The sequence below is a fragment of the Jaculus jaculus genome, chromosome X (assembly GCF_020740685.1).
Source record: "Jaculus jaculus isolate mJacJac1 chromosome X, mJacJac1.mat.Y.cur, whole genome shotgun sequence".
Classification (NCBI taxonomy): domain Eukaryota; kingdom Metazoa; phylum Chordata; class Mammalia; order Rodentia; family Dipodidae; genus Jaculus; species Jaculus jaculus.
The window spans coordinates 148,435,791-148,557,686 of NC_059125.1; the positions used below are offsets into that span (position 1 = coordinate 148,435,791).

The window sequence follows — 121,896 nt, forward strand, 5'->3', positions numbered from 1 at the left end:
GGACCTTAGATTCACTCACCAGAGAGCATTGTCTTGTGCCTGCTCCTGCGCCAGCTATTCCAGAGCCCAGCCACAAAGTTGAATCACCAGAGAACTCCTTCAAAAGCTCTGAGGTTCACAGGAAAGGAGAGGCTGCCAAATGGGTGGCAGTCCCACCCCTTTATGGCCTGAGGCTCCAGCCAAGGTCGATAGGGCTTAGAGATACCTGCTTGCAGTGGGAGTAGATGCGACATTCCTTTGTGCCTCTCTCTGCTGCTCCCTCTATTGTCGCCAGGTCCCTGCAGCCAGGGGTAGTTCAGGTTAGTAAAGGCACCAGGGCCGGGCTCTGAATGGGGGGAGCAGGCTACTACCTGGGAGTGGAGAGGGCCAGGATGGAGGGAAGACAAGGCACCCTGGCCAGCCAGGCAATTTGCAAACAGCATTCTCCTGCAAAAGCCACAGGTGGCGATCCTGGCGGAACCCTCTAGAGAGGTCAGTCCAGCCCAGCTTCTGGGCTCCAAGAGAGAGTGAGTGTGTCCCTTGTACCTAGGTCCTCCTCCCCATAGCTCACTGGCTGGTTGCAAAAGCCACAGGATCAGCACTGGGGGGAGGGGGGTAGCATGAGGCAGGGAGGGAGCGGTTGCAAATTGGTAACCCACACTTTAGAGCCCGTGTCCCCACGGAAGGTCGGTTTGTTTCCCTGTGCTGGTGTAAAGTGGTGAGCCCACAGGACTCATTGAAGGTGGGACGGGCGCTACCTGCGCAGCCACCGCCCAAAGCAGGTGAGTGTGCAACCTGAGAGAGGAAAAGAGGAGGAAAGAGTCACTAAGTTTTAGTCAAGCTCTGTAGAGTGAGATGGGGTCTCTGTCCCTTCCTGTCCTCTCAATTCGTCTTGTCTACCTCGCTACCTTGGTCATTTGTCTCTTGGCTTTTTCTCTCTCTCTCTTTCTCTCCCCCTCCCTCCCGTCCTGTTCTGACTTCTTCCTCTCCCTCCCTCCCTTCTCCCTCTGTCCTCACTGGTGAGTGCACGCTCTCAGTGCTGGTCTGTCGGTGGCACTCGAAACTCACCAGCTCGCTCTCTTAGACTCAGGAAGTGTACCTGTGGCATGTGGCTTTTCCTCTAGCCCCCACCACCCCCCCGGGCGCCTGTGCCCCTCGAGGGTGTTCCTTCCATTCGTGTCTGGGGGTGCGTTGTCTCTCCCCATCAGTTCACGTTCCCGGCCAGCCACCTGACGCCAAAGCTCATCCTTCCTCCGTCCAGTGAGGAGCCTTGCAGGTAAGCTCATCCCTATGGCCCCCAGCTACCAAGGCACGACTTAACAAGGCTGCCACAATGAAGTCAGCCTGTTGCCGCCTTGCCTCCCTTTTACAAAACGCCTACGGGGCTTGGGGGACCCCTTGGGCTGCGAAAGCTCTTGGGCCACCCGCGGTTGCATCCCGGCTTGGAACCTCGGGTTTTGGAAGCTCGAGGACTTGGCGGGGTCGTGGGGAGGGCAACGCAGCTTCTCCTTTAAGGCCCGAGCCGCTGGTCGCCGCGAGTGTGAGGGTGTGTGAGTGTGCGGCGTGCGTGTCTCCTCCTCCCCGAGTGACACAGCAGTGAGAAATGCCTATCAGTAACTTAAACCCCCGAAACTCCACCTTCTGGGCGCGCGGCGCGGAGCCGGGCGGTGGGAATGGAGCGAGCAGATTGAGGCCGCCACTGCAGCGCCTCCAGCATGAACTTGGCCGCGAGCTGAAGCGGCCGGCGGCGGGCGGGCGCGGGGGCACCGGCCGCTAGCCAGGGGGGTGATCTTCAATCAGGCTGGGCCATTTGGCGGGCGCCTGGGGGTAGGCTGCCCGCGCTGGCGGCCGCCCGCCCCTCCTCCGGCTCTGCCCTGGCCGCCGCTGGAGCTCTGCACCACGGTAAGGGTGAGGACGGGTGAGGGAGGTACGACCCCTCCGGGGGCTCTAGGGTGCACTTAGGGCCCCCACTTAGTCTCCATCGCTAAGGATCTGGGGCCCCGGGGTGCAGGGAGCTGGGAGACCCCAAAGTTTGCTCTGAGCACACGGCCCACCTGGCCCTGGGGGTTGGCCATCCCCCTCTCACACTGGCCTAACTGGGCTGAGCGAAGCTCTCCTTGCTGGCCTCGTTCTCCTTGTGGGCGCTCCAGCGGGCATCTGAAACTAGGCGGAGGCAGCGACATTTCGGGGACGGAAGGTAGCTGGGTGTAAGCTCCTCGGGGTTCCCGGGCTGCGCTAGTCTGTCTACCGGGAGGCTCCCGCTCCATCCCCACACCCCTGGGCGTTCGCTCACGGCCCAGGTGCCAGCAGGGACGCTGTCTCTTGCCATGCCAGCTCCCTGAGTCAAGGCAGGTCGGCAGTGGGCACCGCGCGAGGGATTCCTCCGCCCCAACCCGATTTGCCGCCGCTGAGCCGAGAGCGGGGTGTGTGCGTCGCCCTGCGCTCCCTCCTTGGACAACTCCTCCTCCCGCAAGCGGTGGGGAGCCGGGCCGGCGGCTGGAGGCAGCCCGGACCGGTCGCCCACCACGCGCAGCTCGAGCCCGTAGCGCCCGACTCGGCGCTCTTGGCTCGAGGCAGCCGCGCGGCGACGGTGCCCGGCGGCCCGCGCTGCCCGGGGCGAGTGGGAAGCCCCCCGGAGCGCCGCCAAATACTTTTCGCGGCCAGTTGGCTTCGCGAGGTTCCGTCCTGATGCAGCGAGTCCGACGCCAGGAAAGCTGGCGGGGTTGTCGGATTCAGTCCGTGATTAAATTCGGACTGAGCACACACTAATAGGATTATCTCGACAAAAAAAAAAAAAAACCCTCGACCCCCAAAGCCGTCGGAACCCGGGCAAACAGACGCGCCTCGATCTTGGGGACTCACTCCCCGCCCGTCCTGCACCTGGGCGCGGCTGAGTCCGACACCCCAAATGTGGGTGTGTGCGCGCGGACAGTGGCGCCCAGTGGCCAGGGGACCGAGGGAGATGGGGTGGTTGGTCGTTATTTGGCAGCAGCAGGAGTCCCCCTAGAGCGTTGTCCCAAAGGCAAATATGCCATTTGCGGACAGCCTTCCAGGCTGGTTCCGGGACATTGTGTGCGAGGACAAGAGAGCCTAGCTGAGGAGAGGCGGTCGCGCTGTAACAAAGACGCAAAGTCTCCTCAAGCCCGAGCAATTTGGAAAGAGTTTGCTAGGAAGAGGGCCGGGGTCTTCCAGGGAAGCCCCCCGCGGGAGTCACGTCCCTCTCACGGGCTCCGGGCTGTGCCAGGGACTCAGGTCCCGTGCCTGCCTTGGGTGGGTGGGTGCATCGCAGCAGCTTGGCCCAGTTTCTCTGTGGGGGCAGGCGACAGCCCCGGTGTCCACTGGCCGGGAGGGGTCCAGGGGGCACCCACCAGGGTTTCCCGGCCGCCAACACCGCTCTGGGCCGCCTGAGGCCGCGTAGCTTCTTTCCTTCCCTCCCTCCCTCCCACCTCTTCTTGTCTTTATAGATCCCCCCTCCCTCCCACCCCCGCCGCCGCCGCCGCCGCCGCCGCCAACAATCCGCTTTATAAAAAGCCCCTTTGTTTCCCAGGAGGCTTGAGAGAGGGAAGGGGAAAGGGACTCAGAGGCAGGGGGCGGGGGAGGCTGCCTCCAAGTGGCTTCGAGCCTCTTGGGACAGGAGGGTTAATGTAGGCGATGGGGGAGGGGCTGTGTTTTGAGGACCCTCCGACTGGAACCCAGAAAGTCGAGGAGGGGAGCTCCTGCTCCGGAAACCCGCCCGCCTTGGGCACCCTAAATCCCGGTAGCTGAGACTTTCTGGTGGGCAGCACCTTGAAGTGACAGGGAGGGCCCTAGCACAGGCGGCGAACGCAGCGCGGAGTGGGCAAATGCTGCGGATCCCTGCGCTCGCGCGGCCCGGGTATAGGGGGCGCCCTTTCCTCGGTTTCGCTTTGCATCGGGCGCCCCTCTCAGCCGAGAAGCTCACGGCGGGGGCGCTGGCCGGCCAGCGGCTTTAGAGATTGGCGATAGAACAGGGTTTGCCATCTTGCAATCTCACTACACTCAACACACACACACACACACACACACACACACACACACACACACACACACACGGGTTGAAACTCTGCAGGTGCCCTTTGTTTGGAGGCTACAAGAGTAGCAGCAGCTACCTCCAGGGGGTATATCCCACTGGACTGCGCATCTGGCAACTAAGGGGGTTCAAAATGCAGGGGCTTCCGGCGTTTAGTTTGATTGAGGACTTAGTGGAACTGGTCCTTTACGCCAGATTCCCCCCAAAAAACTTGGGGGGACCTCGGGCTTGCACTGCGGAATGTTCAACATAATGTTAACAAGTAACCTGTCTCATCCTACCAGCCTGCTCCTCCTGTCCCTCACAGTGATCCACTTCTCTCCTCCCGAAGTTCCCTAGGGTAGAGCATACTGAGGAAAAGTGACTAATGAGACGTGGGCGGGGATCCACTAAGGCTGGTGGGTCTCCAGAGCAAAGTGAGACTCCTCTTGATCTCCCATCCTCCACCTCTTCTCCCATTCCCATTTAATCTGATGGGGGTCTTGTGCTTTTTTGCATATCTTTTGCCTGCTCCCACTCCAATCTTTGCATGTGTTAATAAGTACTAGTTAAATACTTTTCAGTCTTTGGACCAGACTAGTACGTCAAGTGGACACACACACACACACACACACACACACACACACACACCAACTACATCTAAAGCCATAAGAAAGTAATCAAGGGATGAACTACCGGATCTACCTTCTCTTCCCTTTACGCCTCTCCTCTGGAGCAACATCATTGGAAAATAGAGCTGCTGATGTGCGAGATAGAACATATGGTGCCTCCATAAGAGAGAAGCTGAAATGGCCTTGAACCTGCCGGACAGACCAGCTGTTTGCTGCCAGCCCGAGCGGCTAATCAGCTTTTCCCCCTTAAAGCAACCAGCCCTCTTTTCTCTTGATGACCAGTTTGCATATTAAATAGTATATTCTCCAGAGGAGGCTAAATGATGGGCTCCTATATGGCTTTGTGCTTTGGCGGTTCTCCAGTTCCTCTTTCCTGCTCTGGGGGCTGTCTTGCCCTCTAGCCATGCCGGCTTCAAGCCTTCTATGATGTGAGGATGGTGCTCAAAGTGGAACTAGAGGAGGGGAGGAGGCAGGAAAAGGGGAAGAAAGAGATGGAGCTGAGAGTCGCAGATGTCTGTGAAGAACTCTGTTTTGTTCCTCCCGGTGTTGGAAACACGAGCAGTCCTTCCCCTCATCTCTCTTTAAAAATATCTCAAGAGCTGATATGCTTCCTTACGATATCTTAAAAACCATCCTCTTCCAAGCCATCCTCTTCCGGCTATGACCATTTTCAGTTTTCCGACACTAAAATGTGTTAAGGACGGAACAGTTTGGCGTTGGAAGAAAGGCTTTAAGAGATACAAGGAAATTCCATGTTAGGAAATCATTAGCAAAGGGTGACTTCGTCTGTTTTCCTGCCACTGACGCTGACAGTGACACAGATGTGTGGGTTGAAATAGGAACGTCATTGAATTTTTAAACTCAACCAGGAAATAGCCTGTGGCTGGGGTGGGGGTGGGGGCCACACATTCCCTGCATGTTAAAATCAGAGAGTTGTCCTGTCCCAAACTCCACCAGCACTCTGCTGTCTTTTCCCTCCACTTTTAAATATTACCACCTAAAGGCTTAAAATGCACCTGTTAGTGTCATCCTCCGAATCCTCATTACTGTTTGGGATCATGAAACTGATTATAAAATGGAAAGAGATTGATTTTAAACAAGTGGTTCTTTGGGCAGCAACTGGACTACTTATCTTCCAAAAAAAAAAAAAAAAGGTTTTGGATATGTAGTAAACTCTTTCATTTTCATTGATTTTGATCTTTCTTTTCCTGCAGTAGTGCAACACAAATCATCTAACTAGAAGCTGGGAAAGTTTATTTTCTAGAAAATTCTCCCCCTAATTAACAGAGATCTTGGCCAAGTCTATCCTCCTTCCTTGACCTTTCTCTGTAACCTCTGAGCCCCATTCCTTTCCAGTTCTAAAATTCTATGTTTTGTGAACGAAATAGTCATTTTCCAGGAAAGTGAAACACCAAGTTCAACTTTGTCATTGGGGAAAAGAGTGAAATAAAGAAATGGAACTGACATTTTGAGGGGCAAGGGAGGCGGGAGACTTAAAAATGGCAGATGGCCAATCAAAATAGTATTAAAGTGGACAGTATTCCTTCTCTTGTGTCTTTGCAAGTGTAGCCCCAAATTAAAGACAGGGACACCAGGGGTGGGGGTGGGGCAACCCAGAGAGCTTCTTGTCCAGTACTCCTAATCCAGCTCTCTTGGGGCTTATTGATGGCAGACCTCCTAATCACTGGGTTGGTCTGCAGATAACGGGATCTAAACTCTTTGAAATTAGACTGGCACATTTCCAAAGGGCTCATTAAATATCGAGCTGATTTGCTGCCTTGCAGTTATTTAGCAAAGGTTATAAGGACAAAAAGGTCTGCCATACACACACACACACACACATGTGCACATGCACACACACAAACCATGGGGCTGTGGAATCAGAACTCAGTGTTGAATCTTTCTTTACCCTCCAGTTCAATGGAATGCTTCCTTAAAATCCCATTTCCAACTTAAAGGATGCAGGAGCCATGCAAATAGCCACTGTCCTGCTTGATGTTAATATTGATTTTTTAAACGGGTAGGGGTGGACATTATGAAGCAGGACCTTTTTATCCTGAGTTCTTTGGCAATTATCTTGCTGCCATAAAAGTTGATACACATATAATGGATGTAACTAAAAAATCTCCTTAGCCAAGCAGAAAAGGCTGAGTGTTTGTTGGAGCAGATAGAATGCTGAGAGTGTGAATAGACCAACCCAGATGTCGCTGGGGAGTGAGATAAATGATGGAAGAACAGGAGCCGGTTACTATGGATCAGCACAATAAACTGTTTCCCATCATACACCTCTCACACCACCATTGAGGGGTAACCTAGGCAGCACCACTCAACTGTATGGCAGGAAGCTTTGCAAGGCTTAGTTGGAATTGGCCTGATTTTTTAGACAGCAAGTCCTTCAACATGTTTAGGACTCTGAGAAGGCAAATCTCACAAATGGGATGTTGTAACTCATGCTTATTTCTCGTTAGTTGTGTTGTGTCATGGAGATGTAGCAGGGTAGGAGAAAAGGCCTAATAAAGCTGGGGCTGACCATCAAGGGGTTCCTCATAGAGGTGACAAGCAACATCCATCCTGGAGGTTCCCGCTTCTAAATTCCCAGCCCAGGACACCTGGACCTGGAGCATTTATTCAGAGGAAATAAATCCACCAAAGTCCTGGGACTTCACATAAAGTTGTGTCGCTTTATAGCCCCTGTCATAGAGCCTTCTTGGTTTTCCAGGAGCTTTGGATTTCCTTCTAAAATATAACCTTCCAAATTTCCAAACAACTAGACATGTTCAATGGAGATCCCCTGGAGGAAGGAACCATAGGAGGCCAAAGGCCCTGAACTCCCCAGAATACTTCTAGGGACAGGTCCTAAGGAGGCTTTTGGTGAATGAAGAAAAAAAAATTTCCTTTGCAAAATCTTTGAGAACTTTTCTTGCTCAGACAGACTTTCCTAATCCTCTCTGAGACATCCCAACTTTGGATTCCCCCTCCCTTCCCTGGCCTGCAAGACAAGAAAGAGCTCTACCTTGGTCTGGAGAAGTTTCCCACCCATGGTCACCCAGTCCTACCTTCTGGCCTAAGGGCAGCCAGTGCTCCTTTCTACATATCCAGTCCAAGGTTCCCAGCCATCCCATATTTCCTCAGGAAGAACCACCCACCTTTCTTTCTTGCTCTGTCCAGTGAACATTAAGTGAGCTTTGGCAAATGAGACATACTAAGGCAGAGAATTATTCCCTGGGGTCCAGAGAAGGAAGGATCTTGCAGGCCATGGGATCCCATCTTGGAAGGGAGGGGTACCCAGCAAGTCAGCCATTGTGTTTCCCTCTTTCTCCTGCCTGGTGGTATACCTGGACACTAGGCCACAGGGACACATTTCTGTTGATTCTAGCAGAGGTCACCGGAGGCTGCAGGATCTAAGCTAGTGAGTGGGGCAGCATCTATGTCAGAAAAGTCTGCTTTGTGATTTCCAGCTTTGGAGACAAATATAGACCTATAAGGACTCAGAGGCAAGGCACTAAAATCCAGTGGTCTGGAATACTTTGTGCAATCCCAGATGTTCTGTTCAATTGTCCCAAGCACCATCACCATCACATAGGTTGTCCATTCATATTTTCCCAGAATTTGAGCCCAGAGCCCTTACTTTTAGTTTCTTTTAGAGGCATGCTGGCATAACAGTGTAGACGAGAGCAGGACCCAGGACAATTTCACCTTTTTATGGCCCCTTTAGCTGGCTGACAAAAGTTGCTGTACACTGCATAAGAGCAGCAACTCTCCCACAGACTCAAGTACTGAGAGATGAAGAGCTTAGAGATGAATCACGAGTCCCTGAGAGCTGCCCAAATTTTGCAAGAGAACCTTTTAGTAAAGGAAGTGCATGGTAGACACATGCTTACTCTCCAGTTCTCAGTTAAGTCCAGGTTACTCATTTTGTACACACATGTGGGCAGACAGGTGGTCATTCAAGCCTGAGTAAGTGTAGTGCATAGAGAAGGAATATTTTGAGTTGTGCTACAGTATAATCTTCCCTGCACAAGTATGTGCTGTGGGGACTAGGAAGATAGCTAAGTGGCCAAGGCACTTGTCTGCAAAGCCTAACGACTTGGGCTGAATTCCCCAGAACCCACGTAAAGCCAGTTGCACAAAGTAGCACATGCATCTGGAGTTCACTTGCAGTGGTTACGGGCCTTGGCGCTGTGTGCTCGCTCTTGCTCTAGATAGATAGATAGATAGATAGATAGATAGATAGATAGATAGATAATTAAATGTGTGCTATATTTAGCATGGCCAGGGCAGCAGAAGAATTCATTGGCGTAAGACCTGTAAAGCTATACCAAGCTGGAGAGTGGAGGCTGTGAGTTTAGGATCAGTTTGAAGCCTCCATAGGGATGATGTCTCCTGGTTTTATGTTGAGAAGCCAGTCCCGTGGAGGGCTTAGCTGGGTAGGCTGTGCTGGCAGTTGCAGGAGGTTACTTGGGTTCCACTCAATGACAACCCAGTGGTAATATCTGCATTCAGAAAATCCAACACCAACTGCGGAATTTTAAGTGGAACATGAATTTGGTTCCATGGTCAATGTCACACGCTTTCTCTGTATAATTCTAAAGACTGGCATGAATTGTACTAGGTTTGAGAAGGAGGGCCAAATGCCTCTAAGCTGCACATGTGTCAAAGATTAAGTTAACCTCTAGTTACTGCATTGCCTTTGCTGTGTGTTGCATGGACATGTTACAACAAAGCCCAAGGAACTGTGCCATTCGATCTTGCTTCCACTTGAGAGTTAATTTCCCAGATTTGGAGTCAAATCTGACACACTTGGTATTAAAATAATTGTGCTGACATTGAAATTAAAGTGAACAATCTGGTTCTTTCTAGAGATGCCCTAGCTATGGAGCAAGGAGCTTGATTAAGTCAGTTGCAGCCTATGCCTTCAAACTGAGCTTAGGAAACATCAAGGAGTGTCACTGCACTCATCCTACTGGGGACCCAGCACTCAGGGAGCCCCAAAACTATCTGCACAAGCTAAGGTGTTGTCTTGAAAATGAGACTGACGCCATGAGCAGCAGGGAAATCTAGGGAGAGTGGTCCTTCTTTGCTCACTAATAGTGTAAGGTGAGGTAATTATCAAATTGGAGCCTCCCAAGAGCCACCCTGGAACCCAGCCTGGTCCATGAAATCACCAGAGTAAACTGATGGAGCCACTAGTCCCCTGCCCTCTCATCCTGGTCACTACTGGGTGTGTCCCTTGCCCATTCTATCTTTTCTTAAACCAGCCAGAGTTGCAAAGACAGTTACATGGAGATCAGTTGAAAATTACTGTTGATATAGGAACCTGGTACAAGTGGCTGCAATTCCCATTCTTTGCTGGAGTGTCTAGACTATAATTGCGTTAGTAATCTGGAAGGGAGGTACGTGCCAGTCACTTAAAATTAGATCTCACTCAGCAACTTCAGACACCATCATGTAATCAAATAAAACAGCAGTGATCTGTGAATCATAAATTCTGGCAGTGGCTGTTGCCCCTCAGAAGATGCACTGTGTGGGACCAGCTTCCTGGACCTGGGAGAAGTCCCTGGTACTAGAACAGAAAAAACAACTACCTGTGCTCCAAGCCCATCTTTCATACCCACTGGTTACGACACTTCAGGCAAGCCACTTCCCCTTGCTGGGATAAGAGTGGACTTGGAGGTTTTATCAGCTCTGACATTCGATGACTGAATAAGAAGTTAAATTATAAGACTCTGGGAAAGTGGCCCAGTGGGTAAAGTGCTTGCTATGGAAGCAGGAGGACTTGATTTTGATCTCTAGAATGCCCTCCCCCCTCATAAAAAACGTCAGGTGTGGTGATGCATACTTGTAGTCCCAGTGCTAGAGAGGCAAAGACATTGAGATTCCCCAAGGCTCACTGGCTAGCCATTGAGCATAATTGGTGAGTTTCAAGCCAATGAGAGACTGTCTCAAAAATGAAAGGTAGGGCTGGAGAGATGGCTTAGCGGTTAAGCGCTTGCCTGTGAAGCCTTAGGACCCTGGTTTGAGGTTCGATTTCCCAGGACCCACGTTAGCCAGATGCACAAGGGGCACATGCATCTCGAGTTCGTTTGCAGTGGGTGGAGGCCCTGGTGCACCCATTCTCTCTCTCTCTCTCTATCTCTCTCTCCTCCTCTCTCTGTCTGTTGCTCTCAAATAAATAAATAAAAATAAGCAAACAAACAAAAATAACGAAAGGTAGCAAGCATCCTTGAGTTAGCACCCAACATTGTCCTCTGGCCTCTGCATGCTTCTGCACACATAAACACACACACACACACACACACACACACACACACAGAGAGAGAGAGAGAGAGAGAGAGAGAGAGAGAGAGAGAGAGAGAGAAAAGAGAAATAGGGGGAGAGAAGTGCACATACATACACAAGAATACAAATTATAGACAACATACAATATTTGTAAGTGATACATAATAATTGTATTAATTATCAGAGACTTGAATGCATAGGGGTTTTCACTTTGGGTAAGCGAGGTGAATCACTGATATTCCAGCTAAAGATAAATTGTTGCTATTTCCTCATACATTACCAAAGAATAGTTCCATCAGATGAGGATACTGGGCCTGGAGAAAAACCCACACCTACCAAGATTCTGTCCAGCAAGTTACTAGTAGCAAAGCTAACCTAGACCTAAGGAGTTTCATCATGTAGCCCATCCTATAGTTCCAAGACTCCAACAGAAGAAATACACAGTCCCCCAGCTTCCTGGGGGCCTGCATCAAAAGAACATGGGGCTGAGAGGTTTTGTTTTCTAGCTATCAAACAGAAGCTTATCAGAAAAGGAATTATCTCCCACCTCTAACCTCAACACCCATGAGTTGTTCTCAGCTAAAAGTAAATATTTAATTTTGCTTGTCTTGTACCAATGCCCAACTTAAAGTAAAACAGATTTTTCAAATAATGGGGGGGTGATCCCTAGGGCCCTGTTATTTGACATTTTTTAAATTTCATTTTCAACAGATGGCTGTTTTAGGTTTGACTTTGTGTTTGCTAATTTTCATTAGAGAAAGAATAAACAAACCCAGGCAAGACCACCCTTATTTTTCTCTAGAAGAAGCTTTTAGTTACTCAATTATTTACAGCCAGAATGTTCGGCCTGCGTTTGTTTGCTTTTTTAATGATCTAACTATTGGCCGCTTATAGCTTACACAATGCTCCCAGCTCATCTGCACGCTGCCACCAGCTTTAGGGCTATTTCATCCCAGCCACCGCTTCCTCTGGACTGAGTGGGGTGGTAGTGTCAGGAAGACCCCGATCTCAGTGGGGAGGTAACTTAGGACTGCGCCCTACTACACTGCTTCACTGTGTGTCCCTGGGCATGGCCTCTCTTATCTCCGAATCTCACCAGTCTCACCACTCCAGTGAGTGAGTGAGCCAAAAAGATTCCCAATTTTCCTCTGGTATATTGGATCCTCCTTTTTGGAGGATGTGACTTGACCAGAAGTCTGACCTTTGGTCTTTCTATATACAATAATCGGTGATGTTTCTGGGAGAGGTAGTCAATATCTAAGCCAAATACACTTGGAAGTATGTATGCTTCTTCCTCCATGGAGTTCTTAAAGGCTTTCTTTAGGAAAAACATGGCTATCCTACTCCACTCACATTTATTAAGAGATATGGCTTTGAGATCAATCAAAAAGAAATACGGGGAAGAGGTCATTGGGTTGGCTCGCTGTCATGTGAATAACAGGGAGAGGAGTCCAGTATGAAACTAGGCCCAAAGTAATACAAAACTGGGACTAGGTGCTGGTCAATTTAGGAACCAACCAAAAGTTATTCACAAAAATGGATTCACCAGGACTGGATTGATGGCTTAGCAGTTAAGGCACTTGCCTGCAAAGCCTAAGGACCCTTGTTCGACTCTCCAGGTCCCATGTTAGCCAGATGCACAAAGTGACGCGAGCATGCAAGGTCACACATGCACACAAGGGGGTGCACATGTCTGGAAATCGATTGCAGTGTCTGGAGGCCCTGGCATGTCAATTCTTCTTCTCCCTCTCTCTATCTCTCTGTTGCTCTCGCTCGCCTGCATAAAAAAAAAAAAAAAAAAAATAGGCCAGTCTGTTGGTCTTGCCTCAAAAATATGGATTTGCCAAAGATGTGCCTGCTATGTACCAGAAACTCAGGAGATGGATGTAAGAGGGATGAATAGATGGCTGAATGTATAGATGGATAAATAGAACATAAGATACTCAATACCTATTGTGAAAAAATGTGCAAATTAATGATATGTCAGGTATACAAGATTAAATAAAAAAGAAAAAAATCACATGAAAGGTTGTTCAGTGGAGGATACAAATGACAGATAAAATCAGTTAGTAAAACATATAGTATTTGATGTGATAAGTGCCTTGAAGGAAAATAAATCAAGGGAGCTGAGTGCCAGGAAAGGGTATGATTTTCCAATAGGATGGACAGCAACCATCTTGTTGAGTAGATGAGATTTCAGCAAAAATTTGCAAAACCATATTTCTGTCCAATAGAGATAGGATTTGAGTTACAAATACAAACCACATATGTTGTTTTCAGTTTTCTAGTCACCACATTTCACACGAAGTACCTGCTTTCCTAGCATACCTAAGGCCCTCGAGTCAATCCCCAGTATAAAAAAAAAAAAATTAAATGAACACATAAAATCAACTTGAATAATGTATTTTTTTATTTAACCTAACATACCTAAATTATTATTTCACCATGTAATCAACATAAAAATTAATAAAATATTGTGCAGTCTCATGTACCAAAGCTGTCTTCGCATTCTAGTCTATGTTTGCAACAACTGTTTTGACCAGCTCCATTTCAAGTACTTGCAGCCAGTGGCAACCATAGTAGACAACATGTGTTACGTACACATTTCAACTTTGATATCTTCATTTTAGTATGTCCATGACAAAAAGCCCTTTATAGGGAGATCCTCTCCTGAGTAGGTTTAAATGATTAAAATAATCATTATGGTAATTGTCACTAATTTTCATAGGTTCACTCACCATAAAGATTTAGTAGTCTTTTACATCTTAGTTTTCATGCATCTACCTATGTTCCACTTATCCATCTGTTCATCATTCCTTCCATCATAGGCAACCATCCAAGTATCCCTACCTCAATAGAGTCCTCTAGTTTTCAAGTTTTCTGCCTCGTGTGGGGTCCTGGAGGGTATACAGCTGGCCAGCTGGCATCTTGCACACAAATCAGAGCTTTGAGGATCGGTGGTTGTCTGTCATCAGAAGAAGGGCACCAGTTTTGACTTGCATTCTATCTCAATGACTTTTACTATTTCATAAATGCCAACATATGCCTGTACTCTTGCCTGTTAGAAAGCCATCCATCAACTAGATTGTCTTCTGAGTATGTTCCCTAAGGCCTTTACTCCTCTAAATCTTGTCCCTAAGGCATTGATTGGTCATTGAAAGACTTTTTAAATTTTATTTTTCTTGCTGACACAAATTAAGATTTCCAAAACAATAACAGGAATGGGGATGTGGCTTAGTGATAGAATACTTATCTAGCTAATATTTGGAAAGCCCTGAGTTTCAACCCTAGAAACACACATAAGGAAAATTCTAAATAATTTCTGAAATCTCGCGCTCCCAAATGTTGAGTTTGCCACCTTTTCTTTGTTTTATCCAACTTCCCAAAACACAACTTCTCTCTCTCTCTCTCTCTCTCTCTCTCTCTTTCTCTCTCTCTCTCTCTCTCTCACACACACACACACACACACACTCACACTTCTTTTCCTGAATTGCATGAGAGTAAACTATGAAGATAATGCTCTTAAATTCCCAAAACACATCAATATATATTTCCTAAAATTAGACATTTTCTTAAAAGAGCTCAGGATGTTGGTCAAAATCAGGGATCTAACATTGGCACTAATGTCTCTAAAGGCCTTACTGTAAAACCTTATTGCGTTTCCAGTTGTTCCAATGATGTTTTTTAAAGCAGGAGAAAATCTACACCACACAGTGCATCTGGTCGTGTCTCTCTCTTCAGGCTCTAATATAGGACAATTTCCAGTTTGTTTTTGTGTTTTGAAGCACTGATATATTTGAAGAGTACAGACCTGTTATTTTGCAAAATGTCCCTCAATTTGGGTTTGTTGTTTGCTCTTTCCTCGTGGTTAGATTTGGATTCTGGGCTTTTGGCAGGAGCAGCTCTGAAGTGAGGCTGTGTCCTGTCAGTGCTGCCCCGAGAGGCACATGAGGTCCCTGAGTCCACCGCTGGCGATGGTCTCCTGGAGCACCCGGTTAAAGTCGCGTTCTCCTGGTGCCTCCACTGTCAAGACACTGTTGTTTCCTCTTGCAACAAGAACTAGCTCAGCACCATGAGTGCATTGCAAAGCTAGGTTAGTGCCCTGTTTCTTTTTGATCTGTCCCTTAATGTTAAGCAGCCCTTGATAAGCCTAGCCTGATAAGCTTATTATGATAGGTGGCCAAATAATGAATTGCTAATTTCAGCATGTTTTCTATATTTGTCATTTCTACTGTAGGGAAGAATTTCCCTTTTCCACATCATAAATAAATATATTAGCACATCTATTTATATTAGGTACATTCGTAGAATTTGTTGTTGTTGTTGCTGTTGTTTTGGATATTAGAGGCAGGGTCTCACTCTAGCCCAGGCCGACCTGGAATTCACTATGTAGTCTCAGGGTGGCCTCATACTCACTGCGGTCCTCCTCCCTCTGCCTCCCAAGTGTTGGGATTAAAGGCATGCGCCACCATGCCTGGCTGATTTGGAGAATTTTATTCAGTGAGTTATGCTTCTTTGCTATCATTATTTGTGTATGTGGTGTGTGTGTGTGTGTGTGTGTGTGTGCTCACACGTGCACGCACACACACACATGCCTGCACGTGTGCCTCAGTGCACATGTGGAGGTGTGGGGCCAAACTTCAATGTTGTTCCTCACCTCCCACCTTATTTAAGACAGAGTCTCCTGTTCACCACTGCACATGAGGCGGGTTGGCCCATGAACTTCCAGAGAATTTCCATGTCCACCTCCCATTTCACATCAGGCATGCCGGGATTCTAGATGCTCTCTACTACGACCAGCTTTAGACGGGTTCTAGAGATCTGAGCTCTGGTCCTCGTGCTTATACTTTCCCAGTTAGTCCCAGTGAGAACTCCTTCAAGTTGGCACTGATGTCTTTTCATCTAATCATGGGCCAACTGATTAGATGAGCCCCCAGCTTTTTTTGCAGCCACAGATACTCCAGATTACTCATCTTGTACTTTTTTCCCCCTTCCTGGTCCATTTTTCTAAGAATAGTGTTTAGAAAGCATGATGTATGTATGATGTACATGTGTGAGCATTTCTACAGGCGTGCCAGTGCCCTCTCAATCTTCTCAGTCTACTAGGCTAGGGTGTTAGATCAACTAGCTCATCAACGCTGTTTTATTTTTCTTTATCACTTCATAAATATCTACCTATCTACACATTGCAAGTCTACATTGATTTCTCTAAATTCCAGCCCCACACCAAAGTTTATTCTGCCATTCCCCTTGCTGTATTTATAATTCCCTCCTTTGACAATGGGGAATCTCTCTGCTATTCTCCATAATGTATTTACTCACAATCCTAGAATACACAGAGGGTAGTTTCAAAATTGCTAACTCATGACTATGAAGAAGTTCATTAATAGCAGTACAATATTGGTTTAGAATTCTATGTGTATTTATCTTATGCGCATATTATCTATCATTGTCAAAAAAAATCTGAGCCGGGCGTGGTGGCGCATGCCTTTAATCCCAGCACTCGGGAGGTAGAGGTAGAAGGATCGCTGTGAGTTCGAGGCCACCCTGAGACTCCATAGTGAATTCCAGGTCAGCCTGAGCTACAGCAAGACCCTACCTCGAAAAACAAAAACAAAAACAAAAACACAAACAAAAAATTCTCCTTGAGGGCCGGGCATGGTGGTGCATGCCTTTAATCACAGCACTTATGAGGCAGAGGCAGGTGGATCGCCGTGAGTTCAAGGCCACCCTGAGACAACATAGTGAGTTCCAGGTCAGCCTAGACTAGTGTGAGACCCTACCTCAAAAAAAGAGAAAAGAAAAGTAAAGAAAAGCATCTCCTTGAGGGCTGGAGGGATAGCTTAGGAGTAAAGGTGTTTGCCTGCAAAGCCAAAGGACCCAGGTTCCATTCCCCAGGACTCATGTTAGCCAGATGCACAAGGGGGCGCACGCATTTGGAGTATGTTTGCAGTAGCTGGAGGCCCTAGCACGTCGTCCATTCTCTCTCTCTCTCTCTCTCTCTCTTTCTCTCTCTCTCTCTCTCCCCCCTTCCCTCTTTCTCTGTCAAATAAATAAAAATAAAATATTTTTAAAAATCTCCTTGAGCCAGTTCTCTATGACTTCACCACTAGTAAGGTCGTTTAGGTATAACCTTACTGTTTCCATTTGGATTTCTTTTCATCCCTCTCACCATTTTTGTTAATGATGATTCTCTGAGGGGGCACATGAAGTATTGTCATACTTACAAAGAAGAGAAGTGGGCAATGAGGAATCTTTAGAAAATGGACAACTCCCATTGCCCCTATCCTTTCTACCTCATAACCAGTAAGTAACCAGTCTCTTTAGTTTTTCTGTTCCTTTTTTATATAAGTAAATAAACACTTTTATACCCTTTTTTCTTACATAAAGGTCACTACATTATAGAAATAATTTGGGGCTTTGCTTTTGCCCTTGAGAGTATGTCCTAGCAATCATTCTGTATCAGTTCACAGGGGTCCTCCTTGTTCCTTCACTACAGCTTCAGGGTGCTATGCTGTGGATGTGCCATAGGGTACTCAAACACCCTCCTAGGTATAGGCATTTTAGTTTTGCAATCACACCAGTTTGGTGAGCAACCTGGGGTGTGTGTGTGTGTTTGTGTGTGTGTATTCACATTGTTGATTTTCATATTGTTGGAGCTATATATTTTGGGGGGAATATTCCTAAAACTGGTGTGTCAAAATGTGAAAAAAAATGTAGTTGTGATATGTTTCCCACCCCTCCAGAAAGTGTGCACAGATTTGCATTTGTGCAAATTTCTCATCCATAATGCATAAAGAGTATCTTCCCTCAAAGCTTCACCAACAGTGTTTGCTACACTTCTTAATTTTTCCAAATCTGATAGATAAATGATATCTCAGTGTAATTTAATTAGCATTTTTTTAATTATGAGTGACTTGGAACAAGTTTTCATATGCTTAAGAGAATTTTTGATTGCGTGTGTACATGTGTTTCTTTTCTCCCTTTCTCTATTCCAATTTTTGTTTTTATTCTCAGTTCAGAGTTTTATGTGGTAGTGATATTGGGTTTTTATATGTGATATATATTGTAAATAATTTCTCTAAATTTGTTCATTTTCCATTATATACATATATACATACATACACACCACATTATATATAATTATATATACAACTAATATATATTATATTAATTATAATATTATATTAAAATGATATTATCATATATTATCTATAATGTGTACATGTAGATCTACCCTTGGAGCACCCAATGAGCTTGCCTGCAGCAGGGTGAGCTCACTGAGTCTTATACAGACTTGATCAGTTTCCATGAACTAACTTGTATGCATGTCTGTGGATATTAAATTCAAAGCAGTTTTATGGGAGAAAATACATGTGTATGGCCATAGTCAAGACAGAGAACCATCTCATCACCCTCAGAAACCTTGATACTTCCTTCATATTGCTCTTTTATTAGCAACTCAAACTTCCTCTCACTCTAATCCACCCCAAGTCCCAAACCTGTAGCAACAGCTGATCTCTTCATTCCCACACTTTTATTATTTCAACAATGTTGATGAAATGAAATCACACAGCATGTAATTTCTACAGGATTTCCCCAATATACAAATAGTAGTGTACTGCAATTTCAAAGGGATCCACTCTCATAGATATGTAGTGACATTTCCATATAATTTCACTTTGGATTTTCCTGATGCCTAATTATAGTGAACATCTTTTGTGAAGCTCACATACCATCTGTATATTCTCTTCAGTGAAATGCCTTGCACATGACTGTGTGTAAGGTATGAAGCTTAGGCTGAGTGTATTTTGTCTGTGTGTGAAGCTCAATGTCTCCAGCAACATATGCTGAAAAAGCTTTATTGAATTGTTTGCTTTTATGCCTCTGTTAAAAAATAGTCAGGCCTATTTGTATGAGTCTATTCTGGGATCTTCATTCTGCTCCACTGATCCATGTGTCTCTTTCTCGGCCAACACTACGCAGCCCTGATTCATGTAGCCATGTAGGAAATATTAATGTCAGTAGGATTTTTCTCACTGTAGTATTCCTAAAAATTGTTTTATTCTAGGCCATTTATTGTTCCATATAAAGTTTAGAATAAGAGTCTACAAAAACCTGCTGGATTTTGAGTTACAACAAAACCCTATATATGGTCTGGAGAGATTGCTCAGTGGTTGATGTGATTGATTGCAAAGCCTAAAGACACAGGTTTGAATTCTAAGTACCCACAGGAAGCAAGATGCACAAGCTGGCGCTTGCATTAGGAATTAGTTTTCAGTGTCTAGAGGCCCCAATGCACCCATTTTCTCTCTCCTTCTCTCTAATAAATAAATAAGTAAATAAATAAATAAAAAAACTATAGGTCAGTGGGACTGGAGAGATGGCTCAGTGGTTGAAGGAGCTGCTTGCCAAGGCTGATGACCCAGGCAGGGTTGATTCCTCAGTATCCTCATAAAGCCAGATACACAAAGGGGCATATGTGTCTGATCTTCTCATATTCACTCTCGTTCTGTCTACCTATTCCTTTCTTTCCCTCTCTCTCAAATAAATAAATAAAAATAAACTGTAGGTCATATTAAAAATTGGTATCTTGGCCAGGTATGGCGATTCATGCCTGTAATCCCAGCACTTGGGAGGTAGAGGCAGGACAGATTGTATATACATTTTCTTAGATTTAATATCTAAATATCCTGTTTTCTTTGGAGTTCTTGTTAATGGCATTGTGTCATTTTGTAAGCATAGCTTTATTGATGAAATCTATGCAACACAAAATCCCTGCATTCAATGGGTTTAGTTCTACATTTCACTTCTTGTCATTGCCAAATAATATTCCATTGTATAACTAGATCACGTTTTGCCTTTCCACCAATTGATAGAAATTTGAGTTATTATGTTTGGGTTATTATGCATAGTGATATTATGAACATTCATGTTAGAAGCTTTTATGTGGACATATACTGTGATGCCTCTTGGATATATTCCTAGAAGAGGGATTTCTGAATTACATGGCAACTAGCATCTCGAGGAAATGCCAAACTGTATTTCAAAGCAGTTGTGCCATTTGATAATCACACCAACAATATGTAAAGATTCCAGTTTTTTACACACCTTTGTCAATACTTGTCATTTCTGTTTTCATGATGCTCAAGTGCGCCTCAAGTGGCATTTCTCTCTGACTTTGACTCATGATGCTGAGCATCTTCTGTATGCTTATTCTCCAGTTGCACATTTTTGCACTGAGGTTTGCTCATGTTTTGTCCTTTTTAAAAATTAGATTGCCTATCTTTCCATTGCTGAGGAGTAATGAGTTTTTTATCTTATATATTCTAAATATTAGAGCCTTATAAGATATATGAATTGTTAATATTTTTCTGTTCTATGGGTATTTTTTTTTTTTTTTTTTTTTTACTTTTCATGGTATTACTAACAACACAAAGGTTTGAATTTGGATAATCATCTAATTCATGTAGTTTTGCTTTCATCCTCTGTGCCATTGGTGTTCTATCTAAGAAACCACAGCCTACTCCATGATAACAAAGACTGATTCCCATTTTTCTTCTGAGAATTTTATCGTTTTGGCTCTCCTGCTTAGATTTGTCTTATATTCTGATGCATTTTTATTTTAAATGCTGAAATGACAACTGAAATTGTATATAATCAAAATGACGATTCAATACAAGTATATATACTTATGATGATTACCACAATAAAATTAACACAACCTAAAGTAAAAACAGCTAGTGTGTATGTGTGTTGAGGCTACTTAAAATCTGCTCTTTTAGCTTATTTTTCTAGAAAACAATACAGTCGTATTACTATAGGCATTGTGCTGTATGTAGATCCCAAAACTTATAACTGAAAGTTTGCAGACTTTGACCATCCTCTAGGCCATAGCCAATAGCAACCATTGTGATCATTGCTTCTATGAGTGCAATCACTGCAGCTTCCATACGCATGTGAGATCACGTAGTATTTGTCTTCTCAGCCAGGTTTACTCCACTTAGCATACTGTCCAAGTGTTCATCCATGTTTTCATAAATGTCAGGACTTCCTTCTTTTTATAAGGAATTAATGTGCGTGTGTGTATATACGTATGTCTCTCACATATTTCAAATGTACAAAACACAGTTTCTTCATCTATTAATGGGCACTTAGGTTGTTTCTATTTCTTGATAATATGACTAATACTGCCATAAATTGGCTACATCAGTTACTTTCGCACCACTACTTATGACAAGAAGCCACTTACAGAAGGAAAGGGATTTAATTCAGTTTACAGATTGAGAGAGCAGCTCATCATAATGGGGAAAGCATGGCAGGCTGGAGCAGGTAGCTGTGATCACCCAGGCACAGAAGGCATGCGTGGCCAGCGATAACGCCTCAAGACCCAGCCCTAGTGACCCTCTCCTGCCAGCAAGGCTCACCTCCTAAAAGTTCCACAACCTTCCCAAACTTCACCACCTTGGTGGGGACCAGAGGTTAAAACCTGCAAGCCTCGGGGGACATTTTGCATCCAAATCACCACATGGGGTACAGACATCTCTTCATATTATTTCTACATAGCCAGACATGTGCATGCTGGATCACATGATAGTTATTCTACTGCCAATTTTCTGGGGAACTTCTGTGCTTTTTCCTGTAATGGCTATATCAATATACATTCGCACCAATCACATATGTTTTTGGTAACAGCCATCCTAACAGGTGTGAGGTAATAGATATCTCCTTGTGATTTTCACTTTCATTTCTCTGGTGATTAGCAATATTGAATAATTTTACATATAGCTGTTGGCCATTTATATGTTTTCTTTGGGAAAATATATATTCAGGTTTTTGCCCATTTTTGCATAGTGAAAAAAGAAACCAGTATCATCTGAGTTCATTTGTACCAGGGCTACTTGTCAAAAACCTACAATTGCATTTATTTCTTAGAACTCAGTTGACCTAGGTTGGAGATAATAGCCCACTGGTAGAGTGTTTGTCCCAAATGCACAACACCCTAGGCTTAATCTTTGGTAGTGAGAAAACGATTGACTATTTCTTCCCCCCCCCCTTTTTTGAGATAGGGTCTTGCTGTATGTAGCCCAGGCTAACCTGGAATTCACTATGTATGCTCCAGTTGGCCTTGAACTCATAGCAGTCCTCCTACCTTTGCCTCTCAAGTGCTGTGATCAAAGGCGTGTGCCACCACACCAGGCTTACATCTATTTCTTGATTCTCTAATTGTTGATCTACACATCTTCCTCTATGGCAGTATGATATTGTGATTTTAGGTTAAGCGTTCCAATATTTGTTGTTAATATATGTGATTAATTTTTGTGAGTTGGCTTATAAACTTACTTATTCTAGCTGATACTTTGAGAATTCCATATTATCTGAAAAGGAGAATAAAGTTTGTTCTTTCTGATCTGTGTGACTTCTTCTGCTTTATTTTCTTGTTTAAATACACTAACTAGAACTGCAAGTAGTTTGTTGAATAGCATTGGTAAGAGTGAAAGCAGACAGTATGTTTTATCATAAAGAATAATGCTTGCTGTACAGACTTTTAATTCCCATTAGTCTTAGAATTTTCACACTAAAAGGTTTTGGGATTTGCCAAATAATTTTTCTGCATCAATTTACAGGTTCACATATTTTTTCTTTTGACTTTTTTGTATTTTGATTAAAGTGAATCAGTTTTCAAATAGTGAGTCAGTCTTTAATAATGAGACAAACTGCATTTTGGTCATGGGGTATTATTTAAGCATTCCTGAATTTGGTTTGCCAATATGTTGTTGATTTTTTTTGTTTGTTTGTTTGTTTTAGTTAGGGTTTTTCTCTAGCCCAGGTTGACATGAAATTTACTATGTAGTTTCAGATTGGCCTTGTTCTCACAGTGATCCTCCTATCTCAGCCTTCTGAGTGGTGGGATTAAAGGCATGTGCCACCACACCCAGCTTTGAATGTTTTTAAATTTATTTTCACGAGAGATACCATTTGATAATTTTCTTTATCTGTATTGTCTTCATATGCTTTTGGCAGCAGCACATAAAAGGAGTTGGAACATTTTACTGCCATTTATTTTTGGAAATGACTGTGTAAAATGGTACTAATTTTCTTATAAGCATATGATAACATTCTCTAGTGAAACCACGTAGGTCTGGAGATTTCTTTTTTATTAGTCTTTAGCTACAAATGTAGTTACATAAGATTCAATTGCCTGTACCTGCACAAGATCTACACTGTTTTGACCCCATCACCATTTTGCCAAGGAGGATTGAGGACAAACGGAATGAGACAATTGAAGAAAAGAGGGAGGACTCCCTAGAAAGAGGAGGGACATCAAATGGAATGGGACAGGGAAGAGGGGACAAAAGAGGATAATGCGATGGGAATGTGATCACATTGCAGTCTGCTCATATATTAAAATTTTCAGTTGGGCCGGAGAGATGGCTTAGCGGTTAAGCGCTTGCCTGTGAAGCCTAAGGACCCCGGTTCGAGGCTCGATTCCCCAGGATCCACTTTAGCCAGATGTACAAGGGGGCACACGTGTCTGGAGTTCATTTGCAGTGGCTGGAGGCCCTGTTGCGCCCATTCTCTCTCTCTATCGGCCTCTTTCTCTCTCTGTCTGTCGCTCTCAAGTAAATAAATAAATATAAATAACAAAAAAATAAAAATATATTTAAAAAAATTCTCAGTTAACAAAGATTCAGATTATATTTTTAATACTCAAAGCTGTGGCTAACTAGCAATTGCTTAAGGACTTTTGCATGTATATCCATGAGACATTTTAGTCTGTAGCTTCCTACTTGTACTGCGTTGGCTTACAGTAATAAAAGAGATTTGGAACTGTTTCTCCCTATTCTGCTTTCTGGATGAAAAAATATTGGCTCTTTAATAGTTGGTAGAATTCACCAATGAAACCATTTAGATCTGGAGACTTTTTAATTTTTATGTATTTATTTGAGAGAGAAGGGAAGAGGGAGGGAAGGTAGGAGAGAGAGAGAGAGAGAGAGAGAGAGAGAGAGAGAGGGGAAACAGGTGCACAAACTGCAGACTAATATGCCACCATGTGCCCCTGGCTTATGTGGATACTGGGGAATCAAACCGGGGTCCTTTAGCTTTGCAAGCAAGTGCCTTAACTACTAAGCCATCTCTCCAGCCCTAGATCTGGAGACTTTTGGAGGAGATATTTTAGTTACAAATTAAGTTTCTTTAACTAGTTATAGGAATGAGAAAATGATTTGTTTGGATAGTGCTGTGCAAGGATTTATATGAGTAGGTTTTGGGTAGTCATCCCTTGCTATCATTTTGGTATTCTATCAGGTCTGTAAGTGACATTCCCTTCTTTAATTCTAATACTGGCAATTCAGACCTTCCCTCTTTTCACGCTTACTAACAGTCATTTTATTGCTTGTTTCAGAAAAGTAGTATTTTATTTCTAAGAGTTCCTATTTTTCTGTTTTCAGTTTCATTGATTTAATTTTCTTTAATTTATTTATTGGAGATATAGGTACATAGAGAAACAGAGAGGGGGAGGGAAGGAGGAAGGGAGAGAGAGAGAGAGAGGAGAAAGAGAGGAAGAGAAAGAGAGTATGGGTGCCTCAGCGCCTCTTGTCACTACAAACAAACTCGAGATGAATGTGCCACGTTCTTCATCTGGCTTTATTTGGGTACTGTGGAATCAAACTTGGGTTATCAGGTTTTGCAAGCAAGCACCTTTAACCATTGAGCATCTCTCCAGCCCCTATTCATTGATTTTTATCTTATCTTTATTACTTCTTATCTCCTATTGCTTTGGTCTTATTTGACACTTCTAGGGTTATTGAGGGGTACCACATTGGTTTAGCTTAGCTATTAACTTGAGGCCTTTCTTCTGTATGTGTTTAGTACTGTATTATTTCCCTTTTGACATGACTTCCACTGTACACCATATACTTTCATGTTTTCATCTTTATTCACTTCAGTTCAATGCATTTCTAACTTTCCTTTGAGACTTCCTCTCTGATCAACTGTTTATTTAGAGGCGTATTTCTTTAATTTCCAAGTGTTTAGAGACTTTCTTGATCTACTTCTATAAATCGCTTTTAGTTTGAATTCATGGTGATTACAGAACACATGTTGAGATTTTATTTCCTTGAGATTTGTTGAAATGCATTTTAGGACTTAGGATATGGTCCATTTGGTATATGCGCTATGAACCCTTGAAACATGTGTAATCTACATTTGGGGTGCAGTGTCCTCTAAATTCCATCTAGATCCTTTTAATTGCTTCTGCCGAGTGGTTGTATTCATTGTGAAAAGTGGGGTACTAAGTCCTCCTCACTGTATCTGTGAACTTTGTTTTTTTCTTTAGCTCTGTCAAGTTTTGCTTCATGTGTTTTAAGATTCCCTAGTGGGGCTGGAGAAATGGCTTAGCGGTTAAGCGCTTGCCTGTGAAGCCTAAGGACCCTGGTTCGAGGCTCAATTCCCCGGGACCACCACGTTAGCCAGATGCACAAGGGGGCACACGCGTCTGGAGTTCATTTGCAATAACTGGAAGCCCTGGCTTGCCCATTTTCTCTCTCTCTCCTGCCTTCTCTCCCTGTCTGTCACTCTCAAATAAATAAAAATAAACAAACAAAAAATATTTAAAGAATGAACAAACCCCCTTTAAAAAAAAAAGATTCCGTACTGGCTGAGTGTTGGAATGCACCTGTAATCTAGCACTCAGGAAGCTAACATAGGAGGATGGCCATCAGTTTGAGGCCAACCTCGGTTATATACTGAGTGTCATGACAACTAGAGCAATATATTGAGAGCCTGTCTCAAAAAAAGAGATAAAAAAAATTAAAAAGAATTCCTGTTGCTTTGTGTATCCATACACAGAGTCATTCTGTCTTCCTAGGAAATTGACGATTTCATCATAATGTAATGTCTGTCTTTGCTCGGGCCTTTTTATGGTATTAATATAAATGTCATTGCTTTTTAAAAATTAATATCTGCATGGTACATTTTGCTTTCAACTTACTTATGCTTTGCATTTAGAATATTGTGTAATAAAAGCTAACTGAGTCATGGTTTTAAAATCTAATTTAATTTTAGTCTTTTAAATGATGTGTTTAAGCTATATAAATATAAGATTCTAATATGTCTTTGCTCTCTTTCTCTCCCTCCCTCCCTCCCTCCCTCCCTCCTTCCCTCCCTCGCTTACTCCCTTCTTCCCTCCTTATCTCTGTTTCCCTTCTTAAGCATATTTTAGGACACTACTTTGGTTTATATGTCAGTTCTATTATAGGGCACTGTATATTCATCTTAGCGATTAGGTATTCATAAATTATCCTAGCCTACCATTGGTACTTTATCTGCATAGAACTCTTACTTACATTAAAGTTCTTTGACCCTCCCTACTTTAATGTGTAATTATCCTGGGTATTTCCTCAATGCACACCAAGTAGCAGACGAGATGGTGTTAGAACTTTTGCTTCACCTGTCAGGTGTGATTTGAGAAATTCCCAAGAAGGAATGGTGTATTATACTTTTCACAATTTTAACATGTGTTGATTTCGTTCTCTCCTTTGTGAGTCTCAGGCCTTCTTCTGTTATCATTTCCTTTGTGTTTAGAGCACTTCCTTTACACATTATTTAAGGGTGGGATTATTAGCAACAATATCTCTTAGTTTTCCTTCATCTGGGGATATCTTGATTTCCCCTTCATTACTTAAGGATATTTTTGCCAGATGTGTACTTTGGGGTTGACAGGTCTTTTCTTTCAGTACTTGAAAAATGTCATGCCACTTCCTTGTGGACTCTGGTTCCTGAAGAAAAATTCCCTGTCATTTGAGTTGCTGTTCCTCCATAAGTAATTGCCATCATTGTCCAATTGTTCTCAGGATTCTCCTATGTCTTAGTTTTCAGAAGTTTTTTAAAAATAATTTTATTTATTTATTTACAAGCGACAGAGAGAAAGATAGAAGAGACAGACAGAGAGAATGAGAGTGTCAGGGCCTCTAGCTATTACAGATGAATTCCAGATACATGCACCACTATGTGCATCTGGCTTTACATGGGTACTAGGGAATCAAACTCAGGTCTCTTAGCTTCTTAACCACTTAGCAATCTCTCCAGCCCCAGTTTTCAGAAGTTTAATTATAATTTATTTTAGCCTAGTTTTATCCTGTTTGAGGTTCTCTCAGATTCTTGAATCTATAGGCTTGTGGATTACTAAGAGTTTGAGATCTTTAGCTCCTATTTCTGTGACCATTCCTCTAGCTCTCTGAGCCCCTTCTCCTTCCTCTCCCCTCCTCTTTTTACTCTTCCACCTTCCTGTTCCTTTAGTCTCTTTTTAGCTTTCTTCTTTTCTTAGATTTCTTTCTCTGTGTTGCTTAGATTGTATGGAGTCTATGAATACATGTTTGGGTGTGCTAATTATGTCTTTTCTCATCTCAATTGGCCCCTCCAATAAGTTATTTTATTATCATTATTTTTAATTCTGGAATTTTAATTTGACTCTTTTTATAACTTCAATTTCTTTGTTTTGATTTTTTATTTTGTTAACTTTAAATGTATTTGTAACTTTGTGTTGAACGTCTTTAGGATTAGTTTAAAAATTCTTGCCAATTAATTCCAATATCGATTACTTTGATGTTAACACCTCTTCATTATTCATACTGTGATTTTCCTGGTTCTTGAGATGATGAGTAATTTTTATCATACTCTGGACATTTGAATAGGATTCAATCTCCATTTCCAGCAGTCACTGCCCATGGTGAGTGAGTGAGGTGTAATGTGGGGGCCAGGTGGGTATATAGCTCCTTTCCTTGCTGGCTGCACTTGATCACTAACTGGCAGTCTTCTTGCTGATGACTTTGTACAAGTTCATCTCCTCCCTGAGCAATGTCACCATCTTTCAAACGAAAAGGGGCAATGGGCTGGAGAGATGGCTTAGCGGTTAAGCGCTTGCCTGTGAAGCCTAAGGACCCCGGTTCGAGACTCGGTTCCCCAGGTCCCACGTTAGCCAGATGCACAAGGGGGCGCACGCGTCTGGAGTTCGTTTGCAGAGGCTGGAAGCCCTGGTGCACCCATTCTCTCTCTTTCCCTCTATCTGTCTTTCTCTCTGTGTCTGTCACTCTCAAATAAATAAATAAATAAATAATTTAAAAAAAGAAAAGGGGCAATGACTTTCTCTACCTTTTTTCCTTTGGTTGACATTAAGTGTAAGCCAAGTTCATCACTAGACCATGTTAGAGGGGAGGGAATAAAGGGCTGATCTACACTGTTTGTTTATTTATTTATTTATTTATTTATTTATTTATTTATTTATTTATTTATTTATTTGAGAGCGACAGACACAGAGAGAAAGACAGATAGATGGAGAGAGAGAGAATGGGCGCACCAGGGCTTCCAGCCTCTGCAAACGAACTCCAGATGCGTGCGCCCCCTTGTGCATCTGGCTAACGTGGGACCTGGGGAACTGAGCTTCGAACTGGGGTCCTTAGGCTTCACAGGCAAGCGCTTAACCACTAAGCCATCTCTCCAGCCCTACACTGTTTTTTTTTAATGCAATGTGAAGTAGGACTCTCAGAACCCTAATGGATTCAGCTGACAGGAGGTGAGGAAGAACATAGACAGAGTGTAACCCTGCCTTCATCTGCCTCATGCAGTCTTGATGCTGCTGGGTCAGCTTTCTGATGGCCTTTGATAATAGCACTGGTCAGGCAGAAAGTAGAGTGCTGATTACACCTTGACTTGCATGACCTTTGGGGGGGGGTTGGTTTTTCTTTCTTTCTTCTCTTTTTGTCTTTGAGATGGAATCTCATACTATACCTCAAGCAGGACTAAATTCACTATGAAGCCCAAGCTGGCTCCAACTCATTGCTGATCTTCTTGCTTAAAACTCTCAAGTTATATGCAAGTCACTATGCCTGGTTTCCTGACTAAATGTTTGTTAGTGCTAGCAAAGAGTACAAGAGAAAGCTAGTACTTCCACCTTCCAAGTTCTTGGTGATACCTAGTTCTGATGAACTTCATCTCACACCACTCCATGAGAGTGAGGGTGAAGGCTCCACTCCCCTTATGACACTAACTTGATAGAAGAATAGGGTATGCTTGCACCCCCAATATCTCAGGACAGAGGCATCAGAGTACCACCCTCTTCTTACCTGGCCTAGGGGGTTGGGTAGGTGGAATATCACCTTCACACGAAAGGGGGATGGTTCTCCTATTTGTGTTGACTGGAGTAGGGCAAGTATTTTCAGACAGATTTTCTGTTATTTAGGCCATCCTTTTCGCAGCTTTTTGACTAGGGAGAAAGGATTTTCCCGGAACTTTTTTTAAAAAACTATTTTTAGAGCAGTTTAGCTTGACTGCAAAATTAAAGGAAGATACAAAGGTATCATATACTCCTCCTCCCTAAAATGCATAGCCTTCCCCATTATCAATACTCCCCAACAGAAATGGTGGGAAATATATAAAATGATCTGTTCAATGATACAACCAATAAGCAACACTACACAGCATAATCACCCCAAATCTGTAGTTCACATCTGAGTCCATTCTGGATATTGAACATTTCATTAGTTTTACTGTCTCCATAGTTTGGCCTTTTCCCCAGGGTCATAGACTTGGAATTATGCAAAAAGTAGCCTTCTCAGGTATTTTTTTTTTTCCTTCTTTCACATTCAGGGTTCCTCTGACTTTTTTTTTTTTCTTGAACTTATAGTCCATTTCTTTTTAGCACTTAATAATATTCTGTTGTCTAGATTGATCCATTTGTTTACCTGTTCATTCACTGAGGAGCATCTATGTTGCTTATAGGTTCTGGTGATTATGAATAAAGGTTATATAAGCATATATGGACATGTTTTTGTACAGGCATGAATTTTCTTTGAGGTCAATTGTATTGAGTTATATTAGCCCCATCATCTGGAAAGAGAATGTTTGTGTTGGTAAGACACAGTCAATCTCTCTTCCAAAGCAGCTGCACCATTTTGCATTCTTCCTAGCTCTGAAGGAGCATTCCCATTGCTCCGTATCCTCTCCAGCATTTGATATTATCTGTGCTGCAGATTTGAGAGTCACTAGGAAAACACAAGTTCCTTGCTGTTTTGTTTCTCAACTTTGTGATCCTAGGTTATTTCCATGTTGACTGCTGCTTTACCATTTTACTATTGATTTTCTTCTGTTCATTTTGGATTTAACTTGCTCTTCTTTCTTGCTTTCTGAGATAGAAACTTACATCTTTAATTTTGTAACTTTTCTAATACATCATTCTACCTTTGAGAGTTTGCCTAGGTGTGCTGTTGTTTTGTGTTTTGTGTTTAGGCTTTAGTTTTAGTTTTCAACAGGGAAGATGGTGAGGTCAGTATTTTGGAAAGGTAATTTGAAAGAAGAGGATTGAGGCAAGGAAGGTCTACTGGGAAGAGGCTATGGCAGGAGTCCAGGGGAACAGGGAGAAGACAGTGAAGGAAGGAAGACCTGGCAGATGGTTGGGAGCCACAATCAACACATGGCTAGTATTCCAAAGACAGGACTGAGTGATGTTTTACTAGGACAGAGGGGTGTTTTAGAATCTGTGATTGCAATACTGCTATCCACAAATGTGGAAGGGGTTTAAATCCGAGACATGAATGCTGTTCTATGTTTAATTGTGTTGCCACCACCCATAAAGAGATGTCTGGCAGACATAACTCCTAGAACCCATAACTGTAAATTTATTGGAAAATAGAGTCTTCACAAATGTAACCACCTTAAGATGAGGGCATTAATGTGGTCCTGAATCCAGTATGATTATTGTCCTTATAGTAGAGTGAAATTTGGAGCTGGAGAGATGGCTCAGCAGTTAATACACTTGCCTGCAAAGCCTGAAGACCCAGGTTCAATTAACCCGTACCCACATAAAGCCACATGCGCTTAATGACACATGCATCTGGAGTTAGTTTACAGTGGCTAGTGAATCTGGTGTACCCATTCTTTCTCTCTCTTTCTTTCTCTCTTTCATAAATGAATAAATAAATATTTTTTTAAAAAATGAAGAGTAAAATTTGAGTGAGAGAAATGTGATGGAGACACTGAGACATACAGGAAAGAAAAGGCTGTGTGAATACAGAAGCACAGATAATAATAAGATAATCTATCTTCAAGAACCATCATGTGTTTCTGGAAACCACCAGAAGCCAGAAGAAGCATGGAAACATGGAGGCCTCCACATCTTCAGAAAGAACTATCCCTGCCAATGTTTGAGTTGCAGACTTCTGACCTCTGGGACTATGATTCCATTCATATGAAATTTCTCAAACCAACAAATCCACAAGAACAGGAAAGAAATTCGTAGTTTGCAGAGTTGGGATAGAAAGCAGCAAATGAGTAGTGATTGTTAGTGAGTAGAGTTCTTTTCAAGGAGATGAAAATGTTTTGGAACTAGGTAGAAACAGGTTGCTCAGCAATTTGAATGTATTAAATTCCACTGGGTTATATACATTAAAATGATTAATTTTACCTTTTAGGAATCTTGCCTCAATTACAATGTCATTACAAGGCTGGGGAAATATCTCAGTTGGGTAAAGTACTTGCCTTGCAAGAGTGAAGACTTGAGTTTGATCCCTAGAACCTACATAAAATGCCTGATGCGACACATACTTGTAATCCCAGCACTGGGGAGGCAGAGACAGAAGGTTCCCTGGAGTTAATTGGTGAACTTCTATCCAGTGAAAAACCCTGTCTCAAAAAGAAATGAACAGAATTCCTGAGGACACTCAATGTTGTTATCTGGCTTCCATATATACATATATTTCACCCACACACATAAGAACAAACCATATACACATGCACACTGATCACATACACACATGCTTACAAGTCATTACAGGCTTGATTTTAAAGCCCTTTGTACTAAGTTAATGAAAATTTGGAGATTAATAATTATATCTGTGACCCTGAGGAGCAGGAGGTAAGGGCAGCCTCACCATTGGCTAAGCAATGAGTCTCACAGAGCCTAAGTGTAACACATCACACCCCATCTTACTGATGTATGAGTGGGTCCATTGCACTATGTGGAAAGAAATAATAAAAATGAAAGTGCAAAGAAATGAAGTCTATTGCACACATTCAACGTATACTGGAAGTATTACCAGGGAATATTACTTTAAAGAGAAATTACCTTTACAAAGAGCTTCTCTCCGCAAGAGAACATAAGTTGGAGACTCTTACCCCCCAAAAAAGCTAAGAAAACATGGGTTTATAAGAAAAATACAAAAAAGCCCCACATGTTGGTACACCATATATGACATCATCAGTTGTAAATATTCCCAGAGTCTAAGGTTCAGGGCTATTGCTAAAACAATGAGTTTCTGGTATGGTTCAATTTCAAAGGTCTTTAATCATTATTCAATCCATTTTAATGGATTAAATTCATTGTATTTAGTAGTGGTTTTCATAAAAGCAACTTCTTTCAAATATTTCAAGTATATTTTATACTTTGACCATATATGCCTGTCCCATTCCCTCCCCTTAGTCCCCAGCTCTTCTTCCTCCTGTTCATTACATTTCTACTTTCACTATGCCTTCTGCTTTCAAGACAATACTCATATATGTAAATATATATGTTTTTATGTACCTATGTGGGATTCTAAGAACTACAAGTAAGAGAGACTATACAATATTTGTTTTACTATATCTGACTTATTTTGCTTAATATGATCTCCAGTTATATCTGTTTTCTAACAAACAACATAATTTCATTCTTCTTGATAGCTAAATAAAACTCCACTATCTATATATGTTGCATTTTTTTCCTTTTGGTTTTTCGAGGTAGGGTGTCACTGTAACTCTGGATGACCTGGAATTCACTATGTAGTCTCAGGGTGGCCTCAAACTCACAGCAATCCTCCTACCTCTGTGTCACTGTACACCACCACACCCAGCATATATTGTATTTTCTTTATCAAGTCATCTGCTGATTGACACCTAGGCTGATTCCATAACTTGGCTATTATGAATAGTGCAGCAGTAAACTTGGAGGTTCAGGTCTATTTATCATAGGTTGACTTAGAGGAATATGAGTGGATCATATGGTAGTTTTATTTCTAGCTTTTTGAGGAACCCGATCCTGATTTCCATACTGGCTGGACCAAGTCACATTCCTTACCAGCACTAATTGTTGTTTTCTTAATGTTAACCATTATAACTAGGGTGAGATAAAAACCCAATGTGTTGTTCACTCACATTTCGCTGAGGTAAGTGAAGAACATTTTTTTAAAATTATTTATTTATTTATTTGAGAGCGACAGACACAGAGAGAAAGACAGATAGAGGGAGAGAGAGAGAATGGGCGCGCCAGGGCTTCCAGCCTCTGCAAACGAACTCCATATGTGTGCGCCCCCTTGTGCATCTGGCTAACGTGGGACCTGGGGAACCGAGCCTCGAACCGGGGTCCTTAGGCTTCACAGGCAAGCGCTTAACCACTAAGCCATCTCTCCAGCCCGTGAAGAACATTTTTAATGTTTCTTGGCCGCCTCTATTTCCTCTTTTGAGAATTGACTGTTCACTTCACTAGCCAATTTATTGATTGGGGTGTATGGGGTTTTGGTGTTTACCATTTGATATATTTATATATTCTATATGTCAGTTCTATCAGATGTATATCAAAGACTTTTCTCCCATTATGTAAGATGTCACTTCACTCAATTGTCTATTTTACACCATTACTAAAGTATAATTGAGGAACAATAAACTGCAGATACTTACCAGTAAAATATGATCAGTTTTGAAGTGTGCACAACATTACCCTAGACAAGATTAGATGTCTTCCTCAGCCATAAAAGTTGTCTTTTGCCCCCTTATAATCCTTGTCTCCATCCTTCATTCTCATGCATCCAATTATTTGGGGAAATGTTTTCTTCATTTTATATATTTTTTGTGGTAGGGTTTCTTTCTTGCCCAGGATGGCCTGGCACTTACTCGGTAGTCCCAGGATGGCCTTGAACTCATGGTGATCCTCCTACCTCTGCCTCTTGAGTGCTGGGATTAAGGGTGTGCGCCACCATTCCTGGCTGGTTTTCTTCATTTTAGAGCTTTGTAAGTGGAATGACAGAATAGGGCCTTTTTTGTGTCAGGCCTTTTGCATTCAGTGTAAAGACTGAGACCCAAGTATGTTGTTCACTATGTCTCAACAACTCATCCCTTTCTGTTGTTGAGCAGAATTCTGTTGCATAGATTCTGCCACAGTTTGTTTATCCATTTATCTGTTGATGAGCAATTGGATTGTCTCCAGTTTCTGGGTAATTATAAATGCAGCTACTGTCAACTTAGGTGTGCGATTGTCCACATGAGCATGCACTTTCATTTCTTTTGGGTAAATGCTCAACAGTAAAATACCAGGGTCATAAAGTATATGTTTAACTTGTTGAGAAATTCTTTAATTGCTTTTGCAAAGTAGGTCTACAGTATTATATTCCAACACCGGGGTGATGTTTTTCAAACAATCGGTGACTCTCCGGGGAGCTGGCAGAGATGTTGTTTCACACATGTTCTACAGCAAAGTAGATACTGAGATGCATCCAGAAATAACCTTGGACCTGGTTCTAGGGGCTATGTCTTTAAACTTGATTAGAAGGAGGGGAGATTTGTAAAGGGAAAACTGGATTGGGACAGAAAGATGCACTGACTCGGGAAGGGAAAGCTGAGAGCTGTGGGCATCCGAGGCAAGGAGGAACATAAATGTGAGGAGCCCCTGGCTATCTCTCTGTAGAATTGGAAACCCCTGGTGAATGAATGAATAGTACTTCTGGCTCCCACTTCCAGACCCTAGAGTACTGCATCGAACTTTAGGGCCATATTATTGCCTGAGGCAGGGAAACTATTGCAATAGGAAAAGATGTTCTCGGCTTTAACCTGGAAAACAATCAAAGGAGAGCACTTGCTGCTTTTTACAGCCCTGCTTCCCTTTCTCCCCATCTCTCTTTACAGGAGTCGGTATGGGTGGTGTCACATCTTGTCAGAGCATTCCTCAACCGCACACATTTTTGTGGTGGGCATTCCTCTCAGGCTCTAGAGACTTATGTTGTGACGGTGCCTCAGGACTCTCAGAGTGCAGGAACCAGAAGAATGCAGGGCCTGGAGGCAGGGGACATCTTTTCTAGAGTCATCTCTGCCAGAAGTTTGGCTGTTCCCCTTCTTGAACCAAAATTCAGGATGTGACTAAGACTAGGTGGCACCTGATAGATCTTCTAACATCTGACTCTACTGGTCAGAGCATGAGCCCAGCTCCAGGACCTCATCCTGTCTGAGTTGTAAGGAAGACTCCTGCGCAGACATCAGCTGTCCGTGTCTGCATCCCAGAGCTTGCACCAATACTATTTACTGGACCCATCCCTGTCCTGGTTAAGAAAATGCTGAGGGTAAACACAATTGCCATGAGACTCCAAATATCAACAGCCCACCCCTGCATCACCATTCTCAGCCCTCCTGCTGCTGTGTACCCATTACTGCAGTTCTCCTTGACCACCCTTAGGTTTAAATCGATAGGATGAGATGGAGTGGAAGAGAAAAGCCTTGGCCATTTATTGAGCCTGCCCTTTTTGTTAAGCACATGTGTTGGGGCCTTTTGTATCATGCTGAGAAGAGCAAGGAAAACAGCCTCTCCTTAATGAGTAAGCTTACCTTGTGGCCCAAACATGGCACTATGCACTCTGCAGCATCACTTTTTCCTCTTGCAGTGTCTGATGAGAACTGCCTCCATTTTATATAGGAGGGCACTTAGGCTCAGAAAAGGCTAAGACCACCAGGCGTGGTGGCACACGCCTTTAATCCCAGCACTTGAGAGGCAGAAGTAGGAGGATCACTGTGAGTTTGAGGCCACCCTGAGACTGCATAGTGAATTCCAGGTCAGTCTGAGCTAGAGTGAGACCCTACCTTGAATTTTTTTTTTTTTAAAAGAAAGGGCTGAGGCTTTTCTCCCTACTACATAACCAAGGAATGGCAGAAGCAATAGGGATTTAAAAAAAAAGAAGAAGAATTATTTTCCCAGGAAGATGAAATCTGAATTGGCAGCTAAGGAGAAAAAGGCACACTGCCTTATGGCTTCATCACCTTAAAGAACCCCCAGTCTGAGGCAGAAATGGCTGGTCCAATCTTCAGTTTCATTTCCCTAAACTGAAAATGCAGGTGTCCATAGACTCAGGATTCCTTGATACTCACACCAAGTAGATGTGAGTACCCTGGTCCTTGGAAGACTCACACCATCAGTATTTTTCCATCAAGATACTAGCACACTTGTTCTAGAGTTACTCTTTAGCAGACATTGGCTGGGTTTGCAGCCTTCAGCTTGGCCTCAGATGAAAGGCTGGAGTCTTAACAAGGGAGACACCGGCAGAGAGCAGCCATCCTGACATGATTCAGCCTCAGCAAGACAAAACAGTGCTCCTTTTCCACTGGCCAGCATTCTTAGGATGTCCTGCAAAAGTGGTTGGGGGTCTGACTCAGCCTCTCCCTGGCCCCTTTCTCACACACCCCCCACTTCATTTCCATCTCTGAAAGCTCCCTCTTAGCCGTTTCCCAGGAAGGACTGACTCATGGGTCTCACACTGTCTCACTGGGGGAAAATGTTGGAGTGCCCATCAGCAATTATAGGCCTTAGGCACGTCCTCTGTCCAAATGGACCCAGCCATTCTAAATAAACAAGTATGCCAGCTTTCTGAAAACTAGACATAGAGCTCTCAGGAGAACCTCTCTAACTGGCTTTCAAAAGGTCCATTATACCTGGAGAGGGAATAGGGGAGGTTTTTGATTCTAGGATCCTTATGGCATTTATGATGGCTTGTTTTTGAACTCTTCAGAGCTGAGATGGTCCTCAGGCCTTTTTGAAGGGTAAAGGATCCATCCTGGGTGCTAGAGAACTTACTCTTAAAGCTCAGGATTATAACACCTTTTTGTGACATGGATGCCCTTGGAAAACACAAGCTTTTAAGTGCATAAAATAAAAAAAAAATGAGATCATAAAGAATACCAATTAGCTCCAAAAATTATCAGCGCATTAACAAACCAAGCCTGTAATATATTAATTCGTGTGTGCTTCTTAACACATTAAATAAGATCTAGCAGTAGGTCTCATAATGACTGTAATTTCTAGGTGGTGATATTTGGAGATTCCTGCTATGAATGTAATGCAGAATAAAAATATCTGTGATTTCTCTTGGCGACAAAGTCACAGGTTCTGTAAATATTTCTGTGGTTTATTGCCAACATTCATAATTGAAAAAAATGTTAAATTTCAGCTAGAGGCTAGTGAAAATAGGAATGTATTTTTCCACATTGGAATTTCTGGACTCCATGGATTGGAGGATAAGAGTGCAAGCTAAGGCAGCACTGAAACCCACTTGATTGATTGACATTTTCCTCCCTGTTGTCCTTAGGACTTTTCTGATAGATACTGTGTTTTCTTCTTGCCACCAAAACACAGCCAGGGAGCTTAGCTTCTACTGCTGGCTCCTACATCTAAGAGCTGTGTGACGTTAGGTAACTGAACATCAGTTTTGTCCTCTGTAAAATAGGGATACCTATCTCCTAGCAATGTCCTGCAGATTAAATGAGGTAGTGTTTGGAAAGCATGCTGACAAAATGTTAACGCTGTAAAGATCTTAGCTCCAAAATTGAGGCATAATAGAGTTTATAAGCCAGAGGACAGCATGTGTGTTGAGTGTTATAACAATCTGCCTCATTTGTTGATGATTTATCTCTTCGCCAGCTCTGTGATCCCACAGTGGAAAAGCACAGGAAGCACAAAGACAGGGACAAGACAGTGATGGGTTGGGACTGGCTGATACTGGTCCATGGAAATCCATTACTCCATTCTCAGGAGTTTGCAAGCTAGTTTACATGTGGATAGCTTGAAATGGACCACAGCAAGGTATTTACAGAACACAAATCATCATCAGCAGCACTACTTGGCCCAGAACTTTTCCCCCTCCCTGGGCACTGCCACTTGTTAAACATTTACCAGTGCGCCACAGGAGAGGATGGCTGGGTGGGGATGCTTTAAGCGAAACGTTCGTAAGGCAAAGTGTACTATATCTGGAAGGATGAGTAAGTATGAGATGGATTTCCGAGGAAAATAACTGAATGTTCCTTAGGTTGACATTCATTTCATTTGCTCTCTATTGGTTTTCACATCTACCAAGTTTCAGAACAAGGAAAGAACCTTGATTAATGTTCTCGGTTCTTGATAATTATTCTTCTATTTCAGCAATTCTGCAAAAGGAGCTGTTCAGATAAGGAAAGGAATCTCTGCTCTCTTTTATCTGCAGAATGAAACCAATTTTATTCAAAATCCAATATTTCTGTGTACTAGCAACTCACTTCCATGTCAGCTTTTATCTGTGCATTCTTTCTGGAGAATATTGCAAAGGCATAGAGTGGAAAAATGAGTTTCCTGGTTATTCAGCCCTGTTGGCATTGCTTGAATCCAAATGTTGGCTTAGATGGTGTTTTCAGAACTCGTAAATGGATGTTTACGTCTGCAAATGGAAGCGCTGAGTAGCTAGAATTGCAGGGCCAGTGTGGGGGCGTTGGTTTGCTCAGTCACTGGCATTGGGTTCTGTGAGCTATTTTCAACCCTATCTCTGCTATCTTGTCAGTCTTGAGCCACTTGTGTGTGTTATGGTCCCCTCTCCACAGCCTTTCCTTTGCCTATCATGTGCTAGCACACGTAACTGCAAGCAAGACAGCTTATGAGGAAGTGGGATGTGACCCAGGTTGGCTACCAAGTTGTCCTGTAGGAGGGCGCCACTAAACTTGGTCTGGCCTTGAGATATTCCATGTGAGTGTGAGTGGCTGCTGAGCCATTGGCTTGATGGTTTCCCTGCCTGTGATTCCATTCGTCTTGGATGGTGCTGGCTTCTGTGCAATGTGGGATGCCTCAGAGTCTCTCAGCCTTTCCTTGCTGGGGGTCAGCATCATCGCTCTTATGCTCCGCCTCATGTACCCTTTTGTGAAGCCCTATTCAATGGAATCAGGTCTCAGTAGACACAGATGGCCGGCCTCCTCATGCAGACCCAACAGAAGTAAAGACTCTCTTGTACACCCACCAAGCTGATCACTCCTGGTCTTTCTTAGGGGAGCTTGCTCCTACTTCATACTTAGGTCTGAAGAAGGCCATAGAGAGACACACAAGGACTGGGAAAACATTGACACATCGAACATTATGATGATCTAGAAGCAACAAGGTAGCAAAGATGGAGCTAGTGCTGTCAAGATGAGATCTTGTTTGTGGAAGCAAGAGTGGTAAAATTAGCATCCAGCCACTTGAGCGGTCCAAGCTCATCCTTTCCTATGATAAGGCTCAGTTTCATGTCAGAGAAAATTGACAGCTGAGGTACCTGGGTCTTTCAGTACCAATTTGTGTGTGTGAATTGCAGACTACTCCTGTTCACATGCACCTGTTTTCCAAAATGCCTTTTCGAATGTAAGTTTCACACGAAGGAAGGGGGAGATAATGAATGTTTTATAAAGTAAGCCAAGGAAATTGGTTCCTATAAATTGATACAGAAATGATGTGTGCATATGGCTGTCAGAAATTAAGGCTAACCTTGACCTTTCTATTAGTTAGAGCAGTCATCAGAAATTAGACATATTTTTTTCTTCCGTGCACATTCCGGCTTTGAGTGTGGCCCTACCTTGCATTGTTCATCATTTGGAGCATTTCAAGAGCCCACCATCCAGATCTTAGCTCAGTAGCATGTCTGAAAACAGTTCCTCTTTGGGTCCCAACTGCATTTTCACAGAAGTTTCAAATATTCAAAACCGTCCGCTGCAAGATGGAATTTCTTTACACACTTGTTCACTTTTCATTATGTGCGGGTCATATGCCAAGACCTGTTCTAAGGAGCGGACATTATTCAGCATAGGCCTCCTAGTATAGTGGGGAAATACTGGACAAGGAAAAATCTCACATCACTTTGTACCACAGGGCACTCTACCCAGCAGCTATGGTCATAGGGTGCCAGGTTCCCTAATGACAGAACTTTGATGGAAGCCTAGATGCAAAGGATAGCACTTAACTGCCATTTAGTGTTAGAACAGATGTGGTCACTTTAAGAGGCTCCTGATGCTTGGGGTCCAAGGCCAGGCAGGCAAGCCTAGTCTTTTTGCTGCCTAGGAAAGCAAGACCAGCCCCTTGTTGCCAGGACAACCCAAGACCATCTGGGCTATGGCCTTGGGTCCTATCTAGTGTCTCTGTGCTCTTAGCACATAGACTGAATCACATGGAGTAAAACCTTTCCTTTCCCACAGAAACTCAAAAACGGGGCCACTTCACTTTCTTCTATGGATTTCTAGAACCCACTCTCCCACTCCCTGCCTGACTTCAAACTCCCACCATGGAATCTTGCCATCACACTTCCAGCTCTCCTAATAAACGTTTTAACTCTAAAAAAGTATTTCTTCTCAGCACTTCCTTCTTGGACCAAGCTGCTCTCCCTCTTGTCCTACTTTTGGTCATTTACCATGTGACAGAGCCTATGCACACTTCATTCCAGTAGTGCTTTTCGTGCCCTTGATCATCTCCATAGCCTGGTGGAACAGACACTGTCATTGGCATCTCTCTTTGTTGATGAGGAAACAGATTTAAATACAGTTGCTGAGTAACTTCCCCTCCCCAAGGCTCTACAGCTAATCAATTGCCTAGACAAGATTCACACTCAGACCACTGGTGCTACAGTCCTTGCTTGAACAGTTAAACTGCTTCTCAGGATGGCACAATTGCAAACTCCTTATGCAGATGTAGACCCAAAGTTCAAGAAATACCAATATCCAGGACAAACACCTTCTCCCTGGAAGAAAGCCCAAGGCAGCCATGTTCTGACAAGTCCTGACCAGGGCCCAATTGCCCTGTCCTCAGTCAAAGTGCCTTGCCCTTGGATAAGAATTTAGCCACATTTGCTTCAAAGAAGGGTTGTGAGGCTCTGAGGAGCCAGCTTCTCCTCTCTCCAGCATCATCAGCTGAGGCAGCTTAATCCTGACTCTGGGTTCTGAACTGGAATAGCAGGTTTGCAGAAAAATACATTGCCTTGCTGGCTAAGGTCCTTGCACCACTGCCTGTGTGTGCTTTGGAGAATTCTGGCCAGCTGCAAGGCCAATTCAGCCTTTGGCATGCACAGGGCCCCTTCTTGGATTTGGCCTTCAAAACAGCAAGAGAAAGAGCAGGAGCAGAGTCACTGATGAGCGGACAGTGTATGAGCTGGCCCAGTGGTTGTTTAGAGGCTATCTGTCACACATCTGGGATGCTGTCACCATACTCCATACTGCTCCATCTCACGAGCCTTTGCTGCCAAGACCACTTTCCCTGGCCCATGTATCTCTTGCCTTCCTGGCTCCCAGCAAGCCAGTCCTTCAGTCCTTCGCCAGTCATGTTACTTGTAGTCAAATTCAGGAACTAAAACTTCAGTAACGAAAACCATATGATCTCGATTCTTATTAAAAGTCAAGAGTGTCTCGTAGAAGACAAAAGCAGATACTCATTAGCAAAAGTTCATGTGTCAGCATATTGACAACACTGAGATTCCATGTGGTACTTTTGGCTACAAACAATACTGTGGAGGCTTTGTGATGCATGACTGGACATCAGAAACATCAAAGCAATTCTCTCCACAATCCAAGCAGCCCCCCTTTCCTGGAGTCCCCTAATCAACAGCTCCTCCCATCTTGCAACCCTCAAGGTGAACTCTTCTTGACCAGCTCCTTGCCTGCTGAAAACCTTTTCAGTGTTCCTTGGGCCACTTCTTCCACTGGTCCAGCTAGACGCCTCGTGGACATCTGCTTTACTATCCTCATTTACATGATAACATATGGTAAAGACAAATTAAAGAAAAAGGGTTTATTTTGGATCACAATATGAGGGTTCAGTCTATCATATCGGGGAAGGAGCATGAGGCTGCTGGTCACATCGTGTATGCAGTCAAGAAGCAGAGAGAGATGAATTCTCTCAACTTTCTTTCTCCTTTTATAATGTTTTTTTATTCATTTAAGAGAGAGAAAGAGGGAGAGAGAATGGGCACGCCAGGGCCTCCAGCCACTGCAAACGAACTCCAGACACATGTGCCGCCTTATACATCTGGCTTATGTGAGTCCTGGGGAATCGAACCTGAGTCCTTTGGCTTTGCAGGCAAGCACCTTAACCACTGAGCCATCTCTCCAGTCATGCTTTCTCCTTTTCATTCAATCCTAAAGGCCAGACTATGAAATGGTGCTGCCAGGAGTCAGTGGATTTTCCAACCTTAATTAGCTCAATCTAAAAACATTTTCACAGACATGCCCAGAGATTTGTCTACTAGGTGATTCCAAATTCAATCAAGTTGACAATCAAGATTTACCATCACTGTGTCTCAAGGTCAACCCAGATGATGGGCGCACCTCAGCTGATGGAGTTGGTCTCAAACCTGTGTGGAGCTATGACGACTTCAAATTTGATTTCATGGTCATTTTTCATTTTCTCTTCTTCTCACACTCACTGTCAAATGTCCTATGAGTTTATTTATAAACTAAGGTAGATACTGTAGATTTATTCTATCTGCAACATTCCTTCAGTAACCCAAGCTGTCACAAATCTGACTTTGAAGGGCTAGATGTGATCATTTGCCTCTGAGTATAGTGGAAGATCAAATCAGTCCCGCCTGTTCATAAGAAGTCGTTCAAGATTTTTGTTGTTGTTATTGTTTTCACTTGATTTCTCTTGTACATTTTTTCTTCTGTGGTGGGAGCATTGTATACTCGGCACTTTGGAACAATTTTTGTTGTTTTTTTTAATTTTTATTTATTTATTTGAGAGCGACAGACACAGAGAGAAAGGCAGATAGAGGGAGAGAGAGAATGGGCGCGCCAGGGCTTCCAGCCTCTGCAAACGAACTCCAGACGCGTGCGCCCCCTTGTACATCTGGCTAACGTGGGACCTGGGGAACCGAGCCTCGAACCAGGGTCCTTAGGCTTCACAGGCAAGCGCTTAACCGCTACGCCATCTCTTCAGCCCCACTTTGGAATAATTTTTAATGTGCAAATGATAGAAGGCTGGAAAGGACGATGCCATTATGAGAAGACAGTCTGGTCATTGACAGTCATGGTGAATGACAGTGGGGAAAGGTTTGCCAATAAGACTATGAACCTTCAGCATAGAGCATTAAGGAATCTCATAGAATTACAAAATAAGAATCAAATGGGCCACCAGAGGAGGAGGCATTTCTAAATGTCCAAGAGAAAAATTCCTTATACTGGATAACTTATGTAGCTGTAGTTTGCTTGATGTGGGGCTCAGGAAATAGTCTAGAGCAAACCTTTAGAGGAATAGTGACTGAGTTCTTAGAAAAGGAAGCCAGTTAAAAGTGGGAATAAAAAGGCTGGAGAGATGGCTTAGCAGTTAAGCACTTGCCTGTGAAGCCTAAGGACCCCGGTTCGAGGCTCGGTTCCCCAGGTCCCACGTTAGCCAGATGCACAAGGGGGCGCATGCGTCTGGAATTTTTTTGCAGTGGCTGGAAGCCCTGGCGCGCCCATTCTGTCTCTCCCTCTATCTGCCTCTTTCTTTCTCTGTCTGTTGCTCTCAAAAAAAATAAATAAAAACAACAATTTTTTTTAAAGTGGGAATAAAAGAGAAGCAATGGGAGCTGGGATCCCTCAGAGACAATGTGGGTTCATGCAAAGTAGGTGGCTGCATCAGAATAGTATCCTTTATTTTAAGATCTCACTAAGCAGATAGGTTGGAGAAAGGCAAGGGTTTTTCGAACCTCAGCAAAGCATTTGGCAGCATCTGTTGCGAAGTCCTCATTTACAGCTCAGTGATGTGTTTGTGTAACTAATTAAAGGATTGAATCTGGAGGCTGTGGATAATGGATTAATATCCTCCCTCAGAGAGAGAGAGAGAGGTCCAGAGACAAGTCCCCAGGCTCCCTCATTCCCTGCTTCTCTTTTTCTCAATGACCCAAAGGAGGGCTAAGCATGCACTCTTACTAAATTTGTCCCTGACATAGTGCCAGAAGGTGAGCACTTTCCTGTAGCATGAAATTGAGATCCAAGGAGATATTGATAAGTTTGAAATTGTCATAGGAAATTTAACAGGCTAAATGGCAAGCATTATATCTGGACACATCTGCACAAGTGCAGTGGAAAAGAGGTGCTTGGGAACAAACCTGGGGCCATGAGTTGACCATCACCTTGGTGTCATTCAGGAGCAAGCCGGGCCCGCCAGCAGCACTGCCAGCTGTAACCTGTCAGGCATTCAACAGAAGGCACTGATTTTCAGCCGGGCATGGCGGCGCACGCCTTTAATCCCAGCAGCACTCGGGAGGCAGAGGTAGGAGGATCGCTGTGAGTTTGAGGCCACCCTGAGACTCCGTAGCGAATTCCAGGTCAGCCTGAGTCAGAGTGAAGCCCTACCTCGAAAAACCAAATGATAAGAATACAAGTAAACAGAAGGCATTGATTTTCAATCCCCCAGTTTTCATCACATCAGTCACATGATGAGTGGGGGGCTCCTACAGGGAATGAGACTTGGGTGATAAGGGGGTTTGTGCTAATCCCAACCAGTCCCAACTTCACAGAATTTTAGGGAAGGATCTGAGTATATTATCAAAGATTTTAGAATTGAAAAATGTTGTTATAAGCATATGTATGCATGTGTGTGGGGTCTGGGTAATTGCATGTATTTGTGACTGTGTTTGTATATGTGTGCATGTTACATACACACGGGTGTGTTTGTGGAGGTCACAGGTGAACCACGAGTGTCACTGCTTAGAAATGCCACCTATCTCTTGTTAAGACACTGTCAGTGACTCGCTGGCCAGGAGCTTGTCAATTAGGTTAGCCAGTGAGTCCTAGGGATCCTCTGTGTCTACCTCCCAGCTATGAGATTACAAGCTTGACCCAGCACGCCCATTTTTACATGGGTTCTGGGTGTCCAACTTAGTCTCTGCTGCTTAGTAAGCAAGCATTTGACCAACTGAGCCATCTACCCTGCCCAAGTGGTAGAAAAAATTTTTAATGGAAAGCAGAGATCATATTGGCCTTTTTATTTTATTTATTTTTAATTTTTTGTTCATTTTTATTTATTTATTTGAGAACAACAGACAGATAGAGAAAGGCAGATAGAGAGGGAGAGAATGGGCACACCAGAGCCTCCAGCTACTGCAAACGAACTCTAGATGCATGCGCCCCCTTGTACATCTGGCTAACGTGGGTCCTGGGGAATCTAGCCTTGAACCGGGGTCCTTAGGCTTCACAGGCAAGCGCCTAACCGCTAAGCCATCTCTCTAGCCCTTTTTAAAAAATTTTTTTTTAAATTTTTTGTATTGGCCTTTTTAAATGTATGGGCTAACTTTCAGTGCCCAAGAGCAACTCCTCATAAACAAAAGAAACAATTTCTTAAGTAAATACAAACTGAATCATTCTGCCAGTGGATTTTAACCATTTTTTAAACATGAATATTATTGAAATAATACCTTGTAGTTACACTAGAATTATATAGCTGACAGGACTTTACAGAGCCTGAACTTTGACACACTTAGGATGGAAGGCATGTGTCTTATGTTTTCTAAGCAATTCTCTAATGTTTGCTTTATAGAAACAAGAGCAAAGATGAGCACTGAAATCACTATGATACCGGCAGCTTCACTGGCGGAATGAATGAACTAATGGCTGATTGGATGAATGAATCAACTAATGGCTGATTGGATGAATGAATGAACTAATAGTTGATTGGATGAATGCATCCACTGATGGCTGATTGAATGAGTGAACTGCAAAGTTGTGGCATGAAAGTGTTAGAGTGTTTCTGAATTCATAATCAACTATGCCCATAGTCAAGGAATAGTAATGGATGACATTCCATTAAAAATCCTCTAGCTCTGCGGATCTGAAATGTGTCATAATAACATGCTTTTCAAGCTCTAACTGCTTGAACCCTTAAACCCCAGCTATTTGTTTGTGTTTGGCCCAAAATGGAGTTAAATTTTTACCCTTGAGGAAATTAGACCAAGATGGATGACTGAAGCTGTAGAGATGGCAATGATTTAAATTTAGAAGAAATAAACTCCGTGAGCAAAGTGAAGGTTGGGAGATTCTAGACCTTTCTGGCTAGCTCAGGATGTCATCTCAGGTGAACTGATCTGACCAAGGACCACTGAGCAGGATGGAGGAAGCTTGAAGCAACTTTGGCCATTTTCCCAAAGCTTCCTCCCCAGGGGAACAAGCACACTACATATATTAAGCATTCATGACAGCAGCATCTTTTCCTTCTGACTCAAGGAAGAGAGGCTTGATCAAGAAAAGGTGTCTTACTTGCCTCAATATTAGCACATGGCCAAAGGGGTGGAGGAATTTGGACCTACAGGTCAAGTGACTTGCTTCTGCAATCTATTTGGGGCTTGGAAGCCTCCCCCTGGCTTGGGCTTAGACCACAGCAATGAGACGTCCTGCTTGATAAATAGGTGAACTGGACATAATGCAGGCAGTAGGAAGAGGGGGATATCTGCTCTACTGCGAGGATTTCTATCAGTTTCCCTTCCAGCCCCCTCAGAAATCAAAAGCCAGCTGTGTGCAAAGCATTGGCCTTGTGTGTTGTCATGCTGTTCAGCTGAATGACGGCCTATGCAACTGTGTTTATCATCAGTGGCTGCCTCCATGGGTTTGCTTGACTGTCTTCTTGAAGGAAAGTGTGTGGGACCCTTTTCTGAAATGCCCTGCATTTCTCCCACTTTTTTTTGTAAACCTGAGCCATTGTTGCCAACTCGCAATGAACAAATACCTCCGAAATTAGACTGTTTCCTCAGAAGCTGAGAGTAGTGACGTTGACTGCTTTTTCATTTAGGAAATAATTCTAAACTAATTGCAAAGAAGTATTTCCAAGAATGGAGAAAAATTATTTAGTCATAACAAATACCGAAAGCACATTTTCCTTCCATCAGATGGGATTTTACACGGAGCTTCTAGGGCAGCAGTAGAGTTTTTCCCTGTTGTTAGAAATCTATCTCAAGCTGGGCATGGTGGCATATGCCTTTAATCCCAGCAGATGGGAGGCAGAGGTAGGAGAATCATCATGAGTTTGAGGCCACCCTGAGACTACACAGTGAATTCCAGGTCAGCCTGGACTAGAGTGAAACCCTACCTCAAAAAAAAAAAAAAGGAAGAAATTTATCTGAAGCGCAGAATATATTAAACAAAGAGAGCTTGCCTATGAATCACTCACAGGTCTTTTCTTGTCTAAAACTTGACATTTGTTGTTAGATGGCCATTCCCATTCTTCTTTTAGCTCACAACTACTTGCAGTCCCTTGGTAAGCACCCTCCCCATCTTACGCATTTTTTATCTTCTTAAGGGGCTTTCTTTGGTGTATACACCACCGTATAATTGGAGACATGGGTTCAGACATGGAGTCACCACCTCCAAGTGCCTGTGATCTCTCTCTCTTGGTTCTGGCCATGTCTCGCTTTCTTTTCCTACTGTCTACATTTTTTTTTTTTTTTTACATTTTTGGTTGATTTTTATTTACTTATTTGAGAGCAACAGACAAAGAAAGAAAGAGACAGAGAGGGAGAGAGAGAGGGAGGGAGGAAGAAAATGGGAGCATCAGGACCTCGAGCTACTGTAAACAAACTCCAGGTGCATGTGCCAACTTGTGCATCTGGCTTACATGGGTCCTGTGGAATCAAACCTCAAATCGTGGTCCTTAGGCTTCACAGGCAAGCACTTAACAGCTCAAGCCATCTCTCCAGCCTCCTTATGTCCCACTTTCTTTAGGGAGTACTAGGATCTGTGGTTGATGGATCATTCTAGATCATTGCCCTAATACATGCAGAACTCTGATGACCTGGGATTGCTTTGCTCAGACTTGAGAAGAGGTATCATGAGTGTTGGCTTAGCCATATAAAGAAAGGCTTTAAACTCCACCTAACCCCTCTGCGAATCTGGAGCTAGTCTAGGTTCCTTGAAGCAGCCATAGAAAGGAAGTGTGCGCTGTGGCTGGGAAAGCAGAATAGGTAGATGAGCCCAGAGGAAAGTTAGTCACAAACCTGTCAGGGTCCTTCAGGCCAAAGTCAAGAGAAAATGAAATGTAGAGAGGTGAAGCCTTGGCAGGGAGATGTTGAAACCTCAATGATGCCAGCAGGTGCTGGACAGCCTGGGAGAATGAGGAGCCAAGGAAATACTGTACCCAATGTCTGTCTTCAACTCCAGCCTGCTGGCATGATGCCCTGGCTTGAGATTCAGGAAATATGACTCGTAGACTCAACTCTCACCATCCATGCCCTCCTGGACCAGTCTCTGCCTTACTTTCCCTATCTGTGCAAGAGGAGGGTTGGACTGTACAATCTCTGGTTTCTCCTTTCAATAATGGTGCTCTAGGCTCTTAGTTAGACTAGTAATGAGTTTTATTATAAAGAGTTTTAAGGGGCAGGGAAACTGGCTCAGCAGTTAAAGATGTTTGCTTGCAAACCCTGCCATCCCAGGTTTGATTCCCTAGTACCCACATAAAGACAGATGCACAAAGTGGTAAATGTGTCTGTAATTCATTTGCAAAAGGCAAGGGGCCTTGGTGTGCCCATCCCCCCTTTCTCCCTGTATCTCTTTTCAAAATAAATAGTTTTACTATTAAAGAATGGGAGGACTAACAGAATCACATGTCCTCCCCTGCACCTCCCAAATGCACAGCACCACTCGCCCAAGCAGCCTTCCCATTCAAAGGTCTTACTTAGACCTTACATGCACCAGAGGAGGGTTTGAAAAAGCAAAGAAAAATCTCAGACTTGACAATGGAAATTGACTCCTATCTCTTAGCTCTGAGGCCCATCTTCAGAATACTAAGGTGCCTAGACAATCAGCTAAAACTCTTTGCAAAGCCACTGCCTGTTGCTGTGACTGGCATCTGGGCCTAAGTCTGACATGTTTACAAACTGTTGCTATACTCACAGGTGATTGCCTGCTAAAATTGCTACAAAGCCAAACAGTTTTCAATGTTTTCCTCCTTCCACGCTCAACATTTCCAGTTATTCCTGGATGGTGAGACTATGGATATACTGTTTGAAAACCATTTACAAGGGAAACAGCCCTTGTTTGTGCTTTTGGAGCCACAGCTGATCAGTGAATAAAGCCAGAAAAGAATAGACAAATGGCCATTACTGTTTCCGCTTGATTTTCTGTCCAACTGAGGGACTACCAGTGGACAGTTGAGCAAGAAGCCCACTTGGATGGGCAGATAGAAAGACCAGATGCCCACTGTCACCAAAGGAAAGGACTCCAAGCTTACAGAGTGGGATTCTTTCCTCACGTCCTCTAGTATTGTGCTTTTTAGAAAAAGATAGAGACAGTAAAACAGAGCTATAGAGACATACACAGTGTTGCAGTCAGGTCTGCATTGCTGGTAGAAATCACCCGACAAAGAGCAGCTTGTGAGAAAAAGAGGTTTATTTTAGCTTTACAGGCTCAAGGGGGAAGCTCCACTGTGGCAGGGGGAAATCAATGGCATGAGCACAGGGTGGACATCACCCCCTGGTCAATATAAGGTGGACAATAGCAACAGGAGAGTGTGCCAAACACTGGCAAGGGGAAACTGGCTATAAGCCTGTCCCCACCAATACACTGCCTCCAGGAGGCATTAATTCCCCAATCTCCATCAACTGGGAACCTAGCATTCAGAACACCTAAGTTTGTGGGGGGGCACCTGAATCAAACCACCACGCACAGAGTGAATATCTATGTTGTATATATGTCTTATGTGTATCTATTTGTCTATGTATATACCAGTTTATGAAAGGAATAATCTACAGAGAACATGGAAATAGTTTCCCAGTACCCTCCAACTCAACTCCAACTTTGATAATCGAATATGGAAAAGCTTAGATGAACTGAGTGTGTGAACATTTATTGCATGGGAAACTAGGTCATATGTGGTCTTCCAGTTGGGATTACAAGCTCCAATCCAAAATCTTTTGCAAATCCTGACATATATGATAAAAGAAGATAACGTTCAACATATCCAGTGGCTGATTTCCTTTCGTCAAAAAATGTGTTCTTGAAAAAATCCCAGCTTCACATTACCTTGAAGGCTGGATCTACTGCAATGGAGCATGTAACAAGATTAATATTGCCATCACTGCCTTAAGATAGTTTAGGTCTGCCCTCATTTCTTGCTAAGCACAAGTTCCAGAAAGCTCTGTTCTTCACTTTGGACCATGATGGATGGTTGCTGTGTGTTGTTTAGTCTATTAAGGTTCCTAGACATGGCCAGAATAGCAGTTACTTTCTCCTTGCTGGGATAGAACACCCCACTAGAAACAGCTTAAGGGAAGAAAGGGGTTATTTTTGCTTATAGTTTGTTTCAAGGGAAAGTTTCATCGAGTTGGAGAAAGCGTGGCAGGAGCAGACAATTAATCATTACATCTCCTTATCAGTAGGAAGGAAGTGTAGAGACTGAGAGCTCTGTGTGACAAGCTAGGCTGGACTGTCACAATCCAAAGCCCACCCCCCAGTGACACACCTCCTTCAGCAAGGCTTCACCAAATACTCCACAAACTCCCCAAACCGCACCTCCAGCTGAGAATTAAGTACGAGGCCTAATCACAAATACATGAAGCTATGGGAAATGTTTTACATTCAAACTACCACAGCCAGCTGAGAAACAGTTTACCCTCCATGGACTTAGTGGTTTGCGTGATTATTGGCTTGTCAAAGCAGCACTCTCCTCTCTCAGCCCAGTGGGTGTGACTATGGGACACTGATATTTTCCAGGAAGCCCTAAAGCTCACCTGATAGGTTACCGATGGGTACTGAACATCCATGTTGGGGAGCATTTTAAATTGGGTGAAATGAAGATACCCTGAAACCAAATGTGGGCACATTGTGGGTTCCTGGGGAGTCATCACACATTGCCTAACATAGCATCAACCAGAGCTTGGTAACATTCTACCCCGGCTTACTAAGTTGTTCAGTGATCATCTGGGTCACTAGGGAAGGGTTTTAACACTGCTGAGTCTGCAGCTGAGGACCAGGAAAGGGCCTAGTGATGGTTCATTCCAATAGGATCCAGTCTTGCTTAATGTGGAGCCTCTTGGCATTTTTTTTTCTCCAAAACCTTTAAAGATGTTGCTCCATCATTTCTTTACAAGGAGTGGCCTTGTTAAATGCTGCATTAGAATAAGGAGTAATGGCAGCTGGAACTTAATAAAAGAAAAAAGATAACATTATTGGGGGCTGCAGGGATGGCTTAGCGGTTAAGGCATTTATTTGCCTGCAAAGCCAAAGGATCCAGGTTTGATTCCCCAGAACCCACATTAGTCAGATGCACAAGGGGGCGCACACATCTGGAGTTCATTTGCAGTGGCTGGAGGCCCTGCCACGCCCATTCTCTCTCTCTCTCTCTCTCTCTCTCTCTGTCAAATAAATAAATAAAAGTATTTTTTTTAAACTATTGAGATATAATTTATGTTCCATAAAATCATGTATTGAAAGTGAACCATGCAATGTGTTTTCATGTATTCACAGAGATGTGCAACAATCCTCACAATTAATTCTAAAGCATTTTCCTTACCCGTCAACCTCAGAACGAACCGTACGCTCATCAGCAGTTAGTCCACATTCTCTCTGCCTCCCACACCTAGGTAACCATTACTTGCCTATGGGTTTGCCTATTCTGGAGATTTTATGTAAGTAGAACCATACATTACATGGTGCCTTGCACAATGTTTCCTTTCTCTTTTTTTCGTGTTTTTTTTTTTTTTCGAGGTAGGGTTTCACTCTAGCCCAGGCTGACCTGGAATTCACTGTGTAGTCTCAAATTGGTGTCGAACTCATGGCGGTCTACCTACCTCTGCCTCCCAAGTGCTGGGATCAAAGGCGAGTGCCACAATGCCCAGCTGATTTTTTTTTTTTAAGTAAAGTCTCACTCTAGCCCAGGCTGACCTGGAATTCACTATGTAGTTTCAGGGTGATCTCGAACTCACAGCAGTCCTCCTACCTCAGCCTCCTAAGTGCTGGGATTAAAGGCGTGTGGCACTATATCAAGCACTTCTGTCTTTCTAAGGCTTAGTAATAGTCCATGGTGTGATAACCATTTTATTTACTTGTCCATACAGCTATCAGGGGGTATGTGGGACTGTGATGAATAGTGTTGCTGTGAATTTCCTTGTACAAGGTTTTGTATGAATATATTTTTGATTCCCAGAAATGGAGTTGGTGGGTCGAATGGCTACTCGATGTTTAACTATTTCCCATAACAGCCACATTATTTTACATTTCTACTTACAATGTGTGAGGGTTCTTATTTCTCCTCATCAGTTTTCGTTTTCAAAACTTCTCAAAATGAAATTCTAGAATATTAATATAGTTATTAGCTCAAAACTGTAATTATCTTCCTTACAGCTCTTGCATAGTGTCAAAACAGTCCTTCCAAATGCACTTAAATATTCAACAACATATTTTACATTGCTGAGCTCACTTGGGCTCTAATATGCCAGGTCACCAAAGCTCTGGGCCAAATGACTTACTCTGGTGCTACTGCCATAAAAAAGCTTTGCCTCCCGGCTGGAAAGATGACGTAGTGGTTAAGGCAGCCTATGAAGCCTATGGACCCAGATTCTATTCCCTAGTACCTATGTAAGCCAGATGCACAAGCTGGTGCATGTGTCTGGAGTTTGTTTGCAGTGGCTGGAGGCCCTGGCATGCCCACAATTCTCTCTCTCTTTGATGCCTGGTGTGGTGGTGCACACCTTTAATCACTGTACTCGGGAGGTAGAAATAGGAGGATCACCATGAGTTCGAGACCACCCTGAGACTACAGAATGAGTTCCAGGTCAGCCTGGACTAGAGCAAGACCCTACCTTCGGAAAAAAAAAAAATGCTTTTTTTTCCCTCACAGAGTTTACAATCTGGAAAAGGAGCCAAATATCAGACAAATACCTCCTGCCAAAAGCTAGTGGGAGAGGGACACAGAGAGGAAGAGTAGGCACTTCCTTGATATCTTGTGGCCTATTTGGAGAGCCAGTGAAAGACTCTATGAATTTCTGAGCCCAATTTCTGGCTCATGGAAGACAACCCTAAGGTAGCTATTACATTTACAAAAGTTGAAGCAGCTTCCCCAAAGCCCCATAAATGAGGACTAAGAAGCTAACTGTTCCATCTCAGACTCTGCCCACCCAGAAGCCTGACCTTAATCTTTAAACTCTCTAAAACTTGGGCTTACCCTGTCTCTCTAAGGTTTGGTTCCCTGTAATATATATATATATATATATATATATATATATATATATATATATATATATATATATATATAAAATGTCTTATTTAACCCATACCCTAGCATAATACCAAGATACTTACTAGCAAATAGCAATTGGTAATCATTAGTCAGGCCCTTGCAAATTAGGGTGGTCTGATGTATGTAGAGTCCAAACTACCAGTGCTTGCAACAATGGGCTGATGGAGTTATTGCTCCGGCATTGTGCTATGCCTGGCCTCAGTTGTATACTTCTTTCTGCCATCCAGGATGGAAGTGTGACAGACTGAAGCAGTTTCAGACTCCTGGCCTGTCTGTACACAACCAGACACACACAGCAAACCACACAGTGCTTCTCTTTCTTGTTCCGTTTCCAAGCATGCTGACCATGGTAGCTAGTGTGTCGTCTGCTATTCAGGTCACAGAACTGGATCTTTCTTCAAGAAGCTCTAGCCATTGCCCCTTCCTGTCTCTTTAATGTTGACTTTGGAAGAAACAAAGGGGCAGGCCATGAACTGAATAGATGGTCTCTTTAAATGCCAAGTCAGCATTTTGGGGCATTTTTTTTTGTTTTCAAGGTAGGGTCTCACTGTAGCCCAGGCTGACCTGGAATTCACTATGTAGTCTCAAGCTGGCCTTGAACTCACTGGCGATCTTCCTACCTCAGCCTCCCAAGTGCTGGGATTAAAGGCATGCACCACCACACCCAGCCCCCCACGTCATCATTATTTTTTTTCCTCAGTGTTGAATGGACATCTTGTTTGATGTCCATAGGTTTTGTGTTGCTTGCCCTGAAATGAGATATGAGCCTCCATTCCTTACAGTCTGGAGATGCCAGGCCAGGGTTGTCCAGGGTCAGTGATAGCCTCTGGGGTATTGGGGGTCTCCTTTGCCCTTCTTCATTTGAGTACATTGTGTAATACATACCATACTCATACCAGTATGTGAGTGAAATCCCAGTTGAGGTCTTATTTGGCTCCTAAAACACCCAGGAAGATTTGAGCGGAGTTTTTTTTTTTTTTTTTTTTTAAAGAATGTCAAGACAAATATCTGTATATTGCTTGAAGCAAGAATGCTACATAAAAAATGTTTCAAGAACAAAGAATGAGAATCAGTGTGTGGCAGGGTCTGGAGCCTAAATTCTTTGATTAACTTATTAGGAAATTATGAGATTCACAAGAACTTCCAAACAGTACAGGGGGCGGGGGTGAACCCTTTATCCTCCACACAATTTCCTCCAAGTTAAATCTTCCATTACGTTACAATATCAAATCTAAGAAATCGATACTGATGCAGGTTTTTTGTACACAAGTTTTAAAACTTCATATTTAGCATTGAGTATTTAAAATGCATTTGAGCCTTTAATCCCAGCACTCAGGAGGCAGAGGTAGGAGGATCGCCATGAGTTCGAGGCCACCCTGAGACTACATAGTGAATTCCAGGTCAGCCTGGGCTAGAGTGAGACTCTACCTCAAAAAAAAAAAAAAAAAAAAAATTTGAGTTTACATCTTCATGTTTCAAGATGAATATCTTGGGAGTACAATTACTGGTAGCTGAATGAGTGTTTACTTGTTTATTTATTTTTTTTAAGAAGCAGCCCACTGTTTTCCAGAGTGGCTGCAACAGTTTGCATGGTTGCCAGTGATGGATGAGTGACACAGCTTCTCACATACCACCAGCTTTTGGCATTGTCACTAAATATTTTTAAAGACAAAATTCATGTATTAATACAATGCCATTTAGAACATTCATAATGATATTAGTCAAGTATCATGTGATTTTTATAAAAAACATTTTTGCAAGCAGAGAGAGAGAGAGAAAGAAAGAATGAAAATGGGCACACCAGAGCCTCTTACAACTGCAAACGAACACCAGATACATGAGCCACTTTGCACATCTGGCTTTATGTGGGTACTGTGAGATAGAAGCTGGGCCATGAGGCTTTGCAAGAAAGCCCCTTTAACTGCTGAGCAATCTCTCTAACCCTATATAATGTTTTTTATTCTTTGCCTACTGATGTAGTGGATACCATGGATGGACTGTTGAATACTGAACCAGCCTCATATGCTCAGAGCAAACCAAGTATCAGCATGACATATTATCCTTTGTACACATGGATAGAGCTTTGTTTAGGATTTCTTTATAGATGCTTATAAGAGATATTAGTCTGTAATGTTCCATCTTGGACAGTCTTCATCTTGATGTCAAGATCATAAAACAATTTGGGAGTATCCCATCCTGTTCTTTTTTTCTGAAAGCAGTCATGTAGACCTGGCCTAATTCTTTAGATGATTGATATGGCTCTCCAGTGAAAACGACTGAGTTTACAGCTTACATTTTGCCATGCTGGGGACTGAACCAGGGCCTTGTGCAAGCTGGGAAAGCTCTCTACTACTGAGCCATACCTCAGCCCCCTAAAGCCTTCATTTCACAAGTTTTTTTTAAAGAAAAAAAAATGAACTTTGGGCTAGAAAGATGGCTTGGAGGATGAGGTACTTGTCTGTGAAGCCTAAGGACCCATGTTCAATTCTCCAGATCCCAAGAAAGCCAGGTGCACAAAGGTGAGGGAAGTGCAAGGTCTCACATGCCCACTAGTTGGTACAAGCATGTGGAGTTTGATTGCAATGGCCAAGGCCCTGGCTTGCCAATTCTCTCTCTCTCTCTCTCTCTCTCTAAAAAAATGAATTTTGAGGTTTTGGAATTCTGAGGGTAATCAGATTTTTCAATATTGGGTAATTTGGGCCATTTGTGCTTTTAGAATAATTGCTCTATTTCTTCTGAATTTCCAAATTGAACATGTGTAGAGTTACTCATTGTACTCTGTTCTCCTCACATCTGCAAGGTCTGTGATAATATTCCATTTTTCATTCAAGATCTTGGCAATTTTTGATGTTCTTTTCTTTGTCTGTGAGGTTACCATAAGTTTATCAATTTTATTAATTCTGTCAAAAACCTAGCTTTTTCCACCGGGCTTGTTTCTATCCCTTTTTTTTCTGATTTCAGTATCATTTATTTTGATTATTTATCTTCTCTGTCTTTATCTTTGAAATCTTATTTTCTTTTTCTAAGTGCTTTGAGAGCCTATACTGCTGATTTTAGACTTTCTTTCTTTCTTTCTTTCTTTTTTTTTTTTTTTTTTTTGATTTTATGAGGTATGGTCTTGCTGTAGCTCAGGTTGACCTGGAATTCACTCTGTAGTCTCAGGGTGCCCTTGAACTCACGACAGTCCTCCTAACTCTGCTGGGATTAAAGGGACTTTCTTTCAATTCTAATGTGAATATTTAACACTATAAATGTATGTCAGTATAGCTTGAGTCATGTTCCACAAATTTTAATATGTTTCCATTCTCATTCATTTCAATATATTTTCACTTTTTTTTCCTTCAGCTTTTTTTGACACATAAATTTTGAAAAAGTTTTCTCTTGGGGCAGGATGATGAGCCAGTAGGTAAAATGCTTGCAGAGAACCCGAGTTTGATCCCCAGACCCAAGGGTAAACAAGAATCCGGGGTCTTAGAGATGACTTAGCAGTTAAAGGCACTTGCTTGCAAATCCTGCCAGCCTGGCTTCAATTTCCCAGTGCCCACATAGAGCAAAACGCACAAAGTGTCACAAGTGTCTGGAGTTCTTCTGTAGTAGAAAGCAGCCCTGGCATGCCCATCCCCTCTCTCTCTCTCATAAATAAATAAAAATATTTTTTTGGGAAGAAACTGAAGGTGGTGGTGTAACCTGTAATCCAGAGCTGGACAGGAAGGTCCTTGGAACTCACTGACCAAGCAGTTTAGCCTAGTTGGCAAGCTTTAAGACAATGAAAGATTCTATTTCAAAAGAAGGTTGTCCTCTGGCCTGCATGCACATGTATATACATGCATGCACACCTGCACACACACACAAACATGCACACACATACACACAAAGTTTGCTATTTTGTTTCTAAGTGTTTAGAGATTTTTTTATGTTCTTTTTCTGTTATTGCTTACTGATTTGATTCAAGTTTAGTTATAGAAAATACCATGCATTATTTCAACTCTTGAATTTTGTGGATTGTTTTCTGTTCTACAGTATACACACAGAATGCATGTGTTCCTTGGATACTTGAAAATAATACAAATTTTATTGGCTTGGGTGAAGCATTCTATAAATTCCAGTTAGGTCCTTTTGAATCCACTTTTTAAGCGTGTATATTGAAGAATTTGTATGTAGTTGTTGTATCATGAGCAAATAGAAATTTCCAACTATAAATCTGTGTATTTCTTCCAGAGACACAGAGGGCTCCTCAGAGCCCATCGCTGAAGTAGACCTAAGACAAACCCGACATGGCTCATGGAATTTCGTGGATGAGGGGCCAGAAAGATTGTTAAGAGCCAAAAGTTGGGACATTATGCACAGAGACATTGCCTCTTTTCCGTAACTGATGGCTAACCCCACAATGCATGATCCATAATCCCCATGGGAATAACAAGCATCCCCAAGAGGAGGGTCCCTTGGGAAGGGGGGACAGGGATGAAGGTAAGGATAGTTCCAACATGTGCTGTTTACATACTGAGCATGTCTATAACTAGTGAAAATTAAAATAAAAAGTTGTGGCCGGGCATGGTGGCGCACGCCTTTAATCCCAGCACTCGGGAGGCAGAGGTAGGAGGATCGCTGTGAGTTCAAGGCCACCCTGAGACTACATAGCGAATTCTAGGAGAGCCTGAGCTAGAGTGAAATCCTACCTCGAAAAACCAAAAAAATAAAAAATTGTGTATTTTCCTTTCATTCTCAAAACATTTACTTCTCATATTTTTGCAGTTTTCTTGTTCAGACCACACAGACTTAAGATTATCACTTCTTCTTGGTAGACTGACCCTTTTATCATTATATTATGTCCTTCTCTGTCCTTGATAATTTTCTTTGCTCTAAAGTCTACCTTATCTGATATTGCTAAAGTACTCCTGTTATTTGTTAAACCAGTATTTTCATGGCAAATCGTTTTCCACAACTTTAAATCTTCCTACGATATTCTATTTGAGCAAACATTTGCAAGTAGTATAACATTTGGCCATGTTTTCATCTTCTTTGCCAATCTCGACTTTTTAATATGTCTACTTAGGCAATTGTCACTTAATATGCTTATTCATGTTTGTGCTTAATTATGCCAACTTATTTTTGTTTTCTTTCTCTTCTTCATGTTGTGTTCTATTTTCTTTTCCCTCCCTTCCCATGGGATACTTAAACAATTTTTAGAGTCACCTTTGATCATGCATGGTGATTTTGGCTATTTCCGTTTAGATAGCATTTATAGTGGTTAATGTCAATACTAATCTGCATCTTTGTATAACTTAAAAATGGACAACTAATGTCAACACTTAAATACCTTCATTTTCCAACTGGTAATGCAGTTATGTCCAGAAGTTATTTCATAAACTACTTTAAACACAAGAGACAATGTTATAATTCGTAATTCAACTATGAAGCATACTGCAGACAACTGAAGCAAAGAGGAACATCTGTAATATTTGGCTGAATTGGTGTTCTCTTTCCATTGTTTGTTCTTCCTTGCTAATACACAGAATTCCTTCTTTTAATTATCTTCTGTTTAGAGAACTTCCTCTAACCATTATCCTAGTAGAGGTGTGCTGTTGACAAATCTGCTTGATTCCCTCCATCTGAGAAGGTCAGGATTCCCTGGACATCTGATGCATTTTCACTAAGATTTTGTGTGGAAGTTCTCCTTTTTCAGCATTTGTAAAGTACTGTGTCACTTTATTAGGGCCTCCGTAGCTTCTGAGGAGATCTGCTGTCATTGGAATGGGTTTTATACTCCTATAGCTCAACTGTCATTTTTCTGTCACTTCATTTCAGACTTTGTCATTACATTTCAGATATTTGGCTATGAGGGGCTGGAAATCTACTCCAAAAGTGGATTCCTTTGGGTAGTTTACTTGGCTTCTTTGATTTCCAGGTTTGTGACTTCTGCCAAGTGTGAGGTGTTTAAAGGCATTACTTACAAATATTTTTCAAGCCAGACATGGTGGCACACGCCTTTAATACCAGCGTTCGGGAGGCAGAGGTAGAAGGATCGCCGTGAGTTTGAGGCCACCCTGAGACTCCATAGTGCATCCAGGTCAGCCTTGACTAGAGTGAAACTCTACCTTGAAAAACCAAAAAAAAAAAAAAAAAAAAGTTTTTTTCAGTCCCATTTCCTCTCCTTCCTTTTCTTCTAGAATACCAATCAAATAATTATTAGGTCACTTGTGTATAATCCCAGATGTCCCTGGGTGTCAGTTCAGTTTTTCTGATTGATGGTCTCTCTTCCATTAAGACTGGACACTTTCTGGTATCTTAAATCTTTTTTCTTCCCTTTCAGTTCTCTTCTTGATCTTATCTAATAAGTGTATTTGTTATTATCATTTTTCAATTTTAAAATTTCTATTTCTTTTTTATTTAAAGCCTGGTTGTAATTACTGGTTGACACATTTAAATGATTACGATTTTAAAATTCTTGTTAAATTATTCCAACATCTGTATCATTTCAGTGACACATCTTCTGATAATATTCTTCATTTAGTTTTAGATCTTCTGGGTCTTAGTATGATGAATGTTTTTCTACTGAAACCAAAATATTTTGGGTGTTACATTATTTAAATCTTCTGCTATAACTTGCTCTGGCAGGGAAGGGGAACATCATCTTACTTTTGCCAGGTGGGCATAAAAGTCCAGGTTCCCTACATGGCCTTATTGACAACAGATAGAGTGAGGTTCCTTGTTACTGCTGGGCAAGCATGAGATTTTTCAGAACCCCACTAGCCATTTTCTGGTACCACTCACTGGGAACGAGGAGAAAGACGTCAGTACTGCCAAGTGGTGTTAGTCTGTAGGTTCTCTGCTTTATCTCGGTGACATGGGACTGCGGTGTCTTCTCTGGTGGTTAGTTTCATTGAAGTTTCCTGGTTCTGTGACTAGAAAGAACAGGCCTTTGTTGGGTCTTTTCTGTCTCTGTCTATCAGCAGCCTCAGATCACTTTTCCTCTATCCATCAGCATTCTGGGTTGCTGGTTTCTTTAACTACAAGTCTGGAATCTTTGAAGCAAAAGAAAACCCAAGGAACACATCGCTGTGCTGTTCATCACATCTCAAGGTCCCTAGATAGTCTATGCTCTACCTACCTTTCAGTGACCTAATGTTTGTTTTATATAGCATGCCAACATGGTTTTTTTTAATGTACTCAATGGGAAAATGGGCAATGACTTCTCTATCTTTCTGAAGGTGGAAGTTTGGACATTGATATTTTAGAGCCTGGTGCTCTACTGGCAAGAAGATTTACAAAAAAGAAATATGCCCTCATATCTGCATCCCTTAGAAGAGCTCTTGTTTTATGCTGATGTGTCTGTTTGTGCGCCATGGAATGCGTGCTGGAGTAGCTCCATGTCCTCGGAAGAAGTACACCGGAGTGTCTGGCGCGTCTCTCAGTGCCCATTGCTTCTGCCCAGTGTCAGTCAGGCTTTAGACTATTGCTCAGCTCACTTGGCTAGGTACTAATGGGGCCAGAGTTGGTTGTTGTTCTTCTTTGGGTCCAAAAGCTGACTCTGGTAGAGGTGAAGAGGCCTTAAATCATCACTTTGATTTAACCACTGTATTTCATATAAGGGAACTGCGTCTCAGAGCAAAGCCAGAACCTAGGACGCACAGTCCCCATCTCTCAGTCCAGTGCTGTTTTAGTTCTATCATACTACTCCTCTGCCCACTCCTGTTTTCGAGTAAAACTTGCTCTGTGCCATGGCCAGGTACTGCCATTTTACCTCTGCCAACTGCCTCATGGAAAAGCCTTTCCTCCCAGGGGGATGGGGTGTCCAAAGAGGGTGGTGTGGTGGGGACAGAGACAGGGAAAGGAATATGAAAGACTCCACAGAAATCTGTATTCAGAAATGAAATCTGTGTTTCATGGGGTCAATGGTCTCACCTTCATATCTGAAAGACAGTGTACTTTTTGTCTCCCTAAGCCCTGTGTCTAGGTCGTTTGGGAAGCACCTTGGAGAGTCAAGAATAAAATTGCATGTCAAACAATGGATGACTGGAAAAGTCGGCTTGTAATCGAGAGCATGCTTCCCCATTTCACCATGGTGGGAAATCGTCAGGAGCCCAGAAAGCTCCAGGAATCGGTCAGAAAATGGGCTATGGGGGGTGGGGGGTGTTGAATGCTTCTAATCTTAAACTTGAACATGAGATGTGTTTTTGAAATTCTCTGTGCAGTGATGAGAGGCCGCCCTAAAATGTAAGGAACTTGAATTTGAAGTCGAAAAGATCTAAGAGATGAGTTGCCCCTGCCTCTTGAGAATTTTTGGCAAAGAACAAGAAGCCAGTGAATAGGGTACAGAAAGAGATTCGGATTCAACTCTACAGCCCTGGTATCACGTCTCAAATGTATTTGGCACACTTCTGCTTTATTCTGTAGGAGTGCAGCCATCATCTAAGTGTCTACAATTCAGCATTAAGATTCCATTGGTAGTTCTAGGAGACAGAGTGATAGAAGGGGCCACGAGAGCCGCTCTTGCTTGAATTGGACAATTAATGCTTGCAACAGCCCTGTCTACCAAGATTAGCTCTGTTAGCAGGAGCTGCAGTGAGTACAATGGCTGTTATCTCAGGGTATTAGTCCCTCCGAAGAGTGGCTGGCTTAATCTCTGAAAGTAATAGAGCAGAGGGGAAATGGCTCTTATGGAACCAGGGGTCTGTTTCCTTCCTGCTCATGAAAATGAGAGCCCTGAGCTGTGAGGTCATGCCATTTCACGTAACTACAGGTCCCATCTTCTCCAGTTCCCAGACAATCCATTTCATTTATTTCCGGGTTCTGTTATGTGTACAGGTATGTAGCATGATTGACCCATGTTTCTTTTTTCCCTTCATTGTCAACCATGTATTGAGGACGTGCTATTGAGTGTGTGCATGTGTCTAAGACGTGGGCGGCTGGAGTTCTAGTTCTCACAGAAATGGAGTGGCTGCTTGGCCAGTGACCTGTCCTCCAAATTGCCAGCCCCCAGTTGAGTTTCCAGAAGGGAATATCTAACCACCATCTTACTGACCCTTTTTGCTTACATGGTACTCTTTAGTGGTAAACAGCTGAGTCAGTAAAGGAAAGCATCTGGTCTGTCCCCAGAGTCCATGATCAGTTTCAGCATGACTTTAAATTCTTCCTTTGTTTTCCACTTTTTTTCCCATTCACTGGGCCAAACACTAGCCAAAACGTGGGTGAGCTATAGTTAGACAGGAGTCTTCCTCCCATCCTCCTCATTATACTGGACACCCCTACCAAAACAAAAGTATGTGAGATAAATAACACTTTATTTTTAATATTTTTTGTTCATTTTTTATTTATTTATTTGAGAGTGACAGACACAGAGAGAAAGACAGATAAAGGGAGAGAGAGAGAATGGGCGCGCCAGGGCTTCCAGCCTCTGCAAATGAACTCCAGACGCGTGCACCCCCTTGTGCATCTGGCTAACGTGGGACCTGGGGAACCGAGCCTCGAACCGGGGTCCTTAGGCTTCATAGGCAAGCGCTTAACCGCTAAGCCATCTCTCCAGCCCATGAGATAAATAACACTTTAGTTTCCATCCATGCAGATCACAATGTGTGCCTTCTAGGGAGCACTAGCCTTGGAACAGGACCTTTCTGTGGAGAAGCTACCATTATGCATGCCGTTTTGAAGCTTGGCTTTTGACAGCAGACAACCTCTTGCGCCCTTGGAAAGCCTTGCCAAAAATGCACACTCATTGCTTTAGAGTCCCACCTTGCACTTGATCAGAATCAGCTCTCCCCCCCCCCTCCTTGTTCTCTGCCCTTGGCTCTGAGTGACCTGGCTATTTTTGAAATGCCAAGTTGTCGTAGAAGACCAAGGATCTGCCCCAGTTGAAGGGGTCCAAAAATATACCTAAGGCTCTGGCAATGCTTCCTCAGATGATCCCTCTTCACAGTTGAAACCTCATCTGTCTTTTTGGAAGGCACATGTGAGTGGCCTCGAGGGGATGCCATTGACAGAATCCACTCCTTTGGCTAACTCCCATCACTGAACATCCAGGGCAGCTCTTGAGTGGTATGAAAACAACTGAGTTGTAGTGGCTGCTCAATTTCTGGAACCTCAGGAAGGTCCCCAGTGCCAGTCTCCATCTTTGCAGCAGGATACCAGTGGACTAAGGGAGAGATTGGAAGCTTAATAGCAGAATCATCTGTGTGGTCACCAAAAACTGCTGTCCAAGCAAAGTTATTGCAGGCCCTGTAATGTGAGGGGAAAAAAGAAAGTCCTTGGCAATAACTGACCTTGTATTTCTAGGGCCTGGCCTCAGCTAGATCTCAGGCATTTCCACTGTTAGTTCTCCAAGGCATCATAGCATTCAAGGCTGATGTTGTGCCCTGGTCCCAGGAAGCCATGTACATCTGGAAGCATATTACTCACCCCACCCAATTACATCCTCAACACCAAGACCTGCTTTGGAAGTTCAGCTTAACTGGTTTTCTTGCTTCTTGCTGAAAATCAAACTATCTCAATTTAAAAATAAAACATATCACACAAAAGTCTTGAGATAAAATTCTATGAGCCTGAGAGGATAGATTATTCATTTCTTTGTTTGGAGGTGCGGTCTTACTCTGTAGCCTAGCCTAGCCTCTGTAGACTAAGGCCTGGACATAAAGGATTCATCTACGATGGAGTATGTGGAGATTTGTATGGCTACAAAAAAACCTGGCCTGGAACTTTTGGTCCTCCTATCTTGGCCTGCTGAATGCTGGAATTATAGGCATGCACCACTTGAGGAGAATTTTCTTAGATCACTGAGAAATTTACATGTAAATAATTTAGAGTTCCTTTGTAGGAAAATGTGAATCTGATGTGACAGCTGCTCTCAGCCTAAGACCAGGAGTCGGGACTCTGGGGTTCTAGTCTTGCACCTGTTCCTAGGTAGCTACTGCCCTCCATGGAAACAAAGTTCAAATGAAGCAAGGGCAAGAACAACCACCTTGATTGAGCATTGAGTAGGTATGAGCACTTTGCAAAACATTTCGGAACACTGCCTCCTGTCTTCTTCATGACAACCCTGAGAGGAAAAGGCTGTTACTATCTCCAGGAAACTGAGGCTCAAAGAGGTTAAGCAATTTGACCAAAGTCATAAACTTAAGAGCTGGCAGATTTCAGAGCCTACTGCCCTCCCCACCATCCTCTGTTGCCTCTTAGATCTTAAGCTTGTTGCAAAACACAGAATGCTGAGGGCATATTAGGCAGGAGTCAGTCATAAGAAATCTCAATGCTTCCAGTTCCTTTTCAGCATCATGTGTTCAGTCAGCACCACGATTGCCGAATGATTGCTGCGACACTGGGTGCTTCTTTCCCCCTTCGGCAACATTTGAGCATCTTTCCAAGGTTAACATATGGAGCTTTAACAGGAAACAAGCTATGTAGTTCTTCCTTTTGAAGCTGTATTGAGTTTTGCAAAACCTACCTTGAGTTGGGACTCAGGGTGCATGTCATATCTCTAGCTCAGTGCACACCTTACTACAAGTTGCAAAAATTCCCTCAGCTCTGAGTAGCACCTATTCCATTCCTATGTCAACTCCTTGACTAAATGAGGGAGTTAGTTGGCCTGGGGATGTAGCTCAGTGGTAAAGTGCTTGCCCTGGCATGCAGGAGGCCTTAGTTTCAAGCCCAGGGCCATAAAAAATGAGCAAACTCTTCTGATTAAAAACAATGATGGTGTTAAGAGCATTAGATGTACAGTTCAAAGAAGAGGGGAATGTACTTTTTGGTTATCATATGTCTTTCAGCCACTTAGTGCTACTAAATAACTTTATATAGGTTACAAGGAATTGGTGTGCCCATTATACCTCACAAGCATGCCAATCACTTTTTGGCACAAATGGTAGGGGTGTTCTTATCAGCCTTTTTCCTTATGGAGAAAAATGATGAGTTCTGAGGAACCTAGTGCCTTGCAGATGATAGCCAAGAAGGGAGGTGAGAACCATTTGAATGGCTCCAAATGCAACAGGATTTCCCCCTACAGAAAGACCCAAACCAATCCCTAACCTGTCTCCTCACCTATAATGGAGGGTTAGGCTAATGTTTGGAAATAAAGGAGGCGTCTGTAAAAGAGTATGTGGAGGTTTGCATGGCTACAAAAATACTGGTCCTCTTCCTTCCTACCTTTGTCTTTAGAAATGCCCAGTAAGAGGCATTCTCTTCACCTCCCTGATAGTATGTGACTGGGCTAAGGTCTGTGCTACATGCTTTCCCTTGAGGAAACAGTGCCAGACTCAGGCAGCAGCTTTCTAACTTAATCCTGAGCTGTGACTAGTGATGAGACCTCAAACAAGCCCCCTTCCTCCTGAGGTCAGAGATCATGGGTGTGATTCTAAGAATCTCTCTCTGGCTTCTTGACATAATTCCAGAGCCCCTTCAGTGTGCGTAGCTGTGGACTACACTCTGGGTTCCAGGACTTCAGTCATCCTTCAATGAGAGCAAGTTTGTTGAGAGAATGGTTGAGGGGTCTCTTGGACAGGATACTTTGTGCCTATTACCCGAGCCAACCCTGTGACAGAGGTAATAGTTTCTCTTCATCTAATAGGAGACTGAGGCTCTGGAAGGATAGATACTTGTCCTGAGTCACTCAATTGGGAAGTTGTCAATTCAGATCTCACAACCCAGAGTTCTGCTTCCAAAACTCTACTCATTTTGCTGCCATCCAGATTCCCAGATTAAGAGCTCAGATATCAATGGGGCCATCTGCAGGCCGCATTCAGCACTGTGTCAACTCTAGTAGTGGACAAAACATAACTCCAGATGCCCCGGTACTTTCATTGCAGTGACATGAACAGGGGAAGAGTAGAAACATACTGACTTCAGTCTGATGGCCCCTGGAGCCTTCTGTCCAGCCTAGCGTACTGTTTCACAAGTCTGCTTCAAAGTTCCATAGAAAGACAGGGACAGGGGCTGAGATTCAAGGTTTGGGGTCTTTGGCAGTAACCCCTCTTCATGCCAGCGGTGGGGATGTTGCAGTTGCAAGTCTAGCTGCAAGAGAAGGGTCCCATATACATGGGCTCTTATGCATGACCCAGGTGATGCCAGACAGCAGCCCGTCAAAGACATAACTCTCCCGGCTGCTTACTGAGCTTCTTATGTGAGCCTCCGAGCCCCAGTTCCCACACTGTCAAGTGGGCTTACTCAGGACTCTCAGCCTATAGCAGGGTCTTTGGAGTTGTGCTGAGCAAGACAGAGGTGTGGATGTGCTGTAAAGTACACAAGGGATGATTGGTTTGGGCATTTTTTGAAATGATTAGAGTTTGGCATGGGCTCAGGATTTCTTTCCCCATCAGAAGGACAAAGGGTAAGGTGTCCTTGAAGCTCAGGTAGGGTGCAGAGAACCCCTTAGGAAGCCTCACAGGCAGCCCCGCTGCTGAGAGCAGAGCTGGGTTGGTAGTGCAACCCTGAGCATTCTGGGTCAAGGCCTGCAGTGCGTATGCGCCTTGCTATTTTGGGGATCCTCCCCATGGAGCCTGCAGCTGTTCACTCCCTCCGCTGCTGCTCTCCTCCTCCTCCTCCTGCAGCAAGGGCCCTTCCCTGCTACAGACGCCCAACTGGGGCAGAGTGCCAGGCAGAGGATTTGCCTGCCTTGCTTGCAGAAGACGACTGTCTCTTCTGCAAGGGCTGGGCAGCTCTCAGCTCACAGGACACTACTGGCCTTGGCATCTGGGTCCTGGCTGAGTAGCCCAGCTGAGGAAATCAGTGACCTGCAAATCAGTCAGTAAGAAGGGAGGATGCTGGGAGGGGAGCTCCATTTGGCAGATGGCTCAACAATGCCTATTTCTGAAGTAGGAGCACACACCGCCTTGTCTTCATTCCCACGCAGCTCCCCGGACCCCAGCTTCCTTGACATCGGCCCGAGGAAGCAGGCGTCTTGCAGTGGAGCTGCTCCAGGGAGGACAGGCAATGTGATTGGACCTCTCCCCAGAGCAAGGGCAACGGGCGAGCTCGACCAAGCTGAGGCTCGGATGTCACTGTTCTAGGGAATGTGTGACCCTGTGGGCCATATAATCAGGGTGTCTGTGGTACCCCAAACTGTGTGCTAACCTGTGCAGTCTGAAACATCTTGCTTTCACTGAACATCCTCAGCTGGAGAACTTGATGTCTGCCCGTTTAGATAGATAGGTGGGTCAGAAGGTGTCCTTGGGGGGCTGTGTTCCCAACTTCTGGAGGCAGGGGAAAACATGTGCTTCCAAAGTCTGGGCTATGAATGTTGACTTCTGCAGTGAATAGGGAATAATGTGTCACACCGCCCTTCCCTTCCCTCCCCTCCCCTCCATTCCTTCCTGCCTTTCCCTTTTCGTTTTTGTCTGCAACCCGCCCCCCTTCTCACAGATGGTCATCCCTAGGTTCTGATGGGAGAAAGGCAGGCACCAGCCACAGAACAGCGCCCTTCCCTACCACCAGCGCCCAGGCTCAAGGTCTGGGCTCAGCTGCTTCTATCATTGTCTGTCTCTCTCTTACCCACCCTGCCCTTCAGCACAACTTTGGCATTGTCTATCTCCCTCCAGTGCCACAGGTTCAGTCACCCTCCAACTTCCCAGGCTGAGCTGTTATGGCTACTGCTATGGCTACCCCAGGCAGTTAGCTCCTTCCATCCCTTATACCCTAGTAGGAAGGTTGCTTAGCTCCTGGCACATCAAGGTTCCCATTAAGCAGAGACTACACTGCTTCATCCTAACCATCAGTAGGTCCCTTAGAAATTGTCCATAAGAGACCAGAAACACACAGAGCAGGTGGGGCTCACCAGCATCACTGGGCCAATGAGTCGCTTCTGCAGTTTGTAGGAAGTGAGTCTTGAGTCACTGTGTGGTCCTACCACTGGAAATGGGAAGACAAGGTAATGGGCAGAATACCATTTTCTACAGGAGGTAATTCTGATCTGCAGATACCAGCTGAGTCATGGCCCCGAGGCCAGGGGCGTTAGGGGTACAGAGAAGAGAAGACAACAGCTCTGGCCTGTGAAGAGGCATGCTGCCGAGGTAGAAAAGGTGCCAAGCTGCTATGCCAGCCTCCTGGTTTGTGACAGCAACGAAGATAGGGCTGAAGGGGTAGAAGGTAGGCTATATTATCAAAGACCCTGGAGGGCCCAGGGAGGACGTGCTGCAGACAAAACGCAAATTGTCCAACTGTGTACAAAGGCTGGGAGAGCAAGGCCCAAGGGAATCCCTTCTTTCTTTCCTTCCCCGTAGGCGCAGAGGGCTCGTTCACAAGCGTGGAATTGCTACATAACTCACCCAGTTCAGAAATAGTTTCTCCACTTTCACTGTGGTCAATGTATTTAAGCTTTTAATTTCCCCAAAGATGACCCACACACGCTCTGTGAATAGGCCTGTGGGGTGCCCTGAGGCTTTAAGAGGGCGCTTTGGAAAGACCTTAATTTCCCAAGGGAAAGGGTTCAGGGCATAGTGTAGGTCAAGGGTTTGTAAGCTATGGTCTGAGATCTACACACAACCCCTCACGAAGCTACGTGAAGCCACAGTCACGTCCAGCAATGAGTAAAGCGTTTACCACACAGTTGCCGAGTGGCAAGAGAGCCACATGGTCTCCAAAGCCAAGAAAAAGTTTGCTAAGAATGATGCAGGTCACTGGGTATGTGGTTCATTTTCCTGAGGTCATTTGTTTTCTCCAAGAAATGTTGCTTCCCTCAATATCCACTTGAGGTGAACTCAGAATGCCCCGAGCCCACTCATGCATTCTTCCCGTCCTGTGTCAAAGTTGGCCCCAGCCCCACGCTCTGGGTCCCATCCTTGTCAAGAGTTTTTACCTCTGCAGCCATTCCTTTTCCTTTGTATGACATTCATTTCTCCTCCCACGAGCATGCAGAGGGACCTTTCACATACATTGAGCTGATCTTTCCTCTGTTTCTACCCTCCCCACAATGACTTCCCACTGCAATCCAACACCCTTCCCATGGCCTGCAAAGCCCTATGTGCTCTCATGGCTACGTTCCCAGATCTCTGGCGCCAGGTCCACGAGCTGCCTGCTAGTCACCACAACAGGCCAACGGCATTGCCCCGAGGGTCTTTCTGCTATTGCGCTCCTACGTGGAGTGCTCTGCCCAGTGCTTCTCTGCTCTGTTGCTTCCTGCATGAGACCTTCAGGGAAATATCTCCTTCTCAGAGGAGTTGCCCTCCACGCTAGCAAATTGTCACCACTTTGTTAACCTTTGGAAAGGCATGCTCACTTCCATGGTGTTCTTGTTGCTTGCTCATTGCCTGTCCTACTGGAAGTCCAGCTCTTCTTCAGTTCCTCCCCTCCCTCTCCGTGGTGAGCTCGAGTTCTGGACCCCTAGAGGCAGCCCTGCCTTGGCACTGTGGAAAGCCTGCATCTTTGTAGAGCAGAGCCCAATGGTACTGCCTTCAGCTGCCTCTTTCTGAAATAAGCTTCAGGTGCTGAAGTTTTAGTTTGGAGACTAAACATGTGCTTGTCCCTCTTTTTCCCTCAAATCAAGCCTTTGGGCTTGATAACAATGGACTTGGCCTATATGAAATATCTCCAGGAAGCCATTCCCCAAACACCAACACCCAGCCCCTGCTTTCTTGAATAGACGGCCTCACACAGCGAAGTGTACAGTAGCTAACTGCTCCCCGTCCTTTCCTTAATTTAGCCACACGACATCTAAGGAACTTAAATTGCCTTGCCCTTTCCTGTAGTTACATCCGACATAAAATTACTTTATTGGTATCATACTAACAAACAAAACTCTCCTGTGTTTTCCACAGTGATTTAGTTTTATTTTTCCAATTAAAAAAAAAATAAGTATGAATGACTACAAACAAGGAAATGGTTTTGAGACTTCTACTAATAACACAGTCATGAACCAGGTATGGCATGGCGATCATATAATCTCAGCGCTCAAGAGGCTAAGGCAGGGGCTCACAAGTTCCAGGCCAGCCACACTACAGAGTAAGACCCTGTCTCCAAGAAAGAGAGAGAGAGAGAAATCAACACTCTGAATAAATTTTCTCCCTCTGGTTCTGTCACAGTGGAGCTTTGTACTGACTAGTGTCAGAAGGAATTGTCTTGTCAAGTCCTGGCCCTATCAGCATCAGGGCCCCATCATCAAAACCATTCCCACCAGGCTGAAGGGATGGCTTAGTGGTTAAGGTGCTTGCCTGCAAAGCCAAAGGACCCAGGTTTGACTCCCCAGGACCCATGTTAGCCAGATGCACAAGGGGGTGCACGCATCTGGAGTTTGTTTGCAGTGGCTGGAGGCCTTGGTGCACCTATTCTCACTCTCTCCCTCTTTCTCTGTCAAATAAATAAATATACTTTAAAAAAAAAAACCCTTCCCACCTTCAACACCTCCACCACTGCCATTGTATCCACCACTCTACCTCCTTCGCCTCTTCCTCCACTAACATCACTCTCAACACCACTTCCAATACCACCATTTGCCACTTCCTTTTCAACCACCAGTACTACCATACCAACATTGCCGCCACCACCATCACCCTTAACTCCATCACTTCTACCACCTGCACTACTGCCAACTCTCAGCTCGGTCACCCACCTCCGCTACCCTCACCACCACCATCACCATACTTCCAGCATTACCACTCTACCACCTCCCTCCCCTCTCTCTCTCTCTCTCTCTCTCTCCCCCTCTCCCTCTCTCTGTCTCGACTCTCTCCATGATGTAATCACAGATAGTCCACATACAGTGAAATAAACACACGCCCTTCCTCACTGTTTCCACTGGAGCAATGGAACCTCAGCATATGTTTGTGACCAAAGCTGGATTAAGATTCATTACAAGACAGGGCACTATCCCCAAATGCACTCTTTCTTTAAACAAACAAAAAAAGGTAAGTTTAGATGAGGGATATTTCACTTCATGAAAGGACATACTGAGGATTTCCTTCCAATGGCAAATTTTTGCTATGTTTGATCATGATTTGGTTTACAAAAAGTAACCTTGCCCACAGCTGTTCAGGAACATAGCCAATGACTAAAGGCAGATGTGTCTTGAATGGCAAATGTTGCTGAGTAAGCCATGCTAACAGTTATTTTAGGACCACCAAAAATATGTTTGCATTTTAGAAGGAGAGAGAGAGAGAATATTTATTTGGTATCTATACCATGCGACACTATTCTCACTTTACATTTCTGTGCTCGTTTAATCCTTACAAGAAATTTTACAAAGTAGCCACACACTCCTCATTTTGTAGGAAGAAAATAGATTGAGAGCTGGATAAGCAGCTCAGTTAGCAAAGTGCTTGCCTCACAAGCATGAAGACCTGGATTTGATCCCCAGATCCCAAATAAAAAATGCTAGGCAAGGTGGCATGCATTTATCATCCCAGCACTAGGGAGGTGGAGAGAGGATGATCCCTGGAACTTGCTGGTCAGCTAGTCTAGCCTACTTAATTGGTATGCTCCAGGTTCACTGAGAGTTTCTGTCTCAAAAAGAAGTAGATGGGGGGCTGGAGAGATGGCTTAGCAGTTAAGCGCTTGCCTGTGAAGCCTAAGGACCCCGGTTCGAGGCTCAGTTCCCCAGGACCCACGTTAGCCAGATGCACAAAGGGGCACACACATCTGGAGTTCCTTTGCAGTGGCTAGAAGCCCTGGTGCCCCCATCCTCCTCCCCACTCTCCCTCTCTCTCTGTCACTCTCAAATAAATAAATAAAAATAAAAAATATTTTTAAAAAAGTAGATGGTGCACCAGGTGTGGTGGCACACACCTTTAACCCCAGCACTTAGGAGGCACAGGAGGGAGTATCCTTGTGAGTTTGAGACTACATAGTCTGAATTTCAGGTCAGCCTGAGCTAGAGTGAAACCCTACCTCAAAAAAACAAAAGAACAAAATAAAGGTAGATGGCTGTCTTCTGGCTTCAACACACACACACACACACACGTACATTCATGAATTAAAAATCAGATTGAGAGAGGAAGAGATGACTTGCTCAAGGTGACCACCAATTTAAGAGAAGATTCAGGCAGACTAAGGGTTCTGGTCCTACCTCCAATCCTTTAATCACCTTACTCACTAAATTCTGTCTTTCCTTATATCTGCAATGGTAGAAGCTTCAAAAGAGGACCTAGATTTTAAAACAAACAAACAAATAAAAAACCTTTGGGGAAGATCTTTAGAAAGTTAAATTAAGAGGGATATTAAATTCCAAATGCAGAACTCATGCATGCCAGAAAAATTTGATTTCATCCAGATATGGTATCTCAGGCAAGAAAGTGTCTTGGAAAGCTGAGGCAGAAGGCTCACCATGAGTTCAAGGCTAGCCTAGGCTAAAAAGAAAACTCTTATCTATTAAAAAAAGGTTAATGAAATTCTTTGTTAATTTTACCACAATTTACAAAAAAAGAGGAAGGTCTCTGGATTGGCATAATTCTCCTTATCTCATGTCCTCTCCAAGTCTCTGCTTTGGTGGTATTAGAACTCCAAAGTCTGCCTCTAACTGGGGCCAGTATCTCTACAGGTCAAAATCTATACTTAGGAGCTAAAGTAGTAGGCTAGGGAAGTTTATTCTGCACAGAGTTAGCTCAAATCAGATAAATTCTCTGAAGAAGAGACCCTGAGGCCTAGATTTTGAGACAGGAGGAACAAAGCAGAGATAACACTCATATAATGCTAGTGCAAAAACCTAATTTGGGGGAGGGAGAGATGACTCAGTGGTTATGTTGGCACTTGCCTGAGATGCCTGAGGGCCTGTGTTCAATATCTCTCCAGGTACCATGTAAGCCAGATGTGCAAAGGTGTGAGAAGCACAAGGTTGCACATGCCCACTAGGTGGAGCAAGCATCTGAAGTTTGATTGCAGCGGCTGAGGCCTTGGAGTGCCAAATCTCTCTCTCTCTCTCTCTCTCTCTCTCTCTCTCTCTCTCTCTCTCTCTCTCTCTCTCTAAAAAAAGTGTATAAACAAAGAAAAACCTAAGTTGGTGGCCTGGTCACCAATCTAGACAGTACACAGAAGCAGAACTGCCAGGCCACCATTGCTTAGGGAAAACTGGTACTTCAGTGTTCATTCAATCCCAACCACAGTCTTAGAGATCCTCCACACAGTCCATGATTTCTACACAGCAACCCAGGACTTGATGTCTCTAGATCTCAGTTAGGAAGGGGTCCTCTTTGCTCTGAAGGCCTCTTAAATGCACAACTTTGTGATGCAAATGTAGGACTATTCTGTCTGGTATATCTGGGCATGGGCTCCAGGGCAAGGTGTAGACAGCTGGGGATAGAAGTTTTCTTATCCCAGGGAAGCCTAGAGACATTTATATCATGACTAGAAATGTTTTTGCATTTTCATATGTGTGTGCATCCATATGAACAAATATGGAGGTTGATGTTGAGTATCCATTTCAGTCACTTTTTAACTTTATTTTGAGACTTGATGAACCTCGCCAATTTGGCTACACTAGCTAGCTAGTAAACCCTTGGGATCTGCCTGTCTCCACCTCCCAACACTGGGATTACAAGCATGCACTGCCATGCCTGACATTTTATACAGGTTCTGGAATCTAAATTCAGATTCTCATGTTTTTACAGCAAGTACTTTATCCATTGACCCATATTCTTAGCCTCTATCATGATGAAAGTTGGCAGCCCACCAGCCTATGAATTTTATGGAATCTACTGGCTTCTACAGTGTCTGGAAATTACTGCCTGAGGGTGTTTTCCACTAGTCCTGAAGCTGTCCAGATGGAGGGACCTTTGTCATTTGTAAAAGTTACCCAGGCACATGGTGGAGCCCTTTCTTCTCCACTTTTGATATCTTTCACCTCTCTGGACCATTGCAGAAGAAGGTTATTTTCTTGATTCCTTGTGTAGTCTGAATACACACCAGTTATGTTTTTCCAGTAGCAGATGTTTAGAATCTGCAATACAATCTGTATACATACAATCTGTATCTTCAGCTGGGCCCCTTCATAAAACACTGCATGAAACAAAGGACCCTGAAGAAACCATAAAAGGCCTTGTTAGAGCCACACATGGAACCAGCATGTTGAGGTAAATTGTCCTATGATCTTTCCTTGGCCTGGGCTGTGTATGGAAAGGCAGCCTCTGCTACCTTGAGACCACTAGCCTAATCATCTGCCCTTATCTGAGAAAAGGGAAATGGTTTGTGCTCAAGGTTGGTGATAAAAGCCTGTATGTGCATCTAGTACGAGCATGCAATTTCTGCTGGTACAAGGCAAGTCAGGGGCCTCAGCAAATTCCTATCTGGATGTCGGAGTCCTTGCTCCAAACCACCTAGTAACAGAGATTGAAGCCCTATCTTATAGCTCAGCCATCACTGACTCTTTCCGAAGCCAATTATCATGCAGGGTTCCCTGTCAATTCCAAACTCCCTTAGATTCTCCAAAGCCCCATGTTTTATAATTCAGGGAATGCTAACAATCATATTTGTCCTTCAGAAACTTCCATTTATTGGGACACTCTGCTCAAGAACCAAAATGTAAATGACACATGCCAAACATAGACATAGATACTGTATACATAGATATTTTCTGAGCTCTATGTGTCATTATGTGTCCATGCACTCTCTTCTCTCTCCTTCCCTTCCCATAAACCCAGTTTGGATACGTCCTTTCCTTAACTATTCTGGAGCTTTCTCTATCATGCCCCAGAACATCTTCATAACTTTCTTCTGAGAAAGTATACAGGAGAATAACCACTGGCCTCAGAGGGCTGGAAATCTTGGCCAATCATGCATGTATGGGAACTCATCAGATGAAAGTGTCACAGTACTGACTGAAGGTGTTTACTATAGAGTGTGCTTTTGAGAGAAAGAGATATGACGAGTACCAGAAAATATGTTAGCCTGATCTGAACTGGTGGAGACACTAGTGGAGAGAAAGAAGAGACCTTCTTGATGACTCTTAATAGGTCCTGAGAATACAGTACCACTGGAGGGAAAAAGACACTCCCCGGATTCTTAGACCTCCTAGCTTCTTATGTAATAGGAACTTGTTCCTACTGCTTGCTGGGCTTTTATTAATGTCCAGGTTCAACTTCCAGCATGAGTGTCCAAAAGTAAACATTTATAAGAGCCTGTAGACTTCTCTGGAAAGAGTAATAGACATATGTTATAGTCCTTACGCTCATTTTATGAGCCATGACTCTACTTTCATAATCTATACCTTTTCTAAAAGTTATTGCCTTTTTGTCATTTTGGACAAAAATAAACTGTAGAAAGAGAGGTGGAAGCTTGATGTAATGGCACCCATCTGTAATCCCAGCACTCGGGAGGCTGAAGTGAAAGGAGAAAAGTTTGAAGACAGCCTGGGATACACAACCAGACCCCAAAAATGGAGTGAGGGGAAGATGAGAAGTCAAAAGAGGGCAGAGAAGAGAAGAAAAACAAGCAAAGAGTAGAGTTGCTTTGGGTCATTTTTTTCTGATGGAACCAGAATTCCATCAACTTCAGCTGGTACTGGCTGCAATGAAAGGGTAGACTCTGCCGTGTCATATTTGTCAGATGAGGAAGCATCACATCAGTAGCTTTGTATGTCCAGTTATGAAAATGGGAGGGAGCTCTTCAGGCATTTATGCATGGAAATTCACATCTGAAAGGTTCCTGGACAATCTGCTCCACCCACTCCCCCTCCCATCCTGCCCCCCAAAACAAGACTGATGAAGGATCTCCGGCTAAGGGCTGGAGCACCTAAGGTCTATAATGTCCTTATCTCTTCACATGATCGGAAGCAAATCATACCCCCTTCTGTTTTCTGCTTGCTAAAATCCTGCTGTGTCACTGCTTCACTCATGTCATAGTGAGAGGGCACAGTCATGTGTACTGTGTGGTCTGCAAGAAGTAGAAGCTGTCTTGGACCTGAGATTAATAATTTGCTGTCACTGAGACCACAGAGAATGAAAACAGCACTTGAATATAGCAGAAAGGTTTGTTTAGAAAATTCTGGAAGCTTGGTGGGGGACACGGAGAAGGGAAGTCATTCCAGGACAGTGAACTCTCTCGATGTGCTGCACTTTATTTAAAGGAGTAGTTCAGTCAAAAAGGCCTGGCCTGGGTAGGCAGAACCTCAGTAGCAGTACCCAGTGGCCCAGTTGACTTGCAACAGACCAGCGTGTAAGTAGACAGGGGGAAACCCCAGCCAGCCTCTCAGACTGAAATGAATAACAAATCATGCCACTGAGTATGAAGAAGCTGTGAAGTGAGCTTTTATCTAGGGGTAGCAGCTAAAGGATAATAGCTTCCCACACTTCACCAATACCCAGTGAAAGCAGAAGCTATGCAACTAAAACTGAGCCCTTCCCTGATAAACACAGCTGCTGTTCCCTGCCTTAATGTTCATTGACTGGTATGCTCACTGCTCAGCCAGAACACTTCAGGCTACCTGTTGGCAGAATTAAATCCCAAACATCAAACTATGCAGCCTCTACCAAAGTAGGGTCACATTCAAGTCCATGGAAAAGGGAAAACTCAGAGGAGCCTTCTGCTGCTTCTCCAGGGGCTGTGTTGGGAACCCTCTAGGAGACATGCCAATGTGAGGCTCTGGGAATCTGGACATTTCGAAGTGATTGTCGTGTGCATCAGGGCCCGAGGTCTGCATTGATGTGCATTTGGCCTGCTGTCTGGTGAGGGGCCACCAGAGGATAGAGAATCTGCACTTGCAGTATTCCACTAACTCTCCCTTGACATGAGCCAACCATGGTTGGGAGTCTGAAGCTGGGACAGAGTAGGAAAGATGGTTCCTTGCGGGTTTACTTTGATAGACGGTGGGCAGCTCTCCAGAGGTGTCGATCCCACAGTGGGGCCTTTTCCTCTTGTTTGATATCTCCCCAACCTGAGGATGCATCTGCACAGAGGAATTTCTTACTTAAATAACTTGGGCTTTGAAAAAAATTACAAGTGCTTCGCATTGAAAACAAATAACACAGAAGTGTAGAGAATAGAAAGGGAATGCCAGTCACCCGCCACTCTAAAGAAGTAGATATTGCTTCATCCAAGTTTCTTGTTGTGTTTCCAAGTAGGGTCTCCATTTAACACAGGCTGACTGTCTCAGGCTGGCCTTGAACTCACAGCAATCTTCCCATCCCTGCCTCCTCAGTTCTAGGATTAAAGGCCTGTGCCAGCACACTCAGGTCATCCACGTTATTTTGGTGCATACATAAACAATGCACCTGTGTACATGTGAGTGTGTGTAAATTACATGTGCAGTGTAAATGGAATAATGACTGTTTTGAAACCTGTACTTTTCCCTAAGCCATAGATCTTAGGCAGCTTCCCCAAAGAACACATCCAGATCCATTTCACTCCCGTGAGTCTGTTGGGTTCCATTTTATCAAAGCAGCCTGATGCATTTAACTTAGAAGGAGAGGCAACCTAGAAGGTTAATGTCTATGTCATGCCTTGCCTTTTTCAAAACAGAGTTCTCTGTACACAGGTAGACACTGAGATTATTCAGCTAGCTCTCATTTGCTCTTCAGGCTCTGCCTTTGAAGCAGGTTCTAGTGACTTCAGCCAAGTGTACAAATAATATCCTTTGCATGACCTTCTTCTGGCCTGTTTAGTATACAGACAGCATATTGCTTTTTTTGAAACATAATAAGACTGTTTAAATGAAACACAATGACAAAGAAACAATTATCACATTTCTAAAACTGGGATATATTTTATGATTTTTGACAACTGTAAGACTAAACTGAAATGTCTGTTTTATCTTACAGGTTTCCTATTCATTAGGTTTAAGATGACAAGCCTTTAAAAAAATTCTCCTCGCTCTCTCTTTCTCTCTCTCTCCCTGCCACAGGGAACCACAAAGAGGAGGCAGGAAGGAGGAGACAACTTCCAGTTTGCAGGCATGGCTGACGGAGGCTACCCTAATAAAATTAAGAGGCCTTGCCTTGAAGATGTCACCCTTTCTATGGGCCCAAGTGCCCATCCCACTACCGTCTCTGCAGAACTACAGATTCCTACGTTAACCATGAACCCTAGCTCTGAGGATCTGGGAGTAGCCGGCCAGTCATTACTTCTTGAGAATAACCCCCTGGACAATAACCCCATGAACAGCAGTGTCATGGGGTCACCATTTGGGGTGCCCGCAACTGCAGAAACAGCACTGAAAGGGACTGCTGTTCCTTACTATGATAAAAACAACAGTATGCCTGCTATAGACCAGGAGCTGCAGGATCTGCTAGAGGAGCTTACCAAAATTCAAGAGCCTTCCTCTAATGAGCTCGATCTGGAGAAGATCCTGGGGAGTAAGCCAGAAGAACCTCTGGTCTTACATCACCCCCAGGCACCTCTTGGCACCCCTCCCAAGCTTCAGATGCCACACCTGGAGAGCCTTGGTTCAAGCTGCAGTCAAGTCACTGGAACGTCACTCCCAATCCTGCCCTCCTCCACTGGGATCAGCTATTCAATTCCTTCCACCAGTAAGCAGATGGTCTCGCCCAGTTCTTCAACAGCACAGGCACAGGCTAAGAACCAGGCTATTCTCCCTGTCACTTTGCCCCCACTGTCGGTGCCCCAGTGGCATCATGCCCACCAGCTGAAAGCTCTTGCAGCCAGCAAGCAGGGATCTGCTACAAAGCAACAAGGGTCCAACCGTACTTGGTCCGGTCTGCCTCCTCCAGGTCCTTCCCCACCTTACCTCCCAGCGCCGTCTCCTCACCCACCACCACCACAGCCTCCAGCACCTGCATTCAGCCCTCATAACTTCCCAGCGTCCTGCATGTCATCCAATAGCTTGTCAGGCAGCACTGTGCAAGGCTCGTCCAGTGCCTTACTCTCGAGCATGGCGCCAAGCAGCAGTGCCTCTCTTGGGCCCACCTTGCCCTATGCTCCTGCGAAGCTCCCAGGCCTGGGACTCAATCAGCAGCCACAGTTCAGCCCCCAAGGCTCCATCCTTGCCAACCTAGTGTCCTCTACCGTGAAAAGTCCTCAAGGACACCTGATGTCTGCTTTGCCCACCAGCACCCCGGGTCCATCCCCACCCTACCGCCCTGAGAAGCTCTCTAGTCCCGGCTTGCCCCAGCAGTCTTTCACTCCACAGTACTCTCTGATCCGGAGCCTCACTCCCACCAGCAATCTGCTAAGCCAGCAGCAGCAGCAACAGCAACAGCAACAGCAGCAGCAGCAGCAGCAGCAGCAGCAACAGCAGCAGCAGCAGCAGCAGCAGCAGCAACAGCAGCAAGCCAATGCGATCTTTAAGTCCATAACCAGCAACCAGCAGCCCAAAACCCTGAGCATGATCATGCAGCAGAGCCTGGCTGGCTCCAGTCCAGATGCACCTGAGCCATTCACCTTCAGCAACACCAAGCCCTTGTCCCATTTTGTTTCTGAGCCAGGCCCCCAGAAGATGGCCTCCATGCCTGCCACCTCTAGGCAGCCATCCCTGCTTCACTACCTGCCTCAGGCAACACCAGCACAGGCCTCTTCTGCCACGGCCTCCTCCACTGCCACCGCCACCTTACAACTCCAGCAGCAGCTGCAGCAGTCTGACCAATCTTCATTCCTCCTACAGCAGATAATGCAGCAACCCCAGCGCTTCCAGCGCCTGGTGGCTTCAGAGTCCGTACCTGCTCTGCCTGGACAGGTAAGAACTCTGTCATATGCTATTCCTACCTGGTTTTTGGAGGGCAAATCAAGGCTATTATCCTCTCTGAGCATAGACTTGACTCTGGAAAAGTCTAGGTAAGTCAGCTTATTCTGTGTGGTGAAAGTACAGTGTTCATGAGGCCAAAGTTAGGATTCCAAGGCCTGAACCCCTGGGAGGAAGCTACACCCCGTAAACTGAGATTTGTACAGACATACTATCTCCCCCTTTGCTAGGATTCTACAAGGCTTCTTGGGGCATAAGGAAATTGGACTGAAACATTTGGTACTTGCCCCTACTGGCATAGGATGAACAAAGAGCCTTCTAGAAATGCCACTGCAGCCTTTCACTGAGCTGACTCCAGTGTGCTTTTGCATCAGTGTTCTGGATTCTGAGGCAAGTTCTGAAAGGAAAGAAGCCAGATACCTGTGAAGTGATTACTCTTATCATCCGTTTTACAGAGAAGAAACTGAGACTTCGAGAGTTGCCATGACTTGCCCAGAGTCACACAGTCAGCAAGGGCCAGAGCAGGATCTTAAAGCCAGGAAATCTTGTTCCAAAGTCTGCTCTCATCTTGGAATTGATATTGACTTCTCTTTCATCACCTGTAGTCTTTTGATTCATAAGATGCAACTGACTCTCCTTGGTGGTGTTAATGCCAGTTCCTACTTTCCATTGCTCAGATCCTTCCCTGTATTAGTCATCTGTCACTGTGTAACAAATCACCCCAAAGAATCAACTCAGCAGTTAAAGGCACTTGCTTGCAAAGCTTGATGGCCCAGGTTTGATTCCCCAGCACCCACATAAAGCCAGATGCACAAGGTGGTGCATGCATCTGGAGTTGGTTTGCAGTGGCCAGAGGCCTTGTCACACCCATGGTCACTCTCTCTGTGGCTGCTTCTCTCTGTGTCTTTCACTCTCTCTCAAATAAATAGAGTATTTTAAAAAGAATCAACTCCAAACCATACACGTGCATTGGATCACAGTTGTCATGGGTCAGGCATCATGGCTTAGCTGGGTCTTTGTCTCAGAGTCTCTGCTATTATCTCCAAGTTCCAGAGGGAAGGATTTGCTTCCAAGTACTCTCATGAGATTGCTTGTAGAAATTAGTTCTTGGAAGATGCCTCATGCACTCTTGGCCAGAGGCCTCCTTTTCTTCCTTGCCACATGACTTCTTCACCAAGCATATCACAGCATCGTCTCTAGCTTCATCCAAGCATGTAGGAATGGAGCCAGCAAGGTGCAGAAGTAGAGGCAAGGATGGGCTGGCGTCTTCACAATCGATGTCATCATCCACCTTTAGAACGCTGTCAGTCAGGATCCTTCTTGCCATTGTTTATATCCTTCCTTGCCCGGGTTTAGACCTTCTTGATTCTTCATGTGGACTCACAGAAGAAGAAGGAGGTCAGGTACCCTCAGTAAACCACCCATTGCTCTAAAAGGGGTCTTGCTAAAGCAGCCTGATGCTGTTACCCAGTCATTCAGAAGTTCCAAGAAGGCCATCACCTGACCTCCCCAACTTCCTCAGAGTAAGCATGTGTGGGGCCCTTCATTCCATAGCCCGAAGCACTTGCCGTTCTCAGTCCGTTCAGTGGATCTTAGTCTTTGCCCCCTCTGATCACTGCATCTGTTGTTCTCTTACTTCCCTCGGTCTAACTTGTACGGCTCCCTAAGGCTCCAGACACCATCCCCTCCAGGAAGCAGTGTCCTGACTGCCTTCCATGCTTCCATTTCCCACTTCTAGGAACTGTCCCTCTTCTGGACAGAATTAAGGAGAAGGTGTCTAGAAAGTTCTTGGACAGTGATCTGATATGTTTCAGGGACTGGCCTCTTTCTTATTCCAGGGTATCCATGTCAACTCCCCAAAGATAGACTTTTCACCCTGATCTAATGAAGCCTAAATAGAGCTTGACACCAGTAAATTGGTCCTTTGATAGGTGCATGCAGTGGACAAAACTTCAGGAGGGGTGGCCACGATGAATGACAGGCAGAGCAAACGGGACATGGCAGCCATGTGGGGCTCGGGCCCTTGTTTATAGTTCAGGACCTGCACTGTGGTTTAATGTCATTATAGGGCTGTTGTCATCCGCATGCGTGGACTACTGACGTGCTCTGGATGGAGCAACAGCATCAAGAGCGGAGCTCCCGCACTAGCAGTTATGGAGATGTGTCACCGTCTAACATTGTGAGCCTCTTTGTTTTGCTTTTCTCTGCAATTCGGTGTGTTTGTAGACTGACTATACTGCCCCGTTGCCAGATCAGCTGGCTCAGAGGGAGAATGCACAATAATTGGGGTCATACAGTTGCATCTGACCTGTCACTGAGGTGGGCTTGGAGAAAGTGTTCAAGAGAAAGACAGAAGCAGCCATGGTCTCCAAAGCTAGGATTAGAAAGGGTTCCTGAGATTCCCTGACAACTGAAGTGAGAGGCTGGGCTCCCCACAAGAGAACTTGGGGCTCATGCTTTACTTGTCTCTTCTCATTGTAATCCTCAGAGGGAGGGGCTGTTATGATTTCCTTTACTGCTGTGAAGTCACCAGGGTTGCCCACTGTCACATAGCAAGTCAGACTAGCAGAGCATCAGGTTCGAGAATACACTCATCTCTCAGGAAGGAGGCACTCTGTCTCTGAAAGGGTTCCCTCCTACCGTTCCCCTCTTGCTTCCTCTATAAAACAGGGAGGATGAGTGCTCAGTGGAGGATGAAATAGGATAAGACCTGCAAAGCCCCTTGAACAGGAGCTGGTGACAAGGGTTTTCCATCACTAACTTCTGACACTGACACCTCAAATCTATTATCTGGAGTTCAGCTGTGGCTTTTCCCATCCTAGGCCCTCCTGAGTGACTTCAGGCCTGATAGAAAGGAAAAGGGACCATACTCACACTCCAATCTCTGTCCCAAGTCAAGGCCTACCACAGCCCGCTGTTTTCACGGTGTTAGCAACCCTCCTATGACTTGTCATGGCCTCTCCCCAGCAACTTCACGGCCTGACAGCTTAGCTTGGTCACTCTTCCAGGGTGGACAAGGAAGGAAGAGGTGTTCAGGGCAAACTCTGAGAGCACTGAAAGAATAGATGGCAGCCCAGGGGTGGGGAAGTGCGTGAGTCTCCTCTCAGCAGCTTTCTGGTGGCCAGGCAGAGTCTCCCAAAACACCCACCACCTACTGACATGCCATTCAACAGCTTGTGACAGACCCCCTCCATGGCTGCGGTTACTGAGGAAACACTAGAGACTCATACGAATCTTGATCTTAGTTTTGAAAGGAGTTTATTAATGTAAGATGAGAAACCCTTAAGTAAGCAGAAATGTGAAGCCCAGCTGTGTATAGGAGCTCATTCTTAAATGCAGGCTAGTATTTCACAATGTGGGAGATTCCACTTTACCAGCGGGCTCCATTTCAGTCAGCCATTCCCTTCTACTTCCAGGGTGGCAGGGTCGAGATGTAGACAGAACTAAGGGCCCAATCTGGTTCTTGACACTGAGTGAGCCAGTGCCGGAAGCAGTGTTCCTGAACCCCTCCAAGTCTGCACCGCACGGAACACTGGGAAGAAAAAGGAAATGGGATTGCTCCGAGCAGTGCCTGGCACACACTGAGCTAGGACCAGTGCAGGCTGTGGCCTCAGCTCTGAAAGTTCTGTGACCCCCAGAAACTTGAGAAATACCAACTATCATATCGCCCTCCAGTAGAATCTAGGGCAGATTCTCCTGCATTACCTTTGCAAAAATATGTATTTTGACCTCCAAATAAAATGTGAAATAAATTTATAATATATAGGAGGCTTTCAGAGTTTCTTGTACTTCAAATTACAGTAAGAGCTGTGGACATGGTTGTTAAGGGAGGGACGGTCAACTCTCCCCTGACACACACCCTAACTTGTTACAGCTTTTTCTTAGAATATACTAATTATACAAAACAATGTTTGTGTTTCATTGTGACATTTTCATATGCACATATAACATTTTGATCATATCCATCTCATTACCCTCCCTTCCTCCCCCCTTCTGTGTAATCAATCTCTTCCTTTTCTCAAACAGTCCCTTTTCTACTTTAGTGATCTTTCTTTTGCTAGATTCTGAATGTGGGAGAAAATATGTGATAGTTGTATGTCTAGTCTGTCTTATTTCATTTAACATACTCTCCAGTTTCATCCATGTTTCTGAAAATGATATAATTTTATTTTTCTTCACAGCTGAATAATAAATAGTCGTGTGTGTGTGTGTGTGTGTGTGTGTGTGTGTGTGTGTGTATGGATGTATATGTGTGTGTGTGTGTGTGTGTGTGTGTGGATGGATAGATAGATAGATAGATAGATAGATAGATAGATAGATAGATAGATTTTATGAGCCCATTCATCTGTTGCTGGACACCTTAGGCTACTGTGGATATTGTGATCAACAAGAGTATGCACTTAATCTGTTGTAATACTGACTTTGATTTTGCTTCTTTCGGGTAATACCCAGAAATGGAATGCCTGGATCAAATGGAGGTTCTGTTTATACTCACTTTTTCTTTCCTGTACTGGAGAATGCATTGCATCTCATGCTCTCTACTACTGGAGTATAATCCTAGTCCAGACATTCTAGTGTTAAAGTCTCGAGGAGCCTCCATAATGATTTCCATAGTGGCTGCACTAATTTACCAACAGAGCCAACAGAATATAAGGGTTCCTTTTCCCTTGACATCCCTGGCAGCATTTGTTGTCACTTGTTTTCTGGTGGAATCTCAATGCCTTCCCCCAATGGCTAAGTATGTCGAACATGTCTTCATTGGATACTTGTGTTTCATTGGCAAATTGTTCAGTTCGTATGCCCATTATTCATTTACTTGTTCTTTGGTCACTTAATGTTTGAGTAATTTGCATATCCTAGATAAGAATGCTCTGTCAGATGAATAGTTGGCAGAGATTGTCTCCAATTCTGTAGGTTGCTAGTTCACCCTGTTTATTAATTCCTGTGCTGGGCACCTTTTTAATTTGATGAGACCCCAATTGATGATTTTAAAATATATTTTCTTTTGTTACATGCGAATTTTGCCACATTCATATTGTTCATATTCCCATAGGGTTAGACTCTCGTATTCCCTCTCCCCGGCCCCCTTCCTTTGAGGGGACTCCTCAGTGGGATTGTCAGTGCTAACTCTTCTTAATGGCTTCAAAACAAATCACTGTATTACCACCTTACCTTTGGACTGGGTGATGTATCTGAGTCAAAGTAAGCTAAATTATTTTCTTTTAATAATGAGCTGAGCCTCCTTCAAGCTGAAGACTGTAAAATATACCTTTGTCTCTTACGGAAATCAGAGTTAGGACTTAGTTCAATTTTACCATCAGCCACTGAAGAATGGAAGTCACATTTACTCAAAGTGGAAGTGACACTGTGTGAGAGTGAGGCTGGCAAGGTAGCTTCTAGCCCCAGTGCCCCCCACACCTGTGCGTTGGAGCTCCACACAGATCTACAGGGCTGGGGGCGTGACTTCAAGGGGAGAAGGGAAGTGGATGGTGGCCAGTTGGAGTAAGAACCAAAAAATCGTGGAGGCAGATCCTTGAGGCTGGCTTCAAGACAAAGGGGCAAAAGGGCAGCTGCAGCAAAGTAGAACAAAAGGCATCTGATGTGGTCTTGACAGATTCTGAGAGGACAGGGAAAGAGATCCAGTCTGCCTGGGGGAAGCCTGTTCTACTTTCTGTCTTCAACGAGATGCCATACTTCTTAGCTTAGGCAGCAGGGAGCATCCAGCAACTATGGGTGCATACCCACACTTCCATCCTCACTCAGGGGTTAGGCCTATAGCGGGGCAAAGGCAGACCTCTCACCATCCCCGCCAATGAGCCATAGAGTAAGGAGAGTAAGGGAGATACCTTGGAGGAAGGTTCTTGGCTCTGTGATTTTCAGCAGGGGCCTAGGGTCGGACTCAAGGCCAAATTCACATTCTTCCAGGCATAGACCACTGACACTTTGGGGGTTATGGGATGCTGAATGACAAATGAGACCCCAGGATGACTTCATATGGGCAGAAGAGAGGAGCTTAGGGTTAAATCACAGTAGCTTGCAGCAGGCCAGGGCTGCCTGCCCCTTGGAGAGCCAGGCAGGGGCCTGGTACTCACAGGCCACCATAGTGAACAGATCTGAGAGTAGATCCATGAGCAGGAATGTAAAGGCCAACTCCTGAGCTGAGCCAGGACCCAGACAGATGCCATGCACCCATCCTCTCTTTCTGTCCATCTCTCTCCTCCTCTTACCTATACCTCATCAACAAGAAAAATATTTGTGGGGACCCAAACTTCCTTTTAGCTTGGGCTTCCTGCTTAGTAAAGAATAAGTTTAATTTACTGCTGTTTCAACACTGCAAATTAATTTCTCTACATTCACACTGTAATCTCCCATTGAAAACAAAAATGATCAGACCAGCTTAGTGAGGCCCAGCAAACTCCTTGTTTGATCAAAGCAAAATCAGCTTGATGTTTGGCTGCAGGCATTTTTTAAAGTGATCTTTAGCTTACTGAGAGGTGCTGGCCCTCCTGTCAACTCAAATGGCCCATGTGTTATGGAGGAAGCTTGTCGCCTTGGACTTGAAAGGCCTTCCACTTGTCTCGCTGCATTTCAGGGGAAGGCAGCTTTGCTAGCCACGTTCACAGAGAAGTATCTTTGTGTTTTCTCCTTGACTAATTCTGGGGTATCACACATTTCATTCAAAAGGTTAGTCCTGATGACATGTCAGAGCAGAGGCCTTCGGGGGCAAACTCTAAGCTGCCCACCAGTCAACTGACAGCTAAGGCAGTGCCCTGACTGGCCAGATGAAGGATGTGGGCCATATGTCAGGTTTTAAGGGTCAGAGCCCAGGCTTGCCCTGCATACATCTTTTTTTTCTTTAACAGACATGGGCATGGTTCCTGAGTGAGCACTCTGTTTTTCATATCTAGACATGGCCAGAAGCTCAGAATAAGCCTTTCCTCTCTGTTGTAATTGATCTGAAAAGCTATTTAGCTTGAATAGAAGCAACTTTGAGGGGGTCACTTTACAAGGAACACTGCAAGGCACTTGGTGACATGTATTTTGAAAACCTGAGTATTGAGAAGTTGTTCTAACCACCCTGGATTGCTAGGAAGTGAAACAACAGAGCCTGTCGGATTTGGGAAATGTATGTTCCTTCATGATCCTAAATCACAGATGTTTGGAAACTCTTCCTGTGCCTGCTTTTTCCCTTCAGCGGATATCCCTCACTGGACAGATCCCATGACTTAGAGCTGCTTGTAAAGAAGCTCTGCTCACTTGTAGTTTGAAAGGATCAGCAGGAGTGAGCTAGAGTGAGCCCTCCCTATCTGTAGGTTCCATATTCTCAGGTTCAACCAGTAGACTATTGAGAATATTTAAAGAGGGCTGGGGATATAGTTCTGTGCAAGAGTGGGGACCTGAGTTATTCCCAGAACAAATGTTTATTTTAAAAAGCTGGGTATAGTGGCAAATGCTTATAATCCCAGGGCCTTCAAGAAGGGCATAGATGGATCCGTGGGCTCTCTAGTCAGCCGATCTAGCCAAATTAGGTGAGTTCTAGGCCAGTGAAAGGCCCTATTTCTAAAAAGGTGGATGGCATGAAAAGGGATGACACTGTCTTCTGGCTCCACATGTATGTACACACGTAAGCATACACAAACATGCACACATGCAAACATTTGGAAAAAACAACTGTGTCTGCAGTAAATATGCATAGTCCTTTTCTTGTCACTACTAGCTAAACAATATACTAGAATGACTCACGTTGTATTAGGCATTAAAATTAATTGAGATACAATTTGCTTAAACACTACATCATTTTATACAAGGGACTTGATCATACCCCCATTTGGAGATCTGAGGGAGTTCCTGAAACAATCATTTTCTGAGACATTTGCTGATTCCTGATTTCCATGTGGACAACAACTCCCAAGACAGCCAGTAGAATATATGACCCCGTTCCTTTCCTTCTAATGTGTAACTCAGAACTCACCAAGGTGAAAGACAGTTGTGCAAGATGCTGCACATGGGCAGGGATGGTTCCGCCACACTGTGCACCAATTTCATGCCACTCGCTTGTACACTTGAGAAGGTTGAAATAGTTTATTTTAGGCCCTAGAAAGTCATGCAGCACTAATGATGTTTCTGCCCACAGCGGACTGAATATGAGAGTGCTATAAGGTTGTAAAATGCAACTGAAAAGTCCCTATTACCTGCTGAAATCATAGCCATTCTATGGCAAAGCATTACATTGTGGTGATGTCAGTGTCGCCAAACTGAATTCACTGTCGCACACAGTCATACTAGTGATACTTCACACAAGCTAACAGTAAGTGGCTAGGTGACTAGGTTACATGCTTATTACACTTTCTTCTTGACCTTCGAGGGTGCTCTTTCCACTCATAAAGAAGAAGTTTACTGTGGGACAATCGCCATGTTGTGCTGTCTTGTTTACCAAGTCTCTTGATTGCCAGGACGCCACAGTGGAGTGATTGACCTGAACCATGTAGGCTTGTATAAGGACACTCATGCTGTTCCCACAACGGTGAAGTCACCTAGCAACACGTTTCTCAAAATGCTTTCTCATTGGTAAGAGACACATGATCATCTCTCACCACAACAAAATAGGAAAGGGACAAACCTGGAGTTTGAAAACACTTGTGAATCCTCAGTCAAAAGGCACATTTTCGCTTCCAATATTAGTAATGAAATTTCAACTTTACTAGCTAGGAGCTCAATGTCCAGTCATTACTTACTACAGGCCACACCTTTGTGAGCACATGTAGATTAACCACACAGGATAGTGTTACCATGTATAGCCAGTACTTTAGCAGGAAGAATTTTCCTGCTAAAATTAAACAAGCTTGCTGGCATTCTCTTGGCCATTTTGGAGAAATTACAACATGGGGGGGGGAGGGGAAAGAGGTTATTTAAATAGTGATGGACATAGTCTATTTTTTCATTTCTTTTTAAAAATATATTTATTTATTTATTTGAGAGAGGGGGAGGGAAGAAGAGAGAGAGAGAGAGAATAGGCCTGCCAGGGCCTCTTGCCACTGCAAACACAGTCCAGAAGCATGTGCCATTTTGTGCATCTGGCTCTATATGGGTACTTTGGAATTGAACCCAAGCCATCAGGATTTGTAAAAAAGTGCCTTTAACCACTGAGACATCGCTTCAGCTCCCTAATTTCTCAGTGCGTGTGTGTGTGTGTGTGTGTGTGTGTGTGTGTTTCACAACGCTCATATGGAGGTCAGAGGACAACTTCAAGGTATCGTCCTCTTTTTCCTTCTTTGACACAAGGTCTCTTGTCACTGTAAATGCCTGCTTAGCTGGTCTACTGGCTTTGAATTCTGCTGTCTCCACCTCCATTATTACATATTACAGTTGTGCGCATTGTGCATGGGGGCTGCAGAATCAAACTCAGGTCGGCAGGCTTTACAAGGAAGTGCCTTTTCCTGCTGGAGCCATCTCTCCACCTGCCCCCGCCCCATTATCTGATTTAAGAAAGCCTACCTGCTTCATTAACTCTGTGTGTAGCTACAAGTCTGAAAACCACAAGATGACTGACAACTGACTAACACAGGGGCTAACAGAGTGTTGCGACTGGACTGCCACCTGGGTTGAACTTTGTGGGCATTGTCCCTTAGGAACAAGTGCAGGGTCTTGGAGTCAAGTCCTGGAAAAGATTACAAATCTCACCTACAGTGAGAACAGATCATAAGGCTTTGACACACTCCCACAAATTAGGAAGCAAGAGCCTCTGACCAGTGTCCAGATGACTTTGGGAAGGTTTGCCCACCAGGTTGTTACACCCCAGCTCACATGCCCTTTATTTTCTGCCCCTCGGCGTTCGGTTATATTTAGCCCTGACTGCTAAAGGACCCTTTAAATGAAGGAGCTAAAGTACATAGGAGGAAGCAAGCTAATTAATGAGTTCCATCTGGTAGCCTTACACAATGTTAAGTTCTGGAGACTGTTTTCAGTGGTTGGGGATGATTGTGGATGAAACTTTTGGTCTTGGGCTGGGGAGAAAACTCTGTAAATGGCTTTCCTTGCATGCACGAGGACTTGAGTTTGCTCCCCAGAACCCATGGCAAATCAAAAAGGCTGGGCATAGTGATGCACGCCTATAATCCCAGTGCTGGGGAGGAGTGGACAGGAAGATGGCTGGGCCTTACTAGTGCACTAGTCTAGCCCAAGTTGGTGAGCTTCAGATTGAGAGACAGACCCTGTCTCAAAAACATGGTAGATGGGCTGGAGAGATGGCTTAGCAGTTAAGCACTTGCCTGTGAAGCCTAAGGACCCCGGTTTGAGGCTCAGTTCCCCAGGATCCATGTTAGCCAGATGCACAAGGGGGCACATGCATCTGGAGTTCGTTTGCAGTGGCTGGAGGCCCTGGCACACCATTCTCTCTCTCGCTCTCTCTCTCTCTCTCTCTGTCTGCCTCTTTCTCTGTCGCTCTCAAACAAATAAATAAAAATAACATTTTTTAAAAAAAAACATGGTAGAAAGCACCTTAGGAATGACACCCCCAAAGGTCGTCCTGTGGCTTCCACATGTACACACACACACACACACACACACACACACACACACACACAGCACTATTTCTTACGGGTTAGTTAGGAGCCTGATGAATGTGGGCATTACTGAGTTGGGTCAAGGGAAGAACTTCACCTCTGCATATAGAAACACTGCTGACAATGAGTCTTTATGGTCCAATTGGGCTTTGCACTTCAGTAATGTCCGAAAATGTGTAGTTCCTCAACTCCCAACAAATACGGCTTTATTCTTCCAATGGTAATTTGCACTGGCTGGTCTGCTGCAACTGTCACTGTTGTTATCGTCATTTAGGGAAATTGATGAGGAAAAAAACAAATTCTGGCTGCCATCTCACATACCACAGTGACAGCCACATATGATAAGCAAAGTCCAAAAGAAAGTTAGCTTATGAATTCATGTCACTCATTTTATTTCTCTCTCTCAGTTAAGATTCGTTCACAGCATGCATGGGCAGAGCTAATAATAATCCTAGCAGAGAGCAATCCATTGGAGTCAGTCCTGTGAGCAGTGGGGTCTCTACTTACACCCAGGGTCTGCTGTGGGCTCTTCTGACTAGCGCAGGACCATGTGAGCGTGGCTTAAATGCTGCTCAGCGTTTTTTTCTGCTCCTGTTCAGCTTCCAATGTAACTTAATAAGAACACTTGGTGGTACCCACACGTATTGCTAGCACTTGGGAGGCTGAGGCGGGAGGGTCCTAAGTTGAAGGACAGCCTAGGCTACATGATGAGACTGTTTCAAGCCCCTGGCATGTGGTACAGAATGCCACCTAGTTGTATTTGAATAAACTTTTACTATGACAGGACAGGGCTAAAGTCCTAATACCTCCTTCAAGGACATGCTTCCAACGACCTAATTTCTGTCCACCGAGCACCACAGGCTATGTATAACCAAACTTTTGGGAGACATTCAACATGCAAACAATAGAAAACCCTTCCGACTGGTTTAAAATAATTCCGGTTTATTTTACCAGCTTTTGAGCATAGATTCCACGTTCCGTGTAGAAATTAGGTCTTTGGGTTTTTGGTTCTGTCTTGTTGACAGCCACATTGCTGGTTTATTGTCTTTGCTGTGTTCACTTTTAACTTGGAAGTGTCTTCTTTCCCAGAACCATTGTTCAGAGGAGGTTCCTTCTCATAGCCTATCCACAATGGCCCCTTGCTTCCTTTATTGCTCTATTAATTTCTATCACTTAAAACTAGTACGAATCAAAGGAGCAAAATGGGGCAAAAAGGGTAGTCTTTGGCAAAGGCCTTGAGATCATATCAATTTCCTGTGAACTCATGGAGATCCAGGGCCATACAGATCTGTTCTTTCTTCAGTTACTGTTGGGAAGCTCTGCTTTTCCAGCTCAGGAGTTACCCCGCCCTGCAAAAGACAAGGGTAGACCTGCAGGTCCATCTGCTGATAGAGCTATGTTAATAAGCTTTTGAAGCAATGGCACAGCCTCGGGAATTGGTAATGCTTCACCAAGTCCCTGCTTATCAGAACTATATTGACATTGAATTTGAATTTTAGAATCTCCTGAGTTATCTGCCCCTAGCCTGGCTGTTTGGTTCTGATCTCAGTACAGGGCACTGGGATGAGATGGGACTGGTAGGTAAGGCTCTACCAGACCAAACAAGATGGTCTGGGTGGACTTGGCCCAATGAAGAAAAGAGCAAGAGAGTCGTTCCTTCTTTCCCAACCATCTGCTTTGCTCCTAACCCCCTACTTGCTATTGTAGTAGCCACATTCCTCATCTGCCCTGCCAGGGCTCACTGTAGGTGCTGATTCCAGCACAGAGCGAGAGAGAGAGAGAAAGAGAGAGAGAGAGAGAGAGATTTCTGCAACCTGTGCTCTATTTGCATGTATCTCCTACATTCCAAGCACATAAAGTTTTATTTAATATTTTATTTTTACTTACTTATTTGAGAAAGAGGGAGAAAGAGATAGATATATGTACAGAGAGAGAGAGAGAAAGAGAGAGTGGTCACATCAGGGCCTCCAGCCGCTGCAAACAAACTCCAGAAGCATGCACTGCCTTGTGCATCTGGCTTACGTGCGTCCTGAGGAGTGGAACCTTGGTCCTTTGGCATTGCGGACAAAGGCCTTAACCACTAAGCCGTCTCTCCAGCCCTCCAAGTACACAAAGTTTTTCATGTAGTGCTGGACTTACAGGATAGAGAACGAGAATGAACCCTTAATTATTTCTGCTACTCAGTAACACCTTTTACAGGCTTTGGGGTTTTTTTGACCTATTATCTTTGAAATTAAATCTTGATGTTCTGATATGTTCTTGGGCCTTTTAAAGCATTTAAAAATTTAGGAGTTTGGTTCCAATAGTTGCTTTTAGGAGCTAGTACTGCCCATTCCCTATGATGAGCTCGTTTGGATCAATTATATTCTTCACAAAAGCCCACAAAGCACATTTTCAAGTTTGCATTAGAATTGAATACGATCCAGAAGGTCTACTGTTATTAAGCCACTCTGCTGCTTTGAAACCGTGGACCATATTCAGCTAATGCATGTTTAAGAGCTTGAGTAGCACACTTGAGACGTGAATGAGGAGCCCAGGGTGGAGATGTTTGATCTGTACTTGGGGGTGTTTGCCGAAGTGTGCCGGAAAGTTCAGATATGTTAGTCTTCTCATTAAATGAACTCATCTGTGGACAAAGAAACATGACTCGGGCCGGAATAGAGTTTGACAGACTTGGAGCTTCATCATTAGGAATGGGCTATTCTTTAAGATGAGGCTAGAGGCATAGAGCAGACCTTATGAACTTAGAGGCCTGAGGGGTCCTGCTAGATTCTTTATCAGGATGTACTCATTTGCAAGTGGCCAGCAACCCAGTTCACAGTGGCTTAAAAAGTACAGGGCCGGGGCTGGAGAGATAGTTTAGCGGTTAAGCGCTTGCCTGTGAAGCCTAAGGAGCCCGGTTCGAGGCTCGGTTCCCCAGAACCCACGTTAGCCAGATGCACAAGGGGGCACACGTGTCTGGAGTTCGTTTGCAGTGGCTGGAAGCCCTGGCCCGCCCATTATCTCTTTTTCTCCCTCTCCCTCTTTCTCTCTCTGTCTATTGCTCTCAAATAAATAAATAAAAATTTAAAAATTATAAAAAAAAAGTACAGGGCCGGGACTGGAGAGATTACTTAGCAGTTAAGGCACTTGCCTGCGAAGCCTTTAAGGACCCGGGTTCGATTCTCCAGTACCCACGTAAGCCAGATGCACAAGGTGGCACATATGTCTGGAGTTCATTTGCAGTAGCTGGAGGTCCTCATGTGCCCTCTCTTTCTCTCCCTCTTTCTCCCTCTTTCTCAAATGAATAAAGAAAAATAAAATATTTTTTCAAAGGCAGGGCCACCTGACTCCTCCTACAAGGAAACGTGCATCAGTTGGGCCAAATTCAGGGTTGGTGTAAATCGACAGCTCAGCCCTGTCAACAATGACCTGTCCTAGGCTGTCTCCTTGGCCTTCCCTAGCACAGGCCTCATGCTGAAGGCAGCTCCCCCTTGTGGGCATTGTCAGCTGCCAGCAACTCCAGGGACTGCTTCCAGCTTCCTCCAGCCTTCATTCCAAGGGAAGGAGAATTGTGTCTCGCATCTGTGCCATGAGATCAAGGACGTATTGACCCAATGCACTCTATGCTTCTCGTGCTGTTTTCTGTCCGCAGAGATAAGTGCCGCATTTCTAGACCCTTGGATGGGACCAGTTTACCCGCAAAACACGTGATCAGCATGAGCTAGGGGAGAGGTCCCTTGAATGAGAATAGGGGAGGGTATTCTAGAAACCCTAAGCCTCGCCTGTTGGTGGCTATGGCAGTGATAGTATGTGCAGTGGGAAGCTCGTCCCTGCAAGCCCTCCTCCCATGCCACCCAAAGGCACACCCCTATAGAGACCTGATTTACGCTTTAGGCTTCATCTCCAATCTAGAAACCCCAGAGAGTCTGCCATCCTCAAAGCAGGGTCAGTTTGTGTCTCTTCATGTTCCAGGAACCCTGTCCACCGCAAAAGAACAAGAGCAGTCCTCCCATCCAAAAGGGTAGAATTCGAAAGTACTACAGAGGGTCGCTGGTGTCTCGCCATCTCGTGGCAAGGGTAGCAAAGCTGTGCGGGGTGACAGTGCCCTTTGCTTCTTGGACACACTCTCTTCTATTGTATATGGAGATAGTTGGTGACAGTTCCAGTCCCAGGGTTTTAGATGCCACAGCACTGCAGGGGGTCCAACAGGTTACCAAAGGAGGCTGCCACCTCTAGCTGGAGGCCTCCACCTTGAAATCCTCTGGTGTGCACAGTCCCTAGGAGGTTCTCCAATACTGACATCACTCTGAGGGTTTGTTTTTTTTTTACTTTTTTGTTTATTTTTATTTATTTATTTGAAAGCGACAGACATACAGAGAAAGACAGATAGACGGAGAGAGAGAATGGGCGCGCCAGGGCTTCCAGCCTCTGCAAACGAACTCCAGACGCATGCGCCCCCTTGTGCATCTGGCTAACGTGGGTCCTGGGGAACCGAGCCTTGAACCGGGGTCGTTAGGCTTCACAGGCATGTGCTTAACCGCCAAGCCATCTCTCCAGCCACTCTGAGGTTTTATATTGACTTAAAACACATGCTTTCAGAATTGGATCGTACCAAACTCAGCCATGTAAACAGCTGGAAACATTTCAGAGGACACCTTAGGTGTTTGTAATGTCAACTTAGGAGAATCGAAGAAACTGAGACCAGAAATAGGAAGATTGCTTGTCCCATTTCTCCTGGATCCCATCCTGCTGCTCAGCATTCTGTGAGACACCTGTGTGCCACAGAAAGCGGCTCTTCTCCCATGGACAGCTTGCAGCCTTAGGCTTCACGTTGCTGGCTCTCTCCCTTCTTGATCTGGTATCTAACAGATCTTGGAACGAGAGTGGTGTTGGTGTAGCTATGATATAGACAAAGTTGGTTTGGAGGTTTTGCCAATTTTTTTCTCAAAGCCCCTCACCTGACCAACATCTGTTCTAACTTCAAGTCAGCCGAAACCACATTTCTTCCAGAAAGTCTCCCCTTAACCACCGCCCTTTAACCCAACCTAAGTCAAATTTTTCTCTTGTTTGTTCTCTGACCCCTGAGCTGTTCCTTCATGATGCTTAAACCTTAAACAGTGCCCAGTTCACAGCCAGGGCTTAGGAAATGAGTAGATTGTGTTATACAGGTGCTGTGAATAACAGCCTGTGAGCAGATTTTTATTGCAGTTTTGGGTTCTCCAAAAAAGCCAGGCTGGTGAGCCCTCCAATACAACAAGCACACTCATAGAGACTGCAACTGTCCCTGGCTTGCACGGCCAACTTTTTCACAGCCCCTCCCCATCTCTCTGGGAACGTGGGTCCAACTAAGGCTCAGAGTATCTTGCTCCTAGGCACTCTGGGCCACTTGTCTCCAGGCAACCCCTTGAGCCCCCAGCTCCCTCCTCCTCCATGCCATGCATTTTGGTAGCTAGGCATCGGGGGAAGAGGCTCCTGCAGTTCACAGAACATCCACACCACAGAGCCTAGACAGGGCAGTTCACAGAATGTCCATACTGTAGGATTCAGATTGCCGATCTGAATTAACCCAACCCATTCCTACTGGGGAGCCGATGCCCTGGTGTGGCTGTGGAATGGTAGGCTCCCAGTGGCAGCTGTATCTGCAGCTTCAAATGGGAAACCAAAGGAGGAACTATTGTACTCTACACATGAGTATCACTGCTCTAATATCTTTTTTGCAATTTGATATGATTTTATAGTTAGATCAAGCCAAGCCAAGTGATTGAAGTAATTTGAGAAGGTAGATAGTAAAGTCCACAAAGTAAAAGTGTATGTTTTTATGCTTTTATTTGTTTATGGGAGAGAGAGAGAATGAATGTGCCAGGGCCTTCAGCCACTGCAAAGGAATTCCAGACACATGCACCACCATGTGCATCTGGCTTACATGGGTCCTGGAGAATCAAACCTGGGTCATTAGGTTTCAAAAGCAAGCACCTTAGCCACTAAGCCATCTCTCCAGCTCTAAAAGTACATGTTCAATGTAGCTAATGCATCCCTTCTCATTGGATATTCACACATCAAAAAAGTGTATGTATTGTTTTGATCACAGTTTTTCTGACTAGGGCGTGATACCTACTTGTGATTTTGAGTTGCATTTCCCATATACCTGCAGGACATTTATGGTTCTCCTCCTGAGAACTGTTTATTTAGATGTACTGCCCATTTTAGTGAAACTACATACTTTGTTATGTTACTGTTGAGTTTTTGGAGTTCAATCTATACCAGATGTACACATTGCAAATATTTTATCCTGTTTTCCTTTGCTGTGCACAAGTTTTTTAGTTTGATCTAATAAATATCATTTGTTTTTCTTGCTTTTGAGATCTTATCCAAAAAAAACCCTTGCTTTTTATGATATTCTGAAACTCTATCCATATGTTTTCTTCTAGCAGTTTTATGATTCCATACCTTACACTTAACTCTTCAATGCACTTTGAACTGATCTTGGTAACTGAGGAAACAGAAGCTTACCTGCTTTCCTCTCATGTGGATTCCTGTTTTCCAGCACCATTTAATGATAAAGGTCCTTTCCTTAATGTATGTTCTTACCACTTTCTTTTGTTGTTGTTGTTTTTTTGGGTTTTTTTGTTTGTTTTTTTTTTTGAGGTAACTCTAGCTCAGGCTGACCTGGAATTCACTATGGAGTCTCAGGGTGGCCTCGAACTCATGGTGATCCCCCTACCTCTGCCTCCCGAGTGCTGGGATTAAAGGCGTGCACCACCATGCCTGGCTGTTCTTACCACTTTCATAGGCTATAAATATGTGTGTATTTACTTTCAGGGTCCTTATTTTGTTTTATTGGTTTATGTGTTTGTTTTTATGTTGATACCATACTGTTTTGATGGACAACAGCTTTAGAATATGCTTTAAAGTCAGATAGGGTAACACTTCCTGCTTTTTTTGTTGTTTTTTAGGGTTTTTTTTTCAAGGTAGGGTCTCACTCTAGTCCAGGCTGACCTGGAATTCACTTGGTAGTCTTGGGGTGCCCTTGAACTCATGGCAATCCTCCTACCTCTGCCTCCCAAGTGCTGGGATTAAAGGCAAACACCACTATGCCCAGCAACTTTTTTGGGGGGGGTTATGGCCTCACTCTAACCCAGGCTGACATGGAATTCACTATGTAGTCTCAGTGTGGCCTTGAACTCATGGCAATACTCCTACCTCTGCCTTCCAAGTGCTGGGGTTAAAGGTGTATGCACAACGCCCAGCTGTTCTCTTTTTTTAAATATATTTTGTTTATTTATTTGAGAGAGAGAAAGAGGCAGAGAAAGAGACAGAATGGGTGCACCAGGGCCTCCAGCCACTGCAAATGAACTCAAGATGCATGTGCCCCCTTTTGCATCTGGCTTACGTGGGTCCTGGAGAGTCAAACTAGGATCCTTTGGCTTTGCAGGCAAATGCCTTAACTGCTAAGCCAACTCTCCAGCCTCTGTTCTTTGTTTTTAAGCTGGAGTGTGTGTGTGTGTGTGTGTGTGTGTGTGTGTGTGTGTGTGTAATTTATTGTTTCATTTATTTGCAAGCATACAGATGCAGACACACAGAGAGGGAGAGAAAGAGAGAATGGTTACTCCAGGGCCTATAGCCACTACAAATGAACTCCACATGCATGCACCACTTTGTGCATATGGCTTCACATGGGTACTAGAGAATCAAACCCAGGTCATTAGGCTTTGCAGGCAAGTGCCTTAAGCATATCTGAGATATCTGTCCAGCTCCTGCTTTGTTCTTTTTGATCAAGATGGCTTTGGCTATTTGAATATTTGGATGGTTCCATATAAATTTTAAAATTGTTTTTGCTGATTCTGTTATAATTTCTATTTGCATTTTTGGCAAGGATAGCGTTTAATCTGTAAATCACTTTGGGTAGCATGGACATTTTTACTATATCTACTGTTGTAATCCATGACCACATATGTCATTTCTATTTTTTTCCTCTTCGATTTTTTTCATCAATGTTTTAAGTCTTTCAATAGAGAGGTCTTTCACTAGTTTGGTTAAATTTATGCCTGGCTATCTTGTTTATTTTATCTATTGAAAGAGATATTTGTTTCTTAGTTTTTATTCCAGATAGTTCATCATTGGCATATAGTAATGCTACTCATGTTTTAATGTTGCTTTTATAATCTACAACTTTGGTGAATTCATTCACTTAGTTTGACTTCTGTTCAATTGAGCTTTAGGGGTATTATATGTAAGAAATTATGTCATATGCAAACAGTGACATTTGGTTTCTTTTACAATTCGGATACCCAGGGAGGACTTTTGGCACAAGTTTGAATGAACCAAAGTAGTTACAGTGGTCAGGCATGGTGGCACATGCTGAGGCAGGAGAGCTGAGAGTTCCATGCTAATCTGGACTACATTACAAGATTGCATCTCAAAACAGTAGCAAAATAATGAGTGGTGAAAGTGAGTATGCATATCTTTTCCAGGTCTTATAGAGAATGCTTTCAGTTTTTCTCCATTCAGTGTAAGTCTGTGCTGGCTTATTATAAATGACCTTGATAATATTTGGATATGTTTAATTTTATCAAGTATTTTTTTCTGCATTATTTAGATTATAATATTTTTGTCCTTCATTCTACTAATATGGTATAGCATGTGTATTGATTTGTTTATATTGAGCCATCCTTGCATCGTGGTATAACTACCACATGATTGTGGTGAATTATCTTATTAATAATGTACTCTTTGATTCAATTTGCTAGTGGCTTATTGAAGAATTCTGCATTGATCTGGGTATATATGAAAGGTAATAGCTTGCATGCTTTTGAAGGGGGGAATTGGCCTTTATACGGGTTTGGAATCATGGTAATACTAGCCTCATACAATATGCTTGCAAGATTCTGTCTTCTTCTACTTTGTGGAATAAATTAAGAAGAATTTGTATTAGCTCTTTAACTGTCTAGTAGAATTCAACCATGAAACCATCTGGTCCTGAGCTTTTCTTTGATGGAAGGCTTTTGTTGCTGATTCAATGACATTATGTGTTACTGGTCTGTTCAGGTTTTCAGTTTCTTCATGATTCTGTGTTGGTGAGAGGGTTGTCTAAGAATTTGTCCACTTTCTAAAAGGGCAAGTTTCTTAGCACATGATTGCTTATAATAAGCCCTAGTGACATTCTGTATTATGGTGATGTCCTTTGAAATATTTTCTGTTTGAGCTCTGGTTGTATTTGAGTCTTCTCCTTTCCTTAGCCTTCTAAGGATTTATCTGTTTATTTTTTAAAAGAGCCAGAAATTCTTCATTGCATTTTCTTAGCATCCATTTCTTTAGCTATTTCTTCTGCTCATAGATTTATATCTTTCTAATTTGTGTTCATTTTGTTCTTGTGTTTCTAGTTCCTTGAGTTGCAGTGATAGGTATTTTTTTAAATCTTTCTTTTCATTGATGTATTGATTGCTATCAATTTCCCTCTTAGTGACGTTTTTGCTATATCCCATAGGTTTTTATATCTTGTATCTTCATTTTCATTTTATTTTCTTTATTTCTTCCTTCATCCACTATATTTTCAAGAGTAAATTACTTAATTTCTGTGTATTTGTATAGTTCCCAATGTTTTTCTTGTTATTGATTTCTACCTTTATTGCCTTGTGGTTATAAAAAATGATAATATAATTTCAGCTCTTTCAAGTTTATTGAGACTTGTTGTTTTATGGACTGTCATATGATATATCCTGAATAATGTTCTATGCACTGAGAAAATGTGTATTCTGTAGTTATAGGAACAGAATGTTCTCTTGAATTCTATTAAAACCATTTGGTCTAGGGTGCAATTCAATTCCGCTATTTCTTTATTGACCTTTCATGTGGATGCTTCATGTCCATTGCTGAAATTGTCACATTATGGTCTCCATCCATTATTGTATTGGAGCTTATCTCTCCCTACAGATCTCTTAATATTTGATTTATATGTGTGCATGCTCAGTGCATGGATTAAGTCAGCTTCCTATCACTGTGCCAAAAATAACTGAGGCAAATGGCTTAAAAGAAAGAAAGATTTGGGCTGGAGAGATTGCTCAGTGGTTAAGATGATTGTCTGAAAAGCCTAACCCAGGTTTGATTTCCCCAGCACCCACATAAAGCCAGATGCACAAAGTGATGCATGCATCTGGAGTACATTTGCAGTGGCTAGAGGCCCTAGCATGCCCATTCTTTCTCTCTATTCTCTCTCTACTACAAATAAATCAGTAAAAATGTTTTAAAAGTAAAACACTAAAATAAAAGAAAGAAAGATTTATTTTTATCCATTATTTCTGAGGTCTCATGGTGGCTCGGCCCCATTGCTTTGGGTCTATGTTAAAGCTGAACATTATGATGAGGAGTGAATGGTTGAGAAAATTGTCTCACATCATTGTGCCTGGAAAGCTATAGGGAATGAGAACAGGAGGCTAAAAGTTTCAATCTATACTTCAAGGGCATATTCCCAGATGACCTAAGCTCCTCTAACCTTCCCCCACTCATACCATGAGCTACATAAAAAGGCTTCAACAAAAGAGCTTTGGTGGAACAGTTAAAATCCAAACCATAATAAAGACCCTTACATACTAGGGGTAGAGATATGACTTAGCAGTTAGGGTGCTTGCCTGCAAAGCCATAGGACCCAGGTTTGATTCCCCAGGGCCCACGTAAACCATATGCACAAGGTGGTGCATGCATCTGGAGTTTGTTTGTGCTTGCTGAATACCCTGGTATGCCTTTTCTCTCTCTCTCTCTCTCTCCCTCTTTCTCTCTACCTCAAATAATAAAATAAAAATAGCCAGGAACGGAGGTGCACACCTTCAGAGGAAGGAGGATTGCCGTGAGTTCAAGGTCACCCTGAGACTACAGAGTGAGTTCCAGGTCAGCCTAGGCTAGAGAGAGACCCGACCTTGAGGAATCAAAAAACAAAAATACAACTTAGGATGGTTTCCTTTTTCAAATTAACCTTTTGATCATTATATAATGATCATCTACAGTTCTTTTTATTGGATTTTATTTGGATTTAAGTCAAGTTTATCTTACCTAAGTATGGCTACTCTTGTTTTCTTTGGAATCATTGTTACATGGGATTACCTTATTCTATCATTTCACATTCAGTGTACACACTTAAAGATAGTGTAGGTTTTCTATAAAAGATATGTAGTTGGGCCTTATATTTTTATCCATGTCATCACTCTGTCTTTTAGTCAAAGACTATGGTAGTTTGAATGTGATAGTATGCCCCATAGACTCAGGTATTTTATTAAAATTGAGTTTGCAAGTTCACTCCCTAGCAGGCAGATCCCTGCTAGAGGGGGCATGTCACTGGGGGCAGGTCTTGGAGTCCAGCCATACTAGGTATGTCCAGAGCAGTTTCAGCTCTGGCACTTGAAGCTCTGGCAGATTTGTGATGCTGGCTTCTTCCGCCACTGATAGTGTTCTTCTGGATTTTGTAAGCTGGAAACATGTCCCTTTTCTCCCATAAGCTGTGTCTGATTGAATTTTTGTCCAGCAAAGTGAAGTCTGACTTCAACAGACAGTTTAATACACTTATATTCAAGGTAATTATTGATAGGCAAGATCTTACTACCAAAATGATATAACTTGTTTTCTAGTTCACTTGCAGTTCCTTTCTTTCTTTCCTCCTCTCTTATAGTCTTCTTTTGTTTTGAAGAGAATTGCTCTAGTAGTATGTTTTGAATTCCTTGCATATTATATTTGGGTTTTCTATTACATACTTTGGTTTTGTGGTTACCATAAAACTTACAAAAATGTTTTATAAATGATAGCAACTTCACATTCTTGAAAAGATCAAAGCAGAAACAAAAGAATAAGAAAAAGCCATAGCCGGGCGTGGTGGCAAGCACCTTTAATCCCAGCACTCAGGAGGCAGAGGTAGGAGAATCACCATGAGTTCGAGGCCACCCTGAGACTGCAGAGTGAATTCCAAGACAGCCTGAGCTACAGTGTGAGACCCTACCTTGAAAAACAAAATAATAATAATAATAATAATAATAATAATAATAATAATAATAAAGAATAAGAAAAAGCCACCTTTAATCCCAGCACTTGGGAGGCAGAGTTAAGAGGATCACTGTGAGTTCATGGCCACCCTGAGACTACATAGGGAATTCCAGGTCAGTCTGGGCTAGAGTGAGTCCCTACCTTGAAAAACCAAAAATAAAGAATAAGAAAAATATGCTAATAAGAAAACTTGGGCCTTGGAAACTAGTTCAGCAGTTAAAGGCATTTGCTTGCAAAACTCTTAGGCTAGAGGGATGGCTTAGCCGTTAAGGCATTTGCCTGCAAAGCTGAAGGACTCGGGTTCAATTCCCCAGGGCCCATGTTAGCCAGATGCACAAGGGGGCATGAGTCTGGAGTTTGTTTGTAGTGGCTAGAGGCCCTGGCACACCCATTCATTCTCTCCCTCTTTCTCTGTCAAATAAATAAATAAAAATATTAAAAGTCCTGAGGTAGGAGAGTACAAAAAAAAAAAAACTTCTCCATGAGTACTCTATTTCTCTTTGTGCTTATTTTATTTTTATAGAGGTTATAATCTTATAGCCTCTCACCCCTACTCCGCTTTCTCTGAGGGCCCTCCTCAGTGGGGTTATTGGTATTCACTGTGAGGTCATGAAGGCTTAAGTCATTCTCTGAGTGGGGACTGTACCTCAGAGTACTTCTAACTACTATGTAGCTCTTAAATCTTTCTGCCCCCTCTCCTGCAATGTCCCCCTGAGCCACAGCAGACCTTTTAGCAGTCTAATTTAGTGTTGACTTCTTTGTAGCTTCTGATTTCGACTTTGAGGGTTTTGATTGAGTGCAGTGTCTATCAGGAGCTGGTTGTTAGACTAGCAGTTAGAGCAGTACCCCAGTTACTTCCCCTGAAATTTCTCCTGGGCCTCAGCAGATGTGGAAGAGGTGTCACATCTAGTGGTCAGCAGGCTATCTTTTTTGTGGAATTGATTCTCTGTGTTTTGAATCTTTGACATCTCACTTTATGTCTTTCTATATTGCCTATCTTTTACTGCAAATGTAATTATAATTTTTATATTTTAATCTCCATCCTAAGAATAGCAGTAATTTATGTATCAGGCTTACAAGATTAGAGAATTTTCAATTTATATAATTACTCTTGCATGTAAGTTTGATAGCTGCCTATGTTGATTTCTTACACATGTATTTTACTTTCAGTTTAAAGAACAACTTTTAGCAGATATTTATCCAACAATTCTCATAGATAAAATTTTTCAGTTTCTGTTTTTCCCACTGGGATACACATTTCTGTCTAGTGCCATGAGAGTTCTAGAAACTCATGTGGATGCACTTTCTTGGTGATAGCTAGACTTCTCAAGATTGAGGGGTGGGTCGTAAAATGTCCTTTGGTCGCCAAAGCTGGTGTTGGACTACACCTGAATCTCATAGCACCATGAGCCTCAGAGTTTTAGGAGGACATATGAGCTCCAGGTCCACTCAAAGGCTGGAAATAATGCAGGGTGACACTTGAGCAGGTCCTACCAGGACATTAGTATTGAGGACTTGAGGCTCCATCAGTAACTCTGGCCTGTGTTCAGAACCTTTGGTTTCTACTGGGTTCTTGATTCTACTATTGTGGGTTCTAAGACAAATCTCTGTCTTTTTCTGGGGTTTTCTTGTGCCCTGATCCCCAGTAAGTAGAAAAATTTGCCCTGCTTGGCAAAGGGGTGGTAGAGGCAAGTGGCTACCTTGGTTCACGTAGGTCAAATTGCTTTCATTGTGGAAGATGTGACACTGCATTTCGGGTCGCTGTCACTCTGCACGGTGCGGTGCTTGGAGTTGCCAAGGAGTGGCATAAGCAACGCTTTGCTATCTTCTTTAATGTACACAAAGTAGGCTCAATAGTCTCCATGTGCTTTCCTTGGCTCTTCTTGAAGGTAGTTTGGTGTATGAAGAGTTGCTCGATTTGTGTCTGTGGAGATTCCAAGAGTATCTTGATCTACCTACATGAGGATTAGGTTTCAACATGTAAAGTTTGGGGAAATACAAATATTGTACTACAATGTCTATGCAAGAAATGGTGGACCATGAAGAAGACAAAAGCATTGGGGGAAACAGAGGCTAAATGGCAAGGAGTGGAAGGTGGTGAGAAAAGAAAGAGTCACAGAAGCTATAGGCCATGGTCATGATCCTAGCCCTGGGATAAAGGTGGAGATAGAGTGGTTTTTCTAACCCAGGCTTATGTGTTGAACTTAAAAGTTACATGTGCAGCCAGGCATGGTGGTTCATGCCTTTAATCCCAGCACTTGGGAGGCAAAGGTAGGAGGACCGCCGTGAGTTCGAGGCCACCCTGAGACTACATAGTGAATTCCAGCTCAGCCTGAGCTAGAGTGAGACTCTACCTCAAAATATTTTAAAAAAAAAAAAACAAAAAAACTTGCATGTGCTGTGTTTACTAACTCCTGGGGAGAAGCAGAGGTCAGGGGGTGGAAGAGACCACCTCTGTGTTAGAGACTTTCTGCTCCTTCCCTTGGCCTTCACATCATCCGTGAATCTGTTCTTACCATGCTATGCATAATCGCTGCACACCTCAGTTCCTCTCTTTCTGCCTGCCATCCTGGCTTTCAGACTTGAGTATGTGGCTACTTTGGGAATAAATAGGTCTAAACAAGGTGCCCAGGTCTTGGAATAAGGATACCTGAGTTCTAGTCTGCAGGGATGTTGGGCATGAGCCTCAGCGTGCCCAATGTTATTCAGCTTTCTACTATGGGAACACGACCTGAGATAATAAACCCAGCATGGTCTACTTTGACGCACTCTTTTGCAGATGCCAGTCCCTAGCTACAGATAAACTCCACTGTCTGGGGGCGTTGGAAGTTCAGGGTATGAGACAGGAGTCAGGAGCTGGGATGTCCTTGCACTTCATGTCCAGCAGTGAAGAGAAGAAAGAGGAAGAGATATGAGCCCCCCCATTTCCTTTGATGGAATACCCCCAATGACATAAAACCTTCCACTATCCCCACCTCTTAAGGTTCTACTGCCCCCCAATAGCCCCAAGCTAAGGAACTAACCCTTTTACACATGGACACTTAGGGCATTCCAGAATTCTGTGCCTAAAGACGGAGCCTGCCACATGGCTATAATTGGTGCTCTCTGGGGTGGCTTTCTCTTCCATCCACAAAAAAAATGATGTCTGAGTAGCTGACCTCATACTTTCCACTGTCCTTCATGTTAAAAAGAAAAGGAGGGTAAAGGGGCTGTTGTCTGCCCGCAAAGCCAGAGGACCCTGGCTTGATTCCCCAGGACCCATGTAAGCCAGATGCAGAAGCTCTGGCATGTCCATTCTCTCTCTTTCTCTCTGTCTCTTTCTATTTCTCTCTGCCTCTTTCTCTGTCTCTCTCAAATAAATAAAAAATAAAAAAGGGCTGTCCAGGCATGATGGTGCATGCCTTTAATCCCAGCACTCGGGAAGCACAGGTAGGAGGATCTCCATAAATTCGAGGCCACGCTGAGATGACATAGTGAACTCCAGGTCAGCCTAGGCTAGAGTGAGACCCTACCTCAAAACACCAAAATAATAATAATAATAACAATAATAATAAAATAAGGGCTGGAGAGATGGCTTAGCAATTAAGCACTTGCCTGTGAAACCTAAGGACCCTGGTTTGAGGCTCGATTCCCTAGGACCTGCGTAAGCCAGATTCACAAGGGGGCACATGCATCTGGAGTTTGTTTGCAGTGGCTGAAGGCCCTTGTGTGCCCATTCTCTACCTCCCCTCTCTCTTTCTCTCTCTCTCTTAAATAAATAAAATATATTTAGATAAATAAAGCCAGATACACACAAAGTAGCACATGCGTCTGGAGTTAGTTGCAGTGGCTAGAGGCCCTGATACACCCATCCTCATTCTCTCTCTCTCTCTCTCTCCTCTGAGCATAGGGGCACATACCTTTAGTGCTAGCACTTAGGAGGCTTATGTAGGAGGATAGCTGTGAGTTCAAAGCCAGCCTGAGGCTACTAAGGAATTCCAGATCAGCCTAGGCTAGAGTGAGTCCATACCTCAAATAACCAAAAACAAAAAGGCACTAGTCATAATAGTTCCTAGCATATAAATAAAAACTAGACATTTGTGTTAGAAGAAAAGTTTTAGGGAGATAAGAGGGTTTGAAGAAGCCAGGTCTTCACTGGCAGAAGTAGAAGGGACAGCTGCTGGAGTGTCTTGCGCATGCTCTGGAGGAAGAAGACAGGTCCACATCTTAAACACCGGATGGGTTGGCATTCCTGACCAGAATTGAGAGAGCGCAGGCTCCAGGCATGCTCCCAACCTCCTGCTGTGAATGTGCTGAGTTAGGACCCACAGGCTGGACCCCAAACCTCTGGTCCTTGTACCTGGAGTAACTCCAGAAAGGGTTCTGACTTCTAGAAGAAAACACCAAAGTGATTTGTGAGCCTCTAAATGATAGTGATTCTATATAAACTTGGGTTGTTCCTTTAACATAAGGCTGTATTTTTGATGTCATAACTCCTGGTTTATTCAAAAGAAATCGTCTGTGGAACATATGTTGTACATGTACAAGGGAGTGTGTATGATAACTGTACAATAAAATTACACCACATAACCCACTAGACAGGGTAAGAAATCAAACATTCAAAATATCTTAGCAGCCTCCTGGGCACCTGTAACTCTACACAGAGATGACACCTCTCCTGACTTCTAAGAGCTAAATCTAAAAATATCCCTGGATTCTGGGGAGCTTGAGTGCACCATGGTCAGCTCATGTGCATCACTAGTCTCTTCTGCACAGACTTCCACACATGGCTCCTCTCATGGGGTCTGTGTTGATCCTTACTAGTTTCATTTTGACTTGGGGCCTTGTGTTTTTTGAGGCACTTTATTACTTTTTGATTACAAAGGTAATTTATGCCAGGCATGGTGGTGCACGCCTTTAATCCCAGCACTTGGGAGGCAGAGGTAAGAGCATTGTTGTAAGTTCCAGACCACCCTGAGACTACTACAGGTCAGACTGAACTAGAGCGAGACCCTACCTTGGAACCCCCCCCCCAAAGTAATTTGTTCTTTTTTAAAAATATCTTATTTTTATTTATTTATTTATTTATTTATTTATTTATTTATTTATTTATTTGACAGAAAAAGAGGGAGAGAGAGAGAATGGGCACTCCAGGGCCTCCAGCTACTGCAAATGAACTCCAGGTGCGTGTGCCCAACATGTGCATCTGGCTAACATGGGTCCAGGGGACCACTAAGCCATCTCTCCAGGACTAATTTGTTCTTTTGATAATAAACTTGATAAATGCAGAAAAGTATGGAGAAAACACAAACCTCAAGTGATAATAAAATATGTAAATATGACCATATAAATAACCCAGGGAAAACTTCTGTTAACATACTGGAAAATAGTATTTTTTACAAAGAAATATATCTTTTACATTATTAATATCAGCCTGCATATATTTATCCCCTTTATTGTGAGACATAATACGGCTATAGAAAGGTACAGAATGTCAATTATATTCCATGGAACAAAGAAGTGAGACGTGAAAACCTGTGTCCATAATGAGCTGGAGATACAGAATGCTGGCCAATGTCTCCTGATCATAGCTCTCTCCTCATAGGAGGCCTCACCACCCTGCTTCTAAGAGAACCATTTTCTTTCTAAGTTTCAATACTTACTCTTGTTTTTTATTATTTTATTTATTTCTCTTTTAAATTGTATTTCTATTTATTTATTTAGTGGAGACAGAAACAGGGAGGGAGGGAGAAAGAGAGGGAGAACGGGCGCACCAGGGCCTCCAGCCATTGCAAACGAACTCCAGACACATGTGCCACCATGTGCATCTGGTTTATGTGGGACCTGGAGAATCGAAACAGGGTTCTTAGGCTTTGCAGGCATGTACCTTAACCACTAAGCCATCTCTCCAGCCCCTTGTTTTTATTTTTTTTTTAAGTGAGACAATGTGTCATTCTGTAGCCTACGCTGTCCTTGAACTCCTGGCAATCCTCCTGGCTCAGTCTCTCAAGTGCTGAGATTCCAGACATACTTCTCCACATCTGAAACACATGACAACTTCATTTTGAAAAGTGAGTTGCAAGCTGAGCCTAGGCATGGAAGGAAAGAACCACAGGCTGCTGGGGAAATAAAGACCTGGAAAGCAGAGTGGGAAATCCACTATCCAAGGGTTAAAGCCAAGTTCTACCCGTGGTGGAGAGGAAGGAACCAGGGAGGGAAGGGGTGCACAGATCTGCCTGCTTTGTCCGTACCTCTTAGCTAGCACCGATTCCATTGGCTACCACTCCTCTCCCCTCATGTCTGAGTTCCAGAGAACCTGAGGTTCCTGTTCCTAGACCAGGGGAAGACCAAGTTCATTTTGTGCTCTGCCCTCTGCAACCTCATGCTTCATCTTCTTTGGGGCTGGGTAGACAATTTATCCTAGTGTATTGGGGCATTTTTCATTAGTTTGATTCTTTTCTGGTTTCTTTGCTAGTTTTGTGATTTCTCCTGTAGTTTTGAGATGGGGTCTATAGATCCAGCCTGGGTAACATAGACGTGTGTCATGGTGCAACATCTGCATTCTAGCTTCCCAAACCCATTCCCTCTATCAGGGTAGGATTGGGTCTTTTAAAACAAAACTAAATCAACCCTTGCTGGAGCTTTTGTGGAGCTTTGGGAGGGAATGAATCTAGATGCATGCATTAAATTGGCTGTCTAAATCCGGAAGTCTCCAGAGGAAATCCTGCCGCTCCCTTCCTTAGTTGCCTGAATGGAACTGTCTGTTGGATGGTTCCGTTGGAAGCCCAGGGCCTGCGAGCAGTGCTCACTCTACCCAGCAAGGAGACACTGAGGGAACCTGAGGTTGCGTAGGGGACACTCTTTCATCTTGAGCCATTGTGACTGGAAGTGTAGAGTTTCTAAGAGGCCGGGCCCAGGTTCAGTTTCAGCCTCCAGCTCCACCATCCATTTGCCGTGTGCCACCAGAAAAGAAAGGCCCGACATTCCACTTTGACGCTGACTGACTGGGAAATGTGGATGTAGCTAATGTGTGCGCTCTTTGCCTTTAATTTGTAGGGCTCATACTCTATAAGTATGTGTCCCAAAGTAAAGTTTGTTAGGGGCATTTTAACTTCTAGGAGCTTCCAGGCATAAGTTCAGGTTGGTGCTTCAGGTGGAAGCACAAAGCATTCTTTCCTTTGTTTGACTTCATGTTTTGACTGAAGGCTGCCTTCTCCCATCTTGCTCCACATTCCGAATGAGCAACTCTAGGCCACTCTTTTTTATTTTTAATGATAATGTATACTGTTCATGTGTGTATGTGTGGCATGTGTATATGGAGACTGGAGGGCAACTTTGGGTGTCATTTCTCAAGCACTGTCTACCTCCTTTAAGATAGGATCGAGCATTACTCTGGAGCTGACCCATTGAGCTAGTCAGAGATCTGCCTGTCCCCTGTCCCCTAGTATTGAGATTACAAGTGGGTGTGCCACAAGACGCAGGGATTGAACTCTGATCCTCATGCTTGCAAAGCAACCACTTTACCCACAGAGCCACATCCCAAGGCTCCAGGCCACTCTCGACTGTGCTGCTGAAATAGACCTTGCCCACACTGTTGAGGCATCTTCTGTGGTAGTCATCCCCATGGGTCATCTGCAGTTCCTGCTTTCTGCCCGATGACTGCTGAGGCCCTGCAAGCTTGTGCTAATGTGGATAGGGGTCCTGTTTCTTGACCCATCACTAATACCTTCCAAGTCACGTGGAGCTACATTGGATTCCTGAGTGAAAGCTTCAGAAAGCGTCCATTGTCTACAAATGAGCCCCATTCACGGCTCTGCGAATGTGTCCTTGTGGAGTGGAGCAAGCCATCAGAACTTGAGTCATATTTGCATACTGAGGCTTTTCAAACTCTGGTGTTTACAACCAAGCCCGGTGGTGCATGCCTGTAATCCCAGCACTTGGGAGGTGGAAGAAGGATGATCAGAAGTTCAAGATCATCCTCAGCTACATAGCGAATTTGAGACCAGCCTAGGCTACATGGATGGCACTCGCTCCATGCTACAAAAGTGTTTCAACTGAGCAAGAAGTTAAGTGTATAGGTGTGAAACCTGTTCATGAAGCTGCAGATAGCCAGTGAGCTTAGCTCCGTACTGATGAGCTGGGCACTGAGGCCTCTAGTAAAGAAATGACTGGGCTTGGGGCAGGGGTTTGTTCTCGATGGATATGTGTTACCTCCAAAACTCTCCAGCAGTCATCTTCTCATTCCCATTGCTAAATATTCATGATTCACTCTTAAAATGTGTCTGGAGCCTCCCCTGGAATACCTTGCCTGCCCTTTTCTGAATAGCACATTCTGGCAGTTTCTCCATTTCAAGGCTTACTTTCCATACAGCAAGTTAATAATTCAGCACATGTTACATGTGGACTTAGGAATGAAGGAAACCCCTCCGCATCCTCTTGCTTTGGTACTAAGGAGTTGTGTGACTTTGGGCAACTTAGTTAACCTCTCTAGGCCTCAGTATCACATCTGTAAATAGCCCCTCCCTCATAGATGTCTGTAAGGACCAAGAAACCAAATGTTCAAAACCTTTGAGTTAGTCCCTGGAGCAGAGTAAATGCTCAAAAACTTCAATAATTCCATTTTTGTTATTTCAAGTAATGTATGCATGCATGTACTGAACTGTCACCCACTGGAAAGGCTTGCCCCATGATAGGTGAGTTGTGAGTATTTCTTGTAGTGAGTTGAATTGCATCCAGCTATTTAGCTTGGATTCGGGAAATCAGTATCCCCACCTCCACTGGGCCGTTTGATGGACACAGCCAGTCATTCACAGCTCGGGGATTATAAGCAGGAGACATTACCTGATACAGGAAAATGAAGAGCTTCCCACCAGGCAGCCCTGCTCGGGCCTTTTGGGCATCACTGCCTCTAGGCACTTGAGTGCTCGTCAGGGTGTCAAGGCTCTTGTCAGCCGCCCATTTGAGTTTTTGAAGTTTTTTTTACTGACATGGATATCAAGTATGAGGTTATTTTAATTGCCTTGGCTGAAAGAATTGGGTCATGTATTCCATATGCTCAGGGGTGGTGAAATCCTGTCTTCTAAAGCATGATGGTGAGGGAGCTCTCACTCACATGAGCCCCGAAACCTTGAGGCCATGACAGGGTCATGTGCATTGAGGGCTGTAGCTCAGGGTTTGGCTGCTGGGAGGCACACACTTGATCAATTTTGCACGCTACTGTGGAGTTTTGCACATCCCTCAGAATGTCCACACACTGTCAGTAAGCCAGAGTTGAGTTGTGTGTTCTGTTGTGGGGATGGGGGTGCTGGGAGGGATCTGAATGAGCCAAAGCCATTCCTGTTTCTATCAAGACAGCGCTCCCCAAACCAACCAAAATTGCACGTGAAATGTTGGTACACTAGGAACAGGGGAACACCTTAGTGAATTTTTTGTGGAGGGAGACCACAGCTTTTAACTAATTCTCAAAGGACTCTGTGACCTAGGACAAGCTAAGAGCACAAAGCTATCAGGTTTTGCTTCCCTAACCCAGTCTGTGTATATAACCGTAATACCCAAGCAAGCCACGTAGGTAGTCAGAAGCCTTTTATGGCCAAACAGCTGATTATTGTTCAATCGGTTGTTGTAGACTCATGTAGACAAATCCTGCAAGCTTGGGGAAGCCAGGCCCCCCCAGGTCAGCCTCGGGCGACAGCCCCCATCCAGCCAGGCCCTGGGGAGTGAGTCCTTCCTGCCCGGCAGCTCCTTTGCTCATGAGCTGGCCCGAGTCACCTCCTCGTACAACACCTCAGAGGCAGCCCCCTGGGGCGGCTGGGATCCGAAGGCCTGGAGGCAGGTGCCCGCTCCACTACTGCCTAGCTGCGATGCCGCAGGTAAGTCACTTCCCCCTGTGCCTCGCTTTCCTCATCTGTCAACCGGGGCACAGTCCCCTGCTCAGCCTGCCCACCTGCCTCACAGAGTTGTTGGGAGGAATTCAGGAGGTGACAGTTCCAAAGGCAGGCTCTGTGTACCTATGAGGGATATCTGGACTGCCTTCTTCCAAGTTCTTAGCAGTCTGGGCCCAAGTGAACAATTTAAACAAGTCAAATAGTCCCAGCGCCTTGACCTCACCTCTAGGAAAAGAATGGAGGGTTTCCCAGAGCAGTGTGGGTGGAATGGCGGCGTACAGTCCCAAATCCCTTGCCTGATGGCTGCCTGTTTGGTACCTAGTGGATGTTCAGAAACTGCCCCTTCCAGTGATCTGCCACAGGTTTCCCAACCCACAGTGTTATGTGATCCCGCCCAGGACTCGTGCACTCTAAGTGGGCAGCTGGAATGCCCCACTAGAGGATGGGCAGTCTGAGACTCAGCAACCATCAGGTAGGTCAGTCAAGCCTGCCCAAGGGGTTTGTGAGTTGAAATCAGCCTCACAGTGCTAGAGTCTAGAAAGCTTTGGTGAGCCCCAAAGGCACGTTACAGGCCATGAGAAGTAGGGAATGGATACAGCCTTGGCAGAGCATTTCATCTGGACCACAGAGTTGTTGTTCTTGGGCAGGAAATATCAATGCGCGTAGGATGTCTGCCCTGTCTGTACAGAAACCTGCAGAAGATGGCCATTGAGCTGAAAGGACCTCCGGGATTCTGGCCTTTAATGGAAATTCTGCTTTGGTACACGCAGCCTTCTTCTCTTTAGCCTGCCCTGCTCTGGAAGAACAAGCCGTGCTTTTCAGTCAAGGGCTATTGATTTCTCTCCCTCAGAGTCACAACAGTCTTTAGCGGGCCCTCCCCTTCAGCTAAAACCAAAAGAATCTCGGTCAGCCCGAAGCTGCCAGGGAAACAGAATTAGTAACCCCACCTCCCACCAGACATGGGCCACTCCCAATGTCACTGTCTCCACCCTGCTCCGCCCAGCCCCTCCCGGAAAGCAGAAGCCGCAAGTGAGAGGTGCCCAGCTAACCTGCCTGAGTGATCCCTGGGCCTGGCCCCACCGCCTCCCCGTGCAGGCCAGTGCCCTTCACCCAGAGGCTGGGGGTGGGCAGCTGCAAGAACCCCCTTCCAACACACACACACACACACACACACACACACACACACACACACACACACACTTACACTCACATCTTCACTGACTTTGGCCCCACCTAAGGAGCTTTAAGGGGAAAGTCCACATTCCCTATCAGCCCCTAGTTAGTGCACCCCGTGAGTCAGTGGGGCGTTTGTTTGTTTGTTTGTTTTGTTTTTGTTCTTTTGTTTCTTCCTCTGCCTGAGGATCTAGGATCCTATCTAAGCTCTGAGGGATCAGCCATCCCTGGAACCTCCAAGACAATGAAGGAGGTTCAATGACGCTTACACAGGCCTCAGTGACGCTTACACAGGCATGTCATCTAGCATGGAGTGAGCTGTGCCATTCATTTTGGATGCTGTTTATTTTTTAAGGCTCCTAGTGGCAGTTTCAAAGCAGTCTGAATCCAAGAGAAGCTCCAGTCCCGTAGGAAGAGTCCACAGTCCCTGCACTCTTTGTGCAGAAGAGTGGGGAAAGGCCTCAGAAGGCCAGCACTGTCCCAGGTTCTGCCTAGGAGAGATGGCACGGCGTGACTGTGGTGATCGCGTGCCCCAGGGGTTCTGCCTACGCCTCACCATGTCCCACCACTACTTCTCCTTGCCATATTTGTTTTTAAACCTGACCAACCTTCCCTGATTGACTGTGTCTTGTCAGTCCCCCTCTCTGAGCGTAGAGACACAGTCCCACCTTGGGGGCGGCACCTGGGCCCAACCATAAATGTATGTCAACTGACTACTAAAGGGGGCTGGCTGGGGTGCTCCCTAGTCTTACATTACCATTAGATCCTTGGGCAGGTGGGTTAAGGGGGCAAAGTCACAAAGAGAAGCAAGTTGTTTTCAGTTCTGGCTTCCAAAGGCCACAAAAGAACATGCTTTTCCTTGTGGAGTAAAAACACAAACCCATGCCAGAGCTCCTTAACCTCTGGGACAGATCGCTGCGTGCCTTCTGCTCCCTAGTAGGTTGGCTTTGTCTGTTGCAAGAACAGGTGGGAGTTGCCTTGCAGGGAAAAAAAAAAAAGAACCTCTTCTTTTTCCTGTCCTCTCTTCCACCTTCTTCCTCCTCCTCTTTCCCTCATTTTTTTTCATCTTTCTCCGTCTCCTCTCTCCCTTTCTCTCCTCCTCCTCTCCCTCCCCCTTCTTCTCTTTTTCTCCTCCTTTCTCACCCTCCCTGATACTCCTTCTTCCCTCCTCCCCCTCTTTCCTCCTTTCCTTTCCCTTTCTTCACTCAATTTCCCTCCCCTCCCCGTACTGTATTTCTCTAAGTCCTCTAGGGTATCATAGGCTGAGGAACTGCCATCTAAATCAGTTTGAGGCTCAGGGACCTTTTGTGGGACACATGTCTAATTCTTGCTGGTCCCCATGACACACCATTCCAAGTTAAAGAGTCCCTCTGCACTGGGTTAGCAGTATCAGCAGGCAGCGGCAGGGTTTGGGGGAGTTATGCCTTTGGGGTGCTAGCCACTCCATGAACCCCAGAGACAAGAGGGGGGCTTTAAGTTTCCCAGGCATCTGTATGATGTTTCCAAAAAGGCAACCCAGGACCTGTCTGTGAATGTGGCTGAAAGAGGGTGTGACAGACAGAGAACAGGGTCTTTCGTTCTCTGAGACTTGCTGCTGGCCCCAGGCCTGGGCTCACCAGGCCTGGATACTGTGGGAGAAGCAGGCTTGGGCTCACACAAGGCCTGGCAGTCAGTGCCATTCACAACAGGATCATTACCGCTCTAGCAAATAGAGTCATTTGATGACCCCTCCATAAGTGCTTATCCAAAGTCACCTGACCCGGTCTATCCTTCACAAGAGGGGCAGCAAGAATATACCGTCACCAAGCAGCAATTCTCCGCCACCAGCGTTTCCTCTGCTCAATGAAACCATTTGTCATTTCCTGTTTTCTCCATTTTCCAACGGTTCTAATTGTCAGTGTCAAAAGGCAACAACTGTTTTCTTGGGGCTTATCTTTGGAGCACATTCATTTAGAACAAAGGATGGGAGCCTCGTCTGCAAAACAAAGGAAGCAGCCTCCTCTGGAGGCCTGGAGAGAATGCCCTGGCTTCCTCGGCCAGGGACACCAGGACCCACCATTACAGGGTGGGAGTCATGGGCTGCGGGGCTAAGAGCCCATAGAGGGCACCCGGGCATGGGGTCCTACAGAGCCAGCCAGCCGCTGGCACCCTGGGCTCCCGCTTCGGGATGCTGCCAAGCAGATCTTCCTGGCACTCTTGGGTGCTCGGAAATGGGTGCTCCCTGGATGAAGATTCTTCAGCACCCCCACTGCTCCCTGTGTGCCTGGGCTGAGTACTGGAACCCCACCCTTGACTCCTGCGGCCCCCGGCCAGAGTTCTTGCTGTGTGCCAGTGCCCCTGAGAGGACCTGCCCTCTCCATTCTCCCTTTTGCACTTTTCTACCCTCCCCTGCTGTCTCTTTGGTCACCCTCTAGCGTCCATCTAGGCCCCAGACAGCTGAGACACTGGAAACTAGTTAGGGATGCAGTTGGAGCGGACCTAGACCTAAGTGCCACACAGGCTGAGGTGAAAACGTCCTGGATCCACTTAGGAGGACTTGTACTTCCTTGACATGTGGCTGTTGGCAAATCATTTAACCTCTCTGAGCTTCACGTGTCAGACTACAGCAAGCTTAGGGCTGTAGGTCTTTCCTGACAGCCTCAGGAGGAATTCTAGAGGTGAAAGCGCTGCTTTTAGAAACGGCCACTCACCCGCAGCATTTCACGCAGATCCAGATGCTGTGGCCTGAGGTGGTCACGTGGCCCTTAGCTCTTCCAGGTTTCTATGGGACTTGGCCAGATGATAGGAAATAAAGGGTGTGAAGTACTCAGGACAGTAAGGCAGCGCCACCCAGCTCACCCTGCCAGTGTCTTAACAGGAAGAGCGCTGAGAAGCAGCCTCCCTCCCTTCCTCCCTCCATCACATCCCACAGCCCCAGGATAAAAGCAAAGTGCAGTCTGGGGAAGTCGCTTCTGGTGGAGCCGTCCCGTTGCCAGGTGTTTGTCCTCTCTGCCCTGTCAGACTGGAGGCCAGGAACTGCTGCCAGGCCCATGAGCCGGGCACACTCCCAAGCACCAGCCTTTTCCACCCCCGCTCCCGTGCCAACCTAGCTGAGTGCAGTGGCATCTGGGGGCACCAGCCAGTGAGTGCTCCCTGATAGCTGCCTGGGTGACTGGGACTGCAGTGGCAGACGACAGGAGAAAGAGAGGGAGATGGCAGCAGAGGAGCAGCTCTACAGCTCCCTCCATCACAGTGGGTCCCGGATCAACTGAGGACCTAAGAGGGAGCTCTTGGATCCCGCCCAGTAGTGTCTTCTGGCTGGGCTCTTAATCCTTGGTCCCCACGTACTGATCCCAAACTGAGTGCAGGGCATCCGAGGCCTGGAAGCAAGGCTCCTCCTCCCTCCCATCCAGCCAACTTGGAGCAGAAAGGGACATGGGCAGTAAGCGTCTGGCTACTCTTGGTGTCAGATAGTGTGTCTGACTGTCTGAATGTCCAGCTGTTCACGCCAGGAACATCCGGAACAAGCCTTCGTCCTTACCCCCTGACAGCCCTGCAGAAGCTGGACAGCCACCACCAAATAGCCCAGAATGTGCTCTGCTCCAGCCCCAGCACCCCCAGCCTGCCAGCCATTCCGTGTCTGGGTAATTTGAAGCCTACTCACCCCAAGTGCTTACCATCCTCTGGATACAGCTAGTTTGTCTAGGTCTCCCTGAGACTAGCATGCCCAGATCTCTGTTGGCACTGTGGGTGTGATCTTACCAAAGCAGAGTAGCACAGGACTGTCACCTCCCTCCTTCTACATACACTGCTTCTAATAACGCGGCCTAATGTTCCATTTGCTCTCTTGGCAAACACATCTCACTGCTGAGCCATCCTGAGCAGATGGACGTCCAGTACGCCTCAGTGTCTCTCTGTGTGCACTTGCTATTAAGCCCTGTCTCTCCTGCCCCACCCTCTGCTGCTGTCGTTGGTTTCCTTGAACCTTTTCTTTACACCCGTGCAGTCCTGCTTGGGAGGGTGGGGCATGCATGCGAGTGTGTGTTGATGTGTTCGCTCATGCTTGTGCTGCACCAAAGCCAAGTCCTAGGTTCCCCACACAACACTCCAAGACTGGCATTTCTTGGTAGCTAGCTCTAAACTAACATGACTTTTCCATCTTCTGTTTAGCAAGAGAAGCGGAAATCAGGTCTTATGGCAATGACCCCTAAACAGCAGAGACAGTATATCGCCCTACAGATGAGTCAATTTCAAGGTAAGCAGAAAACACTAGTGTTCCCAAAGGGGCTAGAGAGGGTTGGACAGTCAACAGATCCTGCTATGGCGTGGGAGCACTGGGGGTAGATGGGGTGGTCTGAAACTCACTTAATTATATCCAGAACGGGTCTATCACACTGCCTTTAAGAGCAGAATCCCCACTGGGCGTGGTGGCACACTTCTTTAATCCCAGAACTCGGGAGGCAGAGGTAGGAAGATCACCATGAGTTCGAGGCCACCCTGAGACTGCGTAGTGAACTAGAGTGAGACACTACCTTGAAAAACCAAAATAAATAAATAAGAGCAGAATCCCAATTGGAGGCTTGGTCATATGTCACCTTAATTCAAAAGATTGATTAAATTGACTCAGGTCCCTTAAAATACAGCAATAGGAAAAAAAAAAAAACCACCCTGTTCATCGTGCCAAGCATAGTCTGTAGGATGGGCACACAAACTGGACTGACAGCCTCAAGCAAACTGCATGACTGCTGCCTGCCTAGGTTTCTGCACCCCAGAATCATCAGCATACATGAGCCACAGAGGACACCGAGGGCTGATGAGAGGAAGTGCATTCCGAACTGGAAACACCAAGGGTCTCACCCCTTGCCTGCTCCTGTCTCTCCACCACAGGCTCGGCAGCACTCAGGGAAGCCAGAGGTCAACTCCCAGATTTCAGCCTTCAGCAAAGAATGCCATTGCAGGGCTGCGGAGACAGCTCAGTCAGTGATGAAGCCCTGAGTTCAATCCCCAGAACCCAAAGTCAGGCATGGTGGCATGTGTTTGTAATGCTGCACAGGCGGAGACAGGAGGATGAACCCCTAGGGCTCACGCTTTGTGCACTCCATGCCGATGGAAGAGCCTGTTTCATATAATGGTAGAACAATTCCCAAGGCCAGCACCCAAGGTTTGCCATCTGGCCTCTACATGCACATACACACCCACACACATGCGCACCACAGAGAACCAAAAGGGAGCCCACTGCGATTCAGATCCCAGACGTGGAAGCCTCAGATCTGGGGGTATATGCTTCCTTGGTTGTGGGAGCGCAGAGGGGTTTAGAAAATCAGGTGGAGAAATTGAGGCAAGGCCCACCTTCAAGAATGTGAGAGGCTGAGCTATCTTCCCCAACCCAACCCACCCCTCCTTTCCTTAGTCCTACAAAATACAAGGATTCCACAGTGCCAGTGAGATAAAAGCAGACCCAGCCCCTGGCATCTTGGAGCTCCAGTTACTCATAGAGAGCCAAGGGTGGGAGATGAGCACAGTCCTGCACCCATAGCTTCCACCCAATGACCACAGCCCAAGTCGAGGCTATGTTCAGAACTGATCTCTCTGTGTTTTTCTCATCAGCTGTCCAAGAACAAGTCTCCTTCAAGTATAGCCAGACCAAGGCCAGCTCTTCATCCAGCAAGCAAACGATGCCGCTCAGAACTGGGCCCCTTAATGGCAATCTAAATCCGGGAATCCTACCATCCAAAAGTTGCCAGAGCGATGAGGGCATGACAGTGTTCTCACCGACTCCAAAGAAGCAGAAAAGAGAATTCAAAAGCCCATTTGTGGTCTCCTCAGGCTGTGGTCAGGCTCCCCTGGTCAGTCTTGGCTCTGTGTGCCAGGATCCACAGAGTCCCAAGGCTCTCACTTCAGAAGCATCCGTGCCCAAACTCTGTCCCACCCCACCGGGCGGCCAAGCCTTGACTTCCCACCAGCTCACCCTTCCCGATGTGCCAGTCATGCCCCCTGTGTTCAGCAGTGCTACCTGGGAGGTGGCGACTGTGGCTGGGACCACAGCAGTTTCCAGGGAGTCACTCCTGAGCCAAGTAGACAGTAGCATGCTCCCGGATTTTGCTGGTCACTCCACCTTCATCAAGGCCCCCGTGAGTATGTTCCCAGAAGGCACAGCATTTCCATCACAGCGAGCAATTGTGCACCCCAGTCAGACAGCTCCAGGAGGCGGGCCGGGCCAGTTTGTAAGCGCTGCTGTAGCCAATGCTGGCTTCAGTCTGTTGGGCAATCAGAGCCCTAAGCAAAGCCCAGCACAGGACCCCATGCCTGTGCCGAGTACCGCCAAGTCCCTCCAGCAGGGTGTGGCCACCTGCACTCCCGTGAGTCCCAAGCAGGAAATAGAGGCACCACCAAGCTACATGGCTGCTATTGCTGCCATGACTGTCAACCGGTCCCCAAGCCCTGTGTACAAACCGGGCTCCCCCTCTGAGCCGCAACAGGACGATATCTTGTCCAAGGCCCAGACCCCACTAGATAGTCCAGTTTCTGCATCAGGCAGCAATGAACTGGATTTTATTGAAGATCTTTTGGAAAGCTCCAGTGTGGCCCTAGGTGAAAACTGGGAGTACAACTTGAGGCTGATTGATGACATTCTGGAAGAGAACGCCGCTGCCCAAAATGCCATAGACCAGGATGTTGACAATGTCCCCCAGGGTGCTGAGGAGCTTTAAGGCAGGGCAGGGCAGGGTGCCTCAGAGACCCTCATGTTGTCCCTTAAAGCAGTGTCTTAAATCAACAGCAAACTCACCACCGGCCCCAGACGGTTACACATGACTCCTAGTTACAATCTGAATAGTGTCAGCCCTGCCCACCTCTCTATCTACCTAACCAATGAAAAGCTGGTGATTTTTTTCAAGCTACTTGTACATATTTGAAGATTTTGTAAATGGTTTTCCTAAGCATTAATGACAGAAGTATTTATACTTGGTTTTGTGGCTTTGTAAATACAGCAGCGGCCTTGCTTTCAATAGAGTTGTTTATTATACTTTTTCACATGATGCAGACTGTGTTGTTCGCCCCAGTGATGCCTTGTTAAGCCAGGTGGCTGAGTCAGGTGATGTGTGTGCTGAGATGTGGATGTGACCGAGGGGTGTTGTGGAAACTGACAAATGCCAAATAGAAACCCACTTGGTCATTAATTTCCACTTCGTTACAAAGCGTACTCTTTATCTCTTGCAACCCTGTCCGTCTCAGCTAGCACTTTGCTAATAAACATTTATGGCAGAAGTCATTGTACTGTCAAGTGTCCCTGCTGGGCGAGAGTATCCTTTAGTTGTGGGAAAGGTGCAGCAAAAGTCTGTGAGTTGAGCACTGTGAGCTAGCCACCTTGAGGAACTAGATGGTTCCCTTCCCTTTGTCACCTATGGTGACTTTCCAATGCAGAGAACGGCCCAGCTGCTGCGTGGCTTTGGTGCACCGTCACCGAGTGCGGGTTCGCCGTCTGCGTTCAAGTCCTTCACCACTCAGTTTGCTGTTACGCTCTTTGGTTTGGGAGGGGAAAGTCTGTACACATTGAATTGATTTGGGATTTGTCTTCAATTGGTTCAATCTGCAATTATTGTTATGTATATTTACGTGTCTGTTAGAGAAACTCCATGCCCACTGTCCTGTGAACTTTCCTGTGCCCAGACTTTGTATAATCACATTTTAATTACCACCTTGTATTTTGATTCTACATTTGAAATCTGGCGTCTGTTTTGGGCCAGCGTGGTTTTCTGTTGTTGTTGTTTTTTCTTTGTTCTGTAATAAACAGCCAGGAGAAAGTGTCTTTGTGTTTCCTTCCCCCCCCCCCCCCAGGGAGGAAGCTCACTAGTGTCTTTGGCACATTACTGACACATGGCAGCAAAGTTAAGGGTGACAGCTTTGGGTAGCATGTGGGCATTTGCCATCAGAGGCTAGAGGGCCTTATTTTACAAAGAACGAAACAGATAACCTCATTAGTTCTGCGCTGAAGACCCACGTTCCCACCACCATCAACCTCCCCTGGATCACACCCCGTCACAGCCCTGCAAGATGGACTAAGTACGCATGGGTCCACAGAGAACTGGATTCCTTACTTTGACAACTTGAGGTGCAGCGGTGGCCCCAGAAATCAAGAGCTATATTGAAGATGATGTTCAGGGATCTGATAGTTACAGAGCAGGTGGTACACTCAATTGCAGATGCAGTTCTTTTCATGGAAGGCACATCCATTCAAAGTGGCTAGACAGAAGGTGACCCTGAAACCAGTGACATGTCCACTGCACAGTTCACATCCAGGCAAAAGACCCTGGTATTATAACCAGGTAGCTGAGCACACCTCTCTTCCTCTGCCTCAGTCTGCACTCAACCCTGCTCTCTGTTTCTGTATTTTTTTTATGAGAGAGAGACTTGGTGCACCAGGGCTTTCAGCCACTGAAATCAAACTCCAGGCATAAGCGCCATCTTGTGCACATGTGTGATCTTATGCATTTGCATCTCCTGCTTTATGTGGGATCTGGAGAGTAGAACATGGGTCCTTAGGCTTCACAGGCAACCACCTTAACCGCTAAGCCATCTCTCCAACACATACCCTGATCTTTTAGAGTGGCAAAGCCAAGAGAGTTCAGC

General features: G+C 44.5%; 1 protein-coding gene across 4 annotated transcripts; it reads left to right on the plus strand.

Moving 5' to 3' along the window:
- The first annotated feature begins 1,819 nt into the window (after window positions 1–1,819).
- Window positions 1,820–121,073, plus strand: Mamld1 (mastermind like domain containing 1). Of its 4 annotated transcripts, XM_004668933.2 has the most exons (7): window positions 1,820–1,881; window positions 61,098–61,256; window positions 77,892–79,679; window positions 81,754–81,864; window positions 111,858–112,101; window positions 117,439–117,523; window positions 118,876–119,011. In XM_004668933.2, exons 2-6 carry the CDS (start codon window positions 61,161–61,163, stop codon window positions 117,477–117,479), a joined length of 2,280 nt encoding a protein of 759 aa, XP_004668990.1. In that variant the 5' UTR covers window positions 1,820–1,881; window positions 61,098–61,160; the 3' UTR covers window positions 117,480–117,523; window positions 118,876–119,011. The 4 variants fall into 4 exon arrangements, with proteins under 4 accessions (XP_004668990.1, XP_044996864.1, XP_044996866.1 ...); XM_045140929.1 differs by lacking the exon at window positions 111,858–112,101 and having other exon boundaries at window positions 118,876–121,073; XM_045140931.1 differs by lacking the exon at window positions 81,754–81,864.
- The last annotated feature ends 823 nt before the right edge of the window (window positions 121,074–121,896 follow it).

Coding starts and splice junctions, on each gene's coding strand:
- Mamld1 (XM_045140929.1), top strand. CDS start 61,161: ATGGATGACTGGAAAAGTCGGCTTGTAATCGAGAGCATGCTTCCCCAT. Junction 61,257..77,891: donor CCAGAAAGCTCCAGGAATCG/GTCAGAAAATGG, acceptor TCCCTGCCACAG/GGAACCACAAAGAGGAGGCA. Junction 79,680..81,753: donor TACCTGCTCTGCCTGGACAG/GTAAGAACTCTG, acceptor ATGTCATTATAG/GGCTGTTGTCATCCGCATGC.